Raw genomic sequence first — 143,623 nt, forward strand, 5'->3', positions numbered from 1 at the left:
TGTCCCATACTGACTTTCTACTTGAACGCTGGACAAGGGACTTTTTCAGGGGAAATTTTAAATTCACCGTTAATAATTCTCTCCATCCCTTGGCACAATCTCAGAAATGTTGAATTCTGCGCTTTTATTTATTGGCAATGTTTTCGGATCCAGTTTGAATACATTTTTTCTGATGAGACATTCCTGACTTGAGCAGGTATTACCCTTGCAGAAAGTGAAATTCTATCCCGCTCTCAGGGCAGCGGGGTTATGTTGCTGTTGCTGTAAGGTTTTAAGTCCTCCGGTATGTTTAAATCTTCTGCCTGCTCTGGTGCGATTGAGAGGGGCTGAGTCGCACCTGAGGGGAGGAAGGTCCCCCTTGATTGTAGTGTTCGGAGTCTGGGCTTGGCTAGTGTTGACTGAAGGTCTCGTTGTCGACCTGGTTGGCGTTGACTGATGTTGTCATCATGGGTACAGTCTGCCCCAGCATGCTCAGACATCTACAACCCCACAACCCCTACACCCCTACCGCGAAAAGGTGTTCCAGTTGCTGGCTCCCCTGTCCCTATGTCAGACTGTGGGTGCATTCAAGAGTGTGTGCGTGTGTGTGTGTGTGTGTGTGTGTGTATGAGAGTATGCATGTGTTTGAACAGAGCCTCCATCTGGAAATGACAGCTGAGATCTGGTAAATCCAGGCTCTCCAATAAACGCGCTCTCCCGAACGAACACCCTGTCCTCCCTCCGCCGTGCCTCATCGCCCCTCGGAGTTTTCCGACTTTTTCCGCACAAGCTTTCAGAGCCTTGGGGGGGGGGGGGGGGGGGGGGGTGGGGGGGGCGGTAATTCATGCCCCCCGTCCCTCGCTCCGAGACCGGGGGCAGTAAATTAGGGAGGCCCTTGGAGCGCCGCTGGTGCACTCTGGAGCGCCGTCTCTCTCGCCCATCAATCAGGCCCGGAGACACCGGGAATTCTCACGTTGTAACTCAGCTGAAAAACAGGCCCCGCCGAGCGGGCTTGCGCTTTCCCTATTCAAATGGAGCGATTTCACAAACCTCGCATCTCTATGTTCGTTCACCCCTGCGCTGCTGCCCCTCTGCTGATGCATGATGTTGACGTGTTGGCTCCTTTTCAGTGGGTCCCTGCTGACATGAGAGCAGGCAAATTCCAGGCCGTCTGCGTGCTCTCTTTGCATGTTTTGCATATTTGCGATTTCTTGCGCTGTCGGTTAAGTAAGAGGAAGCTGCTTTTTTGCGCTGGAGCTCAGGTGAACTCAGCGACATTCATTTTAATGAACTGGAGACATCGGAGCTATGTTTGCTGTGCCTGGAAAATGACTCACATCTGAAGAAAACAATGACCGCAGAAACAGGCTCTTCATTGCCACAAAGTTCTACCATTATAGCGAAATCCACTGGCTGCAGTTTAAGCTGAACAGCCACAGTATATGTTGATATATCCGCTGTGTGCGTGTGTGTGTGTGTGTGTGCATGCGCTCGTGTGTGGTGTGAATGTGAGTGTGTACGCATTTATGTACGTATATAGATGGAGCACAAAGGGATTTGTAGCAGTGAGGTGATTCATTGGCAGACAAAGCCCAACCAGGAATTTCACTTGATTGCTTTACAGCGATAAAACAATGTGGCGTTAGTTGCCGTAAAGCAGGGCAGGAAAGGCCTGCGGTAACAATATCTTACCGGTGCAAGAAAAACATAAACAGAGTGGGCACGCTGTAGTAAGGGTCATTGTGAGGAAAGCTTGACGTGTTTTCATTATATTGATATTGAGACGTGAGCAAAAACAATACGTGTTGTTTTTTTTTCAGCGGAAAGTGACGCCGCTGAGCACAACAGGAGCGGGGAGCTGGAGCCCCGCCCCCCGCTGCTCGGCTTCCTCTCCCGCTCCGTCCCTGGCGTCGGTTGAGCTTTAATGTCATTGTGGGCCCGGGCCGTGCCGAAAACACAATGGTCCCGCGGCTCAGCCCGAAACCTGCCGCCCAGCGGACAGAGTAAACATCTGGCCTCGAGCAGAACCCGCGGGGCGCGGGGGGCTGGAACAGGTTCTCAAGCACGTCTAAACGGCAAGCGCTAGGTGAGCGGTCATCTGGTCTCCAGAGCCTCCTGGGTGTGTAACAAAAGCCCAGTCACAGCGTCCCCGCCCGCCCCCGCCTGCCCCTGCCCCCGCCCTCCCAAAACACCCCCCCCCCCATTTGGCCCCAGTCCCTCCATTCAGTCCTCTCCACCTCATGCATCTCCAACAGCCCCCCCGTGTGCCTCCGCATCCGTGGCTCGGCAGAGATAAGGCCATCTCGGGTTACGCGTCCATCTGATAATGGTAAACATTAAGGCCGCGGACGTGTGAGCTCGGGTTGGGACGTGCACCGGGGCGATCTGACGTCCAGGTCAGCGGGGGCCTCCGAGTGGCTCCTGGCCCCGTTTACGTCCCCGCAATCGGGGGCGACCTGGCGATTTCTTAGAGCGTAAACGGATTACGCTGTTGCTTGAACTCGATTTGTGGACTTACATATGGCCCTGTCTGTACGTTGAGCAACCAGATTATCAATTATGTCCGTATATGTATACTGCAAGGTGTCTTTTTGCCCTGTTCTTTTTCCTAAATTGAACTACATTGTCCATGTCTTTCATATTGTTATGGACATTATCGACTCACAATGGGCATCAGTGTACCATAGTGGTAAAGGAGCAGGATTCCCCGCTGAGGCATTGCTGTTGTACCCTTGGGCAAGGTGCTTAATCCACAATTGTCTCAGTAAATATCCAGCTGTATGAATGGATAATATGTGAAATTGTAAACCTGTAACCTATAAATGCAAGCTGCTCTGGATAGAAGCGCCTGCTAAAAATGAGGGTAATGTCATGTAGCGATGTCTACCTGCACTATTTCCTTTGAGCCTTCCCTGGCTGCGTTTTGAAAACTCATGTTCTTGCCGCTCTTGCCGCTCTTGCCGTGAATCAGCTGGCTGTACGCGCTCACATCCCCGGGACAGGGCACTGCGAAAATCACGGGCATGGATTCTGGTGAGCATGAAACACACGCATCCCTCTGACCACCTTCACCCACAACACAGCCAACCTCGACGCTAACCGCGGGCTCTGGGAAGCTGACGGGATCGCCCACCGCTGCGAGCCCACGTCACGCCGTTAAAACGACTGGAACACAGATGGGTTCCAGCTGGAGTGTCTGATTGGGCGGCGGTTTGCAGGCCCGTTGCATAACACGCCCCCCCCACCCCCCCACCCCACCCTTGTGAATGCTTAGGAATGAGACTTCCCTCATCTCTAAGGTGCTCTTGTACTCATTCACTGCTTTGGGAGTGAGGTGGGGGGGCCTGGGAGCGGGGGGTCGGGCACAGATTGGAGCAGATCCCTCACAAACACAGCGCATCGCTCAATAAGATCGTCAGGAGGTATGGAGTGCAAAGTGCGGACAGCCGCGAACGGAAAACATAAATATTGTGATCTGACCTGACAGGTACCTCATTTGCACAAATCTGCGTTTAAAAAAAATCAGACGGTTTGACAGGTGACAGGAAGCCTACAGCGCCAGGTGGTCCGCCGTTAAAACCGTATGGTCTCAAGATGGGAGGAGGAGGATGGGGTGGGGAGGGTTGGAGGAGGAACAAATCTAACGAGGACCAGATACTCTATACGCTCCGGGTGGGAGATGACGCCGTATTTTTCTCCAAAAAATCAAACAAGCCCCAAATGGAGAGAGATTGAGATTCCATGGCCCCTGGGTCCCATGAGGAATCCCTTTCCCACGTTTCGAGATCATTGGTGGGTTTCCCCGCAAGAGACTCGATCAAAGTCCGCCCTGACGCTGCGAAGAAACATGACAAGAGCCCCCTGACGCCACTACTATGACCAACTTAAAACACTGTGCACGTCTGGAAAATGTTCCTTTGCAAAGACCAAGCACATACTGTATAAGATGACACAAACAGAGCAGGACTGCAAGAAAGCCCTCCAGTGGAAATTCCTGACAATCCCCGTTTAAGATAATGAGAGAAGCTTTAATCCTGAAAGGGTTTCTCCACTTTCAAGCCTGCCAGGATTAGCGAGGCCTGTACTTAGGCATTAAAAGCCAGGAAGGAGTCATTTCCTAATTTGAATTTGTGGGCAGCTATTTTGGTCACTACAGACACAAACATGATCTCAAGAATAACAAAAAAATCCTGCTGAGCTCATCAGAGCAGATAACTCGGTGTTACAAGATTTTTTTTTTGACTGTGGCTTGGGAGTATAAGGGTTCCCGAAGTACCCCTGGGCTGTCTTTGGGGGGTAACCACAGGTGTGCAGGTGAACAGGTGTGTTAGGGGTGTGGAGGGGTGGGGGGGTCAGAGGTCATGCTGCCGGATGGAGGAAAAAGACCACGGCCCGCATGCCACCACACCCCACGCCCCACTCTCCTCTCCCTCTATCAGTGCCTGATAAACACAAGGTCTGACAACTGAGGGAGAGAGAGAGGAAGCAAAAGATCCGGCGGCCAAATGAGAGACAAGGAGACGAGAGGAGAGCTTTCATTGCGTCTGCGGGCATTTATTAAAAAAACTGTCTCCTCCATAATTGGAGCTTTAATGCAGCTGGGAGATTCCCCAAAAAAGTGGGATCCCTTTCATCCATAATTCCCCCCCATGGTCACCAAACCCCCATCCCTCCCCCTTTTACCTGAGGCATTCTGGGATTGAACCCCCCCCCCCCTTCATCATACACAATCCCCTACCCTCCACCCACCCCTGCTTTCTCCAACGCATCCAAGCTCCGGGGGGGAGACGCCCTCTTCCTGCACATTCCTGAAGGATTTTCCATACAGTCCATAGTAAACAAACCAGGGGAAAGAAAAGAAAAGTACAGTTAATGTTATTTCCTCTGGGTAGTAAATCAAACATGGAGATTTATTTTGTGACTGAGACTTAGCAGTAACAGCAGCAGGAGAACAAAGGCCTAGGCCATGGTGGTGTTCCTCTCTTTCAGCTGCGTGCTTCAGCGTGACCCAGAGGAAGGCTGCCTTATCTCACTTCAGTATGGGAACCTCACGATTGTTTGGAGACTTGTGTAAGACCTGGGCCTAAACTTAGACAGAGATAATCTCTCCTGCCCATCAGTCAATGCCTTATCTGACAGCAAGCACAAACTAGGGGAGCACCAAATGACAACAGAGAGGGAGAAATATGTTCGGCGATCTGGGCAGGTGCATGTGATTGTGTGTGTGTGTGTGTGTGTGTGTGTGTGTGTGTGGAAGGGGTGAGAGGGTGAGGATGTGAGGTTTTGGGGTGAGGTGGGGGGGGGGTCCTAACGGAAACAGGTGAGGTATATGTGTGTGTGTGTGTGTGTGTGTATGTATGTGTGTGTGGGGTAGTGTAATGCATGTGGTGGGCTAGTTTGGGGCAAGTCGGGTGTTGAGTCGAGGCTGCCTGGTGCTCGGGCCAAGGCAGATCAGAGGGCCGATAAAGGGTGCGCTCAGCCGACAGGAACGGAATTTTCCATCCCGCTCAAGTCGAGGCACGGAGAGGCACAGGCGGCCCGCTGGCACACAGCTGTTTACTTTTAAAAGCATATTTTTACAATTGTTTGCAATTTCCTGATCACACGCTGGCAGACATGCACTTGACTTTGAACTCGAAGAGTCTCCTACCCGCTCCTGCCCCGCCACCACTACCCTCACCCCACGCCGCCTGCCACCCCCAACTCCTACTGCTACGCTACCTAAACCTCCTTCACAAACCAGTCTAACTGTGACCCCACCCCCCTTGTGACCCCTAACCCCTCTGTGTGTTAAACTTGCCCCTGCCCCATACCTCAACCCCGTCCCTCTCTTGCCACCAGAACGCAAGAAAGAAGGACACTATCTGTGGGACATATTTTTTGGTTTATCTCCTGCGAAGATTATGGGAAATGGCTGGCTTTCATTCCTCTAAAATGAGCTGCGAAAGCAGGCGGAATTGGCCTTCGGGCTGCACGCACAGAACTGCAATCAATCTCCTCCAGCAACGCAACACAGTCAATAAAATGAAGGGGCATACATGTAAATGATGAGGTTACACGCTACAGTAATCAAACAAATGTCCCCACACTCCCCCCTACGCAATACTACACAAAATTTTTACTTACAATCAACCAAGGGCCGATACATCATTTGGATGGATATATACATCATATATTATACAGCTGCAGCTGTAAATAGTTGATTCATTTCTGTCCGCACTGCTGTAAAATATTTCTAGTTCGTGGTCTGCCTTTCCCACGCGCAAGCAAAGCCCCTTGCAGGTAAAGATTCAAATCTTTACCGTAACAAATTGAAGAAGAGCAACCAGGTAAACAGGTTCTGTGCATGTGCTAGGGGCAATCCTCTTCACTGCGGGGACACAATTACAGCTACACCCAACACACTCTCATGCTTTTCTTTTGTCTTTGTGTTTTCATGTTTTGTTTGGAGATCTTAACCATATCGTTAACGTGATTAGGGCCACCACTAAGTCCCCACAAATTCAAGATGAGGCCTGTTGTGAGGGTAAGTGTTTCAGAATGTACTGTGATGTGTGTGTGTGTGTGTGTGTGTGTGTATGTGTGCTTACCAGTATCCTCTCCAAAGTCTGTTCCTCAAAGACAATCGGACAAATAGGATAAAAACCTCCTACCTTCATATTTACACACGCACACAAATCCATCTTGCCGTCTCACACAAATCAACCTCCACCACTTCAAGAGCTATCAGCCCCTGGGTGACCTTTGTTTACAAGCGGTGTTAGTTACAGCAGCGCGTTAAAGAATGTCAGGTAGACACAAGCTGTGGCACTGCAGACACAACCCCACCAACCTGAGGAGGCCCGTTTGCCCAAAGCATCGCCTGAGAGCCCAGGCACAAAGGCAGAGCAGCTCCTGTCTCTACATGCAAAGCGGTCACACTTTGTTTCAACACTGGAATGTATTATTGAGCAAGAGCGCCAGCAGAAGGCCCTCCCAACCATTTCTGCAAGTCATCATATCCAGTCGAATGATTCCCCCCCCCCCCGTTCTCTCTCTCCTTCTCTTTCTGTCTCTCTCTCTCTCTCACACACACACACACACACACACACACGCACACACACCACACAAACATCCACACACATGCACACCCACACACGCGTGCACACACATGCACAAACACTCATGAGCAAAAAATCATGAGCTACTAAACTTTGACAAAGACAAGGCTGGGAAAAACATTCCGAAATTTTAAAACCCTGTACAAACACAGTTTAGAGTTCTTCACGTTAAAACAAACACACACACACACACAATTTAGCTATTAGAATTTGGAGATGAGAAAGTTCTGTAACATTATGCCACTTTAAAGTAAATACTTTTTATCTACTATGCCAAAGAATTGCACCAATGTGAGATGCCCTCTGCCACTCTGGTTAGAAGAATGCTGTATACAAGAATTCATTAAAATTCTGTTTACTTTGACAATATTACAGACAGGAATAAGAAGTAAAGGCTAAAAAATGGTGACAAAGTTGCCATGTCCAGCTTTCACTGGGAAACATAGCATCCTCTCTGCATTTCTCTGGGTCTCCATCTTTCCGTCTAAATTTGTACAAGCAAATAAGAACATTCCATTATGCCCTCCTTAAAGGAAACACTGACTCCACATGAGTGTATCTGTTATTTTGGATAGCTCTGCCTCTGCTTTGTCCAAAAAAGAAAAACTGCAGCTTTATCCCATAAAAACCTGGTTGAGAACACAGAATAAGAAAAGGTGTTTTCAATAATTATGGACGTGCACATCTGTCAAATCGGGAACATCTGCCGGGCAATAAAAAAAAAACCTGCATTCCTGAAGCAAGAATGATTCACACACACCGTGTTACACTGCCCCATTGGAGACGCAGGTCTATTTGCGGGTGCTTTCTTAGCTGGCCGCAGTTGCGGAAATGAATATCAAATGTGGTTGGGTACTCATAAATCACTGGCTGTTCAGGGAATTTGTTTTTTTAAAGAAGTCACTTAGTACCGTGCATAACAGGACCCCGGTCTTAAATTCACTCGTGCTGCTTTGTGAAGGAGAGATTAGGGACTGCATTTTCTCCCCTTCAATTTGTTCCGCACCCTGGATACCCATCCATCGCAGGCTGATGTGGGATGGTGTGAGGACAGAGAGGATGATGGTTGTCGGGGGTGGGGGGTGCAGTATGAAATATCGTGGAACATTGTAGGGCAGTCTGAAATATTTTGGAACAGTGTGTTGTAGTTTGAAATACTATGAAACAGTGTGGGACTGTTTGGAATGTGATACAGTGTCAGGCAGTTTGGAATAATGTGGTACAGTGTAGGATAGTTTGGAATAATGTGGCACAGTTTGGGTAGTTTGGAATAATGTGGTACAGTGAAGGATAGTGTGGAATAATGTGGTACAGTGTAGGGCAGTTTGGAATAATGTGATACAGTGTAGGATAGTTTGGAATAATGTAGAACAGTTTGGGTAGTTTGGAATAATGTGGTGCAGTGTAGGGTAGTTTGGAATAATGTAGTACAGTGTAGGGTAGTTTGGAATAATGTGATACGGTGAAGGATAGTGTGGAATAATGTGGTACAGTTTGGGTAATTTGGAATAATGTGATACAGTGTAGGGCAGTTTGGAATAATGTGGTACAGTGTAGGGCAGTTTGGAATAATGTGATACAGTGTAGGGTAGTTTGGAATAATGTGGTACAGTGTAGGGTAGTTTGGAATAATGTAGTACAGTGTAGGGTAGTTTGGAATAATGTGGTACAGTTTAGGGTAGTTTGGAATAATGTGGTACAGTGTAGGGTAGTTTGGAATAATGTGGTACAGTGTAGGGTAGTTTGGAATAATGTGGTACAGTTTAGGGTAGTTTGGAATAATGTAGTACAGTGTAGGGCAGTTTGGAATAATGTGATACAGTGTAGGGTAGTTTGGAATAATGTGATACAGTGTAGGGTAGTTTGGAATAATGTGGTACAGTGTAGGGTAGTTTGGAATAATGTAGTACAGTGTAGGGCAGTTTGGAATAATGTGATACAGTGTAGGGCAGTTTGGAATAATGTAGTACAGTGTAGGGTAGTTTGGAATAATGTGATACAGTGTAGGGTAGTTTGGAATAATGTGGTACAGTGTAGGGCAGTTTGGAATAATGTGATACAGTGTAGGGTAGTTTGGAATAATGTAGTACAGTGTAGGGTAGTTTGGAATAATGTGGTACAGTTTAGGGTAGTTTGGAATAATGTGGTACAGTTTAGGGTAGTTTGGAATAATGTGGTACAGTTTAGGGTAGTTTGGAATAATGTGGTACAGTGTAGGGTAGTTTGGAATAATGTGATACAGTGTAGGGTAGTTTGGAATAATGTAGTACAGTGTAGGGTAGTTTGGAATAATGTGGTACAGTTTAGGGTAGTTTGGAATAATGTGGTACAGTGTACAGTGACCTATGGGACACTCTGGGACAGAGGGAACAGAGTGTGGCAGTATGGGTCAGAGCAGGACAGCGGTGGACAGCTGTGGACAGAGTTTTTCAATGGTCCACATGCACAGCCTTAAATACACTTAAATACTAGATGCCTGCGTCCCCACTTTAAAATTTGTGACAGCAAGCCTTAAACACGCAGTGTGGGGTGCAACAGGATAGTCTGGGACAGTACAGAGTGTGACCCAGAGGCATACTACAGCCTATTTAAAACCTGTATAAAGATCGAGTCATCAATAATGAAAGCAAAGAGAGACATATTTTAAGCATAAAATGCCTACCTGGGTCACAGAGACCTGGAGAGGGGAAACAGGCTATGAAGGATAAATAAGACAAAAGTCAGCTGCATGATCTACAAGCACATACTGTATGAACCTTGTGTATTAACGCTTTCTGTGTGTTTCATTGGCTCTGTGTTATGTTCTGTCTCTTCAGATGAATGTTCTGTTTAGCGTAGACAGGAGTATGCCACTATCTGTCTGTGAACACCGTCTCTTTATATGTCCCTCTGGTTGTGTCTGCAGTGTCAAAGATGTCCCAGAGTAGCATGGAAGGCATATTTATAGGCTAAATACACGAAGGTGGTTTGGGTTTACCCCTATTGAGTCCAGTATGCATCCGGGCGTCTGGGACAAGCGATGAAAATCTGAGCAGAGCAAATCTGTCCAGCTGAAAGGGTGGAAATTGCCTCTAAAGAACAGTATGGCTTACCCACACCCTGTTTGAAAGGGCATGTTTGTTTTCCCTTTGTAGTTTGTTTGAAATAATCAGCGCTGGATGTCTCTGTGTTTATTCACTGCGGCCTTCCCTTTGTTTTTCCTCCATGTTGTTGTGGTGTTCCGTCACCGCGCTCCCCTATAAATGACACTTCCACAAATTCTTGGAAATGAAAACTAAAAGTCGAGCAATTTTTTTTTCCACATACCTGTTGTGTAAACTGCCATCCTCCCCTCCCCCGAACTGGCTTGGCTATGGCATCCAGCTTTGGATAGTATGTATCAGTCCATAACAGTTTGGTACAGTATGGTACGGGGCAGTATAGGACAGTGAGGACAGTATGCAAGCAGGATTTGGACGTGGTATTGAAGAAGTAGGCCAGCATTTATACATGGAACTGAACACAAAATTTCCCCATTTTTTCAAAGTACAAAGAGACTGTGAGAGTGGAGAGAGGAGAGCTGAAGAAAGAAAGGAGTGTCAGACAAAGAAAGGAGGAAAGGGGTTTTGCAGGGAGTGGATTGTTGAGGATAGTTGAGTTGGGAGGAGAGGACTTTAGGAGAGGAGAATGGAGTAATATGAGTTTCCCCAGCCTGAGTTATGTCATCTGAAGCCGGTCTGTTGGAACATTAGATATTGTGGAAAATAATCCAGAATTGCAGGAAATCAACTGAAAAGCCCTTGGACCCCATGCTTAAATGTGATCATTTATGTCACTGAGGTCATGGCAGTATGTAGCGGTGGGTGACAATGTGGGGCACTGGGGAGCAGTATTAGGCAGTGTGGGGCAGTATGGAGCTTGCAGGGGCAGGCTGTATGAAGGCAGTATGTAGCAGGGTGTGAGAATGTGGGACAGCGCAGGACGGCTGGGCCTTGTGGAGCGGCTCTTGCTGATGCCTGGAGCAGTGCAGAAGGAGCTGACTCCCCGGGCGGGGCCGGGCGGCGTGAAGGCATGCAGGCGCTCTGTGTAAACACACTGCGTTCGCTGTGTTTCTTGGCCCAGCTCTCGGGGAGTAATCCTTACTGAAACACTGAGAAAAGTCATTTCGGCACGCCAGCTTTCTCCCTTACGACAGCAGACTCAAATGAAATGAGAGGTTTCTGTAAAGAGAAAGACCCCACCGATACCTACTCCGCCCCCCACCCCAGCCCCAGCCACCACACACACCCAGAATAATCCTTGGTGTCCTTGATAGGAGAGAACATCCCTAATGACCTTATTAAACTGAGAGAAGTAACCACCATTAATACATGTTTTAGAAGAAGACCTCAATTCTCCAGATGTGACTGAAGTTTATATGAGGGCTCAAGGAAGGTGCCTGTGCATTATAAAAAAGGTGTACAGTATTTCCATTAATAACTCCAAGTATGATGCCTCGTTGAAACTATGGAACTATTTTGGAGGATGAATAGTTTTACTTCATCCAGCCCCTTATGTCACGTCAAAAACAAATTCAGCAGAAGAAATGGGACTTTGAACGGCCCACTGACACCCTCTGCCCACAGGTGTGGAGCCATGGAGCCCAGGAATCTCCCACTGCAGGAACAAGTAACCAGCAGCATCTCGCTCGTTGGGATTAAGTCGGATCATCGGCTGTCAGAATGGGCCATGGACACTAAACCAACACTCAACCTTGCACAGAGAGGGAACAATGGGCATGGACACGTGTTGGTTTTACAGATCTGGGGGCCAGGCAATGCCCAGGGAGGCAGAAAGGGCTCTGGGTGGGGGGTGAGGTGGGGTTTCGGCTTTGTGGTGGGGGCCACCATAACTAGCCGCAGGCCACATAATGACGGAGGTAGCCAGGACCAATGACGGCCTGACAAAATGGACGTACAGGGCCAAGGAGGGTGCCACGGTCATCAATGGCGCGATGTGGGTGGAGGGAGGGGGCGTTCAAGGGTTGGGAGTGTGAGGACAGGAATGTGGGTGGGTGGGGGGCTGACGCTGAGCCAGCCAGGAGAGTAGGAGTCAGAGCCGCCCTGTTAAAGCCTCTGTAATCTCCGCCGCGAGTGGTAAGTACACACGACAAGGGAGAGGGGGAAGGTGGGGGAGGGGAGGAGAAAGCACAGGCTCGTCTGCCCTGCATCACTGAGCAATGAGCCTCAGCAGAGCGGGGTGGCCATTGACCCAGTGGGCCTAACACAGCAGTCTAATTCACGCGAACCGAGGGTCTTGGACTTGCAACTGTCCATGCACGACAAGTAAAGCCCTTTATCCTGTAGAAATCCAGGATAACATATACACTGGAATGCCATCTGTCAAGTTAGTCATTTTTCGGGGTGTTCAACAAAAATAGCCGCAGCAATATTCAGAGTAAACTAGTGTCCCACTCTTCTTTAGAGAACAATGATGTATCCCACGATTCCTTGCTGTGGAATCATGTGACACAACCCAAATGGTCTCAAGGCCAGAGGCAGAAACTTGAGGTTGTATTGGAACGTTTGTGGAGCACCATTTCCTGGGGTCTAACCCTGGTCAGCAAAGGCACTGTGCGTTCGGCTCAGCTCTCCGCATATGTAGAAAATGGTTTGGAAATACTTCCTCACCAGGTCTCTCATCACTGACATCAGCTCACCTGGAGCATGCATGGCTCGATGCACTCCACAGGCGCAAGGCTGTGGCGAACACAAATGATGGCCTCATAGGTCACCCTCTGGCAAATCATCTGCATGTGCCATGGTGTTTGTGGCCAGTCATTTCAAATGTAACTGTGTGACAGTGTATCTGTGCATGTCAAGTGACAACTGGGGATACAAATATTTAAGGGAGCGCCTGCCATCATCCAGTACTTGGCTTTTACTCTCTATAATCCAGTCTTTTTTTTAGGTCCAATACAACATTTCAGTTATACACACGTAATTGTCTTGGAACTCTTTCACTATCTCTGTCTCTCTCACTCTCACTATATGTCTCTCACGCTGTCATTCAGTGAATTCTCAAAGGCCACACTGTCCTACATCCTCTCTCCATTCCTTTCCAGCGATCAGTCTCCCCATCCCAGTCTTCCTCTCCATCTCTCTCCCCTTCTTGTCTGTGTTGGGTTCTTGAAATGCTTTCTCAGATCTCCGGTCAGCAAGACCACAGAGGGGCCAATGTCTCGTTCCTTTCCTCCTTTCAAATCTCTCCACTGTTCTTCCTCTCTCTCCTTCTCCTTCACTCTCCCCCGTGTCTCTCTGCTGAAAGCTCAATGGCCCAGCGTGCCTCTCTGACTTCTTTCAGCTCAATCTGTCAAGCTCTCCCTCTTTCCAGCTCTCCCTCTCCCTCTCTCTCTCTCAGTTTCTCCACTGACGACTGCCGAGCCCTGCGTCTCTCCACAGATGTCTCTCAGCGCGCAGCTCCGGTGGATTCCAGCGTCACCGTTCTGGAGGTCCAGAGCACGACGTGATGACAGCACTGAGGTTCTCTAACGATGCCAGTGCAAGGGTTTTCTTCATCACCAAGCAGAGGGCTTACAGGGATGTCTCCAGAAGTGGTGTTTGCAGCCTCCTCATTTCCTCATGTCTCCAAGGCTGTTTTCTCCCAATAAACACTCCTAAGTGGCGAAAGGCAGTGTTTGTGGGGGAAAGAGGAGGCCGCGTATCTGTGTGCTTGTGTGTGGATTACTGTATGGGAAGTGTGTGTGTGTGTTTGTGTGTGTGTGTGTGTGTCTGTGTGTGTTTATGTGGGGGGGGGGGGGGGGGGGGGGCATTGTACCACTTCTTGCGCAGCCAAGCTTATTCTGATGAGCAAATTTAGACCTCAACCAGAGACATAATTGATGGTTTACTTTGAGTGATAATGCAACAGTGCCAACCACAAGCTCCCTCAGACTATTATTAAATACCTCATTCAGTGCTGGTGTGAGCTGGGCTCATGTAGGTCTAATGTAATCGCCAGTGTAATGACAGAGGCCTTGTGAAGTCAACGGAATGTTTTGTGCCGCTCCAATGTTGCCTACGAGAATGGCAGCAATAACAGATCTGCTGCCTGGAAGGAATGATGTCAGTGTCTTACACCCCCCCCCCTCCGAGGCAAGCACATCAATGAGAGCTGACCTACTGTACTACATCAAGAGAGAGGACAACTCAACACATCATGCAGCTACAGAAATCTACAAAACGGAGACTGTACAACTATAGTATTATTGAATTTCATATATTTTGCAGAGGGCCTTGCCCAGAATAAGTAATTGGAATAAGCAAAAAACAGCAACATTCTGCAAGGACATAGAGATGGGGACAGCAATGTACTGAAGTTTGCTTAGTGGTCAGTGGACAGACAGCTAACTCTAATCCAAATATGTACAGCAAGGAAAGGTCCATTCTAACCGGATTACACCGACTTCCACCGATTGTTCAAATATTCTCAATTTCCACAAAACAAGAACATAGCTATATGACATGAAAGCAAGTGTTCAGGAGCTATAGTTTTATATCGAGGTTAGACCTTTAACAATCATCTCTACATGTGTTCAAACACTTCACCTGGCTTCATCTTGGGGCTTTAACCCAGGCATTGCTCCAATTACTTGCTCATGCACATAACTTTCCTTGCTGGAGAGAAAGCATTCCCCATCTAGGTCACAGGTTCACTTCAATGCACAGCAATCTTGAGATTGCTTCAAGTTCAAACCCCATTTTTGTGAGGGTTCAAAGTTCAGTGGCAGCTAGCAGAGAATATAAAAGGGACAGAGGGAGAGATGCAAGAGAGGGGAGGGGTATGGGAGTTCAGCACCTGTAACACAGTTTGCCTGTGTGTCGATCTTTGTGAGGATTTGGCCAGGTCGCGCTTTTCCCAGACTGGGTTCTGAAAGGGGGCTTGTTCCTCCGTCTGTGCTGGCTCTCCGCTGCCAGAATCCTGCACCGGATCTCTTTGAACCGCCGGCCGTGTCAGCGGCCCCCAGCACATCAGCATACCGGCCTTGATGTGGCCACGGGGAGCGATAACGCAGCGCAGACAGATCCGCCTGTCGCGCCTGTGTCTCCTGTTTCTGCTCCCTCGATATGCCACCCGCCTGTCTGAGTGCGCTCAGTGGGTCCCCCTGTCTCAGTGTGCAGAGCAGGTCCTCCTGCCTGAGCGTGCTCAGTGGGTCTTCCTGCCTGAGCGCGCTCAGTGGGTCCTCCTGTCTGAGCGCACTCAGTGGGTCCTCCTGTCTGAGCGCGCCCAGTGGGTCCCCCTGTCTGAGCGTGCACAGTGGGTCCTCCTGTCTGAGCGTGCACAGTGGGTCCTCCTGTCTGAGCATGCTCAGTGGGTCTTCCTGTCTGAGCGCGCTCAGTGGACCCTCATACTTATCTCACTGAGTGTGTCTCCCTGCCTCAATGCCTTCCCCTGCTTCCATTGCCTCAAAGTGCCTTCCTGTTTCATTCACTCCACATCTCTCTTCCTGACATGGCCACTTTCTTCCTTTCTGTAAATGTGTCTGTGCTGACCAGCTTTAGCTGGAAGGTCGTCAGTGCCTGAGGGGAGCCTGAGGCGCTTTCAAGTGAATCATGCGGAAATAGCCATGTTTTTATTACCATAAAACACCACACAGGCAGTACAACATGATCTTTCAGTACAACACGGTCTTGCTCACACATAATGCATGTGCACATAGACATACACTCACACAGCTTCCAGCACACGCACATCTTTGCTGTCCTCCTAGAAGGTTTTGGTCCTTGTTATACTGCCTGTATGAATATGCTGTACCCTGTGTCTGCTGTAGAGCTGGAACCAAGCTAGCAAGAGCTAGGGACAAAGCTGGCTGACCCACAAAAGCACGGTTACTTTTCCATTGAATTACCCACAACCAAATCTATAACACATGATATCACACTGAGCGCCGCCATCTGCCCAGATTGAGACAGCTGCCTGGATTTCATCTGTGGTCCATGGCTGCAGTTTTCTCAAAAAAGACAACCAAATTTCTTATATGTACCTCTGATAGTGCGCCTTTCATCACCTCTCTGTGCCACCTGTTTTTTTGTTTGTTTTTAATTTTTTTTACAATTGCACAGGAAATGCAGTTATGCAGCCTGCCGACTCTGCCTACCAATACTGCTTACGCAGGTCGTTACCAGCAATGCTAGGGTTACCAGCAAGGCTGAGGTAACCAGCTATGCCTGGTGTGGAGACAAGCAAGCCAGCCTATTTCCAGCTTTACAGCGGGGGAAGGGGTGCTGGTGCACTCCCCAAGCAGGATCTCATTCAGGCATGGGAAAAGCAGCTGGAGTGGACTTCCACTGCACTGACTGCAAGTGTGCCATCCCGCAATGAGCTTTAATGGAGTTCAGTTGAGCTCAAAGCCCGCTCGAGTCTTGGAAAAGATCTGGATACCCAACCCCAGCCCAAACCACTCCCCCCCCCCACGCTCCGGAAAAAAAAAGTGGGGGAGCTGGGACCTCCATTAGGCGCAGCGTGTCTTCTGCCAGACGAATAGCACGCACATTAATCAAAAGCAGCCCTTCCAATAAGCTGTTATTAGTCATGAAATGGATCTGGACAGGCCAACGCATCCAGAGGATGTGGTCGAGAGTCCGTTTGGAGCGACGGAGCCAGACTCCGAGAGCCAGGCAGGGCAGAGAGTGAGTGAGTGATGATAATGGGTGGAGGTGGGAATGGGAGTGGGAATTGGGGGGGGGGGATTGGGTTGGGGGTCGGCTGATAAACCCAAAGGAGTTTTTTAAAAAAAGATCTGATTTTCTTCATTGACTAATGGGTCGGAAGATCTTGGAACAAGGTGCCAGGCACCAATCAGATAGCTGGTGATAACTCCACTAGGGAGGAAACGATCCGTCACTGCGAGGAGACTATAGGAAGATTTACAGAATGTGCATTAACATTTTTAAAAAATGCGTGCATACACACACACACACACAAGCGAAAAGTACCTTAAGTTAAAACAAGCCTGTTAAATTTCCATGAGGAGAGATCACAGATGGGAAATGGCAGAAGTACTGTTGCTGCACTGTTGTTTTAATTACGTTAACGGGCGCGCGCGGGGGGGGGGGTTCATGGTTCCCTCACGCTCCTGACCCAACTTCTCACTCCCAACACGCTGTTCGGACCGAGAACCACCGGCTTCTGGAACTTTCCACCGCCTTTCTTCACTCTCCGCGATCCAAGCCATTCCTCTCTGCACCCCATGTCTGGCAGTTTTGCTTGCCTGGACAGCTAAGTGGATTCCCAGCAGACACCAGCTTTCCTGTTGTTTTTCAGAGACAAACACATGTGCACTCGAAAAGGGAACACCAAAGAGGAAGAGCATTTACAATGTGCCAGAACCAGCGTGACACCAACAGTGTTAAGTGCCAGAGGGAGATGGAAGTCTTTCTGTGCATTGCATCCGTGAGCAGAGGCCTCTCTAAACGACTGAAAGGCTTTCTCAGTACATCACTACACAGCAGAACTCCTTGCGCTTATGTGCACTACATTAAGCAGCCACTTATATGCATATCCACCTGGGAACGTGTGTTTTTACACATTGTAAGATGCAGTGCTAGAATAAAAACAAGCCACGGTTTCCTTGAGTTGTTCATGAGTTCTGGGTCCAAATCTGTTTTTTTTGCTTTACATACAACACCTCATAAGCAGAGCAGTGCTATTGGACAGTTGAGACTTACACTGAGAATGTATTTGATATAAGACTGTGGTCACTGTACACTGCTCTAGGTAGATACATCTGCTACAAAAACATGTTCCAACATAGGCAACAAGGCAGGTACATGTCCTTTGTCTCTCAAGCACATGCTACAACATAAACAGCCAGAATTCAGAGAGCCTGAGAAAGTTGAGACTCAGCCCCTGCATTGTTCTTCCTCCGGTTAATTTAGCTAAATCCCAGAAATGTCAGTCACGCAAACTGCTCAGGGTTGGCGTCAACCTTTGACCTCGATTCTTCTGCTCACCTTATGAGCAGGACGACATCATTTCCCTTCGGCGGCCCTGACATTCTATTCATCAGCAGCCTGCCTGCAGGGGATCAAAGAAAAAAAAATCACAATAATAATTATTTCTTCTCCCTCTGTTGCAAGTGTAGCCTCTGGCAGCTCCATATATCACAACCACCCAATCAGCTGTCACTGGTCGCATAAATATTGCCTAACAATCAGACTTCACCACTGACACATGTGAATTAACTTATGACACATATTTCTGCCATTAGTCACGAGAGGGTGTTGTTTAATGTTCCAGGGCCGCAGTTATGGAACAAGCCTTTCAAACCACCAGCTCATTTCACCACACTGACACACTCAAACTTGTGTCAGGACTGACTCAGAAAAGGGGCTGGGTTAAAGATGATTGAGAACCGAAAGGGGAAAAAAAAATATTCTTTTTCTTTCCACTCAATGACAGAACTGTCACCTGAGGGCAGATAAGATAAAGGTTAAGAGACTGGCCCAGCCAGGAAAAGTACAAGCCTTGTTTGTGTTCGTTCAGTCTTGCAGTATTCGTTTGCACCCGACTGGGGTTTTTTGGCCTGCTGGCATCTGAATCACTTCCTAATAAAAGAATAAGAATAAGAATAAGAATAAGAATAAGAATAAGAATAAAAATGAAAATAAAAATAAGAAATAGAATTCCTTGGATGAGCTGGGCCATCCTGGAAGATCAGCATTTGCCATTCTGTACCAGAAAGTCCGCCACACATCAGTTAATAAGTCAACACTGTGTGCAAGGCCTGCCACAGGGCATAAGGAGACCAACAGACCTGCTCCACTCCACTAAGCTTGTGAATGACCTACCCGTTCCTTGTCTTGTGTGGAACTGATTAAATTAATCACTGTAACTTTGACCCACATGTTGACTAACCCAGGGGCAAATAGTGACCGCCATGTTCGATCTGAAAACAAAAGCGCCAGCTTCAGGTTCATCATCATGTGTACTGGGGGAATCCAGCATGAGTGCAGGGTGATTTCATTCCGATAACACCACGAATACATGATAACATCGCAGGCAAATACTTAGGCTGTAAGGAAAACATGCGGAAACACATGGACACACACACACACACAGACACAGTCATGCTAACCCTCTGTGGGAACGAGGCTTGCGATACAATGGAAAAAAAAAAAAAGGTTATCTAAATAAATCTTTCTTGGAAATGTTTCGACAGATGAATGCATCGTGATGATGATTGTGCCTTTGGCTCCTGTCCATTGAAACCTGTCTGCATTTGAAAGGCAAGCTGGCATAAACTCCCACGGTACACCTGAGGAGGGGACAGGATATGATGCAGTGTGATGTGGGATTGCGTTGCGTTCGACTGAGATTGGGCCAGTGCAAACACAGCGCTGACATCCATGAGCGCAGACATTCCCACAATGCACTTGGAGGGCGAGCCTGTGCCTGTCGGGGGTGGTGTTCCAACTCTAGAAAGACTGCGGTCGCCATGCCAACTTCTGCGATCACTGCATTAACTGTTGCCTGAGCGACAGTACTGTCTGCAAATATCTGGAGATTCACAGTAAAAATAGGCCCGTGTAACAACTTATTTTATACTAAAATTAAGTGAGAAATATGTCAATATCTCTCATTTAAAAATATCTACTCTAAAGTGGTATTATGTGGTAACAAATGTGTAAAATATGTAAAAGTGTTTGGTTGAATGGACCAAGAACTTACCTAGAATTGTCCCACCCCTTGCATATGTCCAATGTACAACTAAGTAAAGGCATCGATAGGCTGGTCAATCTGCCAGACATTAAAAACTAATTTCAAGATCCAGTTAAACATAAATGTCACAATAAAAGAGTCATGGATGGACTTTGTACTGTCTAGGCCTCATTGACCTAGATTGGCCCTCATTCTCAGGATCCATGGCAACATTGATCCAATATACATGCTGATGTTGTATAGACCGTAGACGTCAGGCAGACAGCATCATTAGATATGATTTAGGGCTTACAACATTCATATGTTCCCACCCTCTGCCTCTTTTATGACAATTTAAAAACAAGAGATATTTCTACCCGGAATGAGTGTTGAACTTGTGGAGTGAGAGTGTTAACTGGGAAGTATTTTGTTCGCAGCAAGAGGCCAGCTTGTTCCCTCCCGTAACCTCACTGATCTCATGCTAATTGCATCTGGCCTCGAGTGTTCCTGGGAGGGCGTTAAAAGCAAAGGTTAAATCCCCGAGAAGCCATGTTTTTTAAATCAGCTGTGTTCTTTACTTGTAACAGTCAATTATATGAATTTTAGTCATTTAATTTGCGCCGATGTCGAAACCGGAGAGAGGGCTGGCCGCCGCCCCACTCCCCCGCTCCGCGTCTCATCCCATCCATTATGGATCTGGTCGCGCTCCTCGCTCCACCCGCCCCCCCCCCCCCCCCCGGGGGCGTTGGGTCGCGGTAATCGCCCGTCCTTGCGCGCCCGGCCCCCACCGTCGGTGTCAGACTACACCTGGATCCCCGACCCCGGAGGACGGCAGAAATAAAACGTGATGAAAGGGCAGGCACCAGATGGTGGGGACAGCGTGCTACACGTGACACTGTGGCAGTGCCAGCGGTGACCGCACACCGTAGCCCTGGCAGCAGGTACAGGTTTCGACAGAAAGAACGGAGGACCGTGGGACACGACGCAAAACTTGCAGTTGTTCCCACAATTGCCGTATGGGGACGCCGACGTGTGTTCCTGTGAACGAACGCACCTTTTCCTGTAAAAACAGGCCTCGTCACCCAGCCCAAGACCCCCGGGTGGGAATGATTCGGAATGATCTATAGAGAGCAGCTGGACGGTGACGCTTTACAGAGTACGCACACGGAATTCAATCCCACAGTCCTCTGATCACGAGTCCAGGACCCTAACCACTGCTACTCACAGCTGCTCCACACCGCTGTACAAGGCTGTAGGAACAACCACAGGCATTTATTATTTCAATTGCCGGCATAGGGTCATTGGCAATTCTTTTAATACGGTGCGGTGACTGGGGGGTTCTCATATCTCAGTGAGCAAGCAGTATTGCACAACATCAACGTCTCTGACCTTTCTGAAACCGTCTGCAATAAACTGTTTTTATTTGCCCCGAATCTTTACAAAAGGTATTGATATTAAGGTTGTATAAACATAACATCTTATGTAAGCCAAGGAAACAATGACTGAATCACAGTGTTAAATTTTCTTTAACATTATGAGCAATTAGTCCTGAAGGATACTCTGTGCAAGATTACAGCACAATTACAAGTACAGTGCTTGGTAACATGACATGACTTTGCAGATTCATACAAGTATGATGTGTCATATTTGTACTGCTGCCTTAGACTGGTGAGGTACAGGGGTGGTCATCTTTCACATTATAAGCAAAGGTACGACCATAACTAACACAATAGCAAGGAGTGGCTCAGTTATGGTATCTACAGATACAACAATACATTCTTGAAATGATTAGAATATAGTTGAACAAAATGATAGCAGCTTCATGCTATGTGACAGGGCCAAAACACAATGATTGGCAGTACAATAACCTCATGGTCAACATGATGCAACTCATGTGCATAACAAAGACAGACTTGCACACAATTTTAAAAGCATGACTGTACACTCAATAGGTTATGTGATGTTATCTGAATATGATTAACCAATAATAGAGTCAGCAATGCCAACAATGGTAGTTATGATAATAGTAACTGCTATGCATTACGTAAGAACTAAGGCAAGGGTAGACTGCACCTTTTAGAGGTCCACAAACCAGGTCTGTCAGGCACCAAAAGTGCAGGTACTAAAAGCCTGATAAAGAACTTTGCGGAATAAATGTGTACACTGTCAATGAATTGGTCTGTGTTTGTGACTTTGGATCAGGAACCAGTAAAAGACAAGAGTGTAAGCGTCTAGTTGAGAGAGCTTTATCACCAGGTGGGGCGAGAGCAAAGGAATTGCCTTGTGTCAACTTGCATAAATGAAACAAGAGGAACACTAACTCCCGTAGGTGGCAGTAATTATTAACTTATCTCAGCTAACATTAAAGAGCCCATAATTGGTCTTAATTGCTGTTAATTATGGCTGGAAGTTTCCATGGTTACCTAACCTTGTTGCTGGCATGGGAAAAATGGCAAATGAAGCCAGAATCAGGACTACGGCCAAGGCAGAGGAGGGAAATTACTGGGCATGGCCTTAGAGCTTTGGCCACAAATCTTGCCGAAACTGGGTCTGCCTGCGCACACATACCACGCTATGCTGCTTTGAACACGCTCTCAGCACATGCACTCTCTGTCTTTATCAGCAGACTCTGCTAGTCAAGAACACGCACACCACAGCTGTGCAAACCTGGAGGCCAGAGCTGATTGTTGCCATGGCAATGCTGGGTGCTGGCCTTAGGGATCGCCCAGCGTTTCCATCCTCATGTTTACTCACGACTCAGGCCAAATGATATGGACAATGGGTTCTTGTATTAATGTTGTATTTTCGTAGAACTTATCACAGGCAGAGGTGGACCCACTGTGGCACTGCAAGATATTTGAAAGAATATTATTTACAGTATTTATCTAGGTTTACATTTTGTAAAATGAAAATAAAGCCTGTCAGTCAAGCAAATGGAGCCACATCTGAAGTGTTTTCATTCAAAATCTGGCATCGTCACTCAGGGCAAGAAATCTAGACACTGGGGCTCATTCAGAAAAAAAAAACACAAGTCTGAGAAACCACAGACAACAGCGCCATCAAATGGTCAGTCTATCAGGCTACAGCAACGTGAGAAATAGCCTATAGCAGCATGCTGTTCGACACTCATTCACTAACATTCCACAGCAAAAAACATGTCCTTTCAGATCTCTCTGTAATGCAGAAGAATTTTGAAGGTGACAAGGTTTCTTGTAATAACCAGAATCAATGATCTTGCTGAAACAATGTGTCTTCATTATATATATAACAGCAGCCTGTTGCATGTGTACAAACAGCAACGTCTTGAAACACTGCACTCTGAAGAATCTGCAAGGAAAACAGCTGTCCTTGAAAACCTTGGCTGATTCTTGGACACCTTATGTGTTCAGTGTCACACCCTTGTTTTTGCTGTTATTATAGATGCAGTGTACGTATGTGAAAAGTGAAAGAGACTGGTCTTTGATTGAACCCAGTAAGTGAAAGGGCCTCAGCGAGTAGGAGGCACGTACCATAACTGGGAATCTGGGTCGAGTGAGTCAAGTACAGCAGAGGGGATTCTTTGCGAGTGAGTCAGCGACAGGCAATCTGGGCTCATGTTTTGATTTATCTAGTTTGGCAGTGTAACACCTTGCATTTGTCATGCCAATAAAGCTTGTTCGAATTTGCATTTGAAGGAGGGAAGGGAGAGAGAAAGAGAGGGAGGGAGGGAGACAGGAAGGGAAAATGGGAGCAGTGTGCAGGTACTGGGTGTATTCATGGCAGTTGTTTAGTCAGTATCTCTGACTCATTTGGGCCAAGGTTTCCTCCTGCTGTCTCTGTGTCAGCTAGAGACAAGACCACAGCGGGGAGCGAATTCGCAGGCAAACAAAGGAAAAAAGAAAGGAACACGAGAGTCTTACTCTCATGAAAATGGGTCAAAAGAAGATGCCATTGGTCCACTGTACACCCACCTGTAGGCCACTTCAAAGGGCAGCGCAGAGGAAAGGGGGCTACACACTGCATTAACCCTTCGGTTGTGTGAATACTTTGTTTTTTCAGCTTGTCTTGCTGTGATTGAAGATGTATTTTTGAATAGATATTTCTCTAGAGATGTTGCACATTATTCGCAAATATTGTGAAACTCACAGATATTTGCAATTATTTTGACCTTAATAGGTGTTCTTAGGCAGGTCCGGCACCAGGAGAAAATACAGAGGGGTACAGTTGCAATCTGTGTCGACATCAGGATATAAGGAGACAACTGGGGTCCGTCTTGGGGTGCAATGCACCCCTAAGCACCCCTATAGTGCCGGGCTTGCTCTATAACTGTAACCCTCAGAGATATTCCTAGTTATCAGAAACTCCACAGATACTGTTACATACATAACCCTTTTGTCAAGACAGTTATCAGTCTTGACAAAAATTCAACCTTCTCATAGCCCTTATTTTGAAGCTCAGTCTACTGCACGGAGACAGGTGTCTTGCTGGATCTCTTCCGGTGGATGATTTCTTCCAGTGAACCCCCCCCCCCCCCCCTTGCAGAGTAGCTATCCAGCCTTGCAGAAAGAGTGGCCCTGATTCTAGCTTTGACCCTGTGTAACTGGTGTATTAATATCACAGATATAATCTTTCTGCAGCCAGCTAGCCCCACCAAGGCTGCACAGTGACCTCTGCCAGACCTCCTTATCAAACCAGGGCACATCTGACTGAGGGCTACCATTAAGCCTGTTTCTCAGGTTTACCTTAAATACGAAAATACATTAGAAGAGAGCCATTTTACAGCTTCAAAAAATCATGAAAGTAAACAAACTGCACCACCTTTGCTCAAAACCCACGACCAGAACGCATTCCTGGGCCAAACCAAATATCAATCATTGCTTCAAGATGCAGAATACGATTTACCTATTTCACTTCTGTTCACAAGATGTTGTATCCTGCGACAACTAACCCAGGACTTGCGTTCGTCGGTGGCGCCTTTCCTTGCCTAGTAATTTAGTGATCTTATAGCACCCCCTTCAGACAAGAAGACTAACCTGCATATAAAAATACCGTAGCAACAGCTGAGAGCGCGTCTCTGGCCGACCTCAAACAGAGGATTGCCGTGTAATTTTCCTCCGTAGTGTATGCTCATTTTGCTATGCAAGTACCATTACCTTTACTAGTTTACTCAGAAGAATAGTCACAGCTGGTATTTCAGCACGAGCATTGACCTCGCAGATGGCACGTTCACAGTGGACATTAGAGGGAGGCTATTATAGCTGCACATCCTTGGTTTCACCCTCATTCGACGTTAAAATCCATAGATATTTGATTGACATTAGACATGACAGGCCAATTAACACATTGTATTCCTTTTCACAACATTTAAAAGTAAATAATTGGCGTTAACACTTATCAAGGTGAGTAGAATGACTACTCATTTCCTTTCATTCAAAATATGTAGAATGACTCATTCATATGCACGTAAACATTTTTAGGTAGTTTATGCAGTACTTTATAATTTTGCATAAAACGGCCCCGAAATTGCATGCAAAGATTTACTTTTTTAAAAAAAGGACAGCAAAATCGTTAATGCAGCGTGACAACTGAGTTTATGTAATGTGTGTGTTGATAAATGAGACCCAGAATCTTAACAGGGGAAACCTTAATTATATAATTAAAGCATTTCCACGAATTCATGTAATCGCCTCCCATTCATTGTTGTTAATAATTAGGCAAGTATTTCCTAAATATAATTATTGAGAACAATGACTTTGTTTCACCGTATATTAAGCTAAGTGGTCAATTTACATCTCTTTTTGGTAATCACGCTGGATAATTTACCACGTTAGGTGTGTTTCGCTCTTAAACGTTTTAGCAAAAAACTATGCTCCAGGTGAGGCTCGAACTCACAACCTCGGCATTGCTTTGCTTTGTACTGCTGTATAAGTACCGCGCGCTAACCGATTGCGCCACTGGAGCTCCACTCCCATCCGTCCACAACACAGTTTATATGGTTTCTCCTTGATAGCATGCTGGTTCATTTGACTAGTTATTTTCTTATTGCCGTTAGGTATAGAATACATATATTTTCCATTTATGATTTTGAATGAATGGTGGGTTTATCTCATAGATTCATTATAACTCCTAGGATATCTTAAAGTGCAGCTACCAAATGTTTCTATTGTAAGCCATCTTTATATTTTAATCGCCTATCGTTAGCTACTTTACCGCACCAGCTAACACGTGTCTTTGTAAAGGGTTTCTCAATAACTGTTAGCTAGCTAGCTATTTCGCCAACTTAAAAGCGTGAATCAACACATGGCTGACTTAATAACGTTCTTAAGAAAACTGACTACAAGTGAAGTATTTAAAACGAACTACTTTTTATTTGCTAGCTAGCTGTACTTCCATGCCACTGCTAACGAAACACAACATTCGCTAGCTAACTAGCCTAGCTATGAATAATGGTGGCCTGGTACTACGATACCTACCTCTAACTATCCAACTGGCTACCTAATGAACATTATCTAACCTATCTACATGTGTTAAAACACAACTATCTAGCTAGCTAGTTAGCAAGATAGGCTACATACGCTAGCTATAACCAAATTTTGAGATATCCCGGTACTAGCGTTAGCCTTAAATTAATTGCCCCCCACTAACACTAAAAATGTTGTCTGCGTTACCTAACGGTGGCCAGTATCTTTGAAAAAAAAAAAACACAAATAATCACCATGTATTGGTTAGTTGCTACATTTCCATGTTTTAGCAAAGTTTTCCGTCTTAGATCAGGAAATGATCAAAATGTCTAAATGGGATATTAGCTAGCGAGAATATAGCAAGCTAAATAATTGTATTGGCTGCAATGGCCTTTGCACAGCAAGCACGGTCAATCACGGTGGCACTCCAGACGTTTGGTCCCGTTCTGTAGATTTTAGCTGGCATTGGTCCTTCTGCATTTGTAGCACACATTTGTCGCATGTTTGAGACTCAGAGCGAAGCGCATTCATTGCTACCTCGAACACTGCCACTGGGAGTCAGCATCTGACAGGGCCTCTCAGTACCATCCTGCCATGAGAAATAGCTTAAAAACGATGAACGGAAATTTACAACAGGGGACGCTGTTTACTTCATCTGTCATTTCACATTAATTTCTTTACAAAACGCTCCATGCGTCTTTCCAGTAACGGAGGATACTTTTCCCATGACTGATGCGTGGCTCCAATACCGTGACCCAGGTCTAGGAGATGCCAGGGCTGAACGTGGCGGTTATTATTGAGTTGAGGGGTGGGTGGATAGCAGGGGTCATTGAGCTTTTTTTTTTTCACCACAGCAAGTGAGGATCATTGGTTTTTTCACTACGTCCAAACACTATCTGGGCCCCTATTGTTACAGCAAACACCACTGTCAGAAATAACCTGGGTTTACCTGGACATCCTAGAACTGAACGGGACATGACAGCGATGGCAATGAAGGACTGGTGGTATGGCCTCTCCTCATCCAGTTAGGCATATAATACTGGTAATAATAATAATAATAATAATAATAATTTCTGGTAATTTGGTAACAAAAGTCGACAAGTTAATGGGTTCGATATGCATTAGCAAACTAGTTTCTAGCAAATTTTGGAATATGGAGCCACTTATGCCTTTTCCCCTACTTAGCTTTTTAGGCTAGGTCCTAGCTGTAAGATATTTTCTATCATTTATCAATGTAAACATCTGTTGTATATATTGTTGTATACTGGATATTACACCCAACTTAAAATGTAAGAAATAATTTGGCCAACTCATGGCAAAATCAAATACAGGCCTGCTTTCCGTGTTTTTCACACCCACCGACAGAAACTGCGCTGAGTCGGTAGGATATTTGTGGTTGTCGCTACTATCCGCTCCCATCACAAGCTCTGTAGGAGATCATAGCAGAATCATGTGCATTCTATGGTGACGCCTGGAGCGTTCCTCGCTTCTCCCGTTTTACTTATTATGACAAGGCAATCCAACCTTTCACCAATAACGGTAGAGAACCTCGGGACTCCTCCCCTATTTCCTAACTTTCTGTTCTGCATTTGGACTTTAAAATGTAATAGAACGGTAGTGCACAGAGCGAAAAATACAAGCCAGCCTTGAAATACTGCTAAGTTTCAAAAATGGACGATAGTACACTTCTTGTCAATGTCGACAAATGGATTGCTGAAAACGAAAAGGCTTTCCTCCCACCTGTCTGCAATAAGCTCATGTGAGTAGGTTTGTAAGGAGAGTAAATCACGGTGATTTATCGTAGTGATGTAATATGCACCATAAGAGGAAGTATCTTCGAAACTGGTAATTATTATGTGAAATGTACATACAGATACAATATGGTATATGTTCCAGATATCTTTTACTGCAAGTCCGCTAACTCAACGTTTATAAACCTCCCTGCTGAAAGGTAGACCGAGAGGCGTCTTCTAATTAATTATGAACGGAACTGCTTATCTCTGACGGCGCAATGGTGTTTAGACCCTGTGCTGTCAACTTTATGATTGGTTCGAACATAGATCGTACCCATTCATTTACACGCTCTGTGAAGAGAGGCCAAATCAATTAAATTCAAGTTTCAAGCATGGTATTAACGTGTGAAATATTTACACTGCCTTTATGGAATCGTTTGAAAGCAGAATTTCAAGATGTAATAATCAGATATTTACTTTGCAAACACCCCTATCTGGGGCGAATTGCAGAGCTTACGTGTTATCCATTCATGTGGTTGGATATTTACTAAAGCTTACTTATGCTGAGGAGCTTGCTGAGAGGTGTGACAGTGTACCACCTTGCAGGTAACTACTGGTTATAGGCTCAGTTTCACCACTACATCTCACTGCCACCCCCATTATTTCTTTTTTCATATCATGTATTTAGGCATTTCTGCCAGCTGAACATCATGTTTGTAGGAGGTCCAAACACCAGGAAGGACTATCACATTGAGGAAGGGGAAGAGGTGAGAAACGGAATGTGTTGACTTGCTTTTCACAAGTGCCTGGTCAGGACTGGGGTGATGTCAGAGATTAATTTATTTGCAGTAACAACAGACCTCAAGTGGCCATGCATGTGGAGTGGTGGAACCCAGCCCACCCCCCCCCCCCCCCTTCTTCTGCATCATCACGCTGTTCAATCGCTTTCACATTTGTCCAGATATTAATGGAACCTGTCGTCATGCTGGTTAGCATCACCATCATTCTCATTCTAATCATCACTCGCATACTAACTGAAAACAGTTTTATATATGTTAAAAATGGTTCTCTAACTTTCCCTTCTGTGTAATCATTTTTGATGGTATAAACCTCTATTGTTATGGCTTGGTTTTGACCCTTCTGCAGTTGCCACTATAAGCACCGTTCACCCAAGTTTTTCAGAGCATTACACAGTAGATGCACCTCCCCTCAACCACCTAGGTGTTGTACAGTAGCCATTTTGCAAAGACACACTCCTATTGTGCTTGTGGTCTGCAGACAAGGAATTAAATAACCATTTATACTATGGGTCAGTAAGATGATCGTGCTGGAAATTTGAACAGGTCTTTAGAGATACTTCCTCTACTTCAACAGAACTTTAATAATAACTCTTTAAAAATATTACCTTGTATGGTATAGCCTCTCCTATCCCTGCACAGGGGTGTGGGTTGTACTCCTTCTAGAAGGAAGGACAGTCCCAGCTTGGCTGAGTTCCAGCCAATTGACAGGATAGGGTTTAGGGATAAATGTATTTGATTGGCTGCTGGTATGTGAGGTTTGTTGAGGCCATGGAGCAGAATGCAGTGAAATGAGGCTGTGCAGATGTGTGCCCCCCTCCCCTCTCCCCTCTCCCCTCCCACACCTGATTCAGCAACTGCCCGACCCGCTGACCTCTCAAACAAACCGAAACGGCACCCTGCTGCCACATGGAACAGGATCCAAAGCCCGTGTTGCAACCGCAGTTGTGTCAGCTCTCACAGAGCGCAGCCTGTCTGTTTGCTCACAGCAGGGCTCTGCCTCCCGTTGGGCCAAAGTCAAACAGAGGCCCTCTTTACGCGGTCGCCTGGGCCTCTCCAGACGTACCCGGGTGGAATTTTGCAAACGGTTGAGGACGCGTCTGTGCCGGAATAGCGTGCCCGTTTATCCTTGAGCGAGCCGGACCCATCCCGTGGATCTCTGCTTCATGCCGCCGGGCACCTCGGTGTAGAGTGGGAGCCGCACAGTAATGGGCGATTAAATCCAGATCGCTCGGTCGGGCTCCCCGACACCGCCGTGGCCAGACAGCGAGAGCAGTGCTCTCTCACCTCGCCCACAGCGGCGGAGCACAGACAGGGAGCCTCAACGCAGCAGGACTCCCGGTGACTCTCATAATGACTGCCTCCCCTTTGTCTCACTGCTGCCCTTCACTGGTGCCCTTCCTGCCTCCTCAGTCCCTGCTGCTACAGTGTCTCCCTTACAGACTCCTCTGTGCTGCCTGGATTCTCTGTGTTGTCCCTGCAGTTGCACTCTCTTCTGACTCTGGTGTGTCTGCGTTGCCCACAGGCATGTTTCACCCATCCGGACGTTCTTTTAATTTTCAGTAAATGACTCCCAACTTGGCTTGAGAGATCGATGTGTTTGGGGTAGTTGGAAAAGAATGTTAAGAAAGACAATGATAAGAAAGAGAAGTTGGAGGACATGATTGAAACTCCCTGTTAAGTCCCCGCATTATAAAACATAATGCTCCAAAAAAGAGCTGTTCAGACAGAATTGCAAAGTGCAATGCTTGGCAAGAGATTGAAAAGTGCCTTGGAATTAGGCGTAATTACATTTGTGTTTGTCTGCTGTTCAAAGGATGAAAGGAAACAGCCATGAGCAATTCGGAAAAAAATCAATCCTACTGTTCCCGAGTGTTTTTCTACCTCAAATTCAGCAGGAGCACTCATTGAGACTGAGGGGGTAGGTGTCGTATGTCTGTGCTCACTGATACTAAAATGCTAATTTGTCCCGACTGATGGGTCTGTTGAGGTTCCAGCAGGTATCTTAATTTTCAGTAGTCAGACGCTTAAAGAGCACATAGAGATGTTCTCTGAAAATAGATAACAAAGTAGTGTATCATCCATTAACATGTACTTAATGGTCCATAACAATTTGAATATGAACCCCAGGGGAAAGCAGATGAACCATACCAAGCATCCATTAAATCTGTTGCCCTTACAGAATTGATTTCTAAATGCTTCCAATATCATATACAACCAAACAGCTTCCCTGGGTATACTTTCCTAATAGAACCAGCCAAGGTGCCTTTCAAATTTAGCCCTGAGGTTCTGTGCAGTACTTAGTGAGCTCTCCTCTGCCTCAGTTCAAAGAGCTTACATGTTATCCATTCATGCGGTTATCCATTCAACGATTCTAGGGAAAAGGTGTTTCTAGACTGTGGTGAAATTCAGCTTAGCTGTACATTTGGCTGAAGGCTCTTCTACCTACAGTAGCACAGACTGTCAGCTTGGGTTCAAGCCCGGCAATGTCATCTGTCATCTGCTGCCCTGGTGCACTTTGGGATTTGTAGTGTGTAAAGTAGTGGTTGGCTGTGTGCAAATGCATTGGAGGATTGAACGCGTTGTGCTACTGCTCTTATACATGAGTGCAGTCGTGGCTGTGGCTGCGGCTAGCCTAATACATAGCAATGCCAGCATTAGTGTGGGTGCGTGCCCGCAAAAAAAGGGGATAAATTCAAATAGGGCAACCGAAAATGCCAAGCCACCTTAAGGGAAAGCACTATCCAATAAAACAAAAAATGAATCCAGCTCTGTGTTAACATTAAATGGCCCGCGTATTCAATAAAAACCACCAGCCCATCTCAATGAAAAGTGCTGTTCAATAAAAAACATCCCCTCTCAGATGAATCCATCACATTACACTAAAGCCACCTCTGAATTCAATCAAAACCAGCAAGCCATTTTAGTCACATTTTTAGGCTTGTAGAACAGAGGCAGATTAATCTGATCGAACTCATCTTTGTTTCCATTAAGATAGCTCATTGGTTTTTCAGCAGAGCGGGAGAATGGTTTCAATGTGGTGGAGGTGGTTTGTGCTTGCTGATACCTCCCCACCCTGTCTTAATCGCTGTTTTCCTCTCGCTGATATCTTGTTTTCTTTGCCTCCTGGAGCAGCTGTTTTACCAGGTACGAGGAGACATGTGCCTGAAAATCATAGAGAATGGCAAACACAAGGACGTGCACATCCGCGAAGGGGAGGTGAGCCCCCCCAGCAGTGACATTCCCCCCTCATATGTGCTTTGCTATGATTGATCTCAGTGTCACAGTTACCTGCAAAAACAGTGACAGACCATGGAAAGGAAACCCACTGATGTGTGGGAGTGTGGAGGCGTGTGTATGTGTCCGTCTGTGGATCTGAGTGTACTGCATTTGTGCTTGAGTGCATGTCTATCTATGTGTGCACCTGTGAGTAGTTTATGTGTTTGAGGAGGTTGTTTATGTATGTGGCTGTGTGGAGGTGTGTTTGTTTGTGTGTATATGTTAAAGAGGTGAGTTTGTATGTAAGTATGTGTGTTTTGTGTATGAGGAAATGGTGGGTGGGCCCCAGACTTTTCAGGAAATCCTTACGCAACTAACCAAACCAAGGTAAACCAGTTTTATTTACTGGTATAAAAGTGATACTTTCCACTTTCGTTCCATGTCTTCTGTTTATGGTATTACTCCTCTACCCCATCTCCACCCTTTTCCCCTGTTTATGGTGTATAAATGGGTCAGCAGCCTCTTCCTAATGGCCTTCTTTTGACTCAGAGCAAATAATTAATATCCCTGTGCCCACGTGAAACAGCCACCCTCTATGCCCTCCAAGAGATACATTTGCATTGGAAATTCATACCTCCTCACTGCATATTTGTGCATGAGTAGGTGTGGTTGTGTATGCCTTTATGTGTGTGTTTGTCTGTGCGTGTGTGGGTGCATGTGGGTGTGTACATACTGTACTGTATGTGTGTGTGTGTGTGTAATTTTATGTGCATGTCCTCTCTCCTTCTTCTGTGGGTCCTCAGATGTTCCTGCTCCCAGCGCGGATCCCCCATTCCCCCCAGAGAGAGGCAAACACAGTGGGGCTGGTAGTGGAGCGCCGCAGGCTTCGCTCGGAGGCGGACTGCCTGAGGTAAGCGCATCCTGCCCACCTTCTTACAAACCTCATTAAATCACAACATGTTGCTGTTGCTTCACGGGGTAGCAGTGTGGCGTAGTGGTTAAGGAGCAGGACTCGTAACCGAAAGGTTTCCAGTTCGATTCCTCACTGGACACTGCTGCTGTACCCTTGGGCAAGGTACTTAACCCAGAATTTCCTTAGTAAACATCCAGCTGTATAAATGGGTAAAAAACTGTAACCTGTGTAAGTTGCTCCGAATGCTCTGAAATGTAGTGTGTGGTGAAACTGCCTTGGACTGGTTGAGATAGAGAAAGAAAAAGAAACACGCTGTGATTTCTCAGTACAGAGGAGTGTGTGATTCACTCCAGAATTGTGCTGTCTTTTCAGGTATTATGTTGAGAACAGTACAGACATCCTCTTTGAGCGCTGGTTCTACTGTGAGAATCTGGGAATCCAGCTGGTGCCAGTCATCCAAGAGTAAGACACCTCCCTCGGTGGGCAAGCTTTATGAGGGCGTACATAACAGACCAATGGAAAGGCCTTGGCTGTATTTAATTAGAAGATACTGAATGTGAACAATGGCTCTTAACCATAAGCGTGCGGATGAAAATAGCAGACCTCACTGTCTTTCAGGTTTTTCAGCTCTGAGCAGTACCGAACAGGGAAGCCAAACCCAGGTGAATTCCTGCTTGTTTCTTCTCTTTCTATAATGATATTCAGTTCTTTTTGTGCACTGTCAGTGGAGTGACAGCAGTGTGGCATAGTGGTACAAAGCTCATAGGCCCATAACCCAAAAACTGCTTGATTCTCAGGTGGGCGCCTGCTCTTGTACCCGTGGGTGTTGTACTGATTCCAAATTGCCTCAGCAAATATCCAGCTGCATAAATGGATAATATGTAAAAAAATATAAGATATGTAAGTTCCTCTGGAAGAGAGCTAAGCATTTATAATACAGTGTAATGAAGTGATGCTGTGTGAACCATCTGGTGAATGTGACGTTATGTTGTCCTGCCTTGCTGTTCCATGTGCGGCGGTATGGTGTCGTCAGGTCACAAGCTGGATGCTGTGTGACAGGGTGATAAGCTACGTGACGCTAATTTGGGACACGGTGTTGCACAGCCTGACACGGTGTTGTGTGGTGTGGTGTTATGTTCTGTGACTCTGTTACTTGACACATTTTGTGTTGCTTGGCGTGGTTTTAAAATGTGTGAGGCTAATGCACAGTGTTATATGTAAGTGCCTTTTTTAAATTTCTTTTTTGCCAAAAGGCAGATAAGAATTGCAGGCAGCAGCTCCAGTAATGAAAGTACAGCATGAGAAGCTGAGAATGGTTATTGATAGGAGCTGCTATCCATGGTTATTTTCTCTTTTTGTCTGGAAGAGAAAAAATCGAACCTGTCCCATATTGGGCACCAGGCGCCAAGACGGCAGTAAGCCTTTGCTGCACCGCTGCTGTTATCTGAAATGGTGTTCTGTGTGTCGTCTGTAGACGAGCCCCTCAGGCAGCCCCCGTTCCAGCTCAACAACATGCATGTGATGAAGCCCTTCTGCTTCAGTGACTGGGTGGACAAGCATCGCCCGGAGCTGGCCAGCGGACGTCCCGTCGACATGTTTGGGGCGCAGTTCGAGACGGAGGTGCCACCAGAGTCATCAATTACTGAGCTCCCTGCAGGAGCCAATCAGAGCTAATCGGATCCTGCTGTCAATAGCGAGTCTAGACCCAGCCCCCCAGCTGATTCAGAGATCTGGCCAGGCGACAGGACATTGATGAGGGCCCTGGTCAGAGACGGCGCTGGTTAGGTTTTGTAATCCACTGTGGGCCGTTAGGAGCTGAACAGATTAGTTACAGACAGGAAGTGAGCCGGCTCTCTGCCTCTGAGAGAGTCTGTGATGATGTCATGGGGCTTCAGGGACGGCCGCATTCAACCTCCCCCTTTCCCCTTTCCCAGACTGTGCTGTACGGACCAGGGGAGAGAGACATGTCCCGGCGTGACACTGATATTTGGATATGGCAGCTGGTAGGTGTCACTTTCACATTAACCACATCGAAGAAGTGTCCTCATGTAGTACTTGCAGGAGTCAGTCTAAGATGTTCTGTTTGTCTTACTCTCTTTATTTCTGTCTCTTAGGAAGGAACCTCCCAGGTGACACTCAATGGCCAACCGTACTCCCTCTCTACAGGAGACAGCCTTCTCATCCCTGGGCAGAGCAAGTGAGTGGACAGAGAGGGGTGGGGGGGTGTGGGAATGAATAGGCAGAGTGGGAATGAAGAGGAAGGTGTGTGAATGAAGAAACAGTGTGGGAATGAAGTTGCATAAAGAATCACTGGAGAAGAGTTGCAGAGACATTTGCTGTACTTTTCAGTCAGTTTGGTGAGAGAATGAGGGAAGGACGAAGAAAGCGAGTAAAGAGAGGGAAATGAGGAAGGCTAGTAAAAGGAGGAATGAGGAACAAAGGAAAAATTGAAGAAAAAAAGATTCAGGAAAATGATTCAGATGTGCCGAGAAAAAGAAGATCATATGTCTGAAAGTGGGTGTGAATGAGGTCAGTCAGGCAACGGGACCCAGTGGCAAAACCTGATGAGAGTGTGTCTTTCTCTCAGATACCAGTGGAAGAGGAGTGAAGGATGCATCGCCCTGTTAGTTGTGCAGAACCCAGAGAGAAAGAGTAGCTACTTCTGACCTCTGCAGTCGGATACAGACAGGAAGTGAGAGGGAAGAGAGGGTGGACTCTGACAGGAATTAATATACAAGGAGAAGGAGGAGGAGGGAAAATTAACATTCACTTTCATGCAAGCTTGAAAACCAAAAAACCCCAGTGTACCTCTAACTGGTATATATGGAATTATTTTAACCAAATCATTTTTTGAAACCATTGATTATGTTAATCAGTGTGATTGTATTGTGAATCTGGCTTACACTACAGCAGTTAATTCTTCTTTTGAAGAATACCTCAGCCAAGAAATGTTTTGCAGTGAAATAATTTGTTACGGATGTCACTCTTTCCAGCTGTATGTGATAATACTCAGGGGAGGGGGACAAAACACACTCAATCCAAAATTAGGGAACAGACTTTCACATTAGGTAATAAATTTAATATGAAAGGAGAGGAAAGCATTGATTCCATTGTAAGTCATAACATTCTGTGTATACTGAACGAGCACAAATGTATTGTAATTTAAATACAATAAATACCCTAATATAATAGAACTGTACAAAATATTTCCAAATATTTATAATTAAACTGTCAAATGTAAACTTTGTTTTGTATCAGTCATGTTATTTCAAACATATGTCCCATACTTCTAATATCATAATCCCACCAGGAGTGAAATGTGGGGTGGTTTCCCACATTGCCACACGGTGCTTCAGGCCCATAAAATGCAATATAATGAAATGTACTGTCAATATTGTATTGTGATGTAACAGAGCGATGCGTGCGTGCTGATTTGTCGTTTCCTGTTTTTCAGTGATGTGCTAAGCTGTGGGACTTTTAATGTATTGCATAACTTCTAGCTCTGTTTTACATCCCCCACAAACACCTTAACAAAATGGTTTTTGAACTCTGAGCTTCACCCTGGATCTGGTTGAAAGGCCACATCGGTTTAGGATAGACACAGACACCTCACTTCATTGTCATGGATTTTTGTGCTCAATGTGAAGAGCATGCAAGCAAGCCTTTGCTTTTTTTGATATTGAAAATGCCTTCTTTTACAAAGTGTGAAATTCTGTTTCCTCAGCCATTTTGAAGCCCCACTCCCTCCACCCACCCAAGCATGGCGACATTCTCAAACTTGAACTGAAACTGCCAAGTCATGATGTCATTGAAGAGAGCTGTAACATAGTGACAGGCTACTTGCCCTGTTGTCGCTGGACAGAGGTAGCCACTGGATGAGGTAACATGAGGTGAGGCAGAGAGACGCCAGTGAAGTGTAGCTAACTGTAGAGGGAGCAGGGAGAAAGGCCTATGGGGCCTGGCCAGAGTTCCACAGACGCACCCTGAGTGTGTTCTTGATGACGTGCTGCTCGGCGATGAAGCAGCCGGTGGCCCATGGCAGGGCATACTCCAGGGTCACCAAGCCCAGCAGGTTGTAGCGGAAGGAAGAGTAGTCCCAGGGGCAGGCCCCGAGCAGCCGCAGCAGGAAGCCCGTGCTGAACTCCCACAGGTACGTGAACAGGGTGTAGACCAGCAGCCGGGCCAGCGGGGGGCAGCGCGGCCGCAGCCACAGGTGCAGCCTCTCGATGAGGAGCAGGGCGGCGCCGTAGATGGGGAGGGCCCAGAGGCTGGTGTGGCCGGCCAGCTTCCTGTCGCCTCTCTCGTATAGGTCCCAGGCGGCCGTGAACACCACCTCGCAGAGGCAGCCGTGCAGGGCGTAGACATAGAACCGGCCCAGGGGAGTCAGGGGCCTGGGCACGCCATTCGCCCCCAGCCCACAGGAGGCCTCTGTCCCACTGTCTGCTGAAAAGAGAAAAGCACAAGTCCATGTGCAAAATGGAGAACAACCTGGGTATCGTGGATTTTTCTTTAATGTGAAAATGTGACACGTCATTTCGAGAACACTGAGTGATCTGCTTGTTCTTGCACGATGTTCAGTGTATGTCATTTTTTTCATCGCTGTTTCTTAATGTAAACACCCGTCACAGCCTTGTCTGTGCTGTGACGGTAACCCATCCCTCACACCCTTGTCTGTAATGTCAACCACCCCCCCCCCCCCCCCCCCCCACCACCACCACCACCACCACTTCTAAGGTGTGAACAACCCCCCTGTCGAAGTGACGCGCCAGCGTTCCCAGCCATCTGGGGACACTGTCTGCAATGAACCCGACAACAATGCATGGAGTGAGCGATCTGCGACGATAACAAGAAGTTTGCTCTCACTCTTGACACTTCCTCATTTGACTGCTTAGAAAACAAGGATGTTGAAGCCGGTCGCAGAAATGCTGAGAGAGTGGCGAAAAACAAAACCCGAAGTTCTCATGCCGTACGCAAGCTGTGGTCTGAGGCACCAACCCAATATTGTCCTCCCCATCTAGAGTGAAAGATAAGCGAGCGCTAGTGTGTGCGTGTGGACCAGAGAGACGCAAAGTTATCACAGAGATCATTTCCAAAACTGTTACTGGGGTTAGAGGTGCAACTGGTGGGGCATTACACTTGTCACATGCCACGGTGCCAAAAAGCAAAGGCTGCATGACAATAACACTGCATTAACGGACCAGTAATCAGCTTACCATGCACAACTGTCCAGCCCACAGGTCTTCCACTGACACCCACTGCCTTGGAAGACTAATTACGACAGTGTTATGGCATTTATTTAGCCCTCTCTTTGCCCTATTGCCTTAGGAATAGTCTAGGGGAAAGTTTGGAGAGTTGTCAATAAAAACTGTCTTTAAAAGAAAAAATTAAACATGATCAAAATTTTTAAAAGTCATTTAAAAATTAATCTCTCACGTATCTTACAATAGGTCCTACTAGCAATCTCACCAGTGTACCTCACCATGGATGCAGTTATGCTGTAAAATGCAAAACAGTACTCTGGCTATGTGATGTCCTTGTGCTATAAACGCCATCAGAACATTAAAGCACATCTTCAGCTGTGGTAGCAGTGTAGGGCTATTTGTCTCATTTGTGAGGTTGTAGCACAAAAATAAATAGTGTGTTGAGCAGTATATTCCCTGTCTCTTACATGGGATTTAATCTATAAAGTACCTTGAGTAACAAGAAGACTAAAGACATCCCCATTGTCTGTGTTTTCCATCCATGCAATCAAGTAACCCAGCTGCACCAGTTACAGGAAAGAAGGTCTTCACTGTATTATACGGTTTCTGAACTGGCTGACTTTTTAATACAAGAGAGAGTTGGGAACCTTGTACGATCATAGAGGTTATGCAAACTTAGCATGACCTTTTTCAAAACCCAGAAGTATTTAATATTTTCAGCTGAAAACTGAAATCTGAGTCTCACTTGACCTGCAAGCTGTTTTCTGTCTCAATAATTTCACGGTTTAAATGAGCAAATAAACCACACTGCAGCGCAATTGTGTCTTGATTGTAGAGCCGTATCTCTTCATTCCCTCCCGCATTATTGGAAGACACGCGGTTGGTCGAACCGCAGTCACGCCGAGGATGTTTTTATTAGCAAATAATCAGAGATGATAGGAGGCGCACGCTTATCACCCGCCTTCGCTGATTATTTGAAATAAACGCATCCTGTCATTAATAAATAATTCATAGCGACAATGGCGGGTGGAATGCTGGGGAAAAGGACTGAAAGCGCGCGCCGATCGAGTCGGCGATGCTCACCCCGGACTGCTCCCTCCGACCTCCGATGGTGCGGCCTTCCTGCGTCCATCTGTGAGTGGCGAGCAGGGCCCGAGCGGTTTGCATTTTATATTGTTTCCTTGTGCGAGTGGATGTGTGAGTTTGTCCTGGGCTAAACATTAAGCCGCGGGTTGACAGCGATGTCTCCGAGCCCAACCCCGGCGGGGGGTGTGGAGGCGTGGCGGACCCTGGCTTATCTGCCCTGCTTTGGTCATCGCTGCCGAGGGGAGTGACTCGACAGCAAAACCTCACCTTCGGAGATGCATGACCCTCTCCTCTCTGAGCCTCTCCGGGATGTTTTATCAGTGCAGGGCAGGATTGGGGTGAGGCAACACCAGGGACTGCCTGTGGAGATCGATTAGGCATGCAGGCGTCACCAAATCTCTCGCACATTCTTCCTGAATGAAACATTTGTTTGAGAATGTAAAAGTTTTTTCTATATTGATTTTTTGACATGTAACCATTGATGTATATTACAGGCATATCTGAGTGTGGGAGAGACTCAAAAGTGAGGATATCTTGGGAGTGGTTGGAGGAGTGGGTGACTGTTTAGGATTAGGCCGCCAGCGCTGTGGGCACCTTCCTGTAATGTGACAGGTTCAAAAGTGAAGGTCAGAACCTTACCACAATGTTCTGACAACGTTTCTGTGAAGCAGCAGAGTCCGTTTCAGCCAGGATCAGTCTCTGGCACAGCAGAAGTCATATTTATTACTTTTCCATGTGTTTTGCTGTCTGACATCACATGTATAAACTAATTCAAGGTATAGTACAGCAGGCAATTTAGGTACAGATGGCCAAGCACAGCAAATAGGTACAGATGGCCAAGCACAGCAAACAGTATTGAACCTCACAATTGCAGAAGCAATAGAGTCCCTTCTTGACATTCTCTGAAGCTGAGAAAGACAGAGTGATTTCGCGCTTGCTGGTGCTGGGCAGGTAAATCACAGATGTGACATTGGCAGTTGTCCATTAAGTAGTGATCAATCACTCAGATGTTCATTAGGGTTCAACGGGTCACATCACCAATTTCATGTCTACTGTGCTGTTCATTTGAAAACAGTGCCAAAGCCAACGTGCACCCGCACAGCAGCCAGTGAGTCATAACAACAGCTCTAAAAAGTTAATTTGCAGACAAATATCAGCTTACTGTGAACGTATTTGCTGGTCTCATTGATACATTGATACGAACCTACAAAAGATAATTAATCAATTGAGTAATCTCATGCTTTAAGGAATGTATTAAAGGGATACCCAAAAGCTTGTGATATTATTCAGCAGTTACCCAATAATTGGGTCAGTATATGAGCCATGCTTTGAATAATGCTGGTGTCCTTTGGATCTGTAGGCGATCACGCTATTTCTCTTCTTCCCTTTTTATACCAACCCCAGATTTAAATAAACTCCAGAGTTTTTTGTTGAAACACACAAGCTGACAACAGCAACCCTCTTTTACAACACACAGATGGGCAGAAAAACATGTCACGATAATATATTAAGATATATTAATGAGGGAATCAAGTAGTTCCTCAATCTGAGGGGCGGTTGGGCTGTATTTTAACACCCCCAGCACGGGTTGCCAAAAACTGCAAAACACACAGAGACAGATGCACACACTTTACACGCAAACACGCAGGCACACAAACATAGATACATGGTGCGCTGTGTAAGTCTTCTGAGAAGCAGGCGTTAACCCAGTAGTGTCGTGACTGTTGGGTTCCCGGTGTTTGTTTTTCTAAGTCATGTAATAAAATAGTGAAATAACAGGCCTCTGGGGTTCAGAGTCCAGTACCCTGATAGAGACACACACAGGGAGGGGCTAAGCTGGGGGAACTGCAGGAAGGGAAGAGGTGACTGAACACCCGGTCAGCGTATGTGTGTGTTTCTGTGCGTTCGGTGTGTGTTTGTATGTGCGCACACTTGGATTAGGCCACTTAAAGGATTGGTTAAGAATAAATTATCACTGAAGTGGGATGAGAGAGCACAATGCCTGCGTGCGTTCACATGTGTTGATTGATATTACTGTTAGAACCTCTTCACCTATGTGGAACAGCCTTTGAATACAGTTTTGCTGCATGAAATTGCACTGCTACTTACGAAAAACTTATTGGAAAAAAAACCCAAATGTGTGATCATGTACGGTACATAGTCACACTATTTATAGATTTAGTATCTATTATAAAAAGGTATGACTTCTGTGAACACAGGAAGTAATGCTTTCTTGAGAACTAAACTTGAGAAACACCAGAAGAGGAAAAAATCCCCTAATTAGTAAAGTTGAGATACACATCTTCAAGTGTGCAATGTGTGTAGTCACCTCAGGATGCAGATTGCAATCTGTGATTTAGGCACGCTGATCATGTATTCATTTTTACATGAATACATGAACAGGGACACCTCTGCTCCAGACAGAGATTTTGAATTTTCAGACAATCCCTATGCAATTAACTAAATCTAGACAAACCAGTCCTGCTCATGACTCTAAAAATCCCACTTACCACTTGCTTTCCCTTTCCACGTCAGCTTTTCACAGCCTCCCTCTCCCACCTCCCCATTCACAAAGTTAGTACATTTGGCCTCTTTGTGAGTTCACCGTTCCACAAGGTTGCAGTGAACTAAGACACAACATATGCAAATTATATAAGGACAGCCTAGCCTTCTTTACCATTTGCCATGGGCTCATCAAGGCCTCATGTTAAAAGGCTTGAGAGGCAAAGAAAAGAGCAGCCAGTTCTGTTTGTGTGGTTGTCTGCTGCTGTCACCGCACAGATGGCTGTGGACAAGTTTAAGATCCGCGAACAGTTTATCGCGTTGACACATCAGACAGCATTCTCTTTCGGTATTTCATCTTTTTCTGTGTGCGTACGCGTTATATAACCTTCACGGCACCCAGTCTCTGCGGGACAGTAATCAGTGAGCCTGTTCTGATAAAATGCACCATCTACAGCACCATTCAAAAGTTTGGACACACCTGGTTAAGATAATTGGAAATGTGGATTGAAAAACATTTTGACCTAAAGACTTAATGCTTAATGCTTGAATTTATTTTCTTAGACAAATATAAATGGTGACATTGATGCCTATGTATGAATTCCTTTAAAAAAAAAATTTTTTTTATTATTTTTTGGTTATTTCGAAGAATCTAAAATATAAGATAGTTTTGATTTGTTTATAACACTTTTTTGTTCACTGCGTAATCCAATCCAGTTGTGTTGTTTCATAGTTTTGATGTGCTTACTACTATTCTAAATGTGGAAAGTAGTAACAATAAAAAAGTGTGTCCAAACATTTTACTGGTACTCTGGTTGGGAAGCATCCAGAAATAGCACACGGTGATCCTTTTTCAATTCTGATTAAATTTAGATCATTTAAATTCAAATCTATGAATTTACATCATTAAAATTTATATTTTTAAATTAAATTTCAGATGATTTTGTTGTTTATGAAGTACAGTAAAAATCGGCAGATCTCAGCTTCTCTGAGTTTTGCATTAGGAAGTGGAAGACACTGCAAAACTCAAACCTGTGTTTCTTTGAAATAGAATACAGTGGGTTCAAGCCACCTGCATGGGTTGGGGGATGGTGGGTACTACTTGGACCAGTGGTAATATCTAGGCCAGAGCACGGCCTATGCTTTGTCTTTGTAGGGTAGCACAGGACTGCAGTTGACTTCTTTGCCCTTTTTGTGAATGTTCTTATTTTTTACGTATTAAGGGCTACCTAGATTTTACACCATTCTGAAGTTCATTCCTCCATCTTTCAAATGATAAATTGGATTTGAAATGGTTTGTGACAATCAAGTCATGGTGGCTCTAGAAAGGCAATGTGACAGAATGTTTTACCACATATAAAAGATGCGAAAAGGAGACAGCTAAAGAACAGATAGTCCAGCAGATGTGTGAATCACTCCAAAATGGCAAGAAGAGGCTCAAAAGAGGTTTTTTTTATAATGCTGTTTACAGGCTGGTAATCATATCTCTTTTTTATTGACTTTCTGCATTGTGTATCATTTTAACTTGCTCTGCTGAAATGTGAGTGAATTATACATTAATTATACATTTTTTACTTACTTGACTTAAACTCTTTCAAATTTTGAAGCATAGATCATCTCCAGGATAACTCCATCAGTTTTGGACCAGTTTCTCCAGGTTTCTCCGAGAGTATCTTACATGCATCAGCCTGATCTCAGCTGATTTTCTACAGCTGTTATTGTGGCCCTTTGACATTTCTTTTACTGTGTGGGTTCCATGTTAGGGACCAAGTAAATATATCCATCCTTACAAAACAGTATATTTAGTTAATCTGCATTTTATTGGACAGTCTATGGGGACGTTGGTTTTTGTGCATGAAACATCCCTGCTTTATGGGATGGGGCCAGTATATCCCTAGGATGGTCCGTTGGGTCTTGTTGGATGCCTGGAAGCTGGCTTTGATTCACTGACCTGTTTTGTCATTCTTGTCTTGTGGTAGAATGAATGGGATCAGAATCTCTTCTGTCTAATCTGTCAGTCTGTCTGTTGACCACAGCTCTGCATAGTACACAAGAGATATAAGTGACAGATACAGTATACAATTCTCTACAGCCTCTGTTATCAGAACCTTACTTTAGCTAAATGTGCCGCTGTTCAGCCATTATGCTCTCTGAACTGTGGCATTTTGTGGTTCATTTCTGAGCTCTTGCTAGTGGGACATTGCTGGGCTCTCTCTCTCTCCCTCCCTCTGTCTCTCTCTCTCTCTCTCTCTCTCTCTCTCTCTCTGTGTGTCTCTGCCCTCTCTATCTCAACTTTCTCAGTATTAGCTATGGAGAGGATGAGGTCTGACCTCTTTGACTTGGCTTTGTGTGATTAGCTTGTTGGGGACAAGGTGTTAGTTTTTTTTGGTTGTTTTTTTGTGATGAAATTGTACATCTGTGTGAGATTGGAGATCCAAGAGGGTGCTTGAGTAAGAGCATCATACTCTTGTGAGTGTTTTGTTCTTCGATCATTTGCACTCTCGAGACACTTTCAGTGGCTGGCAGAGAGCGAGATTCATCAGGGGCTCATTCCTGACTCCTGTGCAATATCTGTCAGCTTTCTCCTTGAGGCTGGCTACCTATCCATATCCATCTCATTCAACGTGAATAGTCCCAACGGGACGATCCTTGTGAACGTGACATCGGGGAGGGAGAGGGACAGGAACGTCATCAGGGCGGGTCCACGCAGTTTTGGAGGAGGGTTCCTGTGACTCTGAAAAAACAACAAAACTGACGATTGCCTCACCACACGCAGCTGGCTGCAGTGTGACTCTAAAACCCCAGAGGAAGTTTAAACGCTAGGTTCCGAGCGAAGCACCCTCAGAACTGTCAGTTGCACCCTGCAGAGAGGAAGACATCTGTTCTGTGGCACTGGGCCTGATCTGCTTTAAATAAGCTGTATAAGATCAGGACTCACAAAACTCTTTCACCTCCATATTTCACACAGACAGGCTCCAGACCCTGGGCTGCTGCCTCCGGTAAGCAATGGAAGCTGCTAATTATAGCTGCTGTTGATATTGATTTGTTTGTTGTTCTTTGTTCATTAATGTCATACGCTATAAGTGAACACAGATAAAGTGTCCTTCCACCTAATAAATTCTGCACCTAATGTGTAAAGAGGACCTTTTATAATGGGAATACACCATTATTTAGAGGGGTAGCTTTTTTCTGCCTTTATTGGACATGATGAAGTAGACGTGCTTGCTGGTGAAAGAATATCTCAATTTTTTTTTTCTATTCAATTTAATGATTCATTTGTTGGCTGAAGCTGTTAGTAGGGCCTCAGTCCGGTTTTATCTAAGAGGCTGCAGAGGCTGTTTTCCAATATGGCAAAGACAAGAAAGCAATGATAATAAAAAGTCAGAGATGGGATTTTTACCGTAAAAGTACATGTCAGCATTTTATGAGAGTGATGATGCAAGCTTACATGCTAATTATCTGAACCACATCCTGAAAAGGGGGCTGAAAAGGGTGGGGGGGGGGGGGGGGTGCTGCTCCTAAAATTAGCAGGGTTTCCATGAACTGCAAGTCCCCCAGACCATTAGAAACATTCATCTGCCACAGACAGCATATTGCTAACTGCTGTCCATCTGTCCATCTGTCTCTCGGAGTCTGCTCATTCAGTGTATACATATGTGCTGTTATTACCATGATTATTTTCAATCCTCATCTTGCATTTGAATCCTATCAGATGCACACATTGTACATCTTGTGGAATCATTTTGTGTTTGTGAAATGAATGGGAAAATGGGAAATGAAAGACGCACACCCCGTTTCCAATGTAACGAGGAAATGCATCCATGTCAAATGTTGCCATGCTAAACACGCACACCTGGAACTTCCCTTTTTTTTGAAAGCTATGAAAAAATATGTACTAAAAGCTAAAGGCTAACTCCTTTTTAGAAAAGTCGGCGCTATTACAAACGCATGATCATGGGGAAATAATTTTCATGAAACAGAGCCGGTGACGCAGATGAGATCAGTGGTGAGAAACCCTGGGGAGAGCCTGAAATTCTCACTGACTCGTTTCTCCACATACTGTGCCGCTGTTCTTTTTTCTGACTAAAAATAAAACAGGCGTGTTTAGCTGATGATAAGAGAAGTAAGCGGAAAACAAAATAAATCCCTAACAAAACAGCGGGTAAGTGAGTAAAAAACAAAATAGAAAGTCTGAACAGACCGTGAGTAACATTTTGTAGAAAAGCTCCCCTTTCAACTTCACTGAGAACCATGTGCCTGAAAATACAATTTTCCTTAAAAAACAGCAATGTGGAAACTCACCTCCTAGGTGTCGATGACAGAAATGTACAGAATTTGAGAGAAGGCCATACTTCAGAATAAATTGTGCTCTCCGATGATGTATTTTAATAATGATATTTTAATATTGCTGTGCATATTTTCTGTAGTTTAAACTTGTGTAGCATTTCCTTTACTGTTGTGCCATCAACCATCCTCAAGGTAATGACAGGAATGAAGCACTAAGCAGTGAACTGGTGCATTTTGCCAAGACAAATGGGACATTCCATTATCCCACAATGCCTAGATGAATTGGCAAAAATAGCATGATCTGAGTAGCCAAACAAAACCAGCTCTCAGAAGGTCACAATTCTGAATGTAAATGAAATGCAGCATCTTTGTTTTACATGATCTTTGTTTGAATTCATGCATATAACTGCTGTGACCTTTTGTCTCTCTTGCACTTGATCAGCACAGTGTCTTTGCTGCGGAGGCTTGAAAAAAGAGGAAGGAGAAAAGGGATCATTTTCAGGTCTACCCCTATGCACGTGTTTCGCATCTGTGCACAGCGGTCCCTAAAAACAGCAAGCACCACTGAATCAGCCAGCTCCCTCACATGATGAACAACAGTTTCAACGAATGCATAGCCACCCAGAACATAGTGGCCAACGTGATGCCACCAGTCCTCATCATTGAGTTCCTGCTGGGCTTGCCGACTAACATGGTGGCGCTTTGGATCTTTTGCCGCCGTCTACATGCCTGGAGGCCCAACACCGTGTACCTGATGAACCTGATGCTGGCAGACTTCCTGCTGCTGGCCTCCCTGCCCTTCCGCATCGACACCCTGAGGCGTGGCGAGAACTGGGTGTTCGGCGACGCCATGTGCCGGATGAACCTCTTCATGCTGGCGGTCAACCGCTCCGCCAGCGTCGCCTTCATGACCATGGTGGCGGTCGACCGCTACTTCAAGGTGGTCCACCCGCACCACCGCGTGAACCGGCTGATGGCGCGGCACACAGTCGCCGTCTCGGGGGCGGCGTGGGCGGTGGTGGTGTGTCTGCGGCTCCCCCTGGTGACCGAGAAGCTCCTGCGGCCAGACAAAGGAACGGGCAACCTCATGTGCCGCAGCTTCGGCGGTTACGAACACCCGCCCCCGGGCATCCGGCTGCACTACGCGGTGTTCGTCGGCGAGGTCCTCCTGCCCTTGCTGCTGCTGATTTTCTGCTCCGTGCGCATCATCTGCATCCTACAGTTGAGGCAGCTGGACAGGAAGCAGAAGGTGAGGCGGGCCATCCATGTCATCCTGCTCATCGTGGGCGTGTTCACCGTCTGCTTCCTCCCCAGCGTCGCCACGGGCCTCTCCGCCATCTTCATCAAGAAGTTCCGCCCCCACGACTGCCCCTCCTACCTGCTGGCTGGCCAGCTGTTCAGCCTCTCCATCGGCTTCACCTACCTGAACAGCGCCCTGGACCCGGTCATCTACTGCTTCTCCAGCAGCTTGTTCCGGAACGCCCTGAAGGAGTCCATCAACGGCCTGGGCGGGTTCAACATGCAGGTTAGCCGGCGGGGCAGTGTGACCAGCGACGGATGAGGGAAGGCTGGGCGTGGCCACATCCGGAAGAAATTCTCCTCCCTCCCCCACTTCAAGAGAATGATTTTCTGAAAGTCGAACCTGACCCAGCACCACCTACTCATCATGGCTCCTCTGAAGTCTCTGGGCTGTCCTGTCTGAACTTTTGCAATGCACTCTTATTTTAAATGTCTACAGCCAATATAACTGCCGCATTTGATATGTTTTCCAGTTTAAACAGAATTGTACTCTCATTTTGTTCATTTTAACATTAACAGTGGAATCGACATGCGGTATCATGCATTAATGTATTTTGCTGTTTAACTGCCAATTATGTTTTCACAATTATTCTTTTTGAGTGAAAAATAATTTTCCACCTGATAGCCAAATGGTAAATATGGCAGCTACCTTACAGGCATTCATTGGACTGGATAGCTATGTAGTCCTTCAAAAAGAACAAGCGTATTTGTCACCTTTTTTACTGGCATGTATTACAAAAAAGAAATAACTGAAAAATACACTTTTAAAAAATATCCTATGTAAATTTATATATATTCATATTTTACATAATTATTCATGTGCTATATAATGTAATGTTTGTTAGAACTGTTTTTATTATCAATTATACAGATCTGATTTCATCACTGCACTGCTGAATCTATGCGAAATATTCTTGTCCTCAGGTAACCTCTGTCACACAGATGAAGAGCTGCAGAATTATTTTGTGAGCAGGAAAATATGAATATCTCTGTGTGCATATTTACACATACATTCAGCTTAGCCTTTTTGCTGCTGAATGCAAGACTTATTTTCCGGGTTTAACTGGTGCCCTTGGCTTCTGTGCACACCATTAGCATATCTGGAACTGGAATTCTGCATCTCCTACCCTGTAACAGTGCATGTTTCTTAGCCCATGAGCAGCAGTGAATAGATTGCAATAGTTTATCACTGTATGTGATTTAAGTGAAATAACTTCACTCACGTGAGTGGATATATTTGTGATCAAGTTTTTCACTAGATTACTACTGTCAACAGTTTCATAAAATTGTATTTTACATGCAAAATGTGTCTTCGTAATAATAAACAATGACTGGCCTTTTGATTTCGGGAGAGTCACAATTTTGATGCACCGTAGCACTGTTGCACCGTTGCAGAGGTGGCTGTGATTACCATACGTTGCTGCTGCTGATGTTTTGTTGTATTTGTTTTGTCAAGGTATTGTGTGCTTCCATTTATGGGAAAAAGTGTAACTGCGGCCAAGGCTGAGGCCCTGCTTGAAAGTGTTCATGGTTCTCACGAATCATTAGACTGAACAAAATCGCACATCGTCTACTGCCGCATGCCCTGCGCTGACAGAAATTCAGTGCTGAAATAATGACATGCTCTTATCATGCAAGGCCATCTTTATACAATGAGAGCAAGCTTTGCGGTGTTCAGACTGAGAAGACTACAGCAGCAGTGCTGACCTGACAGCACAGAGAAGACATGGCAGTACGTTGGGGGCGGGGGGGCTCAGGTACCTGGCCCTGGCTGTGGAGCATGGCATTGCTTGCATTTACATTACATTACTGTCATGTAGGAGCTTACAGAGCTTACATTTACACTCATCTTTGGCTTGAACTGCTGCCAAAAGCTTGTCCTGTTGTCTCACCTCACCCTGACTCGAAAAAGTAACTGAAATACTGGCGAGATAATAAGTGCCTCCGCAATCAATGATTAATAAAAAGGAACGGAAGCTAATGAACCTTGCTCTGCCGTGAAATCGATGCGCAGATGTCAGAAATGTGTGAGAGCCGTGAGGTTTCGCGAGTAATTCGCAAACGGGCACACAAATGTACAACTGTGGTTAGATTCATTTTAATTCTGCGTATTTCGTCAAACATTTCACTTACAAGAAAACACAAGATAAATATGCAGGGGAATTTCAGTACAGTTGCCGACTGAATGGATGTCCATTAGACACACGCTGGGCCTTCAGAGCCGGGAGTTGTGAAAAGTTGTGAAACGCTTTCTGGCACCTGATCAAGTCTGGTAATGTAAGGGTGAGGTTAAGTATTTACAGGATCTGAATGAAATGGGAGGGATACATCTGAATTAAAACTTCATGTCCACTCGAGCCAAGTAAATCATTAGCATAGATTCTCCAGTAGGGAGCCGAGGACCTGCCGTCCAGATGCTTCTTGGAGCGATTGTCGGTGAGAAGCTGAGAGGTGTGACTGCATCGATGCCTTACCATGCAAACCTTCTCAGGGTGGAATATAAAACATACACTTTTTTTTAAAAAGACGTCCGAAAAAGCCTGTACTTATATACAGAGATTTTACGTTCACAGGAGATAGGAAGAAAAAAAAAGTCCCTTCAACGTACTTTCAGATTAATTTACACAGCATCCAAAAATTCCTGTCAAAAGAGTGCAGTCGCAACAAATATAAAGAAAAAAGTACTGGCTAAGATCAGGAGGCACTGTACATCTTATTGCCGCTGAAGAAATGTCTTGACAGTTCTCTGCCATTAGGGGGCAGCAGGGGGTTAACAGCTGTGGAGCAGCTACAGGGTGGGTGAGTAGAGCTTCTCTTCAATATCGTTAAAGTGGGCATGACAGGGGATTGCTGAGGGGTTCACAGACTGCAGAAGAGATGTGGAGGCTTGGATATGGGGGTGTAGTCAGGAAAGGGGCAGGGGGAACGGGGTGTCATGAGAGAGCGGGGCGTTAGCCAGGCCGAGGGGGGAATAGGAGGGCGGGATGTGAAAGCATCAGTCCTGAATGACGATGGGGCCCCTGGTCCTCATGCCGGAGTGTGGGGGTGCCTGGGTCAGCCCCGGTGGGGGGCCCAGGGCCGCCCTCCGCACGCTGATCTGCTCACACGGCTGCCTACAGGCTTTCCTCAGCTGGGAGCGAGAGAGCAGTCTCCGAACTCTCCTGCAAGGGGGCAGAGACGAGATAGTGAGAGGGGGCACCCGCACCCCCTGTCCCCCGGACGTCTAGCCCACTCATCCAGCAGCGGACCCTCGAATTTGGAGGTCATCCCTACAGTTTCAGCCTGTTTTTATCGCCCGTAGTTATTGAGAAAGAAGGGAAATCAAAGGGGTTATCTCAGAAGTGGAAATCTTGGCACCTGAAGATCCCAGAAAAGAATGAAATGCATCTGAACAAGTCATAGATACACAATCACTGGATCAGGCACACCCATATGCAGCAAATATAAATATATATCACCAGGGCATTCATAGTGAGCAAGTCCTCTACACACATGATAGAACTGACAATGCCAGCTCAAACAATCAGACTGGCATTTTGTTCCAAACAGATAGCAATGCTGCGTCCAGCTATATCTATGTCCACACACACACTGAGCTCCTGGTCCAGGCTCTGGCTCCGGGTCTCATCCGACACAGCACCCTGTGCTGGGAGTGACCACAGGAGCATCTGCAGCAAATTCCTTGCTTGGTATCACCTGACACAGCCTGTCTCCCATTACCCGCAACCTCTCTCATCCTTTCGCAGCACACACTGACTAAAAACCTGAAAAATACTATGCAGGAAGGACACTCGTTGTTGGACACTCGCCTCTTTGAACAGAGGCGCTGAAGGAAACTCGCTCCAGACTTCAAAGTCATATATCCAACATGTTTGCTATTCATGAGTCCTCAGGCGGTTTCACACAGACAGTGCCAGCAAGATCTTTTTTCATTTTTTTTTTTTGGCAGAAGTGAAGGTGGGAGGAAAAAGTATTATTCTCAATAGTAGTAAATTATCAGGCTGTTGTGTTGTTGTCATGTTGTGTTTTCCAATTAGGGAAAAATGTGTAATTGTAGTTATGGTCTTAATTTAGTGTTATGGATTTATTACTGTGCAGCATTGTATTTTATTATTTTTTTGATGATGCCCCAGACTGAATCGAATGGCAGTCAGCATACCTGTGCTTCACTTGAAATGTAAAGTTCACAACTTTAGCCATAACTTGAACAATGAAATTAACCCAATGCTAATCTCTTCAAATACAGAAGATTAGAGTCTGGAGGTCACAGAGGTAAATATAAAACTGTTGTGTAAGCCATGAAAAAACAAAGAGAAAGAAAGCTGTGAATAAATGAAATCTGGCTGTGTTTCATTTTTGTTTTTTATATTTCAATATTATGTTTTGCAAATCATTGTGTTATTGTGCCATTGTGTCTGCGTGGCAGTATGCTATTGTGTTCTTAAATTATGTTATTGTGCTATTGTGTTTGCATGACAGCATTGCATTGTGTTTGCATATTGTGGAACTGGGCCATCGATTTATTGCAATGCAACGTTCTGTTCTCGGATTGTGTTACTATGTCCTGTCTGTGTGGCATCGTATTGTTGCGTTCTCGCATTGTGCGATTGGGCGTGTCAGTGTACTGTTGTGTTCTCAGATCGTATTATTGTGGTTGTGGCTTCAGAGGGCTCATTACTGCAGGTACTTAATTTCCTCCCTCGGGAGTCTGCCGCCTCTGCGTAGCCCAGTAGCCAAGAGACGGTGGAGTGCTTGTGTGCACTCATACATGCGCGCGCGCGCGCGCATACACACACACACACACACACACACACACACGCACACACACACACACACACACACACGCACGCACACGCACACACACACACACACACACACCCTTTTGACAAATGAAGAACAGAGAACATCTGACTCAAAGTGCTTTAGGATTTGTGAGCTTCATGGACACAACCGGTCTGGGAAAGTAAATATTGACGGTTCTTTTTTTTCAGAGAGAATGCTGGAAACAGAGATGTGTGATGTTTCAGCTGGAGCTTGTGAACATCATGTCCTGTAATCTGACACCACTCTCTCTGATGATGTCAGTGTTAGAGCATGTTGGGAAGGCCATATCCATCAGGCCCGGCAGGGGAAAAGCGCGTATGTGCTGTTCATGCACAATGCATGAGCTTGATGGAGCTGTCCACAGATACTCACCTCATTAGTGATAACAACAAGTCGTTCTAATGAGGAAACCATGTTCTGGGCTCCTGCCACCTCAAGGGAGATCACCAGAGATGCTGCATTTGTGTGTGTATGTCTCTGTTTATGTGTGCGTGTGTGTATGTGTGGACAAGCCAGTTGTGCATATCTGGGCATGTGTGTGCCCCTGTAGACCACCCTATTTGCTGTTCCCACCACTAAATAGCTGAAACAGTAATGCTGGGGAACACCTCTAGAGTTCTTCACACTGATCCAGCATGTGCTTCATATCCCCAAATCTGACCCCTGACCACTGTTCCTCACCCCTGACCTCTGACCCCTGACATTTCAAACCTCACACATACAGTAGCCTCAGCACTCTGGGAGATCTTCACTGCAGATAATTGTTTAACGGTACAGGTAAAAACGTGGAAAAAGATACGTGCTGAACTTCAGACTGATGCAAACTGAAGTCAACAGGAAGAATCAGTGGAATTAAACGAATCAGCTTGGTGGAACGAAGAGCTTCTTCAACACGTCAGCTAACAAACACAGCGCCCCTGTGGCGGCGAAAACCAGGGACCGCACAGAACAAGCCCGGCGGTGATGTCACACCATGGGCGCGTCCTCCGAGAGAGGGGGCGTGCCCTGCCGCGTCCACCTGTGATACTCACAGAGGGCTTCCATTACAGCCGCATTAATAAATGAGGCCGCGTCTCCCGCTCACTGAAGGCTCGCATGGCATTAATCACTGAGTAATGGTTTTAGTGAGCCCGCTATTATAAAACATGACTCTCTGACGCTGGCCTGATGAATGCTCGTTTGTCTCAGGTTTCGCTGCAGTTAAACACCCATTCATCAGGCCAGTGGGCTAAATTTGGACCCGAGTAGGTGCGAGGGAGAGAGTCGTGCCTCATGCAGACGTAGCGCTAATGGAAATGCATTTTTCTCAGTGCTGTATCCTCCATCAGCTCATCATTCTGGGATTTTTGCCCATAATTGGTTGTGGGTTCATATTTTCTCTGAATCCGCTCAGCTCGAACTGTAAGGGAAGTAAATCTAATGGGTTTGCTTCTCTCCATGAAACCAAGCCCTACCCTAGGCACTACCCTTCAATGTAAAAAGGCCCAACTCAGGTGATTCTGCACCCATCAAGTATCTGGTGGTGTTGGGGTCCATTGGCCCCACAGGTAACCACACTTGGAGTGGATTCAATAGTCATGGTCAGCACAATGTTGTTCTCAGCGGGGCTCATGGGATTTGTAGTCCAGAGCTATCAGAAATGGGTTCTACAACCTGCAGCGCTCGACTTCACCCACCAACAGCACGATTATAAAGTGTGGCACAATGTTCACCTTGCATTGTATGAGGTCTGGTGTTTGAGGATGGCTGCGTGCAGGGCTGAGGAGGCCAGTACCAGCTGGAAGGGCGGTCTGATGCTCAACTTACCATGAGGAGCTGTCTAACGGCTGGGGCACTGAAATGAAACAAGCAGCCAGTTATTCACAGGGGGTCGTGAACATACAGCCTCCCCCTTACACAATGTCCCACAATGCACTGGGACACCACATGGGGTGGAACTGCACAGACACAGAGAAACCCTCACGGGTCCTGGGTGATATGCTGCTGGATTAACCCACATAACTGTGCTTTGCATTTTAATTTAGCTTTATCTGAACAGCTCAATGTAAATGCCTTTGGCTCACCACCAACAGTCACACAGCATTTACTGTGCTGCTCAGTACAACGTTTTTTAATGGTTTTACCTTCTGATTTAAATATTAATGGAAATTACAGATTTAAAATGGAAAAGCTCCTGGATTTTGAGATTTGAGACTTGGGATTAGGTGGGCAAAAACGTTATTGCTGACGTTCATGTGCAGATTTATCTGACATTAAACGGCTGTCAATTTCACATGCTCTGGGAGGTATTTCACATAAAACGCGCCATAAAACCATGAGCCAACTCATTCCTCGAGATCATATCTCCATCGGCCTCTAATTAACACGGCCGAGCGGTTTAACGAGATAATCGCATGCGGGTGGCTAACGGCGTTCCTAATGAGGCGAGCTTCCCTGGCAGACTCACCCCGCGAAAAGGGCTCCGCCGTCTGCGGAGCACGGCTTCATTGACCTGTCAATCTCCCTCTGTTATGAACTCCTGCCTCAGAGGGGGTTGGGGGCAGGGGGAATTGAATGGAATTGTGGAATCCAATTGTGAAAATACCCACAATATCCGAGAGAAGAGCGGTAGTCAGTATTAATGTGTGTGTTTGAAGATGTTGAGATGATAAACCAAGAAATAGCCTGCTGAGATTCAGAGACTGGAGAGAACCAGAAAGGGGATGTTGCAGGTTAAAATTTGCCCTGCTTTGCCCCTGAAAAGAATTATACTGTGTGTGTGCGCGTGTGTGTGTATGTGTGTGTGCGCATGGGAGGGAGGGGGCAGGGGGTAGAGGCTGCTGAAAGAGTCTCTTGTGAGTTGTCACGTGACTCAAGCCTCCCATTACCCCCTCCTGGAACACATAGTAAATTTCAAGCAACCCAGCTGAAATCAGAATGAATCATTGTTTGAATATAAAATGAGTCCCCTGTCGGTTACGGTGTACTGCATGAGTAGATTTGTGTGTGTGTGTGTGTGTGTGTGTGTGTGTGTGTGTGATTCCCCTCAAGGTTACCTGTGGAGCCCTCCACCTGACTCAATAGGTAAAATCTCCCTGGTTAAACTGTGTCCCCAGTTTCCTCTCTGACTGCTCCCGCACTCCCTGCCTACTCAGGTACGAGGATAAGTGCCACTTTGCCCAGCGACAGTCCTGGTATTTAGAGCTGTCGATGGTCATTACGCTACTTCCTTTCGAACAGAATCTAATCAAATCTGCCATGCGACTTACACAGATAATCACAGCCAGTGTCCATCAAACCTGCCCTCCAGAACGACTGTTTATGTGCTTGTGTGTGTGCCAGAGAGACCCATTTTGGTAGTACTGTGCCTCTATGGATTTGCTCTTGTGATGCGCCATGTATAGCGCATTGTATGCCATCTTGTGTTTAGCAAGCTGTGTAGTAAGGGGCACAGATGCGGGCGAGACCGACAGGTGGAAGCACACACACCTGAGGGCTCCAGTGCAAGGAGAAGGGTGTGATACCTTGGAATGGCATACCTGGTCTCCCTGGAAACGAGGAAGAAGCTGTCGTTGGGGGCATCGATCCAATTGGGACGTCGCTTGCGGAGCATGTTGCCGCCAGTCCGGAGGGCGCTGCCGCTGCTCTGTCCATTGTGCTGGGGGGGGCAGAGAGGGGAGGGGAGGGGGAGAGCGGAGAGGTAGGGAAATGGAGAGATTGAGGTCATGAAGAGGGTAGAGGTTAGGAAGAGGGTAGAGGCATGAAGAGCTTAGAAGAGACTCAGGCAGGCCTTTCTTAGTCACACATAAGTGCCTTTTTCATCACAATCCTGCATAGGACTGCATTTAGGTCATTGTATTTATTCTATGAATCATGAAATGTAGGTATGTCATATTTTCAAGTCAAATTCCTTCCCAATGTCTCATTTCACCCACTGGGGTCTACGGTGCTCAGAGGAGTATTGGTTGCTGACATTACATCTCTGGCTTATGGTTCGCTGTTGTTTCCTTGGGAGATCACATCTCGCCAAAGGGAGTGTGTAACCAGAGACCCTTGCAGGTAGGGAGCTGAGTGGTGGAGACAGAAAAGGGGGGATAAGGCCCCTCCCTCCATGTCTTCCTTCACCATGACAACGCACTGACTTATCAGCACTCAGCACGGAGTGCATCTCTATTCATTGTGCTAACAACCTGTTTTCAAGGTCTCTGGTTGAGCTGTGTGAAAAAGAAGGAACTTAGTGGCTATTGCCATGAATGAAACACAGAAAGGCTGTTTGTATAAAGTCTGTGAGGGCCCTGAGAAATGAATAACTTATTTTTTATTCATTTCACTTTCAAACAATCTGGAAATATATGACAATGGGCTTGAATGTTTTCATTTTTCATTGGTTACAGAAAGCAGGCATTTACATTTAGCATGGCACTAATGCTTTGTGAATAAGTCATTGTGACTATAGGGAAAACAGACAAACTCACCAAGACGGGTCCCACATTATAGCTGGAGTTATCTGCAGGAAGAAAAGAAAGTAGACAAGCAATTTTGAAAGAACATACTAGACCAGGTTTATCCAGACCACAGGAGTAAAGGACAAATTTGTGTGCAGTTGCAGGAGAAAGTTAAGATTGAAAAAGAAAAAAAAAATTAAGCAATGCTAAGAACTAATCCCCCAACATCCCTCCAGAATGCCACAGAGGAAACCATGATTTCTCAGCATCCATTAACAGTGAGTTTTCAGTACACTCCAGTCAATCTGGGTAGCTGCCTCCAAGAATCCAGCAGGTGTTGGAGCCTGCCTTCTGTTTCTAACAAAGCTTAGACAAAGAGGTACCTAGATAAAGCTCTTAAGACATGCAGATGTACTTTGTTCATATTCATTTAACAATACTTCAGTTTAACGAAGTCTCACGCTGTCACCAATTTGCGGGCGCTTGGTATATCGGACTCTCATAAGTGGATACTTTCGTAAGAGTGACCACACTAATTGCTTCTGAATTTGGCAGGTGTGGAGAGAAAGAGTGATAATGAGGTGATGTGGTGTAGTGAGAGGGGAGGGGCGTCACAGTCTTTTCCGAGTCAGTTTGTGCGCAGGGTATTGCTCTTGCCACATTGGATACACCGGATTAATCAGACTCGCCTCAGCCAATTATTTCTCTCAGCCCGAGAGCCGAGAGTGTAAAAATATCCACCTCCATTTTTTCCCCTCACTCCATAGACAGCCGGTCTCAGGGCTCATTGTCTACATAGGTCATGTGTGTCACATGACCCAGTGGCAAGGCAATAGAACCCCCTCATAAGCCCAGTTTGGTCAGCACCACGACCAGTGCCCCTGTCACAATCACCCAGATCACTCCCTGAGGCAGAACTTTTCGGGATCAAAGAGGAACCAGCACAGATGGGCTCCGGCTCCCAACCCTCAGCAATGGCTAAATATAGTGTGCTGGCCACAGCGCTGGACTCTATGCCCTGCAGACCTGCTCCTTACACCACACTGCTGCACATACCATTAGCATTGTGCCTGTACCATGTCATCTTCACTTGTGAATCCCTTCTACCAAATAGACTGGACACACAGGTCTGGGGGTGTGGTGGGATCTCCTCTGAGACAGGAGAGTGAGCTTCAGTCCAGATAAAGGCAGACCTGTTTCAGCTCAGTGACAGCATGCCCTTTCAGAAACGGAGAAAAGGGGCGGACAGAGAAGGCTCTGCTTTCACCCTGAGTAGATGGTGGGTTAGAGCAGATCAATACTGCAGATCATATAACTGTAGATTTTCTTCTGTGAAAAGCAGTGCGCGCATGTGTGTGTGTGTGTGTGTGTGTGTGTGTGTGTGTGAGCGAGAGAGAGAGAGAGAGAGAGAGAGAGAGAGAGAGAGAGAGAGAGAGAGAGAGAGAGAGATGGTTTCAGGTGGTCTGTGATGATGCACCTGCATCTCCTCTTTCTCTCTCTCTTCTCTGCCAGTTGGTAATTGAGGTACTAAGAGCCAAGGGGCTCTACCGCAATCAAAGTTTCTTTTTCTGTTTCTGCCTCTCCTTCTCTCTGTCTCTACATCTCAGTCACAGTGTTGGGATTTCATAGCACTTGAGAGAGCTGTATCTGAAGGGGCAAAGAGTCTGAGAAGTGAAAGAGAAGAGATTGTGTGTGTATGTATGTGTGTGTGTGTGCGTGTGTGTGTGTGTGTGTGTGCGTGCGTGCGTGTGTGTGTGTGTTTGGGTGTGTATGTGTGATAGATCACCTTGCCCGGGCGCGGCCCCTCGCCTCTCCGTCATCTCCATCCTGCTGTGGTGTTGGTAGCTGCGTTTTCCCAGCATGCCTAATGGTCCGTGGCTAGGCAGTGAGGAGAGCAGGCTCTTGGGGGGCTGAACCTGCAGGCCGGGGGTGCGGGGGGGCCGCGGAGTGTGGGGCACTGGACGCGACTCTGAAACGCACACACAGCGCACACCATTCACACAACATGCTCAGGAAAAAAAAGCCATGGTAACAAATCACTTGTCTCTGTGACCCAGCCAAAAGAAGTTTACTACCACAAAAGTCAGCACAGCAAAACACCTCTTCCAAGAGTCAATGTTTGGCAGAGCAGAGCAGTGCGGAGCACAACACATCACAACACAACACAACACAACACAACACAACACAACACAACACATAGCTATTCCCAACTCTCACCCCATCCGTCAAAACACACGTCTGTGTTTGCGGAGCTCATGTCAGTGCGGTTATTATGGTGTGCAGTATATACGTTGGTGTGTGCGTGTGTCCATGCATGTGTGGGTGCATGCTGCTTACCCAGATACTGCAGGATGCTGGACAGAGTGCTCCTCTGTGAGGCCCTGAAGCGTGCTGGCCGACCTCCGCCTTCTGGAACTCGGCTCATGTCTGCAGAACAGAGACAAGGTTGACATGTGGAACCAAGTAGGAGATAGGAGAAGTATCCAGAAACACACACACACACTCAGACACAGAATAAGGACTGCCGTTGAACATTGACTGTAAGAATTTTTCCTCTGCTCACACAGAGCATAACGGTTCCTCACTTCGTTGTAGAACATTCTTGATAATGTCAGCCTGTCCTTGGGTTAAGTGTTGAAAAGAGGGAACTGTGAAACTGCTTTTCTTCTCTCCTCTCAAACAGGGACCGGAAGAACGATACAAGCTGTGTGCTGACAGAACAGCCTCTGAGGCATGGAAAATGGCTTTTATACACTCAAAGATAAAGGTATGAAGGCATTTGACAAACAAGATAGTTCGTAGACTTGTGCTTGTTTGGTCTCTGGGCTCGACACACACACACACACACACACACACACTCTGCGGTGCCATAGGTAACATGGCAGAGATCAACGTGACGCCTGCTCCTGTGAAACGCCTCCCACTGGGAAGGAGTACCTGGGGAACGTGGGGGTGGGGGGGCCCTCTCGTGAACCCGCCCAACTCAGAGAGGAAAAATACCGCTCAACCTCAGAACCCTTCTGTCTCCTCGCGCTGAGGGCCAGGGTTATTTCCAACGATGGCAGCGCATTGATCTCACGTTAATGGAGCATACGTTTACTGTCTCCGCTGATCACTGCAGCTCATTAACGAAGACGTGGGCACTTTTGGGGGGTTGGGGGGGGGGGGGGGGGGGGTTGGGTGCGCGTGGGGTGGGAGGGAGCGAAAGCCACTCTGAAACAGGCTCTCAGCTCCTCCTGACATAAATAAAGCGGCGAGCATCCTCTCAGTGAGCCTCAGGTCATCTTTGCGTCTGTGCTGCAGCTCCCCTCTCCAGATGCATTTAAAGCTTAATACAGCGTTTAATCTAGTAACTACCTAAACGAGCGCATATCTCTGACTCTAATTACGAATCAGACTGAGGAGCACACTTCAGAATATACATGGGGTAAGGTTTGTTTCAGGATATCTCATTTGTGAGATCTACATTTCCCAGAAACCACTGGTTCAGCACACAGCACAACAAGGAACAGGAAGCATGGATTATCGGCTGACACAAAGCTCAGGGTATGTTTCGTGTATGACCATATTGTCTCTAAACACAACCACATCTAAATTACATTATATCACTGGCATTTAGAAGATGCTTTTCTCCAGGGCACCTTACATATGTTACAATTTTTACATGTTATCCATTTATACAGCTGGATATTTACTGAGGCAATTCTTGGGCAATTCAAGTACCTTGCCCAAGGGTACAACAGCAGTGCCACAGTGGGGAATCAACCCAGCCTTTTGTTTACAAGCCCTGCTCTTCACAGCTATGCTACACTGCCGCCTCAATGCTAAATCATTAGCATCCATTAATTCTGAGAAATAGATTGCTTTAAAATTGGGCATTTACACATATCTTGGATTAGCGGCTAGTGTGTGGTTGATTGTCCAGATTTTAGTTTTAATGGACACAGAAGTAGGAAATTACCCTGTCCTGAGTATTGGTGTGAGGTGACACCTGGACAGGTGCTGTTAGAATATGACAGGATGTACTGGGGAGAAATAAAAAAAAAATCACATCCTTGGTCACAGAGAGATTGACAGATTTGTCATACAGTGAATTATGGTGGAGTTGGAAAAGAGGTTGGAATGGAGGGACAGACATTCTGTTCTTTTCAGTGGTATAACACATTGTCAGGTGTGCGGTGCTCTGTCACCAGATTTTGTCATGATTTGTCATAAGTGTGATGGGTTGTCAGCGCTGCAACTGTTTGCAGTTGATGCATCGTCCTGTATCTGTCAGAAATCGTCATGGGTGTACTGTGCTGTCAGGTCTATATCACACCTGTACTATTTCAAGTACATTACTTGTATTGTCAGACCTGCGACATTGTCATGGGCGTGATTTTCTGTCAGAGTTGCAACATTGTCAGGGGTGTTGTCCCGACCAGCTGTGGCCAGTCCACGGCCAGTCCGTGACGTGCAGAGAAATGAGTCCTGTGAATTCACACAGAGTTTACAAAGCAAGAGATGAAGGCACATTACACAAGAGTACACCGAGTCCACTCTTTTTAAAAAGGTACCTGGAGGGTTTCTCTGAAGAACACAAAACAAACGAAAGTGCTTGGGTTTGGAAGTACCTCTCTTATAAGAGACACCTTCTAGTGTGTTCTCGGTTTGTCAGACCCAACACTAGTTTAATTTTCAACCACACAGTATTCTTCAACGACATAATGTTACTAAGATCCAGTTAGACACACATTATGAAATCTCTTGTTGTGAAGTCAAGCAGACAGTCGGTGATGCGATGCGATTTGTGTAACTTCACATGCCCATCACTTACATAACATCCATGAAATCGGAATACACAGTGGAGATGGATGAAGCCTACGCACAGTGTGAAGAGATGCACCATGGGAAGGGGGAAGTCATGCTGTAAAGTGCCGAGAACACCATGGAAGGGATGCTAATGCCAGTTTGCTCGACCCACAGAGCTATGCCCCCTCCACCATCAGCCAAGCAGCATTCTTTCCCCAGACAGATTGGGGTCACAGAAGGACAAGCATGCCATGAAAGTACAAGGACTCAGAGAATACTTTCAGCCATGATTTTATTTGATTTTTTTGCTGGTTTTTTTTTTGAGGAGATGGAACTGTCGCTCACACGACAATCACAAACAAACTGAAGAGCATGTCACCTGAGATGTGACACAACAGACAGAAGTTGATGATCACTAGCGATGTGAGTTGTGAATGGAACGAGGTGGACACACAAACACATCAGGAGTGGGGGGGGGGGGGGGGGGGCCCATGATGTACGACAAGAGCACAAAATAACTGGGAAAACAAAGTGAAACCAACATTAAACATGTGGCTAAGACATAATTTAACATTTAATATTTGACTGGAAATAAGGCAATGAGAATGTGTTACTGTCTTCCCTGGCACATTGTCCTGGATGAGCCAAAGGTATGTTGGCTGAAGAGCCAAGTTTTAGTTTTCCCCAAGAGTCTGAGATGGGGATAAGAAAAGGTTCACCTACCGTAAGCATTATGAACAAGGTCAGGAATTACAACTTTGACCTTCTGTTCATGAAAATAAGCCTGGTGCAATTTTGAAACAAAACATCTCCCCACCAAGACTACAAGCAGTGGTGAATCAGTCACCGTCCACGAAGAAACAGCAATACAAAAGTATCAAGTCCCTAATTCCTAATTCCCTAAGTCCCATTCAGTAGCACTGATCTCAGATCAGCGCTCAACAGATGAGTGGATCACCCATGGCACCCTGTACAAACACTATGAACCCTGATCTGAGGTCAGTGTTGCTGAATGCAATCGTGAGCAGGGAAGTGGTTTGGAATGCAACCCCAGTCATCCCACCATAGAACAGGAAGTGTTAAAGCCATGTCAAAATGTGACGAAGATACAGTTATTGCATATGATATCCCTCTGTGCGGAAGGGGTCAAGTTCTTCTTATCCTCCTCCCACACAAACATGCATTCAGCCAACAGATCCCTATACAGGTCACATGCACCAGAACAATTACATCATCAGCTTCTAACAAGAACTGTTATCTTTAAGCATCTCTGTTCTTCAAAGAGCTGTTTGCCAGCACATTCTGTTCTGGGATAACACATCCTCTGAACATCTCCACAATGCATGACCTTTTTTAGCAAAAAAAAAAAAAAAAAAGAAAAGAAAAAAGAAAAAAACAATTGAGTCAAATTAGTCAAGTGATTGAAACTTTTTCCAAGCAAATTCAGAAGTTAACACAATGGGTCTAGTAAGGTTTTAATATTTGAGACAAACCAGATAAAGGTTAAAGGTCTCAATCTCTCCATGGCACCTTAAACCCACCCACTGGGTTGATATACAGGGAAGGAGCATCTTACTCAATAGCAACCACAGGGCTGACACCCTTAAAAACTTTAAAAACTCTGAATGTCACGGAGAGCAAACAGGACAAGAGCATTGCTTCTGTCAACCTGATATTACCAGCCTACAGAGGACCTCTGGATTGTTCGGAAAAAAGGTTTCCAATGACAACCACACCCACCTCAGCTCGGGCTGCAAGAGCCTTCTTTGCTTGGATCTCATATCTCTGATAAAAACGGTAAACCGCTCTCTCCGATTCCCAAGAGCCATGACGAAACGAATGTGGCTTTCACCCTCCCATTGTGTCGAGAAGAAATGAGTGCCATAGTCTTTCACTCTTACCTGTTCCTCACTAACATTATCACAACTGAAAATAAATTAAATGAAAATAGGCTTGGCAGAAGTCGGAAACGAAGGATCTGCCCACCAAGATTACTAGTAGCCTCAGGTTTGGGGAGATCAGACACTTTCCACGAAGAAACCACTCTACAAAAGTTCCTAATTTCAATCCATTCAGTAGCACTGACCTCAGATCAGCGTTCACCAGATGAATGGATCACTCTTTGCACCCTGTACGAGCACTCTGAACCCTGATCAGATTTCAGTGTTGCCAGATGGAATCATAAACTGAACTCAAGCAACACTCCACCCAATAAATAAGCCGACATACCTAACTGATGCTGTCTGGAGCTGTGCTCTGAAAAATGTATCGGTGGTTTGCCTGACAATCACTATTGAGTGTGCCTGTTCGCAAATGAAACCCAGAGAAAGGGTTTATCTAGTTATGCCAATTACACCTCGAGTCAAAGCCTGGGCTACGGTATGCATTCCGTTTTTTTCCCTCCTCAACGCGCCAGTGCAGGTGGCCTTCAATTACGAGTCATTTTTATAATTCTAAAAATGAGTAATATTTGGTGTGGCATGTAAACATCCTGCAGAGAGGAGACTGCAATTCCATTCAGAGGCTTAAAGAAACTCACAGAACAGGCACGCACGCGCACACACACACACACACACACACACACACACAAATGCGCCTCAGCTACTGTGGTATTTTTTTTGGGGGGGGGAAGGAGGTAGCCAGCTATTGTGAATCAAATATTCAGGGCATGAAAACAAAAACACCACAGGGGGGGCAAAAGGACGGATTCTGAAACTTCCAGCTTTTCTAGACAGGCAGCAAAATCCAAGGTGAAAAACACCTAACGTGGTGAAAAACACTTCCATACCTTTGCAAAATATATTCATCATTCTAAATTTACTGCACACAAGCACCTAGAGAATGTAGCAAAATATAGCCGTGTGTGTAAAATACATCTATATACAGTCTAATCTTCAAAATATACAGCTCCCTCAGCTCTTTTTTACGTCTGTAAAATCCCAGTTTGGTCAAAAAATGAAAAGCACAAATAAATATCAACAGTGTGAGGTGAGAGGGGGGGTGAAATGATTCCTGGATGTGTTTGTGTGTGAATACGCTCGGTAAAAAAACTTCATTTTTGCACTGCTAGCAAGTTTGTTAGCGTTAAAAAAAAGTCTGACCTATAAACAGATGAATTCACAATTCAATGTGATAAAGTAATGATTGAATAATTCAACAAAACAATGATGCAACACAGAAAATGGGGGAGGGGCAGGTATTCTTTATTGGGAACAAAAAATACAAAAACAAAATAATATAATAATAATAACAATGATAAGAAGAAAAAACAGACAGTAAGATGGAGGGGGTGGGGGGGAATGACGAGTGATGGTGGTGGGGAGGGGGGGGGGGGGGTGACGGGAGTTAGGAATTTAAAGAGCTCTTACACTCCGCCTTTACGGCGCCACAGTTAATGGGCACAAAGGGCCGGCGCGCGGCCTGGCGCAGTCTGATGAGGTCACGGCACATGTGACGGGCCAGCTTGGTGAGGCGCGTGGCCTGCAGGAGGAAGGCCTGCTTGGTCTTCATGGAGGACTTGGGGCTGCCGCTGTTCCGCATGGGAACCATGTGCGAGCCCTGCCGGGCGCCGTGGCTCCGCGAGCGAGGCTCCTGAGAGGAAGAGGAGAGGGAGGAAGAGAGGAAGAGGAGAGGGAGGGAGACAGGAAGAGGAGAGGCAAGGAGGCAGGGAGGGGAGAGGGAGGTTGATTATTTTTTGCAAGACCTGGAGGTGAAGTCAACTGATTTCTCTCTCTAAGCAGCTTGAAAGTTCCCCCACCGTTAGCTCAGTGGGATTTATGAGCTCAATATAACAGTGTACTGATGTAATAAAGGTTTATTCAGAGAGTGACAGATGAGATCATTCTGTCCAGCTAAGGGTTTTGCATTCTGCTTGTTCCTCGGCGCTGTCTGGAACAGAAAGGAGCATCGAGCCCGAGGCTTTAACGGCTCTCTGTAATGACATGCCCTGGACGGTGTGCTCGGGGGCGGGGCTTACATTGGAGGCGGGGCTGGCGGGCATCTTATCCTCTCCCTCGGCTCGACTGGGCATCTTCAGCCCCCCGTACTTCTTCCAGTACATCCAGCAGGACACACACAGGCGGCACTGCATGTTGGGGGGGCCCCACGAGTACCACTGAGAGGACTGCATGGCTGGGGGGGGGGGGGGGGGAGGGAGACGGAGTCAGAGACACACACACTCACACACAGACTCAAGTCATGTAACTGTAACTATATTGACATATTCACATATTATTACTGATCAGAGTCGGGGGACACACCATACTGCATGGAAGTAAAACAGCCCGATTAACGCCTTTAGGGATTAAGGGCCTGACAGCAACTGCTAAAACAATTAGGACCGGGTAGCTCTTCAACAAAGCGATTGGATCATGGCCCGCTAAGGCATACCAGTGTATGAATGGAGTAATTCTGGACACAGTGGCAACGGGATGTGTGAAACTGGTCTTTGTGGTGTCAGCCACCATGCAGCAGTATCTAACTCACATCACCTAAGTGTGCATAGCGTAGTGAATGTATGATCCAGAATCAGTGCGGTAGGGACTGTCTGGGTCCCTGAGGAAGTGTATTTCTGGGTCAGGCACTCACAGAAGCAGCTCTCGCACGCTCTCCCCGCCCCGGCCGACTGGTACCCCCCTGCCCCCGCGGCTCCGTTCATGGTGGCCATCTTGCCGTTACTGATCTGGTTGGGGTTGGGCTTGTTACTGCCGATCAGAAAGAGACATGGAGACACGCTGAGATTCCAGCCAAGGAGAGACACAGCAGTGTAAAATCACTAAAAGAGGAGGAGCCTAAAAGAGAAAGAGCTGAGCTGACGGTCTCCACAGGATAGCGCAGGTCTGTGGTCCCAATGCTGCAAATCAACAGCTTGAGTGCACCCAGATAGTGCTCACACATGCGCATACACTCAGGGACATCACTGCACAAACACATGCGCATACACTCAGGGACATCACTGCACAAACACATGCGCATACACTCAGGGACATCACTGCACAAACACATGCGCATACACTCAGGGACATCACTGCACAAACACAGGCGCATACACTCAGGGACATCACTGCACAAACACATGCGCATACACTCAGGGACATCACTGCACAAACACATGCGCATACACTCAGGGACATCACTGCACAAACACATGCGCATACACTCAGGGACATCACTGCACAAACACATGCGCATACACTCAGGGACATCACTGCACAAACACATGCGCATACACTCAGGGATATCACTGCACAAACACATGCGCATACACTCAGGGACATCACTGCACAAACACATGCGCATACACTCAGGGACATCACTGCACAAACACATGCGCATACACTCAGGGACATCACTGCACAAACACATGCGCATACACTCAGGGATAACACTGCACAAACACATGCGCATACACTCAGGGATAACACTGCACAAACACATGCGCATACACTCAGGGACATCACTGCACAAACACATGCGCATACACTCAGGGACATCACTGCACAAACACATGCGCATACACTCAGGGATAACACTGCACAAACACATGCGCATACACTCAGGGATAACACTGCACAAACACATGCGCATACACTCAGGGACATCACTGCACAAACACATGCGCATACACTCAGGGATAACACTGCACAAACACATGCGCATACACTCACGGACATCACTGGAACAATACACACGCATACTCTCAGGGATAACACTGGACCAGCACACGTGCATACATTCAGGGATGATACAGGACCAACACATGTTGATAACACGGTGAGGTTTGTACGGAAGGATATGAATAAGAAAATGCGTGGCACACTTACTATGTAGGGATGTAAACTTGTTTCAGCTTGCTCTCCGCTTCTGCGGCCTTCAGCCGTTTCTGCTCAAACAAATCACGACAAAAGCAAGTTTCAGAGCATGTATTCGGTGACCGAACCACAGGTCTCTCCGACTCTGCGGAGGGAGGGGCTGCGTTTCCTGTTCACTCTGTCTCAAGCCTGAGTGACACACAGCCAGTGCTCCCTCTTACAGCGCTGGAACTGGGGACTAGCCATAGGTTTGCATGTCACTGTAGGTTATTGGCAACAGTAACAACAACTGAAGCGGTGCCATTACAGTAGCTTTTGAGCTACAGTAACATCTAACACGAATGAGGCGGTATTGCTGGTATGTCACTGCCAAAGAATGCTTCAGCATCAGCAGTGGCAAACTCACCTGTTGTACGTATCTGTCTGTGGTCTTCCACATGTAGTAATACTCAATGATGCTGGTCAGAGACTTCCAAGGGAGCTGGAGAGAGAGAGAGAGAGAGAGACAGAAACAACGAGAAAAAAGAGAGAGAGAGAGAGAGGAAGCAAGACAGAGAGAATGTTACTAATTCATTGCTGCAGGGAAGGAGTTGTGTTGAGGTAAGGGGCCTGCACTTAAAGCAAGGGGTTTCCAGGTTTGAATCCAGGGTGCCTCACTGCTGCTGTGCCCTCTGCGCACAGTACATCCCCCATATCTATTCAATATACATGCAGCTGTGTGGAGGTGTAATATACAAAACATAAGGGATGTACACAGCTCTGAGTAAGCTCAGAGTGTCTGCTGGCTAGCGTCAGCTAAATGTGACAGCAACACGGACCGCACGACACAGAGTTCCCTCTCGGTGACATATGGCACTGCGTGCCTGTGGCAGGCTCGGGAGGAAGGGTGGGGGGGAGAATAATGACTGGTGGCAAAACAGCCGCAACAACAACTTTCAGACGGATGAGAGCAGGGGGAGAGAGAGAGGCCCTAATGGCCCCTAAATGCCGAGGGCGATCCTCCGCCCGCATTCACGTCCGAGCTTTAATCAAACAGTTTAACTCAATTACCCACCAGGCACACGCGCAGATGGAGACAGATTAGCCTCCGACGCGAGGACTCAGCACTATCTGGAGGTCCGCCGTCGCGGGCGATCGCTCCTCGGGGCACAGCGAGATCGAGGCCCTGTCAGATGTCCCGACGCGGCGCCCCATGCCCTTGCGGTGCCCCTGGCCTGACAAAACTCCCCCCCCCCCCTCCTTTTTCAACAATGACGCTAAAATCAGGCACCGGCCAGCTTTCACTCCCCACTTCATTTGTTCTCTGACTCTTTAGCTGTCATTTCTGTCTCTGTTGCCAGTCAGAGACTATCACACTTTCTTCTTCTTATTCTGTTCTTTTCTTTCTCTCTCTCATTCCACTTTGTCTCTCCATTTTCCTCATCTACTCTCTCCATATTCCCCTATCCCTATAACTGCATGTGGAGATAATTACATATGCTTTGTTCTGTTGTGACCCTGTGCACTAGGGAATAGAGAATCTCCCCACTAGAGAATGCACATACCAGAAGTAAGTAATGGGATTATAATGGGACCAGCTGCATAGTTGACAAATTTAGAGCTGCAAAATACAGTATTAGGGATTTTACTGTATTACTGCCATCACCCCTCCCTCCATCATTATTTCCTGCCTGATGTACTTGCTCCTTTTTCTCTGTCCCCAATTCACTGAAATCCCTGTGCATGGGAAATCAGCCTTGCTTCCTCCCTGAGTGACTCACAAAGTCTTGCCGTATGTCGTTGAAGTCCTTGCCGTATTTCTCCAGCGCCTCCTCGAACAGGTTGGCCTCGGACGCGCTCCATTCCTCCATCTCGTCCCGGCACAGAACCGGCCCCCCCTGCGGTACCAGCACGCTGATGGCGCTGGACAGGTCGTAGCCGTGCCGGTGCAGGGTGTCCATGGCGTGGAACTGCACGGAGACAGAGACCAGAATCTCAGTTACTAAGCTCACAGGTCCAAACCCCCGACCAACCACAACACAGAGGCCCCAACCAATCAGCAGCTGCCTCCGCTTCACAATGGCAGGTGGGCTCATGTTTGAATTCCTAACGGCTGACTCATCGCTGCTTCACAGAGAGCTCGGAGCTTTGCTACTGACCAGGAGCTGAAGTAAAAATTCTTTATAAAGGAATGATGACCAGCTGGGTGACCCGGCAGCATACCTCAAACCTGCCCTGAACCGTTCGGGTCAATTCGTTTCCCTTGTGATGCGAAATTAACGAGGTGCTCAGGCTGTTCCTATGGCGATGCTGCAGACAACTGATGATGAATTCCTTTCTGAACGCCGCATCGGTCGTCTGATGAATGGCACTCACGCCGACGGAGCTGGTGATTACTCAAACTGCGTCTAATCTAGCTCCCTCATCAAAGCTCTTTTCTCCTCGTCTGATTCGAGAGAAACGCTCGCAGGCGAAACTAGGTGTAAATTCATACCTCTGTGAACCTGAGGGCTGGTTGCCCCTTCATTCAGCTGAATGCGCTCCATTTCTGTGACTGAGGGTCAGCTGAGGTGTTCGGGGTGGATTGAGGCTAACGGGTCCTTGAGGCTAATGAATCTGTCTATAGAATAAATAATGAGGACATCCAGTAGAGGAGTATATACAGTGTATATATAGAATTACCACAAAAAGCAGAGTGGCTCATCTGGGAGCTTTCGTGGGTGAAGGGTGCCTGGTTTGTCATTCCTCTGGAACAACAGCTCATGTGCTCCCTCAGAGAGGGCTATTGACATGGAGCTATGAGCCGGCAACAAAGGTGTGAAAATTCAGAAGAGGCTTTTCATGGGTGCTGACTGTTTTTAGCCAAAACTGTTACAACAAATGCTTTACCCTCATGTGCCCACGCCTAAACGGTGCTGCTAACAGCACCCCGGGCAAGAAGGGAGTCCCTTTACTCGATTATCATGAAGCATGGAATCACCCCACAAGCGTCGTCAGATTGATTTACCTTTACGCCGAAGCGCATCAGCTCAAAGCCAACAAACCTGGGAGAATCGCTGGTTCCAAATATCTCATTTATGGGCTAATTGAGTTACGATCCCAGGGTTTCCTAGGAGAGGCGAGTTGAGAGGTTTTTTTGATGAGCCACTCAAGGGAGGGCAGCGAGAGAAAACCCCCCAGCCCCCGCCGGCAACACCTGTATCAACTGCTGTTCTCTTCATAGACAATTACACTAATCGCAGCACATCGGTAACTGTGCACCGGGTTAAGTTGCTTTTGTGAAATAACGCAACAGAATTAAAACCAAAGCCCAGGGAAAAAACACTAATTATAAAACATCCATTAAGGTCTATTGCTAAACGAAACACGATGGAACAGTATATCCAATTCCACAATGCTGTGCCGGCTCCTGGTTTTAACCCATGAATGACTGTGTGGTAACGGGGCTTGGTGTGTCTAGAAAGAGCAATGGGGTGCCATAGATGCTTGGTACAGATGGGCGATTGCTGGGTGCGGCTGGGTGGTTTTCTGGGTGCAGCCCGGCGGTTTCTCTCACCAGCGTGATGTCTCGGGAGGCGGCGGCGGCGCTCATGTGTAAACTGGGCTGTCGGACAGAGCTGCTGCAGTCCAGCGCCCGGGCGAAGGTCCCCACCGCACTGGGAAGAGGAAGAGGAGGAAGAGGAGCCATCATCGTCATCATCATCATCATCATCATCCATCCATCCATCCACCCACAATAAAACTGCTGAAAGAAAATGCACCAGAGATCACACGGATACCCTCTCCCAGTTAATCTGGATAAGCCGGATACGGGGAGGAAGAGAGAGCGGACGGCATCTCCGCTCTGAAGAGCCGGCGGTGTAATCACCACCACTGCCCGGGGGGTCCGGACAGCCACTGTCAGCTGCAAGCGGGAGGCTACCGAGGCTTCAGCTATGTCAGGCGGATCCAGACGGAGTCACATTTAGAACCCCCCGCGGTCCAATTCGGTCCAGGAGCCGTTCCATTAGCACGGCTGCAACCGGACCGGTCCCTCCGCCGACATTCAAACACAGATTACCTGATGCCCCCCCCCAGATAGAGGCCAGAGTGTTTTCTCTATTGTTCAGTTAATCCCTCAGGCATGGCGGCCCAGATAAGGAGCAAACTGGATTTGGAAACAGAGCTGGTTGAAATGGGCTAGAAAATACACCTCCTCCGAAAAAACACAAATATGAAAAAAAAAACAACCAAAAAGAAAACAATGGTGTTGAAGGCATGGACTGGAGGCCTGGGGTTTGGACGGCATGAAAGCGGGCCAAGTGGAGAGGCCCACGAGGCACGAAAAAAAAACAGGGGGAGTGCAAACACGGCTCTGAAAGCTGGTGCGCGTGACCTTCAGGTGGGTTGCCATGACAACCGCTAACAAAGGGAAGCGTCAGAGCGCTCTCTGCTGTGGCTGCTCAGAGGCAGAGCACAAATGGTGTGTGTGTGTGTGTGTGTGTGTGTGTGTGTGTGTGTGTGTGTATGTGTGTGTGTGTGTGTGTGTGTGTGTGTGTGTGTGTGTGTGTGTGTGTGTATGAGTGAGCATACGCATCCATACACAATCCGTACGTCTCTTCCTCACCCGCTGCCCACGTGTGCCACAACATGCCCCACATTCTGTTAAACCTTCCCCTTACTACCTCCTTCTGACCTGATCCACACACCTATACCTCTTAGCTACCTCTGCCTAACATGCCCCACAGCCATACCTGTTCACCTTACCTGCCAAGGGGATACAAGAAGGGTCGCCCTTTATCTGACATGAGCACTTCCAAAAGCTATGGCTTGTTAAATTTGCTGGTTTACTGGCAGTACTCCTAACTCTGTGCCTCTGAACCGCTCTTCAGTTGAGGCTCCTTTTTTTTTGTCTTCAGCAGACATTTTGAGGCCAGGGCGTGAGGAAAATTCAAAATGAAAGTAGTGTATCAGCCTGTAATCACGTCACCTTCCCAGCAGACATGAGACAGGATATATCCGTCCAGATCCATAATGTCACGCCTATCCGTGACTTTTGTACTTCAGTTCAGTTTTCTTAGTTTGACATGCCCTGTGACAGCAGAGGACAGTTAAGATAATGGCTTACTGATCAACTGATTCTTGGTAAGTTGTCAACAGAGATGAATTATTGAAAGAAATACTATTATTAAACACTATTAATGTACTCTACATATCTATCAGTTATTTGCCTCATCTAGGATGAGTCAGATTCTGTACACTTTGTAGATGATATCTGGATATGCTGCAAGACATTTACTTAAATCACGTGCACATTGGCAATGATCCACTTTTGACTGTAACCTGAAACTTTCGACATTATACAGCAGTGACACCATATGTAACAGACACACAGTCCTCCTCCAGATACAGTCCTCCTCCATGTGCGTTACTGGTTATGTCTGTGTGTGGTGTTGAGTGTGTGTGTGTGTGTGTGTGTGCGTGTGTGTACGTGCATGATGTGTGCTCTGTGTGTGTGCGCGTGTGTTCGTGTATGCTGTATGTGTGCTCTGTGTGTGTTTGTGCGTGTGTGTGTGGGGGGGAGGGGGGGGGGGCTAGGACCGTACCGTGCCACCACGAGGAACTGGTCGATCTGCTTGCTGGTGAGCGGACAGTGGGGGTCCCACATCTTCTCCTCCAGCTTGGACTGGTCCCTCTCATCCGGCTCGCCTGGGGGGGGGTGGAAAATAATAATAAAAAACATTAAGGGAAAGTGTTTGCTCAGCACTCTCTCTGTCCATGCTGTGACTTCATTTTACCCGCTGAACGAGATCTCATTCAGGCACCCAGAGGCAGCGTCGCAGCCCTGTATAATACGCACAAAAGAAACATCGACGTGATGAACTGTGCCATTCAGCTTTGTGAGCCGTTTACTCTGACTCGTTCATCACGAACTGTGATTAACACATGAGAGCAGAAATGTGGATTCATCATGGTCGATGTGTAGGTGGAGAGGAGAGAAGGAGAGAGGGAGAGACAGTGAGGGACTGAGCCCTACCCAGCGGATGAACTCCCAGCATGCACCTCAGCATCACTGGAGGGAATCACGCCTCATTGATTATTTAGAATTTCATTTAACCTCTAATGAGTGGCACTGTCAGGACAGCCCCCACCTCCCACCCCGGCCCCCCATCTTGCTCAGTCGTTCAGCCTGCTTTCAATAACCAGCCCAACAGCTGAGGGATACAAAGAAGACAAAAACAAGAAAACCTGCAGTACAGCATCACCGTGACAACAGCTGGGAATTAAATAAATGACAGCAAAGTAAGAAAGGAACATCAATCATAGGCCTCAAAACCATCGCTACCTTTCTCTGCCTCCCACTGGTAAGTGAAAAAAGCAACGAATCCGCGCCCTTAATTCGCCGTAAACATTCCCTGTAATTGGCCGATAACCCGACCAATCAAAGTCTGGGGACTACAACAGTATCTAAGATGACAAAATGTAGACCGTCTAATGAATGCAGGAAGGCATAGCACCTCAGAAGGCCCCTGCCTCTAACGGCATGAGTTAACAACCTCCAGTAACAACCCAGTACACACTTGACCCCTCAGAGGCTGACAGAGACAGAGCCGCCGACCCAGACCGGGCCCACTCTGACCCGTGTCCATCCTAGGACAGCATCCTCTCATAATCACATCCAATTAGCACTCCTGAACCCCACGTCTTGGTTTTAATCCCATTAATCCTCTTGTCAAATCGACAAACCGGCCGATCGATCGCTGCTTCGACCCCTTGCCATTCCCCGGCCATAGACACCCCGCAAACACCTGACCTAAAAATCTGACCTAAAATTCCCCTGACTTGGCCTCTGTGTGTTGTTACGATCAAACACCTTCCGCCTGACCCCACCTGAACCCAGCACCTGTCTACAGTATCAGAGGAGCAATTCCCCTCAGCAGTTTTGGTCTAACTCGCTCCCCTGCCTGAATCCACTTTCAAAAGGAGTCAATTACAGGAAAAAAGGCAGAATATGAGACAAGTTCAAATTAGCTCTGGGTCATTTGTAATTGCTGGTTTTCTGATCTGGGGATGAGCTTCCACTGGTTAATGTGACTCCGTTCTGGGCAATCAGAGATTTGGGCGCCTGCCAGATCTTTCCCCGAGACCCCTCCCCAGTTAGAAGTGAATAAATGCTCCTCTCTCCTTTCGAGGGGCAGGCAGATTTAATCTCCCATGGGTGACAGGAGATCAAATGTGTTGATGTGTGCAGAAGTTAGAGCAATATGCATTTAAATCCAAGACGGAATTTTATTGAAAAGAATATGAACACGAAATATTTCATCTCAGTGGGTTCAATGCGTCTCCCCCTCACCTGAAGGGGGAGGGGGGGTCTAATAAACAGGAGCCAAATGCATCCGTACACACGCACACACCCTGAGGGAGTGAGGAGGCTTTTTGGCTTCTCTTTGCAGTGTGTCCTTTTAGTATTTTTTTTTTTGGAAACTGTCAAATCTGTCAAGGCTTCATCTCTCTGTCTCTTCCGCGGAGGAGAGGTCGGAACAGACAGCCGTGACAGGAGAAGCACGATGTTCCGTGGCTCACCTGACATGTTTACACGTGCAGAGTGCTTACTTACTAGTACACACACGTAAACACACACACACACACACACACACACACACACACAAACACAAACACCTTGCGTCCTGCTAAGCTACCAGGAAATCTTTTTTCCCGAACGCTCTGCTTGGAGCTGAATGGCCCCTGAGGAGGTGACCTCCCACAGTGAGATGGTGCGCAGTTTCCACGGCGCTCAACCTAACAGCCGCCTACCGTCTTCACTCAAAGCCGGGCTTCACTCAAAGTTTGCCTTAGCGACAGGCCAACCCCCAGCTTTTTTGCGGTGCCCCCTCGTGAGGATGAGCCCATCAGTGTAGACGTGGCGCCGGGGTGAGGCCTCTGTCAGCTACACTGACGGCACGTGGCTCAGCTGACGGGCTCCGTGACACAAGGCGCACGTTCGCTAAACACCTGAGCTGAAGCCGCTGTCTCGTACCCTTGAGAAAAGCACTCGAGTCTCTCGAAAAGTTAAGAAGCCATGAAAGGAAAACGTGAAGAACCTGGGCCTGATTCGGATAAAGACGCAGTACCAAAAACCCCTGTAAACAAGCCAGCCGCACACAGCTGTGCACAGCATACACTTGCAACCTTGGTTTGCTCCCGCGTGGGTTTGGGGCTCAACCGCTGCTACGTTGCTCTGCCGAGGTGAACCGCTGCCTTATGAAGAGAGATTTGTCCCAGAGCCACGATGAGTCACGCACAGCTCCGTCTTTACACCTGCCAACCAGGGGAAAGTGGGTGGTGCGCTTGGGGATGGGGGAGCCCTGCCCTGGAACAACCCCCTTCACCCAAACCATGACCCCATCACTCCCCGAGTTGTCATCCACCTCCACCGCCTCCCGTGAACGTGAATCAAACCTCTAGAAAAACTTCACTCATGCGCTACATGAACCAATCAATCACACGAACAAACAAAAATTCGCTTCCCACTGCTGGGTAAATCAGAGTGGTTCTATTAATGTGATGTACAAGGACAATGCACCTTCAAGGAAAACAACTTCAATAAAGCTTACTTGAGAATTCTTTCCCCTTTAAAAGCACTGAAATGTACATCACTGTAGTAATTCATTTACACAGGTTCCCTCTGCTGTATTGATAGGATTTCAGATGCTTAATGAACACAGAATTCTTCTGATATTTCCATGCCCCACAGTTCAGTCCCTGAGGTTTATGAGATGCATCTATTCAATGGGGAGGGCTATCAGTGAAATACCACCATGGTATGTAAATTTTGTGTGCTTGCGGCATTGTTTCAGGATTAATGACAGAATCATCAATTTTGTACAAGCTACATTAATATTTGAAATTTCGGCTATTCTAAGAGAGGTATACAGCTATCTTGCTTTCCAAACACCTTATCACCTACCTGTGGCTGGCTACAACTAGACCACCCACGACCAAGCTAGCCATGCTATCACAGTATCCTACAATGAACCCAAATGTAAGAATGACAAAAAAAAAAACTCGTATGATTTGCAGCTTATAATACTGGTCAAAAAGTACAAGAATAAGTTTTCTTAGACACAGGTCTTTGCTGTGGGTCAGAGTACGCCGAAGAAATCACTAATGAAGCGAACAAACCGCAGCTGAAGACCACAGAACGACACTGAGAGCATGGCAGACGAAACAGACGAAAGATCACAGGCTGACATCATAGACAGAGGTGATAAAGACTAAACTAAAACTGGAAAAGCCTATCAGTCACCAGGAGGAAGACGGCTGAGGTGGACTCCCTGCAGAGCGACTTCAAAGCCCATCAGGACAAAAGATTTCAAACACGCATCCGAGGAGCAACAAGAAAACTGGATGGTGGGTTCAGAAACAGCTCCAAACACAGTAAACCGGTGCTGAAATGTCTGAAAGCCTGCAACAGAAAGGGTTTGGCATGCATTCCTAGCATAACAATTATCCTTAAGAGCAGCAACGTTACACTATATTGCACATGTTCACATGATGACTTTCATCATAATACCAAACTCAATGGCTACTGCTGTACACTGGAGCAGATGTCCCTCAAAAGCAAGACACGCTGAGTGAACCGACATGGGGTACCAGGCGGGGGACACGCCCAAGGCCCCGTTACCAAGGTACAGCCTGAACAGGTGTGCCGCCTATCGCCCATTTCACACCAATAACAGTCTGTCATGTGCAGAGTCACTGGGAGGCGACTGCACCGCCCACTCGGTCACAGTGCCAGGGGACAGTCTGCGGGACAATCGAGCACTGTACGATGGGCGAGGGGTTCAGAGCACTCGTCATACCCAGCACAAGCGATGGGGATGCAGTGGGAGACACCCTGATCGAACTATAGCCCCCCCCAACCCCCCACCCCCCCCCCCGCGCGCGCGTCACGCATGGAAAAATGATAAGGCCGCAGAGGGGGACAGGAGCCACTCGTCTGGGCTGAGGAGCTCACTCTTATTGATGAGTTACTCTTATGGGGAGAGGGGGGTGGGTGGAGAGATAATCACTCCTGTCTCTGGAGTTTGAATTATTCACAGAGGGAGCAGGAGATGGGGAGGGGAAAAAAGTAAGATGGAGAAGAGCGATAGAAGAGTGGAAGAAAGGAAGAGGCAGAAGAAATGTACAGCTTTTCTGTTTTGTTTTCTGGAGGGAGGCAGATTTTATCCTGTTTTCTATTCCGAGAGCGTGCTGGGAAGGGGGCGGCAGAAGAAAAGGAAAGGATAAATGAGGGCAGCAGATACCACTGTCATCCTCAGAATTTACCCATCATGCCCCCCTTTTGTGCTCCGCAGGGAGAGAGGGACTGGAGGTGACACTGATTTGGCAGTGATTATTGGCCAGTGATCATTACCCATGAATGTGGCCAAAGCGCAGAGTGCCAAAAGCCTAAACCTGGGATTAGCTGCAGACATTTCAAAAAAAAAAATTTAACCCAGACCGAGACTTGGCCATTTACTGGTTACACACCAGACCTAAAGTTACTCTACAAAACTGCATGGCTATTAAACTTCCAATTTTACATCAGTAAGTGGATAAGTAACAGTGTATCTTAACCCAGTATGCTGGTCAGGGTAACATTTCAGCAGCTGATTACAGAAAAAGAGCAGCTGTGGCAAGGATGGAAAGGCATCTTCTGACATTGGCCACTGGCTATGAGATTGACACTTCTACTAACCCAGCTTAAACGCTACTCAAAAAGGAAATGACTTGCGCAAGGCTTGTATTTGATCATGTTACACTGCGACAACTCAAACAGAAAAACATCAATAAGGAAAATAAGAGCATCAACACATCAAACGTAATGGCTACAAACATTTATGTGCAAATGAGTTTCCTCTTCCTAGCATGCAGAATAAGGCTGTCTGCGCCAGCCTCCCCTGCAGATAAACCCACAATTTACTTATGAGTTATCCTAATGTTATCATTTCCATTATTTTCCAGAAGTTACCTTTCAGGGAATCAGGAAATCATTTCCCAGTTCTCCCAAGTGCCTCTGGGGTTTCTGGGGTTTTTGATTCCCTATGGAAAATCCACTCTGTTACACGTTACACGTACAAAGCTTTGTGATAATCTTGACTGTAAAAATGCACTACAACAGATAAAGTTTGATTCGATTGAAGATGTGTAGCAGTAAACAAGAAGGGCAACTAAAAATGGCTTGGTGAACTGGAGAGCAAAGCATCTTAAACCAACAACCGCACCACGTCTCTTCCCATGAGACACTTCTCCGCTGAGTGTGGGGCCCGGGACCCCGAGAGACCACCGTAAAAGCTCTCCTTCCGCGCACACCTGCACATCATCTTTGATTGCAGGTGAGGAGAGGCGAGGAGCAATTGCGGAGAAGGGGCCCATCGGCCCCCCCTCCCGTCTCCACGGATAGAGCTTCAAGTGCGGTTTCCGGAGAGGAACCTTGAAACGACCCCGCCTACATCGCATAGTTAAGAGCCCATTAAATTTTGAAACCGGGGAAATAATGAAAAAAGCCGGCAGAGGAGACTAAAACAATGAAGGTGGCCGGTTCTGAAGGCCCTACCCGTTGCTGCTCATCAGCGACTTCGCTCCTAGCGCCATGGAGGTATTATTCACCTTATCTCCTCTTTTTCTTCCTGCAAATTCGCACCTTTGTCATCTACAGGCTTCATTACTGCTCAGTTGAGTTTGAGAGGCCGGCGCGGTTGAGCTTGGCAGGGGTGGTGAGTCAAAGCAGGTCAGCCCTGGCGGTGAAGGACTCGCCCTCCCGGCCGTGTCGGCTCGCTTTGCAACCGATTCCATTCCGCCTGCAGCCGCGGAGATGCTAAATGCCGTGTCGCGGCATCACTAGGACACTAGGAGTTACCCAACCTCTGTCACGCACAGCTATTGTGTTGAAACACTCCTCTCCCGCTGAGGGGTCATGCAACCACAACACATAGGGTGCAGACAACAATCATACTCCTGCCCTGGTGAGATGGCATACAACCACAAACTTTTATGAAAGAGCCTCACAGGAGCATATGGAGAGAGCACGAAAACAAAAAGAAACAGGTGGCAGCAGCTCACCAGTAACACGCAACCATTTCCCAGAATTCCCTCCTGGGAAAGGGAAGGTGAAAAAAGGTTAAGGAATGAAAGGTTAATGAATCTGTCAAAGCCAAACAAAAAAGGTGTTTTAGATAACTGAATGCTTCTAAATAAAACTAATTACACTTAGCAGCAGAAAAAAAGCTATCACCTACATATAAATCTGAAAAGTTATCACGCAAATTACAAATCTGTGTTGTAATAGGTGGTCTGACATTTTAATGAATGGACATCGCAAAAGAGGCTTCATTATGCAATGTCAACAAAAGGCTGGATCATTAGAGGGCTTACTGTGAGTCACAAGCTGGTATCTAGTAGCTAGCAGTAAGGCTTCCAACCACTGGAAACGACAGGCTGGACATCTCCGACATCTGCTTTGTTCCAGCTTACTGTCTTGTGTCCCCTTCATCTCATAGGTGGCAGGACAAGCGCATGCCTGTCCCCTGGTCTTGGAGCCCTAGAAGCCACACGTCACCCTGCCCAGCCTACAAGTGTTCAATGGGGCTCAGATCTGGAGAGCAGGGCAGTCAGGCTTACCTGTCACATTCTCAGCTTTCGCCGTTTTGCTTTGTTCCAATGTTGACGGCAGACGTTTCGCCTTTTCCTAGACAAAATAAATCTAACGGTGGAAGTGAAGTGTGTTTTTACCTGACGTAAGAAGCAGAAACAAAAAAAATACCGTGAAGGATCGTTTGGGCGCACGGCGATGATGGGGAAAAGTTCACGCATTTTTCGGAGGTGGCAGGCAGAATAGCTTCGCTGCAGATCTAAGGTATCCGCTGAACAGTCTGCTGACAGTTGTTTACCTACCCGGCAGGACTCTCGGCGGTCCACGCCACTAGAGTGGCACCAAAGCCGGAGCTGTCACGAATATAAAATTCCTCTCACGCTTCCTCCCGTGCGTCTGTCCACAATGCTTCCTCACAGTTGCCAAGCTACGGCTAATCCACTTTGCGCCGCCTCTAAGCCTCTCTGGAAAAACTAACGCCCAGCTTCAGCTCCGGCGTTCCTGACGCTACGTGCGCCTCGCAATTAGCACCGCTTCCTCGCGAATCCAGCAGGATGCCCGATTGAATGTGATTGACAGAATCTCCCACCTTACTCAGGGAATGTGAGAAATTACACATGCAAAGACACCCGGTGTCCCTATCCTCTTTTCAGCAGCTCTTAACTGTGAAATCCGCCCATTGAGACTGACAACTTCCATCTTCTCGCGGCCGTCAGAACGCTTTCTACAGTTGAAGGCGGCACACAATGCTTTTGTGGATGTACCCATCAGTACTGTTCTCCCTTCAAACTGCTGCAGCTAGCTCCATTGTAAACGCTAGCCAGCTACCTTGCGTTAACTGATACTATCCTGCAAGTGAGATAGCTAATCTTTTGCTTCACGGTCACCTCAACTGTCTCACACACACAAAGTTTTTATGTACTTAAGTTTGCCGTTTTTTATTTAGCAGTGTATAAATAAAAGTACAAAACCCACCATGGCTTGAATATTAGGGTGAACACTGCTGTGTATGCGCACACACACACACACACACACACACACACAAACACACACACACAGACAAGATCACAAACACACACACACACACACACACACACACACACACACACACACTGATAAGTGGTTTTACTGCACCATTTATCATTGTGTTTTTCGGTATCTACTGAATCAACTGAGCTCATCACAAAAGGAGGCAGATGAGTCAGTTTTGCCACATCTGTTGCCTTCCTGATAATGTCTCAACCGCCCAGTAAACTGCTAGAGCAAGAAAAAAACCAGCGTAACGTGATGCTTTCTGCCTCTGCGGCTTCTGCCCATGAGTGTCGTGTCCTCAGTACTCTGTTCCAGGACATCGCAGCATCAAAAGTGTGATTTCCTTCACAGTGACAGCTCTGAGACTGGCCTGAAACACAGGGTGAGCCGGGGTCAAAAAGGGACCACTGGGCTACACTGCAGACAGGGGTTAAACTAGAGTAAACCGGGGTAAGGTGGGGTAAAAGTAAGTAAACTGAGATAAACTGGAGCACACTGGGCTAAACTGAAGAGTAACCACGAGCACTTGAGTAGACTGAGACACACTAACATAGACGGAGCAAGCCTGAGTAAAATGAGGAAGTAAATAAATAAAGAATGGAGCACCGCAGAGAGGAAGGGGTCGGGAGAGATGAGAGCCTCAGATTTCCTCTCAAGATCGGAGGTACAATTTCACGGCTGGCTGCTCCGCCCCCCCCCCCCCCCCCCCCCTTCCCCTTGGCTCTCTATTTGAGCTAATGTACAGTATTTTGCTTTCAATGCTTCAGCGCTCGCAAATAAAAACTGTCATTAAACTTTCCGAGACAAATCATCGACATGTCACTTTACACCTCGCGCACCAAGACAGCAAGTCCCAGCTCCCCTCAGCAAACACAGGGCCTCCGCAAGGCAAGAGAATGAGCTCAGATCTCCGACTCTGGCCGATATAAAGCTTTGCGTTCCAGACAGTCTAACTCGATTTGTCCGTAACAGCCTGTGCAGGCACATTTCAGAAATGGACTTTGACAGGAGAGGAATTTCAGCAAAACTCCTGAGCCAATTAAAAGCGCTTCCTCAGAATAATGCCAAGGATAATACAAAGGCGCACCTTCGTAAATGACTTTAGACCCCGGTCTATGCAATGAGAACCGCAATGCTGATTAGAAAGTGTCCACCGCCACAAACTACTGACAGAGGAGCCATCTTTAGAATGAGCAACACACAATGTATCGTGATTCAGTAGTACTGCTACTCCTACTGAACGGCTCAAAAAATAAATAAATAAAAAAAAAAAAAAAAAAAATTATATATATATATATATATATTTAATAAAATAAAACAAAAAAAATTGTTTCTTCACATTTTCTGCAAAGCTGCAGAGAGAAAATAATAAGATCCACTGAGGCCTGGATCAGGGCTGATGCCTGTAGCTTTGGGGGGGAGGGGGGTGCTGAGAGAGTAGGGAAGACAGGGATGCTGGAGGGACAGGGGGAATAGAGTCATCGGGTTTGATGTCTGGAGCTACACTTGAGCTTTGCAGACTGGTTGATAATCCCTGGGTTAGTCTAAATGGACAACAAAGGGTATGAAGGAAACTGGCTAACCAAGTGTTACTCACGAATGAAAAAAGACCATGCCAAACCCCTGAAAACTCCAGGGGAATGGGGTAACTGAGAGGTTATGAAGAGGTGAGGGATATGGGTCGAGGTATGCGGGGGATGAAGGTATGTGTGTGGAGGCGGTTTGTGGTGATGTGGAGCTCAGTCGTGAGGGTGCATGTATGTGTCGTATGTGTAGGGGTGCAGGTGGAGTGCTGAGGGTGCACTCACCCTCCTGCAGCATTTCTGGGACGTCGGCCTGGAAGCGGGGGCCCACCCGGATCTCTCCCTTGTCAGCCAGCAGGGTCTTTTGCGTGGGGTCGTACACCAGCGAGTAGAAGAAGGTGTCCTGGGTGGGTACAGTCAGGGGAATGTTACAGCATAAAACGTCAGCCCTAACTGCTGCATCTAAGTGTTTTTAAGCAATGCTGAAGAGAAAAACACAGAGCACAGGACAACAGTGCAAAGTGGTGTGTGACCTGATTCTTCTCCTCTGTTCCAAAACGCAACCCCCTCACCCAACCCCACCCCCACCCACCATGGGTGCCCAGGGGCTTCAGCATACCTCTTTATCCAGGTAGGAGAGAACTGCCTCGGTTTCGTTCAGGAGCGCCACACTGCACTTCCCCCTGAAAAACGCCAAAGGGATTCAGACAAGACCACATGACCCAGGGGGTGCAACAGCAACAAAACAGCGGCCTGCTACCAGACACCCCAACCACAACCTCCCCCCCTCCCCAACAGCCCTCTCTCCCTCCCTCTGACCCATTTCCTCTCATCATCTCATCATCGCGCTCTCTCCATCCATCCCTTCATCCCTCCCTCCCTTTTGCGTCCTGTTTCAGAGTTGCGCTCTCTCTCTCTCTCTCTCTCTCTCTGCGAGGGTGTCCTCCCCTCTCTGAAGACCCTCACAAACGCAGCGCAGGCTCAGCGAGAGCGGGAGAGCGGAGCGGCGTGGGACTTCCCGCTTTCCTCCTCGCCTGTCTTCCACCTCACGGCTGAGCGAGGGTGCACCCGTGGGGACAGCCTGTTTATCGGCGGATTTGGGGAAGGGGAGGGTTGTGTAGTCGTAATCGCATTACGGACCCCGGTGGGAGACTGGAGGGTCTCCCGAGGGTGTGCGCTCCTCTGGCTAGGTGAACTGCAAAAACCTGCCTCCAGTATCTGAGATTGTCTTCTGAGGGTCACAGGGGAAAAAAAAGCCACAGACAATAATGAGCCCTCCTCCCCCCCCACCCTGTTGCAGAGTGTAGCGTTGGCCGCCAATGAACAATAGGCTGTGCGGGTGGACGGCTGAGGTGCGCTCGCGAGCCCTTGGCCATCGCCCGACTGCAGCTGAGATTCGCTGAGAGAGAACCCCGAGGCGCACCGTCCCACACGACCCGGGTTTCACGCACACGCGCGCCCACGCGCACCCGGTCACGCACACCCACACACGCAGGCTGCGGCTGCAAGTCAACACACACACACACACACACACACACTCTGGAAGCTTGCTCTGAAATCAAAACCGTAGGGACTGGGAAATGGAGCCAACAGCAAACCTGAGAGAGCAGACGCTGTGAGCCATGAGGCCCTGCCTGCCCCAATGCCTTAGGTGAGCGGGGCCCCCCATGGCTGCATAGCGCAGCGGGTGCGTTTTATATTATCATATCCATCACGTTTGCGCAGGGCGAAAGGAGCCAACGGTACAAAAGTGAAACGATATCTGGCAGGCGGGTTCCCTTCACGGTAAAACGCTTTCGATTAAGGGAGATGCAGAGAGAGGCAAAATGTGACTTAGACGAGCGGTTTTACTGAGATGGAGGCCCGCTCCGAACAGCTGTGCCCAGTGCACCAGACAAATCTGCCAGTGTTTTCAGACGCAATGAATCTAAAGGAAAAGGTCACAGTCAGCATTTCACCCTGGTTGCATTGTACAATTCAGTAGGAACGGGAGGGGCGGGAGGGGAGGGGAGGGGGGTGGATGGAGAGATGGAGAAACGAGGCAGCGGAAAGAGGGGTTCAGGAGAGAGAGATATAGAGAGGTGGACGTGCCTACTCCTCGTCTCTCCCCGCTGACGGCCGAACGATCCGTCACTCCCACCCCCCGCTCCGGCTCAAGCCCTCGTTTGTCCTGTTAATGTCCCCTTAAAACTTCCTGAGCTACACATTAAAGCTCGATCCGGTGCGCTCCGCGACAGCCCCGGCCCACATTCATCAAGCTGCTTTATGGCGGGGAGGTGGGGGGGGGGTGAAGGAGATTTCAAAAACCCCTGAGGCGAGAGCCGGCCCGAACAGTGGGAGGTAACGCTCACGAGCTGCGTGCGCTGATCAAACTGCATGTGAAAGACTGAGGGCCGGTCCCAGCCTCTGACTGCGCGAGTTCTGCCCAGGGCTCTAAAGGTGCAAGTGCAGTGGAGGGGGGAGCTGGAAGGGGCACAGATAGGTGAGCGTGTGTGTGTGTGTGTGTGTGTGTGTGTGTGTGTGTGTGTGTGTGTGTGTGTGTGTGTGTCAGTGACCCACCTGATGTGCGTTGCCGGTAGCGACTCGTACTGCCGGGACAGGAAGAGTTCTCGATGGCGCAGCTGGTGCTTCTGTTTTTCGCTGAGCTCCGGCTCGCTGGGGCTCTCCTTCTCCTCCTCCAGGTCCTCTGCATACGGGACACCCGCAGAAAACACGGCACACACACACGCTGAGAACACGCCTCAGATACACTAAAAGCACCCCTTGGATACAGCAAAAACAAACCACAGAAACAGCAAAAACACCCCACACCATACAGCAACAACACCCCAACACAGCAACAACACTCCTTATCCAAAACACACACCTCAGACACTAACCACACACCTCAGACACAGTTTCAACACTTCTAAGATGTGGCAACAATGCACCTTATACACATTAAAAAACACACTTGAGACCATAAACGCACCTCAGACATGTCGTGGAACATGGCTCAGGTTTGAGGAAAAACCATGGAATGTGGTGTGGAACATACCACAAACACAGCAAGACCACACCTCAGACATGATGAGAATGTATGGAGGGAAGCATGCCCAAAGCACAGCACGGGGGGGGGGGGGGGGGGGGCACACCTCAGACAGGAGAAAACACACCTGTTCTGCCGACAAACCCAGAGCTAAGACCCTCACATCAGTCAGAAAAGCAGCCGAATAACAAACCCCCCCCTCTTCTTTTTTGTGGTAGATGACCTTCATTATTCTCATCATCACCCCCATCTGTAGCCGCACCTTATTGAGATACCGCTCATTAATGTCAGACAGCACCGAGACGGGAAACCGGCGGCCCGAGTATTACAATATCCACATAATTAGCGTCATGACGAGCCTTCACGGAGTCACACTATGAGCCTAATTAGCGTTCGGGGCACACGTCTCCTTGACCAGCCACCGTCTTCAGTCTCACCTCAGAAAGATACACCGTCCCCTCCTTCACCTATCCTTTTCTCAAACTCCGCAGCTTGGTTTTTTGGCCATTTTCAAACCATTAATGCGCCCCGGTTGACACAAACGCCACATCTCAAGGATTGATCCATTCATGATGGGGAAAAAAAAATGAATCAAAAGGCAGCGCTCCAGTCAGATTTACCAGTGCCTGTAGCATCTTTTCCATTTACCACATAAGTGACACACATTCATTCCAATGTGCAGTACACAACTGAGAAGCAAAAAAGAAAACCAATCAGGTACTGTTGCAAGTTATAATGTACTCAATCACTGGAATGCTAACAGTGAGAGCTACTGTGATTTGGCTTGTTAATTTGATAACTGCCGTCAGTCAATGCAGCGTGTAGAGTAGCCACAAATCTGGTAAGCTATTCCACAAGATAAATGCACTTAATTTTGTTGAGTTTATCTCAGTCGTCCCTTCGCCACACCAGTGAGTGCACATATGAATGAATTACATCTTATGCAAATGACGTTTTTTCCGCCCCTTTCTATCTAGCTAAGTATGGCTGTCACAGGGATTCATGGAAACATTTCTAGCAAACAGAAACTGCTTTGGTAATACTGTCGTGGGGTTTATATCCACCTACATTATGCTGTTATTTCAAAAGACACAGAAAACAAACAATAAAAATTAAGAGTTAGGATTGTGACAGTTTGAGTGCCACTGAAGGTCTAGATGTATCTTTTCAAGGAGACAGTCATGCAAGTGCAATTTCTGGCTCCAATTAAAAAAATTGCTGTTTATACTTTGGTAACAGTTTATTCATTTGATGGGTCAAAGCATCTTTCCCACCACAATACAATTATCATATATATATATAATAACTGAATGCATGACAAAATATGACACAATTATTTTGAATAAATCATAACTGATAATTAAAAGAGGAGACGACTTGCTGAGACCTGTTCCCCCCGCCCACGTCCCAACATACAACACACAGTCGCTCCCTGGCTTGCTCACTCATTCACTTGCTCATCAACTCATCATCTCACTCACCCACTCACACACTCAATCATTCACTCACTCACTCGCATGCTTGTCCGCCAGCTGAATGAGGCTGTGTGAGATGTCCCTCCGCCTGTAGAAGCAGACCACCTTGGCCTCCACGTTCCCGCTCGCCGTCTGAAACACAAGACCACAGGAACCCCGGGCTCAGCTTCAAGGTACTTACTCAAAGACCACTGCAGCATAGCATTTGCACATTAACAACCACACAAACACCAGCACAGCCAGGATTCCTCAGGTTGCATGATGTCAGCGTATAAAACTATGTCATGTGTAAAATGAAGACCTGTGGCAATTGTGGTGGAATAAAGTGACCACCTGAGCAGCGTTGAGGGCAGCAGGGCTCTTTCCCTGCTAATCTCAGCTCCGTCATAAAATAAATTTCCCAGAATTCCATGCCCATCTCTGGAAGATAAGGTATGCTTGGTGACAAAAGCATTTACATTAGTCCCAAACAAACAGTGACATACACTAAGACACAATATGGTGAAGAGTTCTGACACAGAGATAGGACACACACACACACACACAGGCTGGGTTTGAGCACCACTATATTCCATGTATCTGGAATGTATGTAGGCTGGCAACACAACAGAAAACACAACCTGCAAACAGAGGTGCTCATTCTCTTCCTCTGACAAAAACACTCACACCCACACCCTGTACCCTCTAGTAACGACTTAGGCATTGCTGACCACTTTGCTGACCACTCTAGTTCTGATCAACCTAAAACATTTTACTTTAAATCCAATGCATGTGCTAAATGCAATGTTCTCGTTAAATCTACATATTAAATACTGTAGTTCGTCACACAGACAACTGTACCAAGCAGTCACATTTTCAAAAGATAACAGAACGGTCGACTCTCATCAAAGGGGAACCCTGGGATTAATTTTTAAATGCTTATTGACTCACTGCAGTGGACTCTGTAATAATTAATTTAGAGAAAAATCAATTGGATATTTACGTTCAAAGATCGTTCAGAGGTTAATATTCTACGGTCTTCCCCAGCTGGAATGGCGTGAGGCACCAGAGAACGGCAGGAGAGAGGGGAAGGGAGAGCGTTCAATCGCAGGCACCCTCACGCTACCATTCACAGAGAGCAGAGAGGACAAGCTGCCAGCCGCCCCCCGCCCCTTCGCCTTTTCTACTCCCCACAGATGAACATTCCATCCTCTGGAGAAAGGACTGATGAGTGCGACAGCCTAATTCCCCGAACGGCTGCGACAAGAGGCAGGAAAGCGGAAGCGCGGGTCACTGGCACAATGGAGGAGGTCCCCGACAACGGGCCGACTTCCCTCTCTCCCCTCCGCAGACACGTGACGCTCGGCTCCGCACAACGAGCATGCAACAGAAGGTGGTTGTTTCTTAATGTATAGTGATTGGGGTCCTTTTTTTTTTTGCTCCATGCAAATCAGGGCCCATAACCGTAACTTCAGGACTGAATCTCTCCCAGCTTGAATTACCGGGCAGTAGGGGACAGGCAGTAGCTGTATTAAACTGAGGTGGATGAATTGACTGGTTAATTGATTAGACAGTCTCATTAGCGGCGCGATGTACTCACACCACACTGACACGGATACACGGTGGCCTTGGAATGAGGACAGTGAGAGTCACAGAGGATGGGAGAGAAACGTCTCATTACCCTTCTAATGCCATACCACCCAATATCATTGTGGAACAGTTTAGGATGATGAGGATAACTCCCTTCTTGGCACACTACATCCTTCACATATCCCATCTTGATCCACCTCTCTGAGCCAATGACAGATTCCACAGCTCGGTCAGAAAATGCAGGATTTCTAGAACTGAACGAAGCTTCAATGGTGCTGGTACATCCCCACCCGTACCAAGAAACCCACACCCAACCAATCCCCGCACACAAGCAACCTCAAGCTTAGAGTTATTCATGGAGGAGCAAAAGAATTCAGAAGAGTGGGGAATGTCACAATGGCCTCCGTTCAAAACCATCACAACACCCATTCTGTCTTCAGGGCATTTTTGCAGGTCTGGTTTTCCATTTACTTCCTGCTGGGAATTTCACCCTCTATTATAAGAAGATCCAACCCAGAGGCACCAAAACATCTGCACTTCCTACGATCAGGTCAGAAAGGCAGCAGACTGAGACAGCACAGTCAGGTCAGAGCGATGGGTTTGCAGGCTATAAGGACTCGGCTCGGGTCTACATTTACATTTACATTTATTCATTTGGCAGACGCTTTTATCCAAAGCGACTTACATAGGTTACATAGTCCTGCTCCTTAACCACTATGCTACACTGCCGCCCATGGTCTAATTCAGAGGAGCCTGCACTAGAGAGCCACCACAGCCTGTTCTGATGTTCTCACACCAGGCTGACCTCTTCCTGGAGAGCACATCTCGACTGAAAGTGTCACATCAAATTCCGAGCCTCCAAGCCCTCTCGTCAGTTTTGCCCGAACTTCATCTTGACTGACTGGAGAAACATTCGTAACTAACTTACATTTAAATTCAATCAAAACCACCAATCAACCCTGACAGAAACTGCTACTCAGTCAAACAAAATAAACCTCTCTGTTTTATCTGCCAATAAAGCACAGCACAGAGACTTTTCTCCCGTAAGACATCCTAACTTGGCAGTTCTGATTGTACCCAGGGCATAATGTAATTTTATTTATTACTGAACAGCACTTTCCCTTTACACAAATTCTTGGTTTTGATTGCATCCGGAGGTAGGTCCTTCATGTCAATGGGCTATGCAGTTTCTCTACACTGCCAAAACCAAGCGGAAATATACGAGGTAAGAAAAGAATTACTCCACAATACTTTGAACCAATGGGCCAGGCAGAGTACAACTCTGCGCTTCATTCGGGGGATGAGATGATGTCAAACTCTGGCCTGCAGGTGGAGGTTACTCAGACAGGAGACAGAAACTGCAGGCCCTAGTCTCGCTCAGACTGGCCGCAGCTACGGCCAGATTTAATGAGCTCTTTCGGACTCACAACCTGACTCTGCACCAGAAAATACTCAGCAGTGTCCTTGATGCAAAACTTTCTGCCACCCTCTCCCGGGGCAAGACGTCAGACGACTGAATGAGACACGACCACACAGCATTAACAAATCAGGTGATATCTCACCTCCATGCAAATACAGACACAAATAAAGACTCTGCACCCGGGCAGAAGCTTGATATGGAAAACCTACAAGAAAATACTTCTGACTTAACTACTGAAATGTGATTATCTGTGTGTCTGTTATACTTACTCAGAGACAACAGTCCTTGGTACAGTTTCACAGACAGGGATTAATCCTAGTCCTAGACTAAGAGGTTCCCCTCTGCGGAAATCCATCAAAAGAGATGAATTACTTTACTGCTAGGCTTAATGCTTGTCTGTGAAACTGACCCTGGTTTTCAATTATGTTCAAGTAAGACCTTGCCCTTGCAGTCCAAGCAAGAGGTGCACCTCTTACTTTTGAAAATGTACAAAAGACCAAATTAGCTGTGAGTCCACCCCTGGAAGAGAGACTACCTCGAGACAATAAATGCATACAATGACATACTTGTAGTTGTCTCCGGTGTAAAATTACTACCCCACCTAGAACCTGGCTAAACCCCCACCCCAGCCCCAGGGTACCATACCTTATTCAGCTCCTCTATTCGCCTGATCAGATAAGGGTTGCTGGAGGAATTCTCAAAGAAGACATAATCTGCAACAACAGAAAACATCACAAACACCATCTTAAATCTTGACTTTGGCCAGTAATCCAACAATCCCTACCATTACTGGCACGCAAATACAAAGATTTCAAAATGTGAACTGAAAATGAAAATCTCTGGTATGAAATAAATCCCTAATGCATGTTTAAAATAAATGTGTACTGTTCACATCATGCAGGATGGTGAACTCAGAAAAAAAAGACATTAACAGAAACAGAGACAACAAATATTACATAACTCTTTAGTATCCAAAGAGATCATTGCAATAATATAACTTTTTGCATCGGTTTGTCATTTTTAAAAAAGGGAAATAACGTGTTAGGGATCAAGCAACATTTAAGACATTTAAAAAGCTAAGTTTGTTGTGCTTGAAGATATTTCAGCTTTTTCCTCAAAAACACAAATGTTTCCACACCCTGCGCACACACACGCACACACACACACACAATTTATTCATTTAGTAGACGCCTTTATCCAAAGCGATGTACAGAAGTACATATAGTGGGCAAACAGGCACAAGGGCAAGATGCATACAGGAACACATACACAGAGAGAGAGAAAGACTCTCAAACCACTTGTGTAAGTATACACATGCCTGATAATTGACTGAAACATGATGGCTCAAAGCCCACACAAACCTACCTTAAACCTAATGTGCACATACCCACTCTAGACAATGCTACCAGGTTATGACTGCTACAGGAAGCTGAAGGATATAAACTCTTTCTGGATCAAAGCTTGCATTTGACTGTTGACTGGTTCTTAATCACCAGGCCATCCTTCGGGTGTGCTGAAGCTTTGGCTAAACATGTCTGATTCAAACATGACACAAATCACTAGATTCAACTGAGTAATTCTGGTGGTAGATATTACAGGCCCTTACATGGAATTTTACCTTACAGACAGACAGGTCAGTGAGAGAGTTCGAGTAATGATGAATTCAATTTGTGATACAGATGTGTGTGAGAGACACACACACAAGAAATACTTCTGAAAACTCTGTCATCAAAATCACTTATAGGTGTATCAAGGTGCAGGTCTCATGCCACTGACCAGAGCACAATCAATATCCTATCGAGGTGGCCTTATATAACCTTCGAGACAACATGTCCACATGAAATAAGGGTACGCAGAAGAGTGACAGCTTGACCTTAGAGTATCTCCTTTCAGTAAATAATTCAAATGACGTAACAAAAACAACATAGCATTGGTAAAGACAATGACAATTACAGCTGACGTCACGTGACTTACATTCCGATACTTTGTAGCTTCACTGCAACCGAATTCACCGGGTTTAGCAACAGTCTATAACATCGTATTTAAAACGCAACGTGTGTTCTTGAGATATTTCCAATTTCGAATAGTGTCTCAACTCGTTTTCTGGAACGCTTTTACGACAACAACCGTACGGCACGACACATTACAAAGCAAGGTAGCTAGCACGCTACTGTAGCTGCACAGCACAGCAGAGGAAAACAATGCATTTCATCTGTGTTCGGAACGTCTTTGTTTTAGCAAAACAAGAACATTCGGAATCTATCGAGTACCGATAGCCGCACATGTCGTGTGACTATTAGGCTACCTACTCAAGCGAGCAGGGATAGCTGAATCAGAAAGCGTAACCAATGGAGATGTGCCAGAAACAAGGACAGAAAGGCAAAGAAACGTCCAAATAACAATAAATCCCAAATAAACAAAGAAACGATGCTTAAACTTTCAGCACCTAAAATACTGCAAAACAGACTTAAAATCAGATCTCTAAGACATGTGATGAATGCTGTTATTTTGGAGTACAGTATTTAGCTAGCCAGCTAGCTTCTTTCTGTGTAATTTGGAGGCCCGGCCCACATTTTAGCTAATCCCAAATGTTTCGCCTACATAAATACCCGTCACGCCGATCTAAAAATACTAGTCCCACTGTGTTACATTCGAACAATGGATTTTCCGTCAAAACTATGTTCGGATCGCTTATTCGTCCACACAATGTTTCAAAATAATGGCACGTTTGTAATTCATAAACCTAGGCTGACATACCTCCGACCCGGTACATGTTGGCCGCCATTTCTGCCCTCCTCCTGGAGTGTAAGAAAATAAAAGACAAAGCATAAACAGAAAAAAATATACAAATAAATAAATTGCTTTAAAATACCGATTTCCAGAATATTTATGAATACACTAAGATGAAATGGCGTGATGGGGGGTGAACTAGGAGCTGAGCGGGAGATATTTTAAAACCCCCCCTCCCAGGTTTCGGAGGACAACAGCAACTCACACGCGAGACGGCTTCAGACCAGCCGGGCCCGTGTTTCCTGGTTGGGGTGGAGGAAAGAGGAGGATGAGGGGAGGGTAGATGGGGAAGGCGGTGCTGGTGCACACGCTCACACCCTCGCCGTTGTGAAACACAACGCTGCATGCTGCGTACTTCGCCGATCCACGTTTGCCTGCTTCTGTGGAGGTGGTTAAACTCGACACTTGACGGAAATCCCCGAACGCGTTTTTTTATACGTTTGTTAAGGTCCTTCTCCCGTAGTTCTGCACATTCTGCGGTCCCTTTTTAATGAGAGCTGTCCTTTGATTGCGATGTCCTTATTTTAATTAAATATGTTAGCATTTAAATAATTTTGGTTCATTATACTACAAGACTTTTTTTCTCAAACGAAGTGCTCTCAAATTTATCTGGAGTCGCCGATTGCATTCGTTTTCATCATCTCTTCATAATCACAGTTATGATTCATGCGTAAATCATAAATTAATACCAATTTTCCTGACAGGTATATGCAAGCAGTGCCTTTTGCACCATAGCTAAAGTGAAAAATGACGCACTGAGGAAACGTCACCCTAAAGTTCAGTTCATTAGGAAGGTTTCTGTACAGGTCTACTTGTTAGATATGCCGTCTGGAAACTGAGGCGCAGCATTATCCCCACTCTGATTATGGAGTCGCACCCACGCCAAGTGTGATACTCAGCCTGTTAGAACTCTTCAGCTGACACACGTGTTTTTTATGTTAACGCCTGTGAACTTCCAGTCGCCCAGGTCATCCGAGTCATCATGTTTTGTGCGACCCACAAGCATCACCAACAACCGTGGGGACAAGATATGGAAGCAGAAGGAAGAATTATTCCATCAATCCCCCTCTAATATCATATGTCAAATCTGTCTGCTGATAAAGCTAGGATTATTCTCCCACCTAGCGCATATACATACATACACAGTACAACAAACAGTTTCCATTTCGCATATTGTCAGTTCATGCAGATAAACAACTTGCACAAGCAATTCAGGCTGAGTACCTTGGGGATTCGAACTTGTAACCCTGTGGTTACAATCCCAGTTCTTCACTCACCACTCCACACTGCTTCCTCCCTTTTAAGTTAGTCAGTTTACACCCACGCCACACCACTCACCATGCTGTTATCCGCAAGCTAGAAGGGATATGCAGACTGTTTAGAAGGCCCTCACCACTTGCATCACTTGTTCAGTTGCTTTTTGTCACATGCCGAGCGATGCTATGTGAAGCCAAACCACATGGAACGCTGATAATCCTTAAGAGCAGCTGCACTGCTGTTGCGAATACACTGTGCATTGTGCAGGCTGAGAAATCAGGGCAGTTTTGGTGCCACAGCCTGCGATGATTTGCACTAGCTCAAGCCCTAGACATAATGCCAGTTCCTCATTGGATCAATGCCCGTGTTCCCGTAGCTCTGTGTGCCACGCGCCATGTTGTACATACCATTTTAAAGGACTTTCGAGACTAGCATGGCACTGATTCAAGAGCCACAGGTGTCGTTTTAGGCTCTGTCAACATTCTATTAACACTGTTCAGTGGTTTTGAGCTTCACAGAATTTGATAAGAGGTGACATTCGCTTGACTGAGTCAAAAGAAGTAATGCGTCACCGAGAAGGGATATATTGATAACGCACGACAAACACCTGCAACCACCAGTTTCCAAAAAGTAGGTCATTGCGTCAGCTATTTGAGCTGTAAAACACAAAGCTTCTTGAAACATAAAGTAATTTCATAAATAGCATACAAACTGTGAATTGCAAAATTATAGGCAGCCACTGATGGACATTGACCAAGCGACCTCAAATCAGCTGCGCTTTAAAAAAAATATTCCATCCAGAGCAGATACTGCCTCAAGTTACATCCTGGTTGTATTACACAGTTTAATTGATTCAACGTAAAGAGTCGTCTGGTCATCACCTATAAACCATTGAAAAAAAATGACTTATAACTGAAATTCTACATTTACAATCTCCAACACGAAATATCGAGGAAGATAATCGGTTGATTCGTGGAAATTGGTGGCAGATGCTGAATAAATTTACACTGGGGAAAAAAAGATTGGGTACCAAGTATAATACAACAGCATATTTGGATAACTGACGCCGTCGTGTCCAAGATGCGTAAAGCTATACGCAAGTTCATCTACTTTGATAGTTGTGCTGGGGGCGTGCTGCTGTGTGACATCACTGCTTGGGGCTGCCCGCTGTTGAGTAGTTGAGTTGGAAACGGAGGAGAGGAGGCACAACCCAGCCTCAGCGCGGAGCAGCACGAGCGGAAAATGCGCTCTGTTGGAGCGACTTTCTTAATCGACTGCAGCTGGCCAAGTGCCTCCTCTGGAGGAGTAAACTATGCGTTACTCCTCGTCAACAGCAAGAACAAATTACCTGGAAACGTATGGATATCTGAATGAGGACTTGACGAGAGGGAAAGAATGATGGATAACGATGAAGGAAAGCGTCCCCCATCGTTCAGTTCTGTCTAAATCAGAGGGAGCTCGTTTTCATAACATCTAGCTGGGTGGAGAAACTGTTGAAAATGAAGTTTGGAAAGAGCATTTGCATTCTAAACGTGGGTGGCACCAAATACGCGTTCCCAAGGGACGTGATAAAGGATTTTCCTCTCAGAAGGGTGAGTCGTCTGCACAACTGTGCCTCTGAGAAAGAAGTGCTGGAAGTCTGCGATGACTACGACCGGGAGAGGAATGAGTTCTTCTTCGACCGGCACTCTGAAGCTTTCGGCTTCATCATGCTGTACGTTAAGTATGGCAAACTCAGATTTGTCCCGCAAATGTGCGAGCTGTCCTTCTACAACGAGATGATCTACTGGGGTCTGGAGAGTTCGCACCTGGAGTTCTGCTGCCAGCGGCGGTTGGACGACAGGATGTCGGACACCTACACCTACTTCTCGGAGGAGGACACCAAAGCTGAAGAGGAATTGAGAGGCGAGGATGTCCTGGGGAACCCCGCCGGCGGTGGAAGAGGAAGCGCTAAGTGGCTAGAGAGAATGCGAAGGACTTTCGAGGAGCCGACCTCGTCTATCGCTGCACAGATTCTGGCATCAGTCTCCGTTATTTTCGTAATAGTGTCCATGGTAATACTTTGCGCGAGCACTCTGCCAGACTGGAAAACTGCCGAGAACAACAGCGTGGAGGAGCACAGGTACACAGAGAGTTTAGAGCATCCATCAGGGTATTTATGTCTCTTTTATTTTCTATTCCGTTAACTCTTTGCCCTTTCCGCCGTTGCATGATATTAGGATACACGCTGTTTGTTCTGTGTTTATTTATACAGGTATAGCCTACCTTTGCATGCGCAACAACCTAGAACTGTCTCGATACAGTCGGCGCAAGCTGTTAACCTCTGAAGTCTGAAGTTGTCTCACTTTAAATATAGCTTCTATGGTTAGTCCACTTCACAACCACGCGCGCACGTAAAGATAATATAAGAGGCCTCTCTAGAATCTCAGAATATCAGCATTGTCTGCATTAATCATTGATAATAGTTTTACAAAAAATATACCAAAACAAAAGATGAAACACACTTTCTTTCCAATCCGTGTAGTTACACTCTGGTGTATTTTACTGTGATCCGTTACGCACAAGCAGGCATGCACACCCAACCTGCTGGGAGAGAGAGAGAGAGAGAGAGGAAGCAAGAGAGAGAGCTATCACTCTTAGAAAACTTAATTTCCTTTAGCAATAGAAGCACGGGACTCTTAGAATACCGTGACTAGAAGATGTGACTGGAAGAGTTAAGAACGCAGATACAGGTTATCGTTGAGGGGCCTCTCCAGTTTACATTGAATCGTGTCCGGATCTGTATCACACTCAGAATGACGAAGTCTTTGTAAAACGAGAAGATTCACCACAGAATCTTATTTGTTTATTGCCATGAAAATCATTGTCTGTTGTCAAATGTTCTATAGTCTTGTGTCATAATTCTCAAATGTTTTGTCTTTTATTTTTCAGCTTACAAAATAAATACCCTATACGCGACCGTTCTGTAGATCAGAATCACAAAATACTGTTTTACAAGGCTCCATAACAGGAGAATGTTTTTTCGTTAGTTGATGTAGCATTACATTTTTTTGTCCTAAACAAGGCACGGAAATGGGTTATTAAGATACCTTGTATATAGAGGCCCATGTCAAACTACAGCGACGATTTTAAGTTTATTCTTAGTTTTAAACGACTCTTTGATTAGTGTTATCGAAAAACTCTCTTCCCGTATTCAGTATTGTCGGGAGTAAAAATGAACCGCGTGATGCTCATATGTTTAAAAGGGCACAGAAGGATTCTTTTACTTAGACCAAGTTGACGCAGTTGCATTTTGGGGTAACCACAATGCATTTGGACACTGTCTTAATCTTACGGTATCTTTCTAAGGTACTGAACGTGAGCACTGTATCGACTGAATTTACATTCGTTTTTGGATTTGGTGTCTATACTAATGTAAGGTATTCTGTATAAACTTGAGTAATAACTGGCTTTAAAGAGATCATTGATTTTCTTTAACGACCAAAAGGCAGGCTATCCACCTTTCCAAACACCGAGGGATTAAATACGGACCACTTTTAAGGTTCAAGCTTATTATTGGTGCTTTACATTTGAGATCATCAAAACATAACCAACACAAATTTCACAGCTATGGCAATTTACATTTTAATGATTTACAGAAAAGCGTGCTTTTATGTTGGTTTGATTAAAACTCTCCTTGGATTAACTCATGGTTATTTTACTAATTATCAGGGTGTCAAATCAAATGACATCAAATGTGTCATTTTCATACGTTTCGCCTAGGCTTACATTGAATCAGGCTTCTGTGAGTCTTTGAAACATTCCGAAACGTAAAATTTTGCTGGCTGCTGCTTTTAACGTTTGTTACAGAACACACAATTCATCTAAACTAATTATAGTCTTCATTTTAATTATAATGCATTTACACTATGCATAATGGATCAAGCATTTTCGCCTGAAAACAGTGTGAACTCATGTCAAATGAATGGCCCAGTTTTTTTTAATACGCATCTTATGCTTATTTACATTCAGTATGATAAACTTTCAATCCATAACCACAACAGTGTTTTTAATGCAAAAGAGTATTCATTCAGAGGGGTCGTCCCTCTCATTCGACAGCGGCTCTTCACATTGTCCGTGTATTTTTCCACTCGCTCCGTTTTAAACCGTGTCTCTGTCTTGTTTCCATCACTGCCGCGCAGACCGAGTAGTCTAGTAGCACTTAAAGTAGTCAGAGAGTTCATCGTTATAGAATTAAATTAGCGTGGATATGCATGCGTGCGAGCGCCACCGCCTTGGCTTCTCGCCCAATGCCAGCACAGGGACACAGTCCAGGTGGGACTTAGGCACCTGGTGACTAGCTGGTCAGAGGGATGCTGGAGTCGCAGAAAGGTCAGGTTTGTCATTCATGGGAGCAGCATGAGGCCAAAAATGCCAGTATTCTTGAGTTACAGATGAAGCGGTTAGTTTCCACCCAAACCCCCTCACTAGTGTGAATTTCTGCCCATGTTCACAAATACTGACTAGGGCAGAAGGCACCTAAATCATGCACACATTCAAGCCATAACATGCCACCAGCTTATGCAGTTAGTGGGTTTCTCTTGCAAGCTGAATTTCTTATTTGATTCACACTAATTTAGTTACAAGTTATGGTGAATATAACTTACAGTACAACATCAGAACTACCAGTTATCTATCATAAACATCCAGTTAACATTCTAGATGTGACCATCTTTCTGCAATGTTGTACCGCAACCTGCTGTGCTTACAACAGACGGTTCTTTGATATCAGGGTTTTTCATGTTGCAATATTCAAGATCACAGACAGTAAGCCCTGGCAATATGGCCGATGACTGTGTGCAGTAGCAATCATGCGCTCGTTCTTGTGTGTGCGCGGAGGAAATTGTCCACAGCCAACGGGATCAGTCGGTGCTTTGAGGAGAGCTGGCTCTGGAACTGTCTGGCATCTGATGGCTGACTGCTGCTCCTCATGTTCCCAGCTCCACTCCAGTCTTGTGTCATACCGCCCCATTCCTCACGCTCAGTGCTCAGTCTCCCCCCCCCCCCCACGCCCCACCCCACCCTTCATTTGCTGGCCATGTCCTGCCGGGTGGCCGTGCAAATTGATCACTGTCAAAAATCAGCGAGTGAAAATTGGGATGAAGAACAGAAAACCTTTCCACTCTCTCCCTCCTCCGACTGGCTACTGAGCACTTACGCGTCTCCTTCTCTTTAACCCCTTAAGGCACAGCTACCTTTCAGTAGGCTGAATGCTGCATTTATTTTCTCAATAGATTGATCCTTTTGATTTTATAGCAAATCAGAGGGAACAGAGGGAAAGATGCATGGTGTCTGCTCCTTAAAGGGTTGAATGATTGCATGGTTACAAGCAGATCTGACAGCTGTAAACAGCAACAGCACAGCATAAGCTCAGCCTTTGATAAAACGCCACTGCTGGAAAATGCAAGAATAATGACATGATGGAAATCTGAAGTGTTCATCAAGTGTGTACTGGTGCTGGTTACCTGTCAGATGATTTGTGATGTGTGCTGAGAGAGATACCCTGCACTCCTGTGCTCCCAGTAAAGTGTGTTCCTCCTTCTTCCCCTGGCCGCCTGCCCCCCCTCCTTCCCTCCCCCCCCCCCAAACGCAGGATCATTGAGGCTGTCTGCATCGGCTGGTTCACGGCGGAGTGCATCGTGCGTTTCATCGTGTCCAAGGACAAGTGCGAGTTCGTGCGGCGGCCGCTCAACATCATCGACCTGCTGGCCATCACACCGTACTACGTGTCGGTGCTGATGACGGTGCTGACAGGCGAGAACTCGCAGCTGCAACGGGCGGGCGTCACGCTGCGCGTGCTGCGCATGATGCGCATCTTCTGGGTCATCAAGCTGGCCCGCCACTTCCTGGGCCTGCAGACGCTGGGCCTGACACTCAAGCGCTGCTACCGCGAGATGGTGATGCTGCTGGTGTTCATCTGCGTGGCCATGGCCATATTCGGCGCGCTGGCACAGCTGCTGGAGCACGGCCTGGACCTGGAGATGGGCAACGAGGACTACGCCAGCATCCCGGCCGCCTGCTGGTGGGTTATTATCTCCATGACGACTGTCGGCTATGGAGACATGTACCCCATCACCATGCCCGGGCGCGTGCTGGGAGGCCTGTGCGTGGTGAGCGGCATCGTCCTCCTGGCGCTGCCCATCACCTTCATCTACCACAGCTTCGTGCAGTGCTACCAGGAGCTCAAGTTCCGCTCGGCCCGCTGCACCCGCAGCCTGTCAGCCGAGTTCCTCAACTGAAAACATCCCCTCGTCCCCTCCCTGGGCCTGTTTCCATCCCCCTCGCGTCCAGACCCGTGTCTCTCTAGTCATCTATTTATGTTAAATGTAGCCTCTTCAGCTGTAAAATCTTACAATAGTTGTCACACAGTTTTGATTTTTCTGTCATGTCCTCTCAAAGCATCTTTTTTGCTCACAGGGTTGAATGAAGTCAAGTTGTAAAATGTGCGTTCAGGTCTCTTGCTCCACTTTAGCCAGTTGTGATATCCCAGGATGGGAATGGAGCAGTAATGGTTGTCATGGTGAAACGACAGCCATCGGGGAGAGGCTCCTGAGAAGGTCTCGCTGTAGGAGAGCGGCTTACGCAGATCGAGAGAGGACCTTCAAAGACGCGCAGTACGGGATGCCCGGTTCCCACAGAGCGAACAGAGTCTCTATCTCACGGCCTTAGAGTGGATGTCTCATCTACAAATGGCAGCCAGCCACGGGGATTCAATTCTGAATGCCATGTTCATGTCCACACTGCTGGCATCTGTTGCAGACAAGCATCATTTATCGCTCCACCCAGAGACTCTTTTTCTATCTCGTTTCCTGGGCTCATGCTCATGATTAATGTCACCGAACAGCAGTAAACCATCATAATGAGGACCTACATGATGTACCTTGATGAAATATATTCTGTCTTCTCCACACACATGGGTAAAGTGCAGGGAAATGTGGAATCACCACAGAAATTCCTATTTTACAAGATGTGGGGAAAGATTTTTACAATTCACTGTGTGACCTTTAGGAAAAGGGGAAAATAGTTCTAGAGAGGCGTGCAGCCTAAAATGTACCAAATTAATTGTATCTTACACTTCCAAGATATTTTACTGGCATATTTACATCCAAGGTGACAAGAGCAAGCTGCCGTCACTACTTTCTGGTGTGTATCTGAAGGAGACACTCACAGTAGAAAAGTGTTTGTTTTTAGATGATCTGATTCTAGATGTTCCGTGTGTCATCAAAATGTCACAGAGAAAAAAAACAGGCCAGAAATGGCCAGCCTCTGGCATTACATGACAAGACTCTCATCCGGTAAACATTTTAATTATGAATTCAGTTCAATTTGGCTTTGAGAATTCCCCACGGGCAGATAGAAAGAGAGAGAGAGCAAGAGAGAGAGAGAGTGAGATAGAGAGAGAGAGCAGGTCTGTGGGCTGTGTAGGCAGGTCTGGAATGTGGAACACGATGTGCCACGGAGTGAGAGCGCGTCATGGAGGGGTGGATGGCATGGCTGACGCCGTGCAGCGAAAGGCAGAGATTATCCGCCCGCTGTCCTCGCCTCACTCGAGGCCGCTGCGGGTCTTTTGGGGAACGGAGGCGGCCACAAAGCCCGCCGCCCTCCGAAGCATGCGCGCACGCACCAGCCGGGCGCGGAGCGTCCGGGAGGACATCGCGGTGTGGCGGCCTCGCCGCGCACTCGGCGGCGTTGGCCATGCCACCCTCTTCTCCCCGATCCACTGTCACTGCTGCGTTGGGTGGCTGTGTGATGCATTTGCCCTCCTCCACAGGTGTGAGATGTGAGGGGCTCCAACTTGCAAATTTCACCACAAACACCTGCTAAGGCCTCACTGATTCCTCACATCCAATTCCCCCCAGACTGGAATCTTAGTAGTTCTCCTCAGTGATATTTGGAATCTCAGTGGCTCTCCACCTTGTTCTCACCCAGTGTCAGGGATTCAGTACAGTTTGCCCCACTCTGACTGATTTCCCCACTGATATTCCCCTGTCACAGTGATTCTCCTCACAAATGTGGCCCATCCTGAGTGGTTCTCCACATTGATTTTCCCCATACCGGAGTTACAGTGGTTCTCCACATTGATTTTCCCCATACCGGAGTTACAGTGGTTCTCCACATTGACCTGCCATGTTCTCAGTGATTTTCCATGACTGTTGAGACTGACCGTGGTCCTCTTTGTACAAAGAGAGTTGAAGGTTGAGAAGGGTGACCTTTAGAATGGGCAGTGTGAAGAGGAGGAGTGTAATCAGAGACATTTTTCACACTTCAGTGTTTAATGTTTTTTTCACTTCTTTTTTTTACTGGAAGTGGGGCAAAGCTGTTTGAAAGTCACCTTCCATTTCCTGAGCTATCCATGGAGAGTTGTCCCAGCCAGTGCGAGTGAGACAGTCTGTGGAATAATTGGGGTGACAGTACACTTGTACCAAGGCTAATTGTGAATTTATTTAGTTATATTACGATTGGCCAACTGGATGAAGTCATTTCCCCTGCAATTGGGTTTTTGACCCGTTGGAGCTGTCACTTGGGAAAATCTGTTTCTTCTTAGCCTACAAGGACAAACCCCTTCCTTCTTGCCCCGCTCAAAGAGGCATTACCTTCTTCTTCTCTTCTTTAATAACAATGATCAAAAAATCAGCAATCCATTCATAAGAAAAATGAGTCTAATAAAGGGGAATTTGTTTGTTGCATATTGAATAATGACAACTTTATCGATAATATTAATCATTATATATAAGAAGAAAAAAAACGCTACAATAATACCCACTTCATTAATCACGCTATATTTTAGTAACAACCAAAATAAATGAAGATTGTCTGGGATTAATGAAAGAAAGAGAAAGCGATAACTGCTGTCTACTGGTAAGGCGTTACAGGGATTCTGATTCAACAGAACTGTGAGGTCTTCATTTGCAGAGAGCTGGTGGGTGATTTATTGTGCACGGCACCAGAATGTTTTCAGCTGACAGATAAGAGACAGCCTACTGCTTTTCTAATGCCAATGCAGCTGGGTTGCCCCGTGAACATGGCCTACTGATAGTAAGCCTAAAATAACAGCTGTGGAATAAGAGTGTCTGTGGCAGGGGATGTTCATTATAGCGGGGGCGTCACTGCGCTCTGCACAGGGTGTCATATGGTAGAAGCGGGGGGAGTCATTCGAGGGGAGGTGTCAGTGGGTGCCGTTGCTGGGCGATACAGGGTGGCCCGACCTGGCTCTCATCTCCGTCCAGGTCTCACCTGACAGCTGTTTCACATTACGCATGCAAATTCCCTGACTCCAGCCGGCCCTAGGGAAAGTAATTTAGAGCCGTTAAAAGCTTGCCCGTGCTTGAGCGTATTTAAACAGAATTTTAATTGTGTAAAAATATTCATGGCATCCATTTCTTCATGATTAGGATCTATTTATTTGTATGCCAGGGCACATCTGGAAGACTACCCAAACTTTTGTTGTTTTCTTAATTAGAATGAGACATCCAGATAATTAAGAGTAGCTAAGAGCGGAGAGAGTATACGGAGAGCATCTTCTGGCGTTATCTGTCATTATTAACAGCCCTCTCCATCTCAGTGGCAGCTGCACTTCAGCTTGATAGAAAGACAAACCTCAGCTTTATATCAAGGCTTTCCAGCCATCTGCCAATGTATTGATGCAAGATTTTACTCCCTAAAGGAGAAAGTGTTTACCTAATTGATTAACAACACTTCACCCACACATCATTGGAGAGGACCGGCTCTCCCCTCCTCCGTTCTCCATGACGGAGCTCAAAAACAAGCACGAACTGGAGCACAATTTTCATACCGGGGAACTGAGAAATTCTGAGGAAAAAAGTCATTTTTCTTTTTAACCAAACATGCACAACCTGCAGTGTTTACCCGTTCAACGGAAACCTGTAGCTGTAAAACCTGGGAAAATACTTGTTTTTTTCACGCGGATTTCTTAGCCTTGAGAGGTGCTACAGGCAACACTATCATGCATAAGGTAACACACTCATTAAGAAGTTCACCCGAACTGTCATCACTTAATTAACCACATAACAGAAACTTCATGTTTGTATTTCAGGGCTGTGAACGGAAATCAGAATAAGGCGGTTCAGCTTGCAAGAATGAAGGCTATATTTGGCTTTCATTCACATTAATTAACGTTCCCTGAGTGATGTGACTTGGAACACCTATGCCGGGAGTTTCCACACTGCAGGAACTGAGAACTAGAGTGTGCCACCCCACCTGCCGAGCATACGCACACACACCCACACTGAGAAAGGGGCTCCACGGTACTTATTTACAGTAATGTCACAGATGGATAGTCGCACACACTCATACAAGCGCGCTCATACACACACACGCACGCACGCACACGCACGCACGCACACACACACACACGCACACACACACACACGCACACACACACACACACACAATAAATTGCAGATGAACACACAAACATATATACATGCATGCATGTACACACACTCTTTGTCACACATAAACAAATGCACACACAACAGTGAATGACAGATTAACACACATATACAAACACATGCATGTATACATACACTCTTTCTCATACATGTACACACATAAACATGTGCACGCAACTATGAATTGTAGACTAACATATACACATACACATGTATACCTAAACACACACATTCACCAGAAATAATTCACCAGTAAAATAGCTGTCTCCTCTCTGGATGCAGCCCTCATCATATAGCAAACAGGCCTTCTTTTGTGTAACAGACTAATGAGTACTGACAGTCTTTCTTTTTAGACCTCACATTAGTTACTGTGGTAGACAGCTTTGTGTAGTATGAAAGGGACTTAACAGACAGCTAGAGCATTGCGGGAGCCACTGCACTGACGTAACATTTAGGAACAGTGCCCCCAATTTGTTTAAGGACATGCTGCTATGAACAGCTCGTTTCCTTGCAGATCTAACTGCCCCCAGACACTGATTTCGAGGCTTTCGCTGAAACTGTTCTCGGACAGTTTCCCAAACCTGTTCCCTTGCTTTCCGGCCCCTTCTCTGATCCTAGATCAGTGACTACTAAGTGAACACTTCAAGGAGCTGGAAAGCAACGGATCAGTTTGGGATGCAGTCCTGGTGTGAAAACAAAGCAATTCTTTGCTAAGGACATTAAACAGTCATTATTTTTTATGGTTTTCTACACGTATGTATACCACTGACACTCCTGCCTCACCTGTCCACCCTGGTCAATTGCAATTACTATTTCAGCCTCCAGCTGAAAACTCATTTTAACTGGATTTATGGACTTGTCGTTTCCATAAAGGCAAATCTATACATCCATAGCCATTTCCTTCATGTCAATTACTTGTTCTCCAATACCTTTTTCAAGTGTTCAATAAAACTGGAACAAGAGGCTCTGGCAAAGGAGACATTAAAAAAAGCCATCTTGACCTTGTACCTTCTAATGCGCACACTATTGTCATCATTGTCTCAAACAATGCTTTCATTATTAAGTTATCTGACTTAGTGAATAGGTCTAAGTGAATTGTTGACTCATTTATGTTTTAACCCATCTGTCCACAGTCATTCAGGACCTCCCTGTCCAATTGGTCTGTTTGTACTGTTTTAAAGGTTCCTTACCAGTAGCCAACGAAACTTGAAAATATATTGACTCTACAGAACAATCATTTTGTGTGTATAAACCAAAACAGACTTCACAGGCTGTGTTTGTGGCAGAGTGCTGCTAAACCAACGGATTTTAATCGTTGTACCCACCCTCTAATGTCTGTAAACTGTTGTAAAAATGTTCTAAAATGCTTTTTGTGGATATTTCTAGTAATTATTCTGCTTCAATAGAAACCTGATTATTATATGTGTACTGAATCTATGTTGTGAAATGTGACTGCAATTTAAGCAGAAACCCTTTTCTTCTTTATCACAAAATATCTATAGTTTTTAATTTTATAAAACATCTATTTTATATAGAGCTTACGTTTCCAGATAGAATTGCTTTATGGCTAAAATACTTGAATATGAATAATAAAAAGTATTCTCAAGCAATGCTTCTGTAATTTATTTTCCAATTTAAATTCTGTCATAGTATGAACCCTAAATAGTGGATGTAACAATGTGCATCTGCATTCTGCAATTTACTTATCTCTGTGACTGCATGTGGGATGATGGTTGCCTGGTAACATATGAACAGTATCTTGTGAGTGATGTATCTATGGACCCATCCAGCACTCAGCTGCAACTCAGAGGTGGAGTTACTCTGAGTCTTGTAGAGAGCCCCCAACCATCTAATTTGTCCCCAACTCTCAATTTGAGTTTGCATCATAGATTAGGAATCAATAATGAAAAACTCATTAAAGTGCCCTGGGGAAAGGCTTCTGCCTTTTAAAATAGTGGACACTTTTAAATTTATGGCATTGCAATGATGTTTATTGGAAATGCATGCCCTGTTGGGTTGACAAGCTCCACACTGTCTGAAGAAGCATGGCCCACTGACACCAGCACCATCCACCCCTCATCCTGGACACCTATGGCCCTATGGACCTTACTGGCTCCTGGCAGGACAGGTGATTCAAATACCTGCTCAGCTATTAGCTCCAATTAGGAAATCAACACTTGAACTGGAAGACCAGAAAAAATGTTAAAAATATTACACTTAACACTTACAAATTCAAGTCTGTTTCTGGTCACAGCCTCCTAGCCATTTTCATCACTCAGGATTTTTGGTGACCTCACACACCCACCCCTAGACAGGAACAAGAAACACTGTTCTGGCTTAATTTGCATGTGAATTGATGCCCCCTAAGTGTATACCATTTCATAAATTCGTACACTGAAAACATGTTAAATTCTTACAGTCACCTTACTGTGATCCAGTGCAACCCCAAAGTGTTCACTTAATACAAACATAACATCCCCCAGGCATTTTACTCTTGTTCTTTCTTGCATAATGTATACCACATTATGAATATTTCTTGTTTGCACACTGATTAAATGGGTATATTATATATAATTATTTAATTAATATAATTAATATAAGCAGTACATTAATAGTTATTTATATAAATTAATATGAGTATACATATTAGTTAACAATTAGTATTTTATTTTTATTTTTTGTAAAGGAACAAGTTCTTAAGTGGTTCTCAAGTGCACGTTTCTGGCTTACCTTTGCATGCAAACACCTTTTCAACATAAAGATACGCCACATATTGTTGTGAAAGTGATCTGCTAATGAATGCATTTTAAAACGACTGGGATACATTGAAATGGACATTAGATGTGTCCCTAACACAAACTGATATGTTATCAGTATGATATGATATGTCCCTCTGTAACACTGGCTTTTCAAAGGAACTACTCAAAGCAAAACATTTCCAGCTGACCGGCACAGACCCAATCATTGAATCTTAGAAGCCGGTAGCTGGCTTTTCTTACTTACACAACTCTGCTGTCCTGCCAAGTGCTCCACGACCTGTCGGTGTGCTCCACAAGGTAGCCTCTTCGCGAAGGAAAGGCAAAATATTTGGCCTGGAAATGTATTTTTAAAAGATAAAAATTCTACATTTCAAATAACGAATAATGAATAAATCGGAATAATTAATTAAACGACAAAATGGTATACCTCAAATGTATTTTTAATCAGGCAATAAAGAGTCGTCTTTTTACGTCACCACCCCGTGACAAAATGCCTAGGCCCTCCCTTTTGCCGGGTGCTGAGCTTATGAGACGTGTGGCAGGAGTCGCCGCATAAATTTAATATTTTTCTCAGATAAAATGTATTACAAGTTTAGTGGATTTACACAAAGACTGACGGGTTCGGCACCGTCGACCGCCTACAGCCCCCAGGTAAGTAATAAAAGGACATCCTTTATGCGAACTTTATGGGACTGTAGATTATGACCTTCAGTAATTCCCATATTGAAATTACCTAAAGCAAGGATGCGGGACACTGCCGGCTTCATATTGCGCAAGTATTAGCGAGCTAGTTACCCAACTGTGCAACTAGCGAACTTCTTTACAATTAAATCATAACGTAAACATAAAGATACTTAATGCTGTCTATCATTTATGCATGGTTTTAACCTCCCAGCTAGCTAAATACCTAGACTGTTGAAACTGATGATAGCCTCGGCTGAATATCCTAGCCAGTGCTAGCCACATTTTATTAATAAACACTATCCCATTCAGACAGGTTGGACAGCTAATTTGCTATTTAGAGATGCCAAGCGACATAACCAGTAACTTTAGTTAACACGATAGGTAACTTGCTAGGTGTACCTACCTAGCTACTTAGCTGTGCAGCTAACGCTTGATACGTCAACTCGAAATCAGTCTGGCTGACTGGGAACGGTGTGAAAATAATGCTGTTTCATCCACCTTTTTGTGATCCAGCTAACAAATACAATCTTGTATCAGTTTGTCAGAAAGTTAGGAGTAACAACCTAATGACTGTCCACCCAGCTAATTTATCCTGTAAATAAAACAACTGGTATAACCCGGTGGAGGTCAGTAACGTTAGGCGAGAAACCTTGTTTACTTTGTCTCAGTGCTGTGTGACTGTATATTGTCCTTGGCTTATGGTCAGTACACAGAGCTCTGACCTTAATAACCCTCTATCCCACTGGAGAGAACCAGTTCACTAAAAGCAGAAGGACTGAGAAGAAAACTGATTCCTCTCACTTTGTTCAGACCCCTCGTGGTGCTCAATGACCTGGGCTAGTAAAGGTAGATTGAGTGTGGCTGAGGTGACCTTGTGTCCCTGTGTAAAATGGGCTATTAGCTAACCTTAGGGAATTGGAGAGAGGTCAGATCACAGAGCTGTAATTGGGACACACACTGACCTTCAGTGCTATCTGGGCTCTGTTTTCTGCTTCAAGGACATATCTATGACTGGAAACTGTGATGGTATTCAGTGTTGTGAGGAAGAATTGTACCGCTGTGGAGAATGACATATGATAGGTCATAAGGATGTTTCCTCTAGAGCAAAACCATGGCATAACCTGCAAAGCTTCAGTTTCAAAGGACTGCAGGAAAAGAGTGGACATGTTAGATAAGGTAGATAACAAATCTGCTTTTGAGTCTCTTCTGGCTGTGTCCAGTCAGAATACAGAAGTAAGCCTTCTGTCTGCATCTACAGCAAACCCACTGTATCTTTTATCACAAGATTCCTGCAGAAGAACACTGTTCAAGCAAAGCATCAGATGTACCATCTGGGTCTGTCTGTGTTTGAGCATTTTGTGCGTGCGTGTGTGTGTGTGTATGTGTGTGAGTGTGAGAGAGAGACACGCATATGCCTGTGAAAGTGAATGTGTATGAATGTGTAGATGCTTCGTACTGCATCTGTATCTTGGGACTGTATCCTTTCCATGTAGACTCAGATTCTGAGGTTCTCTGTCTCCTTAGGGCTTGAGACCTGCAGTCCCGGTGGAACCTCCCACCATGATCTTTGCCACCCCAACCAAAGTGGTGGCCGAGTCTGGGTCCATGGCAGAGTATATGGGCATCAACAAAGTCCCAGACCTGCAGAGGTTCTTCCAGGTATGAGATCCTATCTTAAAGTACGATCAAACACAGCCAGCCCTCTGTGCAGTGATGAACTAGTAACTATAATTCTTACATTTCACCATTACCTCCAATTACTGTCCAGTGATCACAGAGGGCTATCTCTTTTTAATGCTGTCTGATAATGATTGATCACACTCACAGCTTTAAAACAAGGAAATGCTTTATAATAGATAAAATATATTACATGAAATTAAAAGACAATTTGATTGAATTTGATTGGAATCCCCATACTTCTGAGGGTATTCGTTTTAAAGCTCTCACCCTTCGCCCCTCTGCAGACGTCAGATGGCCTGCCCGTCCACCTGAAGAGGGGTGTCCCGGACAGGCTTCTGTACCGCACCACCATGGCCCTGACCGTCGGCGGCACCTTGTACTGCCTGATAGCTCTGTACATCGCAGCACAGCCCCGCAAGTGAACCCTGCCTGTCTGCTTACCTCTCCGCCATAGGAATAATCAATGTTTTTACCCACAGAACACAGACTGCATACAACTGCAGGAGTCGGAGTCAGTGGCTCCTGACACCTGCACCTTGTTTCCACCTCTATGTCATTATTATCCATGTGACACAGAGGTGCCCTGTGAATCTTCCAGAGCACTTCCAATACTCTCCTGTGAACATCAGCAGAGGGCGAGGACAGACCCATCTCACAAGCGGCTCCTCTCCTCTCGGCCTTGACCAGGTGTGACGTGCCTCCCAGGTGAGAGGAAGGGAGTGTGCCGACCAGCCCTGTAAAGGCCGTCGTTTGCTTTGGACTTGCATCAGAGGAGTCGCAGGGGTCCCTTGGACTTTGGTATCTCACGCAACGTCCAGTAACCTCACCTCCAGTCTCTGTCAAACAGAGTTCCCTTGGTGATGTGTGCAGGGATGTCAGGGAACTGCTTCATCTCAGCTCTCTGAGGGTGGGAACGAAGAAGGAGGCTGAGGCTGGACCAAGTGGGTGGAGCCATCCGTGTGCCAGACCAATCCAGACATGCCATCCTGTGGTCTGGTGATAGCCTGACACACAGTTTACCCCGAGTTGTTTCCCCTTTTCAAGATTGGGTTTAATGCCAGTTGCCAGACTTCAGTTTTGCTCAGTGTACTGCAGCAGTTTAGAGGTTTGGATTTACTAATGGCCAAGAACTGACAGAGTATGAAATGAGTTTGTTCAGCAGTGCTTGTAGAGTTAAATGGAGGGTTGAAATGGCTTAAGCTAATGCACAGCAAACCACATTGAGTTCCATCAAATGCCTCTGTGCATGAGCGAGCGCCAGTCGCGTTGCAGTGAACTACATGAACTGTCCTGCCTGTCCGCCCCTGTGTCATGTGACTGGCTCTGACGGTGTGTGGATTGTCATGTAACTGGCTGTAGCGTGGGCGGTCATGGACATGTTTCTCAGAAGCCCTGCAATCGATAAAGCTGCCACAGTGTATGGATCGTCCTTGTCCTTTTTTTTTTTTCTTTGGGAGAATAAAGATTTTTCTTTGTCAAAAAGTAGTGTGTCATCTTTCCGTTTTTTGCTTTGTTTTAAGCAGCAGCAGGTGTGTGCTCTCGCTGTGCACTGCAGCATGGTGTTAACCTGTACTCAGCGAAAATCCCGCTGGCTTGGTTTCTTGTTTGTTCATTCTGTCCTTCCGCTCATCCCGGCGCGATGTGGGGGGGGGGGGGGGGGGTGGAGCCGTGTGCTGTGTAGATGAGGATTACTTGTTCTGCCGAACATCTCCCGAGCAGCAGTACATCAGACTCATTTGCAAGTTTCTCAGCCCCTAGCTATGCACAAATATTAAATCTAAACCCAGTGTAAGAAGCCGGCATCAGTCATTTCCACTGTAGGAAATTCTTCTAGTGTAGTTATGACTTTGGAATGCATTCTTTAATTACTGAAGTGGTGTTTGCAGTGGCAGCGGGAAAATTAACAAGAGGAGTTAACATTGGATATTAGCTATTAAATGCTTGAAGAGACTTGAGTAAAGTCTGTACTAAGCTTTGCCCTTTTTGTATTTTAACCCCTTTTTACCCTTTTTCTTTTGGATTTCCCATTATGCATTAGACTCACCTCACTGTGACAAGCTCTGCAGGGTGAGGTAGATGCAGTCCTTCTTTACACAAGCACATCAACTGTTTTAACCCACTACAAATGTCATAGTGTACCATGCTGAAGTGGGTGCTAATTGGAGGATTGGGGAAATGCACAGAGCAGCACAATTACTTTTTCATGCTACCAACCCCACAGTGCACCGTAGTGAAGTGAGTGCTAATTGGAGGATAGGTGCTTCTCCACTGACATCAAAGCAACTCGCAGGCGGCCAATGAGCTGCCAGGTGCCGAGACTGGTGTGACCAGGGGACACTGGCCTCCATCCCTACCCCGGAGCTGTAACAAATTGGCTTCGTTCTGCTGCTGTCGGCTCCCAGTCATTGTCGGTAGATGACACTGCCAGACTGAAACTGGGGCTGCAGGGCTCCTCTCACGCACGGAAGAAGGTCCCTTATTTTCTGAGCCAATTTGGAGACATTGCCATATATTTTTTTAAATGGTTCAGAAGGAGCAAGCAATGACCGCGTTTGAAGAGAGTCTGGCTTGTTGTTACTTAAATTCTAGCATTGATCTTCCTGATTTTAATGGCAGCAGTGGACATAAAGGGGTTTAGATAACAATAAGCCAATTACTGTGTGAGTGAGTTACAGTATTACACAGTAGTGATTGACTGATTCTAGCCAATCATAGTGCTTTTATCTTCACAACAATGCAGTCCAATTGGTTAGAATGAGAGTATGAGAGTAATGGAGTAATGAGCTTGAGGGTCTTGTAAAGCCTCTTCTACTCATCGATATTAAATGGAATTATTGGCCATTTTTCCCTTAGACGGACTGCGTTTTTGGTAGATCAGAAAAGGTTGGGAAAGGTCAATCTCCTTGACCTTTGCTCTGCTTGTGCACAGCTTTGGAGAAACTGTTTGATCTGGTTTGGTTTTTTTTTGCAAGCCAACCACAAGATAAACAGGCTTCTGAGAAATCTTCTGTGAAAAATGTTAGAAAGCAGTGAACATAAATCATGTTCAGTGTGCCTCCCTCAGTATAGGTTTAATGAACTTGCGTATCTGCACATCAGCATCTCACAAACCAGTGATTACTGTTGGCTCGGCAGTAGAGACGACTGCCTTGTAGATTACAGACTGATGCAAACCTGCCATGAAAAATGAGCAAAACAAATAGAGGAAAGAGCAGCTTTGATCTTTCAAAAAATGACTTTTTTTTGCATGTGTTTAGTGGCATCAAGTTGAAGTGCACACTCTTCGCACTTTAAAAGCAGACATAAAATGAAGAGAAATGGCTATTACCTGCACTCAAATAAAGCTGCAATGTGTGTCATCTTATCTTCATCTAGTCCTCTTCTCTTCGGGTGTAATTGACAGTTGGCCCGATCCAGTGGTGGTAGGATGCTGCAGAAGTGTTGATAACAGGTTTATACAACCATATTGATTCTATCTGATGAATACAATACAGTGCAGTACATGGGTACTGTGTCACAGGCAAATGCATCACAATACAAAATCAGAGCAAATGTGTTTGGGTGAAGGAATCAACTGAACACCAAGATTAAGGACAGGCACCATCTTGCCCTAAGGTAACTTGGCAAAAGTTTTATATGACCACATAGTAGCTCAGTTATTACAGTGGAATATTGTAATCAAAGTGATGACAAAAATACAGGACAAATCCTCCAATTTCTAATTTAGGTCATATAATGCCTGGGAGCTTTAGTATCAATAATGGTATGTATGCACCTGAACCAGGTCACCAGAGGGTAATTAATTTCTCTTCTCTCAGTTGTGTTTACACACAATATACCAATTTACAGGACCTTGATAACGTAACCCTTTCCAAGGCAGAATGGTGAGGGACTTGCTGTAGTTTCACTTGAGCGTGGGCTTTGAAATGTTTTGTTCTACAATGACTGGAGGCAACACACACACACACACAGTGCACGCACTGATAATGACCAACAGCATCAAGAACCGGATGAAGTAGAGACAGTATTGTGACGGGCAGAGGTGGGGGTCAATGCCATTTCAATTCAGTCAGTTCAGGCAATACACTGACATACAATTAATGATTTGAAAACTGCTCGTCATTTCTTTGAAGATTTGTTATTTGATTATTGGAATTGCATTTAAATTCCTGAATCGAAACGGAATTGACACGGACTCCGGCAGCAGCAGTGGCCTGCGGTGCGACACGTACGGCACACTCCAACCTTGAGAGCGGTTTCCGTTGTGATCCAGGCAGCGGTGGAGCGCGGCGGTACAGGGGTCTCCTGTCATTTTGGTGGTGCACACACAGTCATTCTTCACTCGCGCCCCCCTGAGCGGCCGCCAGATGAAAACGTGAGCACCGATATTAATAGCCGAATTGTTGAGTGACTCTGGAGGGGGGGAAATGATCACGATAAATCTTTCAGTGGAACGAGGAAAGGTGTTTGCCGCCATTGGAGTGAGTGATTGAAGTCTGCCGGGCAATCTTAACAACATAACCATTTCTGAAGGCCCTATCGCTCTGTGTTTATTAAAGCGGGAAAGACCACAGCCCCGACGCAGACGGAGTGATATGCGTCCCGGCCCGTTCATCACCGTAGTCAGATTAGAGACATGATGTTATTTATGTAAAAACACATCTAATCACTCGCCCAGGATCAACAAACGGAGCATAATTGCGTGTTGATGGATTCTTATTAGCCACAAATGAAATGTGATCATTTATATTCAGCAACACAGTGGAGAAGGGGAGAAAGCTCCCGCACACAATTATTTGTGGCCGTGTGTAAGCGCAGCGGTAAATACCACACACTCACCGTGCGTGTGCGCGCGCGTGTGCAAACTGGAGTCCGGAGCTGGGCAGGTTCTCATGGCAACGGCAGGCGCGAGGTGTTTTGAGTGCTCCGACTCCATGTGAGTCGCGCTGAAGACGGGAGGCGGGCACACAAAGAACCACTCAGTCTCCGTTGTGTGTTTCTAAATTAATTACACCGCTTGCAAGAACACGGGGAGAATGTGCATTTGTTTGTTTCTCCTCCTTCCCTACAAAATTCCATTTTGTTTGCTCAATAAATCTTTGCAGAAATGTTACCTTTTGAGACAGTAATAACACCAGAGAATGCTTGCGAGAGCACTGTTTGCGAGTTGATTCATCGTTGCAGCACAAAGCAAGCGAGCGTTTTCAGAAACAATCAGCGATACCAAGATTTGATGACAATGGATAAAAAAGGCATGATTCACCAGCCGTTCCCAGCCGCGGCAACGGCACGCAGACAAACGCTTCTGGAGCGAAAATGATTTGTCTTTGTGTGTCTGTCTCCCTCCAACTAGCGTAAAGCCATCAATCGCTCAAATGATCCATCAGGAGCTGAAAAGCTCCTGTCGGGTCTCCTGCTCCTTAGAGAAACGTAAAAACCATGTCATATCTGCGGCTGCAGACACTGTGCCTCCACGGGGACAGGGAGCGGGTATTTGCATGCATCTCGTGGTTAATCACTGCAGTCCATCGATCAATAAGCACTTATGGCTTAAGAGGCGTAGGAGTAGGGTCGTCCGCTTTAAAACGATCCATGCTTTATCATTATGCTGTAATTTAGCATACAAGTAACCATACAGCATACTGTGCGTGTAATTGTAATTTGAGATCGATTTGAGCTTATCTGGAGAAGCAATACATTTTGCAAGCCCTCCAGTCAGGTGAGAGAAGGGAGTGTGCTGTGTTCAATCTGTGGCTGCCCCCACCCGCCTTGTATAAACAGCCTGGAAACAACTTGACAGACCTTTTAGTCCACTCACTCACTCACACACAGCTGCTGGGTGTATGAGCAAGACGCACAGACCAGGGGAGGTACGAGGGGTGCACTCTGGGAAAGGACAGGTGCATTAGAAAAAGATAACTCAATCAAACCGATGTGCGCTCTCGCCCTCTTCCACCTGATTGCCACTTCAGATAGCGCGGGGGTGGGTGGGGAAGGGGGTGATGAACGTGCTTTCAGCGTCTGCGGGAAAGTTTCTGGGACATCAAGCCTCACTGATGGGCTCTTCACTGACAACACTCCGGCACCAACATGCCCGGCACTATGGAGAAGCCCTCAGAGCCACCAGGGAAGGAGGAAAAACTGTCTGTGAGGGACAGCAAACTGCCCTTTGTCTGAAGGAGAGTACATGTTGCTCTTTGTGACAGACAGCAGGTTGGTATTTTTTTAAAACACTACTGTTGCCTTTTGGCCACGGGAGCCTGAGGGTTGCGCTCTGCGAGAGACTGTGTGTTCCGTTCTGTGACAGACAGCAGGTTCATCTGTTGTTGTGAGAGACTTCTGTTGTTTTCTGTTTGTGTGACTCTGCGTGCCCCCTGGAGCCCCTCTCTGGCTAGGGAGGGAGGGAGAGAGAGGTGGCTGCTCTCTGGCTGTTTGGCAGTAAGAGGCAGCCGCAGACTGGCTGCAGAAGAGTAGAGCCTTCTCCGCACACTCTGCCCTCTCCATCTGCAGCCAGGCTGTTCACTTGGCTCAGACAGAGGGCAAGCGGGTCCACCCGGGTCCATAAGACAAGGTTTCTGGGGCTCCCAGTCCTGGCTGCCAGCTGTGTCTTGCTGCACAGTCAAGCTGTCACCGCATCCAACTCCCTGCTCTCTCTTCATGAAGCAGTTCTCGGTGGTCCAATCTGAGGGGGAATTGGACCACGTTGAGAAACATTGTTTTTGCACTTTATGAAGTCCTGCATTCTTCTTGCGCTGCAAGGAGTGCATCATTTGCATAAAGCAAACAACAGATGTTCTCTTGGCCTGCCTATCAAATGCTAATAAATAATCTAGGGGCCACCTGGGGATTCTGTGCTAAGGTGCCAGGCAGAGAACAGGTTGGGGATACAGAAGTGTTGACGGATGGGGTGGGTGATTGTTTTGGCTGGGGCAGAGGGTGCGAAGAAACGGCCCGCTATGGTGAGAGAGGGGGAATGAACGCTTTTTTTTGTGGTCATTAGTGAACACATGTTTTCCCCACACTTTAATCCTCTCCTCTGGGCCTTGTTTTTGAGCTCTTTTCAATTAGGGAGAAAAAAAACATTGCTTAAAATCACACTCCCACAGGACAAATCTGTTATGAACACCTCCATTACCACTCTGCTGGGTGACAACTGCGCTGTTCCCACCTAGCACAGTTCTCTCCGGTGCCACGGGGATCCGACTGGTGATGTTGCTGATGATCAATGGAGACCCATGCAAGGGTCAAATCGTCTGTTCAGAGATGGTTTTAGTCAGAGGGCTGTGCCTTCAATTCTCCAATTAAACAGGGCTGTTTCTCCATGTTTGTTTCCCCAATGCCCACACTAATGACCCCACACTGACATTTTTTGTGCCATTTGATATTGCTCAGACCTCATTCTCTGCCCCTGAATGAACTCTTCAATTCTTGTGACTTTCAAGAACTCTCTCCTGAAAATTCCACATGTAAGTTTCCTACTACTGGGTTATTTCTCTCCAGGAGCTAGCAGTGCGGGGATATTTTGGGCATATCTGGCTGCATCTGGCTAATACATGTGGCCCACCCCAAAATCCCTGTTAGGGGATGCAGATAGCTCCCTTCACACTGAAGGGCACCTGGACCGATGCCTCCAGCAACTTTGCCTTCAGAATACATTATTTACTTCCCGAGGAACCGCTCCAGGTCTGTTAACGAAACTGTACTCCCTCCTTGGTCTCAAGGTTAGTCTCTCCGTCATTAAGCTGCATGGAATCCACTGGACCAGCCATCATCTCTGACTAGGGGCACAGGAGAAAGCTTACACATGGTCAGGCAAAAACCACAATTTGCAAAACCCCTAATTTGCATCAGACCATTTCTGCCGTAATGTGTTGAATAAACTGAGTCCATTAAAAGACAAAGAGTGAGTGAATAAAGGCTACAGATTTACCGGGACTGAGGCAGGCTTGTGAGAGTAGCAGTGGGATCCTACCTTCTCCTTGCACCAGTGCCGTCAGCTGACCTGTCAGGCTGATTAAAGCGCAGGGCACATGATTGCTCAATCGATATGGCCCCCTGTGTTTGTACATGTATGGAGTGAGGAGGCGAGGGGGTTGTGAGTGCCTCTTGGCTGAATTACATTAAAGCAGGGGATCGGTCTGAATTTCCAGCGCATTCGTGAGGGCCGTGCGGCCCCCGCATGCAGTCCTCCTTTTCCCCCAGGTGCAGCTGTGCTCCCAGGGGACCAAGACACCCCCCCCCCATGCCTCGCTGACCATATCTTCCGCTACTCTACCCTTTCCTTGCATTCGCGGGTTCCCCCCAGCCCCGTCTTCATCGGAGAAACGGCCGCCGTCACAACTTAATTAAAAAGGGTGTTTGTCTCCACGCTGCTTTCCCCAAATGCCACTAAAAAGCTAACACTAAATCCTTCTGTTCATTCTCTGCCCACCCGCTCCTCAGCCGCAGTGCTTATGAGGAGATTGTAGACTGTAAAACAGCTGCAGGAGGATCACAGGGGTCTGAGTGAAACTAATAAAAGAGGGCCGGCACCGGAGCGCTCGGTAATCCCCGAGAGCCTCTGGTGAGCTGCGCTTCGGAAAACACTGGATAGGCTCAATGCAGATGCGGGCAATCGAGGTGCGGCCGGCGATTCCGCAAGATCTAGTTTCATCGGCCGTCTGCCGTCGAGGAGCGTGTCTGTTTTTTGCGACAAGGAGCCTGCAGGTGCACGGTGTGCCGGATGACATATTCTCCGGCACCTCTCCCCTCGGCTACAGGGACTCCCTCACACTTCGCGGTGTCAGAGCGCAGATGTCTATCGCGGGTGCATTTCCCCGTGTCTGTCACAGGTGAGAGAGCATGCACTCTCGGGATGTGGAGCTCTGCTTAATGGGTCTGGTAATAGCTCTGGTAATGGCTTCACCCCGGTCACAGATAACAGGGTATCTGGGACTGGTGAGTCTAACGTTCCAGAGACTAACATCCTGTTTAGATCATATGGCCTGACAGGTCAATAGGCGGTGGAACAAAGGGGTGTCGTGTAACACAGCACAGAGACACCACTGAGTGAAGGATAGGTTCAGGTGCTCCTATGCATGCTCTTGGGGCAAGGACACTATCTGACTGGCCACTTGCCATTAAGTGTTGAGGAATAGGTGGAGCTGAGGACTGGAGATGGTCCAGTCATACATATCTTTTACTTTGCTTCCCTCCATGCTTAGGGAGATTGTCTGTTGTACACCTCACTGACTCTTAAGGCTACGGCGATGTTGTAGCAGCACTATAGCAGTGCAATGACATTGCCACAACACAACCGCAACGTTACGGTAATTTTATGCATTAGCTGGGACCCTTCAGTCCCGGGGAGGCTAATATACAAGTGTATCCTAATCCCCATAGTCGTGGTTGGAGAGTGGGTGTACTTCTTGGCTCCAGTCGGCCTGGTGCTAAAATATTCATGCATTCAGGCAAATAATTGCTTGGGAAGAGCAATGGGCTAGAATTATAAATAACACACTCAGAGCTCAGTGATTAGAAAGACCCTCCTGTTTATTTAATCAAGGATGACAAGCTCTAATTGTTCAAGTCCCTCTTGATGTTTGTTCTGGGTTTCCCCTTGTGTGTCACTCCAACAATCCCCGATTCCGTCTGTTTCTCCTCTTTCTCCTCCCTTCCCTTTTCTGTTCTTTGTCACCTTCGTTCCCTTCTCCCTCTCTTCCTCTCTTCTGCCTTCACTGCCTCTTTCGGGTGCTGCCAGATCCTCTTGTTTCTCTCCCTTGTTCCCCGTCTCCTGATCCCCACCATTAATTAATGCTTATCGCTTGATTAATGATGGTATGATATCTCATTTACCCAGAGCTGCTCTGAGGAGGTAATGTAATGCTGCTTTGCAGAATGAGTGCTTACTTCCAAGGAGTGCATAACCCCTCCTTTGACATATTCAGACATACAGTCAAATATACTGCATGTACGTACTTGTGACATTTAAGGAAATGACTAAAGTTTTTCAGACAAAGAGATCCAGCCTCCATAACATATGTACAGCATGGCCACTTTTGAGAATGAATCATACCCCCGCCTTGACTTAAGGTCACACAGTACAAGCTGGGTAGCACCAAGGGAGACATTTTCCATTTGCAGTCTAACACAGCTGGAATGAGGGACGCCCCACGAGACGGAATAAGAAACTGAATTTTTTTTTTTCCGCCGACCCCGCCGGCGTTCCCGGCACAGTGACAGAAGGAATAACATTTTCAGGGGGCCGAGTGTGCTGGCTGCGGGCCCCTCCGTTCTGGAAACTGACACCCCTGAAAATTCGAAAGGTCCGTGCGCCATCTGCTCGTGGGCTGGTGCCAGGTGGAGCAGAGCCGGAGCAGAGACGCAGCTGTGCCAGTGCCGTGCTGGCTTCGCCCGCACCAGCGCAGGGCAACTGGCCTAAGCGCCAGTCACAGGGCAACAGGCGAGCACGATGGGGGGGATGGGGAGATGGGTAAATATTGCTGGGGGGGGTGTTTGTTGAGGGTAAGTGTGATTTGGGGCAGGGGCAGACCTGATATTATCAAAGTATCAGATCTTAGCCATTTACCTACCAGGTAACAGCAATATGCATCTGTTGCTCCAATGTCACCAAATAAACATTGGGATAATGACACAGGAATGGAGGAGGCCTCATCGTGGCTATTGATGTCTAGAGCGGATCCCCCACATAGTCAGGTCTCTCAGGTCAGTAATGTCTCTAGCCGTATATAATTAAAATCAGCTTTTGGAGACAGTCTTTCCTTTAGTCAGTAATGTGCTCAGTGCTTCCAGTTGGTTGTTTCACCACTAATATCCTTCTCTAATGTATTGTGGGGGTTGAATAGTCAGCAATTTCCACCGAGAGGTCAGTACTGACCATATCATTTGGAAAAAAAACACGGTGTCGTTGATGTTCCCTCAGACCTCTGTGGTTCATGCAGACCTGTCTGCTTGGTGTTGCTTTGCACCATTTTTGCGGGTTTATTCCTCTACACATTTTGTCATATCTATGTTGTTCAGACCCACATCATTACTGAAGTCACTCATGGTGAGCAGGCCACTGTTTAAGATTAAGCTGCAGATTGACTTTCAGCCAAAACACCATGCAGCCTGTCCCCCACAGCCATAGGAAATAGATTTCCCTTAAACTCCCGATGAGCTGTTGATGGGCCACCGCTATTGCTCGCTTTGTGATAGGACTGTGCATCTCGTGTAGTTACACTGGCAGGCTGCTCAAACAAGGTTGTTTAAACATTATATCAAGTCCAGGTTGACATCCAAAGCAAGAACGGGTCATATGCAAAGTGTCACGTCCTTCACTGTCAGAGAAGTCGGGGGTAAGAGAAGGATTATCTGTTAAGCAAATAAGCCACGCCACGCATCATTATAAAAGTTATCATGGTGAAAGTTCAATGAAGCAGCACCAAGCTTGGCCACCTCACATCACTGTGCCTAGGTAATTACCTGTATCATTACCTCTTGATTAAAAATGTCTGGTTGTTATGGCATCACAGCGTGGAAATCCAAAAGTAACCCGGAGACATTTCTCTTCAAATGAATCATTATGTAGGAAAAGGTCATTACTGGCCGCATGGTCACACAGGGCAACTGTGACCTCTCATGTCTCTCACTAATGGCCATAATGGGAGCCGCTGATTAGGACGGCGGGTTCATTGAATATGTAGTCACTGGACCACAGGTTAGAAATGACTCACCGCGTAATGGAAAACCACAAAATTACTATGCCGCAAAATACACATGCCGCAAGGGTATCTAATCAAAGTAACAGATAATGCATATTAACCTACAGCTTATACAGCGGATGTGTAAAAATTGGAAGCCTCATACCTGGATTATAATGGATGGTGACTTGGCATGACGTAGTATAGGACTATTTATGTCCTATTTTTAGCCCTGGCAAAAGTAAGGCAGAATTTTTAGCAGTCTATAAACCATTAAGAGTCTCTGTAGCAGAAGGCTAACTTGGTTAAATGAAGACAATGCTTAGTGAACCAAGTGGGTCAGAGTTAGCCTAGAACAAAAGCCTATAGGTGCTACAACCATTCATGACCATAGAAACCCACACGGAGACCCAGGAATGCAGATCCACAGGAGGAAAACATATATAGATGGGAGGAGGGATGTTAAGACCGTTCAGGGAATTCTCTGTCCTTTCAATATTTGGTCCTCATCCTGCTAAAACATGACAACCCAAAGAATGCTCACACATTCTCACATTTTCAGCAGTCATTGAAGGGTAAGTAATAAAATGAAATGAAAAATGATAACTATTTGAAGGTGACTCTTGATTATGTGCCTGACGATGTGAAACCAGGGTTAAGTAGGGTTATTCAGTGCTCTCTGTAAAAAGCATTGGATAGAATTATTATCTTAAGTGGATGGGGGTAGAGATGGTTTCTTTCACAGCAGCAAACTGAAATATTACTTCCAGTCAGGACTATCCAAAGGATTTGTTTGTTTGAGGTGCCAGAGATGTTCACGCAGTGGTGGAGATGTAAGTACAGAGAAATATCTCTCTGGATAAGAGGGGCCAGACGGTGCTCTATTGATCCACTGGTTCTGAGCATAACACTTGGTGACAGAGGGATTTACATCTGAGGACACCCGTGCTGGCCCACCCATTCGATTACTCCTCGTACCCTGGCTTCTGTCCTGACTTGATCAGAGCTGGATCAATGCACCGGGGCCTTGCGCTGTCTGTGTGAACCTTCCAGGCTGCTTCCAGAGTCTCCTGACACATCCAGCGGCAGCCGATGAGCGCGAGTGTTTGTGTGTGTGAGCGTGTGAGTGTATGCACGTTTGTGTGCGCGTGGTCTTTCGGAAGCAAGGACATCTGCCGTCCTTCGCAAAATCTGGGTCAAATTCTCTGTTTGTTTGAAGCTATGCGTGTGTGTGTGTGTGTGTGTGTGTGTGCGTGTGTGTGTGAGTGTGGGAGCTTTGCTTGTGTGCACACAGGTATGTGGGTTTGAGGCCTCAAGGAGGAAAGGGCTGTCGTCCTTCACAGATTTCTGGGTCAAATCTTCCATCTATTTGAAGCCACTCCATGCCTCAGATGAACCCTCCCTGTGTGGAGCCTAGCCTCTCGCTTCGCTGGGTGGCAGGCCTCTCGGAGACATGGGCATAATTAAGACAGTATCAAAGCACTTCCTATTTTCCACTGACATGATTAGATTTCCATCTCCGAGATGTAACATTTCGGGAGCATCGACGGCCACCCCCGAGCACAAACCTGAGCAGGAAGGGGGGTGGGGGTGGGGGAGGGTTTCTCTGTTATCTGGGACAGGAAAGCAAAGTCTTATCCGACGTCAGCTCTTCACCTCACTCCGGTCCCTCCGCGAGGCTCCGACGACGAAAACCATTAATTGGCTTTCATCTCAGAACCGGGCTCGTTTTGCGGTTTGGAGTGCCCGCGGAGCCGTGGGTGGCGTCTCCACCGCCGATCCCCCCGCTGGACGTTCCCCCCAGAAAGGTCTCTGCTCTCTCTGGCTCCATTCTTTTCGGCTCTTCGAGGAGCGCAATTACGCAGCGGCAGCTCCGCCCACAGACGCGGCCGCCCCTCAGATCTGGCAGGCTGTTAGGGGGCCCCTGCTGCTTCTCATCGAGCCCTCTCTTCCTCTGGTGAGCCACGGCCTCACAGCCGGAGAGAGAGAGAGCGAGAGAGAGAGAGAGAGAGAAAGAGAGCTGTAATGGTGTCTCACTTAGCCGAGTCCACAGCTCCCTCACCCCCCTCCCCTCAGCGAGCATCACCTGCTCTCAGTGAAAAATCCTGCACGAGCCTGTTTGCAGTGAACCCCTGGCCCAGGTTAACCAGTGACTGTGCAGCACCCCTCTCCCTCAGCAATAGTGCCACAAAGGAGCATTCATTGCTCTTCCTGTCTCCACGAATGAAACAACAACTGTGTTTTTTGGTGTTAAAGATGATTATCAAACTCTGAAGTAATAGAGTTCTAAAGAAAATGGAGTGCTGGAGACCTTTGGCTTTGTGTGTGTTTGTGTAAGAGAAACAAAGAAAGAGAGAGAGAAAGAGAAAGAAAGATTTGGATGTGGCTGGATGCTTTAGCTCTTGTTTCCAGCACATGTCCTGTCACAGAGGGTTAACGTTAACAGCAGGTAGAGATAGTAGACAAGCCCACAGGGAGCAAGGACTAGAAACCTGGGACTGTTGACTGGAGACCACCTGGAGCTCTCCTCTGTGCAAACATGGGATGCACTGGAGCGTGAAGCCCCAGGAGTCATAACTCTAGGGCAGGGCACTGAGTCACATCCCGGGGAATGCCAGGTAGTCATGGGTCAGAGGTGACACACTCAATGACCTGTGCTAGGCCGTGATAGCAAGTGCTTCTTAAGGTCTATTTCTGGAGCTGCTGTTCTTTGCTTTGTACTCAACAGGGTGGCACAAGAGACAGAGGCAGCGCATTATTCCCAGCATGCTACGGTTCCTTGCCAAGAGGAACAGTAATCTAAACGAATACCTTACCCAGAGAGGTGTAAGGCCACATCATCATAGCCCTTAAGGAGCCTCCAGTGAGCCTGGCAAAGATATTTCCATGGAATTCCACACAGCTTGTTTGACTAGCTTAGGGCGAAGACATACATTTTTAGGCATATATTGAATTCCATGTGTCCTTTTTTGTCCCAGTGGTTGATCTATTTGTCAGTGGATCTAAAGGAATTGCCTCTGGAAAAGCATGCAAAAGCTGGGTCGAAGTTCAGCCTCGCAGGCCTGAATGATTCATGGGTGTTTCCTCTTGTGAAACCTCCTCTCGGCAGTGGATCTGATTCGAATTCGGTCAGTCTTTCAATGTCCATCTGCAAGGCTGGCTTTGGATGAGTGATGTTCCCACACACACACTCACACACACACACACACACACACACACACACACACACACACACGCGCACGCGCACACACACACACACACACACACACACACACACACACAGACACACACACAGACACAGAGAGATGGGCTCTCTCCCCGACCAGAAATTCCCACATCAGTCAGTCGAGTTTCCCCTGAAGCGAAAACATAACAGGGAAAAATTAATGCTCAGTGCTCCAGCTGTTCAAATGCTTTCATCGCTCAGCACACACTCCCCCTGGGGAAAAAAAACACCCTTCAAAGTCTCTTTGTAAACTGTGGTTCATAGATTGCTGACCTCACTTTTAGAAATGACTGACTGCTGTCACCGTGCCAGCTAAATCACTTAGGGGTTAAAGTACCTGTATGGTGGTCACGGTCTGATGAGCTGACCGCTTACCTCTTCATTTCTTCACTCGCCACATCTGTCAGAACTGCCCCCAAAAATGATCAGATTGACCTCACCCTGTGACTTTTTCTCTCCCCGCAAAGGTCATAGGGTCAGAGGTCATGACTTTAGAGGTCACGTCATATATAGGATGACGGTCTGCGCGGTGCTCCTCATTTGGTCCTTATGCGGTCAGTCAGAAAAATGAAGCCGCTCCAGGCTGAATGGGTGGTGATCCCTGTGATCCCACCGCAAACGGATCCTCTGTTCTTAGATGCTCCCCATCATGCAAAACCAAAGAGAAACAAAAGCAAACACGAGCCAAATAATCCATAATACACATATTAATTGGTTCTTCTAAAAAAAAACAATGGCCCTCATCAATTGCCTTTGATCTCAGCTCATTTGCTCTCATAATAGGGTACGTTAATGACTTGCACACTGTTCTGATCATATCTCATCCAAACTTCAAAGCGGCTTCTTGCTCCTTGAGTGCAATTTTAATCACCTTCTTGGATTTTGCTTTTGAATGTGCTTCTCTCTCTCTCTCCAGTAATGACGAAGATGATGCGATCATGATGATGTGATGTGATGAATGCGATAACGACAGAGAGGGGGAGAATATGTCCATTTTAAGAAATGTCATTTCCTTTCATCTTGTATTTCTGAAAAAAGTAAAAAGAAAAGAAAAGCAGATTTTTTTGCTTGTTGTTACATTGGCTTGCTGCGTACGTGCTTTGGTAATACAATGTCCTGTCAAGAACAACTGTGTTTCAAATTAAAATAAAACAAAATGAAAATATAAAAACAGACAAAGGCAAATAATATGAAATCAGAACAGCATTTTGACAGTAACAATGACTAAACATCCTTGTCGGGTCCGACAGAGCCAGTTTCCAAGGTGTGAAAGCACCTGTGAACCTGATCTTTCTTCATGCAGCAAGAGGCACAACTGCACCCAGCCATCTCTCATTTTATTGACTGTGCAGAACTAGCCCTATTGCGCTGTGCATCGCTCACGCTTTCCGAGCCGCCGAATGAGTCAGCTGCCTGCGAATCAGATGTGGAAACGACCTAACCACAACAAAGAGCCGGGCTGCTATCTGAAATAGTGATCCGGTCCTGAAAGGTTCAAATGTGATGATGGCAAGAGATAAAATAATAAAAACGAAGAGCAAAACTTCATTTATCAAATCACGGAACCCCACAAGTGAAGAAATATTTTGACAGTAAGTGACCTTTCCACAAGCGGTTTGCATTTTGTCATTAGGCTCATGCTCCTATCCAGAGCAGCTTACAAACAACAAACACATAGTACATCTAATAAAGTCGCATGAAAGGACAACCCAGTACAGCCAAACATGCAGTTAAATAGTGCAGTGATACCTCTGTATGATTTGAAAGGCCAAGATTTATCCATTGCCAGTGGTCCTGGAAAGCTGTCAGCTAATGGCTGAACTATTGGCACTTCTTCTCTCATGATTCACCGCAAGTGTCTCGCTCATTGAAAAAGATATCTTGGCCTGACATTTCCCCCCAACAATGGAGAATTCATGAAGATGCACCACAAAGTAAATGACATCAACACAAATACAACAGGGACTGGACTCCAGACGCCAATCAGAGCGGTTTAGCCTTCTCTTTTGTTCGGGGAAAATGTCACTCTCCCGTGATGCCTTCCCACCCAAGTGTCCTTATCTTTGCGTATGCAAACATGTTATCACAGTGCTGTTTGCAGAGCTGCCGCCGCCATGAATATGAGGTTGTGCTCCCGACAGCCGCGTAATAGGCAATAAAGTCGGGTGAAATACCACCTACGTAAAGCAAGTCCCCGAGCCCGACGGGTAAATGCTGCGCTGATATTCTCTGTCGCACGCAGGATCAATGTTAAGCAGCCGCCAGGGCCAAATGTCACGCCTCTCACCCTCAAACGGATCATAAATAAACATCCACCGAGAACGGATGCCAGACCTGATCAAAACAGGAAGAGGGAATCCCGAGAGGTTCAGCCCTCTGAAAGTTCAGCCCCAACATCAGCCGGAGTGTGGGGGGGGGGGGGGGGAGAAGAGCCGGGCCATGACGGCCCAGTTTTGTTCTTCTGAAACCCGTTGAGATGTCTGAAAATCACCCTGTTTTGTTCCTTTGAAGGGCTTCTCAAGACGTGCGAGAAGGTGAAAAGGTCCTCTTCCTTTGCACTAACATAAGGGAGTGAGAGGGATGGCCCCTCTCCCCGCAATGATTCCGAGTGTAGATACAATGATCTACAGGCACGCACACAAACACACACACACACACCTCGCCTTTCGATTTCACCCGTGTGAATTATTCACCGAACAGATGTGTGCAATCGACAAACACCGAGGTAGAGCGGGGGACGGCCATGAATAGATTTTAAGAGAGGGTGAAGACAGATGGATACAGGAGAATGCACCTGCCATTTTTTTTCGGGGAACTTCAAAGAACAGAGGTTTCGGGAGAGAGCAACAAAGGGAATAGAATTGCCTGTGATTAAACTTGTTTGGGACTTCTTTCCTGTTTCTCAGTGTGTGGGGCTCGGCTGTGAACTGTGAACTGTTGCTACTGGAGAGAAAAAGAGAGAGAAACAGTAAGCCAGGGAAGAACAGAACGACATCGACAGAGACACTTTGCTCCCACACAGAAAAAAGATATGAAATCTTCACCCTTTCCTTGTAGAGCACTGCTGAGCACATTCCATTTCTGTACAGTTTAAGTAATGTTATTTCAAGCATTTAAAGCTGAAGTTTAAAATCAGTCCATGTAAGTCCATTAGTCTTATAGTGTTACCTCACTTCCACCATTTATCTCACTTCATCATGTAATTAATCTCAGAGACATATAGCCTCTGTCATCTCTGCCATTGATGTGTGTAAATCCCACTCCTCCAAACTCACAGGAAACAAGGCATGCTTTTTGGGTCAGTGTTGTGTGAGTGCTGGTGTCCCACATATTGACTGATACTTACCTCACCTGGATTACTTACCCATACCTCATTCACATGCTACTGCACAAAGGCCAACAAATCTGAGCAGCATCTGTGCAGAAGTGATAGAACTGATCCAGAGAAAATTCAATGTCATAAATTTTGGAACAGGGATGGAACCCTCCTTTTCCTCTGCTATGCTTAGCTCAAGGATGAATGGATTTGTGAAGTGTAACAACAATAGAACGCGCATAAAATAAGCAGTAGTTAAGACACTTTACTTCGAATAGTTAAATAATCCTTAAAAAATCATCTTCAAAAGAACTTACTGAGGAGAGGAAGAAAGCAGAGGAAATTGAAGCCTTTTTTCCAGTAGATGCCAGAAGACCAAATTGGCTTGTATTAGATGTCCTTGTCAAACCTTTCCCATTGTTAGCTCACACAACTCGCCTGATAAAAGTGTTGTGTATTTGATTTGCCCTTTTCAACCCTTATCAATGAAATAAAACATGCCTGTTTCCATAGATGCATCCACATCATCAAGGACAGTGGCCATACAGGAAAACACTCAGAAAGGATATATGAATAAGAGAGAGGATCTGTTTGGTAATTGATATGATAACACTACTTGTTCGTGTGGTATTAAAATAAACGCTGCACAGGGTGTAATCATTTCTCTGAATCAATCAATGCCATTGCTTTGTTTCAAAACCTTGGAAGAGAAAATTAGATGACAGAAAAAGCGTTATGCAAGACCTTTTGGAGAGATTTCATTTTCATCCCTAGAGATGTGGAACCAGTGGGTCCAGATGAGGAATGAGGACTGTGAATTCGCACTCCAAATCCTTCACATGAAGAAAAAGTAATAATGACAGAAACATTCATGAATAGAACTGCTCCTATTTGTTTGATTTCGTTCTAATCAAACCATTCCTAGCAGTGGCTGATTTCAGCAGAATTTAAGAAATGAATGAGTTACAACAGCAAAAAAAAATGATTTCAACAGATATCTTGTCACAGCAGGCATTGATTGATATCCCTGCAGACAAAAAGAACAAAGCCTGAGGCCAGCGAGATGATAGAAATCGTGACTTGTACTAGCACAGCTCCATCTTTGCTCTCCTTCAGGCCGAACCGTGATCTCTAACAACTGCCTGCCTCTCAGCTCCAACACTTGAATCAAATGCAGTCACTCCAAACTGGACCAATCAGACTGTTGGGTCGGGTCTGACCTCCTGTGCATAGTAAGGGTGCTTTGCTCTCAGCATCATTACAAAACGGACAAAGTGACCACCCGCCCCCCCTACACACACACGCGCGGTTACTGAAGCCACAATCACCCCCAGCGTGAGCAGCAGAGTGCGGCAACCAGTCGCAGACGATTTATTGCTCTCTGTCGCGGCTGGGTGCGACTCGTCTTCTAGGTGCTGGCAGAAACGTTAACCGGCTTCGGCGCCAAACCGTGGGCGATTCAGATCGTTTGCAGCTGAACTGACTCCCGGCCAAGTCGACCGGCGCCTGCCAATCATCATCTGGCCGCCTGGGTGGAATCACACAGCCAGGCTCCGACAGGTCACAGAGGGAACAGGGTTCAGGATGGAGATGCCGCCATGTTTGTAATGATAACACTCCGCCCAGGCAGTGTTTTTGTAGTTGGAAGGGGAAGAGTGAAGAGTGAAGAGAGCTTCACTGAGCCTGAATGATTAGTAAATATAAGTGACAAAAATTTCCTCCCTTTCACTTCTCATTGAGAAAACAAATTCCCAGTTCCACATTTTCAGTGTTGTCACAGGCTGCACAACTAACTTGTGAAGTGCTGACCGACTGCAACCATTCACAGCTCTAAATAACCGGTCTCGAATCACTGTTCTCAGCTGCTCAGGGAAGCCAAATGCCATTTTTTCTAAACTTCTGATTACATGTAAGGATACATTCTGACTTAAAGTTAAACAGGAGTTGAACACCTGTTCTCAACTGCAATCTTCACCTGTATAGTTCCAGAGTAGGTGGTCCTCTGCGATGCATCATATTAGTCTAGCATGTCTCTACATGCTCGTCATACTGTTGGCACCGTGTGACTCACCCGGGCTCCTGATATTGTCAGGGGGATGCGCTTACCCTCCGTTTGGTGTCTGCCGCCTGGTGCACTGTGAGACTCGTGGTGTGAAAAGTAAAGGTATTGGCTTACACGTGTATAGGAGGATTGTATGCATCTAGCCCTGTATACCTGCACTGGTGCCACAATGTGGGGCGCTTAGTGTTCATTTGCCATTCAAAAATAGCTGGATAAAAATGTGGGAAAACATAATAAAATAGCAAAGAAAAAACTGAAATGCTTCTGAATTGAAGGAGAAATCAATTCCATTTCAAAATGAGGATGTATCAGTAAGTATTTCCAAGGGATCTTTTTTTTCCAATTTCGCTTTTGGCATGCAAAGAGCGAAAAAGGAGGGAGCCACGCATGTTTCTTGTCATTGCCTGTAGGAACTAATTGTGTTCTTATACCTCGGACCCAAGCTTTTCCCATGCTGCGAAACCTGTAATGAGCCTGCCGAGATACAAGAGCCTCTGTCCAGAGGGTTCATGAATTATTCAAGACTTACCACAAGCTGTCTTTCTTCAAACATGCAGACATGCTAATTTCTCCTTGGTCCATTTTCTGCATTAAAAAAAAAAGTTTCTGTTGTGGTGCAGACTTTGACGTTACATCTGAATACAGGATAAGGTCCCTGGTGCTCCGGGCTTGGAGAATTCTCAGAAAAGAAAGTTTCTTTCGTATTACAGGCTGGAAGACTTCTCTGGGTGGAAAGAGTCTCTTGTGCTGCTGATTTTCAGATTCCTCCGAATACATTAGAGTGTTTACATGCTGGAGACAGACTTGCTGTCACAACAACAGAAAAAATCACAGCTGTAGGAAAACTGAATCTAGGAACCCAACCACATTAAATGCAGTGCAACCATTTAAAGGCGGTGTGGCTATTTGCAGTTAAGATGACCCCAAGAGTCCATGCAGGCCAGCAAAAATGAGCGTGAGGTTAACCATCCCACCAACGACCTTTGAGCCATGCCTACACCATACATATTTTATTCCCCACTATCCCTTAACTCACTCAATACTTTTCAGGTGGTTTCCTTCAACAAAGACTCACCTGGCACTGCAAAGTTTTGCTCCGCGTCCAAAACATGATTCTTCTGAAAACCTTCATTCAAACTTGAGCCTCCGTTCAATAATGTAATAATTATATATGACTCAATTATATGTCTAATCTAATCATGACACTCAAATTTGAGTAAAATTGAAGCTATTGATTAGTCTCCTGTTGTTATGGTCATTGCTACTGGTTGTGTACAACCAAATCCTACGCCTCATATGATTCTGCTTGGTTAGTCAGCTCCAGCAGATTTTAAACAAAGTGGTGTCTTAGGTTTCCTGCATGCAAATACCAAATGTCTGGTCCATAAAACATATGTAATCACATTTTGGATTCAAAGAACAGACCTGAATATTATGGGGCTTGTAATTTATTCAATAAGAAATAACACCTGAACAATTTGAATTACTTGAGCTGAAAGTGTAAATCTCACTTTTACACTTCTCATAGTTGTGATTTGTTACAGAACTCCTTCTGCATCAAAGGAAATGCTTACATCAATCTCAAAAGTATTATCCATTTTAAATTAATCTGAGCTAATTCTGACTCTCAACTGGGACTGGTTATCCCCTCTTTCAGATTGTGTTAAAGCGTTCTGCGATTCTGCTAATCTAATGCAACTCATTACATTGCCCTCAAGACCAAATCCTAAATGGCCTAAAAAGTCATCCTTAATTGCCTTAATCCTTCCAAATGCTCCACACAAACAGATATCCACAGGCATTTCTCAAATGGTGTCACTGACCATCGCATAAATGCCAGTTCTCAAAGCTAAACCATGTTATATTATCAAAAGAAATGTTAAAATATTGTGCAAGCTTTCTACACAATTTAAATGTGTGAAATTGGAACTGTGTGATTGGAATTGCCCTTATCCCTGATACCATTGTATTTCTTAGAGCTGGGTTTATTGAAGGGCCACTAATTGATGTTTTTTGATTTGACTCTAGAAACAAACAGCATCAGATCAATTCCCGAATGCATACAATTACTTAAATTTGTTCCTTTAATTACTAAAATTAAAAATGCTTTATTAAAAGGGGCAGCCCTTCAAATTTGAATAAATGTTGGTAAATTTAAATGCTTTCCTTTCTTGAAAATATCTTTTAGTCTTAAGTTATTGTCCAGTTAAAGGAGTGTGAAAATATGGGTGTAGTGAAATATAGGTGGCAAAATATAAGTAATGCTCATTTGGTCTCAGAGTTAATCGTGGCCCTGTGACCCCAAAGCCACCAATGACATTACTGATGTCTTTGTAAAGCATTTGATGCAATAGATCATTTTAAGTGGAAAATTAAAATATTACAATATTAAAATATGTCACAAACCGGCTCATTGGTTTCAATACGACCTGTCTAACACAGCCAGGTGTATTTATCCTTTCCAAAGATATGCGACAAGGTTCAGTCCCAGGTCCTTCCTTTTTAGAAATTCTATTAACAGCGCTGGTCAGGATGAGTGCAATTCCAAACTGTGTTTTTACATAGATGACCCCATAATTCACTGGTACCTGTAAATAGTCTTTGCTGTCCTGCAGGTAAATCAACCCCCAGCTGAATGAAACCATTTTGTTCCACCACTGTGGGCTCCTGAGCATTGTTGGTGGTTGATAGCCCTGGCTGTAGGGCTCAGCCTGTCCTCAGGAACAATTACTTAGCTGACACTGAATGTGCAACCTTTTTTGGTTACAGGTACAGCACCCAATCAGTTTGCAGCTATGCACCCGACACGAAACCCTGGCAAACCTGTGAGGATCTCATTGTAGCAAGGGCTGTTGTATTACACAAAGGACAGACCTCAAGGATGTTGTTTTACGATAAGTTCCCAGTTATACTCATCTCTACAGTGAGGTCAAAAGCAGAGCTTGTGTAGCACTCCCAGCAGGCTAAGGCAACTTCTTCTCAGTCTTAACAATGTCTAATTTTCATTGTTCAATATCTTTAGGTCTGAGCTGGTTTTAGTGTCAGCAATAAACTAAAGTCCATATGTCTGCGAAATAACATGGCCAGCCAGTGATGAGATGTCAGTGAGGTGTTCCTTTGTGCACCATCCAGACGTTTGGCATATGGCGAAGCACGATATGTGTGGGGGTTTAGTGTTTTTCTCCATCGCACAAAATTGCTTTTGTCTCCGAGATGGGAATCTAACAAGAAAAGCGACAGGCAAAATGATGGCTCTCTCCCCACAATCTTTTCGAATTAAAGGCTGGAGTTGAGTCAATTTTCGCAATCAAGAGGACTTCATCTTACCAGAGGTGTGTTAAAACTGCATGTTTGGGTCACACCAGTATTTTTTGCAGAGAATCTTTTCAGCACTGAAAAACTGGCCGCACAAGCCAGTGAGAACCCCCCCGCAATATTTAGTTGAAGTCACAAGTGTAGTGTTCATTGAATCATGTCATTATCTGTATGTACTTTTTGTGTGAGTGTAGATACTTGTTTTTTTATCAGAGAAATGATAATATGTTTGGGTATTTCACAGATGCTGGGCAATTTGAGAGAGGTGTAGGGCGACCCGATCCCAGTCTCCTCCGCCAACACTGTCCGCTCTCTCCTCAGAAGCAACAGAAGCAAACCTGACCAATAACTAAAGCAGAGGACTCACGATCGCTGCTGAGTGCATTGGAGTGCTCAGTAGCCCACACACATTGCCTAAACGATGAAAAACAGCTGCAGCATGGAGAGGTAGCGAGACAGACAGAGAGAGACAGAGAGAGGGAGAGAGAGAAAGAGAGAGATGGGGAGAGAGAAGGAGAGAGAGAGATAGATGGGGGGAGAGAGACGGGGAGAGAGAGAGGGAGAGAGAGGGAGTGAGAGAGAGAGGGAGGGAGAGAGAAAGAGAGATGGGGAGAGAGAAGGAGAGAGAGAGCGGGGGGGAGGCGCAGTGACCGTGCAAGATAGCAGAGGCGATGCTGTTCGCTCTGCTGGAGACACTGTCTCTACCACGTGACAGCTCATCCAGGGGTCATCCCCTCTGGGCTTCACGCGGCTCAGCAATGACACCCAGTTATTTAGAAAGCGATCTGACGAGGTGAAAAAAATCCATGAAACAGACATCTAGTTCCAAATTAGCATCTTTTCTCCTGACCTACTCTTGTTATGTATGTCTGCTGCAGAGAGGGCCCCTTTCTGCCGTAACCTCATGGTTGAGACAACCCGAATGTTGTCATGTGGGAAGAGGGAGCCGGTCGATTGGCCTTCTGTGTTTTTGACACACAGAGGAACAAGCAACTGGTGCTGAGCTACCCAACATACACCCCCCCAGTCTGCATGTGTCTCATATATCTTTACCCTCTGAACTGTAGAACTGGCTTGCTTACAGTATACCACACTCTTCTACAGTACAACTGGAATCATACTGGCCTACTTAAACCCCATTTCCACTGTGGAATTGGAACCAGGGAGGGTGGTTTTCCATGATCTGTGTTTGTCCTATTAGTATTACATATGCTACCTAACTTGCAAGTGGGCTGAGGGCAGAGTTGACAACCACACTGCTTCCATCAGTGTCTGCACTGAAAACTGTGATAAAGGATGGGAGAAAGGAATATGCCACCATTGCTGATCACAACAAACAACCAAGGGTAGGTAGACGCAATGTAGCCTATTTTTTAGGTGGGTGGGGGGACCTAGTCCTGGACAGATGTCCAGGCAGTTGCTTCAATCTGGGCACATTCATTCAGTGAGTTTTCACTGTACATTCCTGGTTGTAGTTAATGCAGTGGAGAAGCAGTTGTGCTGTTCTGGGGTAACAAGCATTGGCTTTAACTAATTTGTTTCCACCTCCACAATGGTAAAATATTTCTGGTTCAGATTCACTTTCCAGTGTCAGGAGTTCTTAAACATGAGATGCATGTGGGGCAGAGAGGGACAAACGTCCCCTCACAGAAAATCAGCTATGTGCAGACTGTAAAGCCATGTGTCATGTTATCTGATAACAAAAAGCCAGGCAAAGGAACAGGTTAAAACTTGGTTTGCGAACAAACCTTGCTAACAAAACGACACTCGAAAGTCATTAATCACTAAATCATTAATTAGCCAACTTACAATGGCATCGGTATGACTGATAATGTCAGACTGCCGGAATGCCTAGGAGGGGGTTAGAGGGAAGAGCTCCTAATGGATGTGTCTCCGGGCCTCCCTCCCTGCTGACAAAAGATCAGATCATGCAGCTACTGCAGAATTCACAAGTGAGAACACTTCAACGAAAGTTCACCCTTTATCGCCGAAACACACATGTGTTCTTGGAGGAGGCGCAACGACGTGGACGGAGAAGCAATGAAAGGACTTCACGTGAAATCCATGAGCCTCTTACTTATCCTTACTTATTGATATTCTGCACTGCTGCCCTGGACATCAGAAATTAGTGTCAGGATGGAGACGGTTCATTACGGTGGCGTGTAGTTAGAGTGCTTACACGGCTGTAAGAAGCACCGCGCTGCTAATCGACGCTGCCCCGCGCATCCCTGTGAAGAGGTCGGTCGATATTCCAGTCGTGGCGAAAGTGGCGGAGGGCAGATTAAATTTTACATAATCAATCGGCACGAGCTCCCGAGGCCGCGCGTACAGCAGCCGTCTGTGTCTAAAGTGGGAGATTAAAAAACGTTACGCCTGCGATGGAAAAAAAAAAAAAAAAACGCTGTTCGCTCAGCGGTCCCTTTATGCCACCAGAAGCTGTTCAATTAACATTCACCCCCTGTGCCTGTGGCATGTCCCCCAGGGGGCTCCGTCAGGCGCTGAGCAGACTGAGTCAGACAAAACCCCCACTGCACACGCTGAGGGAAAGTTAGAGAAAAGTTCAGAGTGCTATAAAAGGCTCGGCATGCCTCGCCTGTTTCACACGCCGGCTCGGGAACGCCGGCAGACGCGGATTAAATCTTAGAGAAGGAAATTAAACGGGTACATGCCCTCATGCACAGCTGGGATTGGGCCTATCAAGGTGACATATGCAAGGGCATAACATCAGTGCTTTGGCAGAGATTTGAATCTGCATATCTCTCATCTTGAGTCCAGTGCAGGGACTAATGTTGTAATTTGCTTGCCTGGCTACCAGTCTTCTACTCCTGACCGGTGCTCTGCACTGCACACACAACCTTTGTTCTGGGTCAAATGCCCCGATCACTGCAGCTGCTCTACTGCTACTATAGTCACTGCTATACACTGCTGTAGTTACTACTCAAACCAAATGCCCTGACCTTTATTCTGTGCTCCAGAGCACTCTCCTGGACAAGTGACATGTGTAACAACCAGGACACAAGAAGGAGCACCTCAATTAGATGCGCGTCTGGAGAAACTGTGCCACCTTAAAAGGGTCGCGATCTTAACACAGCGCCTTTACATGATGGATGAAGCTGTCCTGTCAGTGCTGAGAGGTGGCCTTCCTGGGCAGATGTTACAGGCAGTGTAAAGTCAGCACATACCATATGGAAGGGAAACCGTTATTTTAGCTCATTACGGTGGTCCAGAAGTATTGAATTATTGAGAATTTCTAGGAGTGGAGGCAGGGCTGTTTTGAGAGGGTAAGAGTCTCTGTAGAGTACCCCATGGCTGGGGTATCCTATGATGCAAAGTGGAGGGGGGGGTGGTCTTCCCTTTCACAGGACACCCAGACAAAGGGGGAGGAGACATAAGCTCAAAGACCCCTGACGGAGTGACCATGGTGACTAGTTTTAGCACAATCGAACCTCACAGAGATTGCATTAATGCACCTCCTACTGATTTACCTGGTGACCCAGCTGAAATCTCTCTCCTAATAACAGGGCCCTGTGCCAGCGGTAGAAAGCCAGTGGAGATTGACCCTGTCTCCTTCGTCCAATCACACCTAACCTTTTGCTTCAGGCCTCACTGGGCTGTTCTTGTCAAGGAGAAAAATGGTAGGTATAAAGATGCACATATATTATCTGCAAGGAAGCTTCCTTTGCAGGGGCAAGGGAGCAAGGCGGTTCACTCTTCAAGGTCCTGAAGCTGTAGATTCCCTCCTGAGGCAGAACAGCATGTGGGTGACCTTCAGGCAGAAGACGCAGGGACAGCTAAGTCCACGGGTTTCAGAGAGGTCTTTGAACAGGGCATGAACTGGCCACTGCCCCTCACAGTACTGGTTAGGTCAGGAAATCCCTCCTAGAGAGTTGTCAGTTTGAATTTCTGGGCGGATGCCGCTGACATGCCCTTGCACAAGATACGTATTACAAAAAAACTGGCTCCCAAAAACCCAGACATCATATAAATAAGGTAAATACAGTGAATGGCGGTAGACTAGAACAGTTGTCTGGCTATGGCAGAAAATAATGGGCTGCCATCTGCACCGTTAATGTAGCAGTCCCACGTACAGATTCCCATCGTGCAATTCTCTTCAGCACCAAGTCGATAGGGCTTGGGACCTGTGAGTTTGGGCAAAAGTGCTGTATTGATAAAGAGATAAAGATATTGATTTTGCATATTTCCCGCTGGGAACATTCAGTTCCAAGTAAGCAAAATAGCTCATTTCAACATCCTGCTTCTGCAGCCCTGTTGAATGTCTTTTGATTCAAAGAACATTACAAATAAGACAAAAAAACGTAGTAAGGTAAACATAAATATCAAATTCAAAAGCTATTCTAATGTTTTTGGATAAACGTAATACACTGTTTCCTGCTTAATGTAATGTTTTTGGATTATGTAGCTTTCTGTCTCTGAAAATGTGCACCCACTGCCAAATTTAACATGAAAAAGTATATCTCAAAAAGCTAGATGTACACAGAGTCTGTTTAAACTGAATATTTAATTGTGTCTCCCTTTGGATGCAATCATCAGACTGAGGTTCTCCTTCATTTTTCAACATTTAGGAATCTAATCAAACAGATCCAGCACAAGCAAGAAAAAACAACTTTGATTGCATTTCCAGCTTATGAGTGTTCTGTTCAACACCTGTGAAGCCGTCAATTGGCACAACATTGTTCAATTATATGCCAAGGTGGCTCGGTGTCAAAGCACACTGTTTGTCTCAGCATGTTAGTGGGGGGAAAAAAGGCTTTTGCATAAAACTGCTATGCCATAATCACGAATGCATTGTTTTTCATCCAAACTGTGACTAATCCCGAAAATTCTACAAAGGTTTTTGAATGTGTCCCCATCTGAATATATCTGTCTGAATGGTTGTTTCAATCATGATTTGAAGAAGTGGGAAAGTCTGAAAAGGAACTGTTATATTTCAGATAAGCCTCTGTGAAGAGACACATGCAAATGTTTCTCATCTAATGATATTTCAAAAACAATGCTGCCAATGTAATGCCCCTTTTCAGATCAGGTGACAATGAGGCAAATCTTGCTTTCCCACAATCCTCTGTGATGAGACTGCATGGCTCATGAGACGCTATATGAAGTTTTTGCCCAGAGTGTTCATTGTTTTTCTGCAGTCACCTTTACGGTCATCCTGTTTTTTGACACACCCCTTTCTGCCTTTCCTGGTTTTCAGGACAAATATTTAGAATGCTAATATTTACCTTCTGCTACCACCTTTTCACCAGAAATGCAAAGAGAGACTATTTCACAATGAGCTAGGGATTGAAATGTAATATTATTCCATAAATGGCCACAGCAGTGCTTTACTGAGGGTTGGATTGTATGCTACGTGCATGTTAACAGTTATCCACAAAATATAACATACTGTATATTGTCTGTTTTTGGCAAAATGGTGTATTTGTAAGGTCAGTCTTAATACAGAAATGAAATGCTATGTTACTAACAAATCAATGCCATTACTCGTTACTAAGGGACAGAGAGAGAGAGCGAGAGAGAGAGTGAGAGAGAAAGACACAGAGGCAGACACCGGTAGACAGAGACAGAGAGAGGGAGAAAGAGAGAGACTGTTTGTGCAGAGCTTTCGCCTTGATGGGGTTGGTTAGATTGGATTACTTAAGTCATTACAGTGGAGACAAGCTCACATGCGATGTCGATACCGTGCAGACACATGTCCTGTGGAGCGTGCGAAGCTGAGACTGACCAGAGACTCAACAAAACTGGAGCAGGACACGCTAATCAATCAGCCATGCTATTAGACTGATGGCAGCGTCTAAATGATACAAATACATCAGAGAATAATAGCATCTAATAGCTGAGATGAACTGGACAGCAACATCTTCATGAGATCATTCAGTGAAAATAAAAGTGTGGAAATACCAAATGATGTAATTTAATTGGTGTAATAATAAGACCAGGCAGCCAGTGAAGCTCTTTTAGGGAGGAAAAATCAAATGTCTCCACTGAGAGTCACAGAGAGTGACAGTGATTAGGAACATAAAGCTCACTTCAGAGTAGAGGAAGAGAGTATTGCCATCTCTCTCCACCCCCTGGTAGGGACCAAACCCCTAGAGGAGACAGACAGTACGGGGTTGTGAATTTCCCTCAAGCTATCTGATCGGGGTCTCTGATCTCTTTGACCCAGCACGGACTGGTTCAGATTGCGCGGTTATCGGCAGCGAGATCTGCAGTGAACGTTGACTGTGTGCAGGGTCTCGGATGGAGGTTTTCTGACTGTTGACGGGGGGCTTGGAACAAGCAGCCAGTCTGGCCAATGCAGCTGGGATTGTGTGAAAGATAGCTGACCAGGCACAGGGGAGGTTGTTTAAATGAAAGTGAGCAGCACATTCTGTTAAGGTGCAACAGAACGCCTGGCCTAAATTTCACGCAAATGTGCTGGAGTGCAGCAGAAAGATCACACTGAGCATTCAGACATGCGCTGACTCATAGAGCCCAGCGGTACATTGATGCATGGAGATACTAGACCTGGCAACATAATGCTCTTCTCTCCAGCTACATGTTAAGCCCATCAGGGGTGCAAACATGAAAGAATATGGGAGGTTCTGTTTTTTTATTGTTTTTTTCTTTCTGAAAGAGAAAAGAGAGACAGACAGACTGAGATGAAAAGCCAGTCTCTGAGAAACAACAGAGGGGCAAAAAGGAAGCTCAGACAGAGGGGAAGGTAGAAGAGACCACAGTACAGAGAGGAGAGATGTGTTTCATCATTTGCTCTGCATTAAACACTAACCCCACCCCTCCCCACATAAACACACACACACACACTTCCTCTCTCTCACTGGGATAGAAAAGGAAAACAGGGCCATTTATTAAGCCAGAGCCATCAGGGACACCCCCCCCCCCAACATCACCATCCCATCCCCATCAGTGAATTAGCCCCCACCCACAGTCACTCTCTCTACACACTCCCCCGTGGCACATGATTGCGCTTCACAATCACAACCACCCCCCCTCCCTTTTCCCAGGATACACAACACAGACTTCTTATTTTATTCCTGATTTTTCAGGAACATTTCTCAGAAACAAGAGAATCGAAAAACAATATCAGATGCTTCATTTCTCCTGGCCCACTGGTCTCTCTTTCATTTCCCTTTCCTCTCTGCCTAACGACGTCACGCAACACACGTCTGCTCCTTCTGTGTACACATCACATTGTTCTATACTAGTTCACATTAACGTTCCTCTTCGAAACCATATTTCCATGTTATTAGATAGGGGATGACAATTACCTGGGAAACTAGTCTGCAAATAGAGCAGCAAGAACAAGGAGGAGGAGCTATGGGGCTCTTTCATATCCCATCATTCCTTGTCCCCATACAGAGCCGGCCCTGACCAATTCGGTGCCCTAGGCAAGATTTTAGCTGGTGCCCCTTGCATCGCAGCCAATTCCACCACCATGGTTAATTGTGGTTTTAAACTATTCGTTATGGTTAGAACATGACAAAAACTTGCCAAACAGCAGAACATTTCACAAATCTGAGGTAGAACATTCAAAACAATTATAACGATAAAATCCTTTTTTCAACATCAAAATATTCATGAGTATAATTAAGTAAAATCTTTTTTCAGTCCTTTATTCTCAACAAAATAAATATCTTAATAGAAAAATTAAGTGCTGCAGTGTGATACAGCACACATGTAAGATGACTCAGACTGCAAAGTGTTTTAAAGGATAATGTCAATAAATAAAACAATAAACAGACAAAGAATATTCTGGTAATAATTCTGGTCAGCATGCCAAACCCTTTGTACAGACGAGCTGAAGCATTTTGTAAGTGTTTTAGCTGACAATGTAAACAAAATAAATAGACAAAAGAAAAATCTCAACTGTGGCCAGTATCTTCTGTACAAGTTTTAAACAGGCAAAGCCATTACCCGACAAGTTATGGGCAAGAAAGACAAGTCTGTCTACGGTCTCAGGTTTTAAAGCTGCCCTGTGACAGCTGATAAGCTTTTTGAATCCTTCATTTTCGACAGTGCTAATGGGAAGCATGTCTTTTGCAATGCAATTGCATTTGTGCTGTCTTTTTGTCTTTTCTTTTTTTTTGTTGTAAGGTACGGTGCTGGAAAATGCTGATACCATCGTTTGCTGCTGGGTAGTCGCACTGGGTACTGGCCTGGTGCTTGTCGAGGGTCCACTAACAACACTCGTTTGGGACCGTAATTTCTTACTTTCTGCGTGTTCTAACGGGTGATATTGTTTCAAATGATGAAACAGGTCTGTGGTATTGCCTGTTGTTGAAGGCACGTGTCTTCAGCACAGTTTGCAGTGCACGCTGCTCTGTTTTTTGTTGGATTGTAAATAGCCAAAATATCTCCAAACTACTGAAGTTGAGTGACCTTTATTGTTGACGATGTCTTCGTCCATCGAGCTGGTCATGGGCACTGCTTTTTCTTCAGTGTCGCTCATTTCACTTATTTTGCTTATTCCGCTCCAACTACAAGCCTGTCACCCACTGGCGATGGGGGGGTCTGGCGATGCGCCGGGGTGATGCTGCGGGCAACCAAAAAAATAGGCTAAGTAGTTATGTTGTTGTGGGCTTTTTAATATTTCTAAATAATGGTATTAAAATAGTATTAGTGAAAAATAAAAAAAGTTAAAAATTTAGATTTTTTTTTTCTTCCCTCATTTTCTTCCCCCCCATGGATGGATGGCGCCCCTAGCATTCGCCTATACCTACTATGCCAAGGGCCAGCCCTGTCCCCATATCCCTGTAGAGCAGAAATGGACAATGCTGGTCTGTGTCAGCTATGGAGTCCCAGCACTGTAGGTCAATTAGCGGAGAGGTTTCAATTGGTCCATCATGCAATCTGGCTTCCCACAAAGATGAAGTGATGTAGATGACTGAGAAAAATGAAGAAAAAGAGAGGACCTTGAGGAAACAGAATCATCTCCTTTGTAGTGCAGAGCCATACGAATAAATGAATAATAAGAGCAAGAACAGGCACTGTTCATGTGCTGCAGGTACTATGGTGGATCTTCCTTATCAGTGCCTTGTTGCCATCTAGTGGCAAAATGAATACACTGTTGTTCCACTGGGGGAGCTGTTAATTCTGCTGTGCGCTGTTGGGTGTTTGCATAAGGTAGAGGTGTTTGGCAGTGAGTGAGTGTGTATTTGGTAATAGTTTGACAGTAACTGCAACACATGTGGAATGTGTTTGTGCGGATGTAGCAATACTTTAGGTAGTGTGGTTGACAGGGTCTGTGGACACAGAAAGGTTGTGTGTTACTGTGTGGCAGTGAGTGTGAGTACAAGTGGGCAGCGGGGTATTGTGTTACAGTACAGAATTACTGGACACAGTAAGGTTGTATGGTAGTGCTTTAGAGTATGTGTGGATACAAACAGTTCATACAGTGTTGTGTTAGTGTGTGCGGATACAGGAAAGTTGTGTGGTGTTGTGTCAGGTAGTGTGGACACACAGAGGTCTCACGGTACTGGTAACTGTCTGACTGAGGGTGGCCCCGATCCTGGGGTTTCCTGCGCGTGAAGCTGGTGAATCCCTGCATGTGGAGCGGGAGGAGAGATTCTCAACTGCTCCCTGTTATCCAGCGCTGTGGAACACAGACGGGGGAAGCACCGCTCCAAACCACCCACGCTGATAAATAAAAGATCAGAGACACAGCCTACAGCCTGGAGCTTCCTCCTCTCTGCACAGAGAGAGAGAGAGAGAGACAGAGAGAAAGAGAAGGAAAGACAGAGACAGAGAGAGAGTGAGAGAAATGAAGAGAGAGAGAGAGAGAGAGGGTGAGAGAGATAGACAAAGAGACAGAGAGAGAAGGAAATAGAGTGACAGAGAGAGCGTGACGGAGGTAGGCCGAGAGACAGAAAGAGGGAGAAAACAAAAAAGATAGAGAATGAAGGGAGGAAGACAGAATGAGAGAAAGAGAGACACGAGAGAGACGCCTGACACAGGCAGCAGAGAGTTGTAGCAAACCAGGAACACAGAAAACCCAAGAAATTAAAGTGAAACTCTAAACATGAAAGCAGCATTTTATGTAAATGATATCTTCAAATATGTAGGCGATTACATAAGGTTTGCTTCGAATCACTGGAGTTTGATCTGGATGTTGAAATCTCTGTACGGTGAAAACCGAGTCGTGATTGCATGCATTGCTCAGCAGGGCTGAGCGTGACAATGCTGGGCCTTGCCTCAAATGGTCAAACCATCTTCATTCTGTTCGGGGCGCCCGTGTTACAGTTTTAAAGGGCATTCTCTTCACATGGCAAGATGAGAAAACACAGGGGCTGGTTAAATAAAGGAATTTAGCTTTGGAATAGTGTCCATTTTCTGTGAGCCCATGTGGACCATATTATTTAGTATAAATTGACTTCATGTCCAGTTTTTAAATGTTTAACTTTTTGTTCCCTGTTTCTGTATGCTGGAGATAGTCGGTCATAATCAGAGGAATGAAGGCCTGGTTCTTTGCATATAGCGCAAGTACTGTGGGGATAAAAGACCTTTCATCAGAACAATCAATATACCTTTGGTGGCTGCTACAATAATGCACACATACACATGCTCTGGACTGGTGACACACGTTTCCTGGTTTCCTGGATTCCTGGTCTCCTGGAGACTATTGTTGAGATGTCACGCTTCCTACTTGCTGTGTGGGACTCAGGGTCTCAGCGCATTACAAGGACAAAT

At 46.2% G+C, this 143,623-nt stretch overlaps 6 protein-coding genes and 1 non-coding gene across 11 annotated transcripts; 4 read left to right on the top strand and 3 right to left on the bottom strand.

The window, feature by feature from the left end:
- Positions 1–25,582: 25,582 nt before the first annotated feature.
- trnai-uau lies at positions 25,583–25,676 on the bottom strand. The gene is made up of 2 exons: positions 25,639–25,676; positions 25,583–25,618 (listed from the first exon to the last, which is right to left on the bottom strand). It is a non-coding gene; the product is annotated as a tRNA-Ile (tRNA).
- Positions 25,677–27,770: 2,094 nt separating this feature from the next.
- On the top strand, positions 27,771–35,542 carry haao (3-hydroxyanthranilate 3,4-dioxygenase). The gene is made up of 10 exons (XM_036546753.1): positions 27,771–27,935; positions 28,598–28,676; positions 31,842–31,925; positions 32,729–32,835; positions 33,211–33,300; positions 33,457–33,500; positions 34,313–34,458; positions 34,773–34,841; positions 34,953–35,035; positions 35,426–35,542. The coding sequence occupies exons 1-10, from the start codon at positions 27,847–27,849 to the stop codon at positions 35,502–35,504; spliced, it is 870 nt and encodes a 289-aa protein (XP_036402646.1). The 5' UTR covers positions 27,771–27,846; the 3' UTR covers positions 35,505–35,542.
- A 570-nt stretch (positions 35,543–36,112) lies between these two features.
- On the bottom strand, positions 36,113–39,279 carry LOC118790304 (transmembrane protein 229B-like). Of its 2 annotated transcripts, none has more exons than XM_036547210.1 (2): positions 39,123–39,279; positions 36,113–37,278 (listed from the first exon to the last, which is right to left on the bottom strand). In XM_036547210.1, the coding sequence occupies exons 1-2, from the start codon at positions 39,169–39,171 to the stop codon at positions 36,788–36,790; spliced, it is 540 nt and encodes a 179-aa protein (XP_036403103.1). In that variant the 5' UTR covers positions 39,172–39,279; the 3' UTR covers positions 36,113–36,787. The 2 variants fall into 2 exon arrangements, with proteins under 2 accessions (XP_036403103.1, XP_036403102.1); XM_036547209.1 differs by having other exon boundaries at positions 36,113–37,281.
- A 5,136-nt stretch (positions 39,280–44,415) lies between these two features.
- hcar1-3 (hydroxycarboxylic acid receptor 1-3) lies at positions 44,416–47,659 on the top strand. Of its 2 annotated transcripts, none has more exons than XM_036547326.1 (2): positions 44,416–44,626; positions 46,357–47,659. In XM_036547326.1, exon 2 carries the CDS (start codon positions 46,501–46,503, stop codon positions 47,473–47,475), a length of 975 nt encoding a protein of 324 aa, XP_036403219.1. In that variant the 5' UTR covers positions 44,416–44,626; positions 46,357–46,500; the 3' UTR covers positions 47,476–47,659. The 2 variants fall into 2 exon arrangements, with proteins under 2 accessions (XP_036403219.1, XP_036403220.1); XM_036547327.1 differs by having other exon boundaries at positions 46,362–47,659.
- A 1,643-nt stretch (positions 47,660–49,302) lies between these two features.
- Positions 49,303–92,901, bottom strand: LOC118789691 (metastasis-associated protein MTA3-like). 3 transcript variants are annotated; one of them, XM_036546212.1, is made up of 21 exons: positions 92,697–92,901; positions 92,459–92,499; positions 90,347–90,414; positions 86,751–86,844; positions 84,769–84,895; positions 82,829–82,892; positions 82,495–82,612; positions 72,627–72,729; positions 70,598–70,697; positions 68,823–69,011; positions 67,469–67,543; positions 67,075–67,133; positions 65,840–65,955; positions 65,229–65,383; positions 64,621–64,843; positions 58,799–58,888; positions 58,248–58,430; positions 56,492–56,523; positions 55,556–55,674; positions 53,844–53,871; positions 50,247–50,374 (listed from the first exon to the last, which is right to left on the bottom strand). In XM_036546212.1, exons 2-21 carry the CDS (start codon positions 92,484–92,486, stop codon positions 50,327–50,329), a joined length of 2,019 nt encoding a protein of 672 aa, XP_036402105.1. In that variant the 5' UTR covers positions 92,487–92,499; positions 92,697–92,901; the 3' UTR covers positions 50,247–50,326. The 3 variants fall into 3 exon arrangements, with proteins under 3 accessions (XP_036402103.1, XP_036402104.1, XP_036402105.1); XM_036546210.1 differs by lacking the exon at positions 53,844–53,871 and having other exon boundaries at positions 49,303–50,374; XM_036546211.1 differs by lacking the exon at positions 53,844–53,871 and having other exon boundaries at positions 49,303–50,374; positions 92,693–92,718.
- Positions 92,902–95,016: 2,115 nt separating this feature from the next.
- On the top strand, positions 95,017–101,412 carry LOC118789692 (potassium voltage-gated channel subfamily G member 3-like). The gene is made up of 2 exons (XM_036546213.1): positions 95,017–95,900; positions 99,381–101,412. Exons 1-2 carry the CDS (start codon positions 95,248–95,250, stop codon positions 100,024–100,026), a joined length of 1,299 nt encoding a protein of 432 aa, XP_036402106.1. The 5' UTR covers positions 95,017–95,247; the 3' UTR covers positions 100,027–101,412.
- A 6,055-nt stretch (positions 101,413–107,467) lies between these two features.
- Positions 107,468–110,714, top strand: LOC118790092 (cytochrome c oxidase subunit 7A-related protein, mitochondrial). Its single transcript, XM_036546908.1, has 3 exons — positions 107,468–107,609; positions 109,167–109,301; positions 109,607–110,714. Exons 1-3 carry the CDS (start codon positions 107,538–107,540, stop codon positions 109,742–109,744), a joined length of 345 nt encoding a protein of 114 aa, XP_036402801.1. The 5' UTR covers positions 107,468–107,537; the 3' UTR covers positions 109,745–110,714.
- Positions 110,715–143,623: the final 32,909 nt, after the last annotated feature.

This window comes from Megalops cyprinoides, chromosome 15 (assembly GCF_013368585.1).
Source record: "Megalops cyprinoides isolate fMegCyp1 chromosome 15, fMegCyp1.pri, whole genome shotgun sequence".
Classification (NCBI taxonomy): Eukaryota; Metazoa; Chordata; class Actinopteri; order Elopiformes; family Megalopidae; genus Megalops; species Megalops cyprinoides.

Bases quoted from the DNA above. Each gene is read 5' to 3' on its own strand.
- LOC118790304 (XM_036547209.1), bottom strand. From the start codon at position 39,171: ATGGACGCAGGAAGGCCGCACCATCGGAGGTCGGAGGGAGCAGTCCGG. The intron at 37,282-39,122 runs GTGAGCATCGCC...TTCTCTTTTCAG, and splicing joins GTCGGAGGGAGCAGTCCGGG to CAGACAGTGGGACAGAGGCC.
- LOC118790092 (XM_036546908.1), top strand. From the start codon at position 107,538: ATGTATTACAAGTTTAGTGGATTTACACAAAGACTGACGGGTTCGGCA. The intron at 107,610-109,166 runs GTAAGTAATAAA...CTGTCTCCTTAG, and splicing joins CGACCGCCTACAGCCCCCAG to GGCTTGAGACCTGCAGTCCC. The intron at 109,302-109,606 runs GTATGAGATCCT...GCCCCTCTGCAG, and splicing joins ACCTGCAGAGGTTCTTCCAG to ACGTCAGATGGCCTGCCCGT.
- LOC118789692 (XM_036546213.1), top strand. From the start codon at position 95,248: ATGAAGTTTGGAAAGAGCATTTGCATTCTAAACGTGGGTGGCACCAAA. The intron at 95,901-99,380 runs GTATTTATGTCT...CCCCAAACGCAG, and splicing joins AGTTTAGAGCATCCATCAGG to GATCATTGAGGCTGTCTGCA.
- haao (XM_036546753.1), top strand. From the start codon at position 27,847: ATGGACGATAGTACACTTCTTGTCAATGTCGACAAATGGATTGCTGAA. The intron at 27,936-28,597 runs GTGAGTAGGTTT...TCATGTATTTAG, and splicing joins CCTGTCTGCAATAAGCTCAT to GCATTTCTGCCAGCTGAACA. The intron at 33,501-34,312 runs GTGAATTCCTGC...TGTCGTCTGTAG, and splicing joins AACAGGGAAGCCAAACCCAG to ACGAGCCCCTCAGGCAGCCC.
- hcar1-3 (XM_036547326.1), top strand. From the start codon at position 46,501: ATGATGAACAACAGTTTCAACGAATGCATAGCCACCCAGAACATAGTG.
- LOC118789691 (XM_036546210.1), bottom strand. From the start codon at position 92,486: ATGGCGGCCAACATGTACCGGGTCGGAG. The intron at 82,893-84,768 runs GTGGGTCACTGA...GGCGTTTTTCAG, and splicing joins CTACCGGCAACGCACATCAG to GGGGAAGTGCAGTGTGGCGC. The intron at 67,544-68,822 runs GTGAGTCACTCA...CTCTCTCTCCAG, and splicing joins ACGACATACGGCAAGACTTT to CTCCCTTGGAAGTCTCTGAC.